The sequence below is a fragment of the Musca vetustissima genome, unplaced genomic scaffold (genome assembly GCF_032173495.1).
Source record: "Musca vetustissima isolate MV318-11 ecotype Yass unplaced genomic scaffold, APGP_CSIRO_Mvet_v1 utg61267, whole genome shotgun sequence".
Taxonomy (NCBI): Eukaryota; Metazoa; Arthropoda; class Insecta; order Diptera; family Muscidae; genus Musca; species Musca vetustissima.
This window is the reverse complement of record NW_026880003.1, coordinates 1-144,179: the sequence shown is the minus strand read 5'-3', so window position 1 is coordinate 144,179 and position 144,179 is coordinate 1. Positions and strand designations below refer to the sequence as shown.

General features: G+C 31.2%; 2 protein-coding genes across 10 annotated transcripts; one reads left to right on the top strand and one right to left on the bottom strand.

The window, feature by feature from the left end:
• The first annotated feature begins 2,769 nt into the window (after nucleotides 1–2,769).
• On the top strand, nucleotides 2,770–7,893 carry LOC133325246 (egl nine homolog 1-like). Its single transcript, XM_061534027.1, has 6 exons — nucleotides 2,770–2,873; nucleotides 4,979–5,126; nucleotides 5,182–5,304; nucleotides 5,374–5,454; nucleotides 7,174–7,313; nucleotides 7,377–7,893. Exons 1-6 carry the CDS (start codon nucleotides 2,770–2,772, stop codon nucleotides 7,891–7,893), a joined length of 1,113 nt encoding a protein of 370 aa, XP_061390011.1.
• A 33,400-nt stretch (nucleotides 7,894–41,293) lies between these two features.
• Nucleotides 41,294–139,833, bottom strand: LOC133325253 (TLD domain-containing protein 2). 9 transcript variants are annotated; one of them, XM_061534035.1, is made up of 17 exons: nucleotides 139,565–139,833; nucleotides 138,984–139,477; nucleotides 115,921–115,992; nucleotides 109,842–109,945; nucleotides 100,503–100,802; nucleotides 95,681–96,207; nucleotides 95,430–95,620; nucleotides 93,707–94,214; nucleotides 93,484–93,647; nucleotides 92,964–93,095; nucleotides 92,094–92,245; nucleotides 90,201–90,363; nucleotides 89,593–89,791; nucleotides 43,364–43,485; nucleotides 43,127–43,286; nucleotides 41,538–41,707; nucleotides 41,294–41,433 (listed from the first exon to the last, which is right to left on the bottom strand). In XM_061534035.1, the coding sequence occupies exons 1-17, from the start codon at nucleotides 139,820–139,822 to the stop codon at nucleotides 41,298–41,300; spliced, it is 3,852 nt and encodes a 1,283-aa protein (XP_061390019.1). In that variant the 5' UTR covers nucleotides 139,823–139,833; the 3' UTR covers nucleotides 41,294–41,297. The 9 variants fall into 9 exon arrangements, with proteins under 9 accessions (XP_061390019.1, XP_061390026.1, XP_061390020.1 ...); XM_061534042.1 differs by lacking the exons at nucleotides 92,964–93,095; nucleotides 115,921–115,992; XM_061534036.1 differs by lacking the exons at nucleotides 100,503–100,802; nucleotides 109,842–109,945; nucleotides 115,921–115,992; nucleotides 138,984–139,477; nucleotides 139,565–139,833 and adding an exon at nucleotides 98,104–98,180.
• Nucleotides 139,834–144,179: the final 4,346 nt, after the last annotated feature.

The window sequence follows — 144,179 nt, the reverse complement described above, 5'->3', positions numbered from 1 at the left end:
ATCAGTGCATAGCTAAACTATAGAGAGTCTCTATAGTACCTCTTGTCAACCTTCGTATAAGATCCGTACCATCAATTGCAATCATCTTCCTCTCCCGTACAGTCCTGTTAGATCTTTTGGGATTCCCGTTCTTTTGCGAAGATTCCCATTAGGGATAAATACATCGATTAATTGACTTTTTGTATTGAAAAGTCTAAAAATCGAAGTCGATTTTAGATCTTTGAGGAAAGCGCAAAGTCGAGTTTTCAAGATCGACTTTCATAAATATTTGGTTTATTATCACAAAGCTCAAGCTCAAAACACATTTGAGAACTTTTTTATCTGTTGACAACAATTCAGACAAAAAATTATTTTTTTATTCGATTTTGTGTTAGTCGGTAAAAGTCGAAATCGATTTACAACAGGTTTGACAAAGTCGAAAAGTCTACCTTTTACTCAAAGTCAAAAGGCGGGACATACAAAAGTCTAAAAATCGACTTTGTGATCAGAGGAAAAAATCGAAAAGTCTAAAAATCGTTTTTTTGCGCTCGACTACGTATACATAATTCCGATGCACGGCTCGCCTTTAGGACACTAGAGCCAATTTTGCCGACCTCACTCGATGGATTCGCGTGGTAAAATTTATTAATTTCAGCTTTCTCTTTGGATCAATTGACGGAAAGCTTCTTTTATATCGGTTTTGCATTCGTCGGAGACCTAATGCTCTTCACCGCTTTCGAAAAGGAAGATGGAAGATCAGGCTTATCCTTTTAGGCATAAGTCTGTGCGTTGTTGTTTCTCAGTTCCATCTTGACCAGTTTCCTCCACTATTGTTGTAAGTTTAACAATGTCCTTGTTCATTTCTACCGCCATTTTATCAGCCTTTTTGCTCCTCCTGCGGCATTCTATGAGGGTTATATAGGTCTTACATTCATGTTCTAACTCAGAAGTTGAGTTCTAACAGAGTTTGTATAGGAAGTTTGGGTCAAGATTGCCCATATACTTAGATCCATTTTGTCTGTTGGCTGCGTGCTTTTAGCTATACTTTCGACCACAGTTGACAAGACACTGACCAACATCTGTATTAGATTTTTTGTAACTATCCCAGGGTGACGACTGAGTTATTTCGGCTCTGCACTTTAGTATTCCACTAATAACAGAGAATTTCTTCGAAATATAACTTCTTGTACGAATTTCCAAACATTAGAAACACATCCTAAAAAAGAAAAGCGATAGATTGAATCTAAAAATAAAATATCTGCCACTCTAAAAAATTTCTAATCGCAAACAGCGTTCCTTAATCCTTCAAGGTCAATTCTGAAGATAAGCAGAATTCATACAACAAATCGATAAAAGTAAAATACTGAATCTGTCATACAACAACTAAGTACAACAAATGGTTCTACTTCATTGTATTTACCATCCCTGTCGCTCACAAGACGTTTCTGTGATATATCTGTAGTAAAACCAAAAGTAAACACCAACAATAATAACAACAACAACTAAAAACAAAATATACGCACATTTCATGGATGGCGGGGTATACAAATATCTATACGTACGTACGTATGTTCAATTGCACGTCACATCCGATTCTTTGGTGGGCGCTGTGAGCGAGTTTTTGTTTGTTTGCCTTTTTTTCTTTTCTTTTCATTTTTCGACAAGAAGAGACATGACAGCACTCCGCCACTGCACGTAGTTGTTAGTAGAGTTTTGCATTTACTTAAGAAAGACGGAGAGTGTGAGAGTGATTTGCCTCCATAAATACAACACGCACGTCTTTGCTCATTCAATAACAGATATTAGAAACGAACGGTTCGGAAGAGAAATATATACGGCTAATTTATAATTTGTTTGAAATATTTTAAGAAATTTTTAGCAATAAAAAGGAATATGATAAACGAGGGAAACAAAATAAAAAACAAAAACTAAATTTCATACAAGATTATTTGAGCGGTACTCTGTTGTTAAAGAAATTAAAAAAAAAACATCAACACTATTCCAGTTCCGCTTTGCCATTACTTCGAGTGCACAAAAAAAACGAAAGAGGGGGGTAAAAATAGTGACCATTCAACCATTTGTTATCATCTTTATGTAGAAAATACGCGTTGTAACTAACGGTCATAACATTTTTGCCGTATGTACTCTTCCTGTCAGAGAGAGAGAGAGAGAAATTTCCTGAGGAAGTAATTGTGAGATAGTGGGAGAGAGCAAACCCCGCCGAGAATGATAAACAGAGAACACTGCCGATAAAGAACAGATTGCAAAACATTCTATTGCCGCCGCCGCCACTGCTGCTATAAAAAGAAAATTCACTGCCCGCCACCAAACAAACTGCCAAAGAGCGTGCTAATGAAACGTGTGTGTGTTCGTGCTTGGAGAGCAACTTCCACTTGAGATACTCCAACCAACCAGCCAGTCAAGCAAACAAAATAAAATACCCAACTACTGGCTACCTCTACCTGAAATTTTGAAGTTCAAATAATTGACTAGTTGCGTGTTGGCATTCAGTAAAGCAAGACTGATCCAAAACTGACAACGGAATTTTGAAAAATAAAAACTGATATTTTTTGAACAAAAAGCAACAATAACATAAAGTTCCTAAAGAAACAAATAAAACACAACTTATGAATATTAAAAAATAATAATACTAAACTAAAAAAATTCAAAAGTATTATTCCTATAACTGTGATATTAGAATTAAAGAAAAAACAACAAATATTTAAGTGTCCTTTTAAAAATAAACCAAAAAAATATTTTAATCAAAACACAACAACAATCATCGTCAACATGATTACTTCAACAACCTCAACAACGGATTATAATAATTTTTTTAAACGTCCTGCCCTTCCCTCAAATGCCGAACAATATTTACGCGAACAACTTGAAATTGGGTAACTACTACTATATTTTCTTCGTTACTTTGTGTATATTTTTCAATTTTGTTTTGTTAAATAGAAAGTATTAAATAACAAAAAAAAATCAAAATAACAAAAATATTACTCAAAAATTTCTTTGGTATTACTACCACATATTTTGCATTTGTTATTGACGCCGCAAGGCCTTCAATTGATGTCTAGTTTGTTTTCTTTTTGTATTATTATTGTTATTATTTTTGTTGCTGTCATTATGTTTTCGTCATAAAAATGTGAAAATTAATATTGAGATCATGGTTGATTTGCTCACACAGCTCAACAAGAAATAGCAAATCATATATAGACCAGGCCGGTCGGTAGGTCGGTTCGTTCTCTCCATCAAACATGTCAATATTGTCGATAAAGATTCTGTGTTAGGGCGGCACTTTAACTGCCAACTACCAACAAAAAAATTGTGTCATATTCTATTATGTTTTGACGTAAGATTAATGCCAAAAACAGCTGACAGTTTTATGGCTAAAATGGAAATGCAAAAGTTTTTTTGTTTACCTTAGAATTCTGCGATTATTTTAAGTAAGAGGATATTTCGATCCTCCAAAAAGTTTATATAGAGTCTGTTAATAGTGATATTTTTAATAAAATTAAATTTTAATTTTCCTATATGGGTCAATTTGAAATTAAAAAAAGTAAAACTTGTAGATCATGATATAGAAATATATACATAAATGCTATACCCATTTTAATATCTTTCTTATTATATGGTACTCTCATGCATAATTTTCAACCCGATTTTTGACATTTACTTAATAACAAGTCGATGTAAGATTTTTCGTATGTATTTTTCTCATGAAAATTAAACATTGTGGGTTTTTCCGTAAGCAGTTCGTGCCAATAAATGAAAATTTTGTAATCATATCGACTTTGTGATATACCAAAAAATAATATACACTTTTTAATAATATTATCAGTCTTATGGCTAATGGTTTTAGAACCTTTTTTGGAGCAAATCCGGAACATTTAATCGTAAAGCAAGTTTGAAGATGAATAATACCGGTCCATTTTTTTTTGATACCTCCCCACATTAATTTTTTAATGTCATACGAACGAAGTATTCGATTTGAAGAATCCAGTATTTTAAGCAAATTAGTGTAGTTTTTGAATATGGGACTTGTGGGTTCACTCCTCCCCCACAAAGTGTCAAGATTGTGAAAATTTGTAAATCCAATATTAAGCAACATGATCTATACCGTGCTCATTGTAATATTTTTATTTCTCAATAATATTTCCCATTGGTCCACCCCTTCTGGAACCTCACCCTACAAAAAGTGAACATTTTTAAATCAAGGAAATATGTCGAAATATAAAAAAGGACTAATAACGAAAATGTTAATTTGGGAAAGTCTCAGTTGATTACCACAAGGTTCCTTAATTAGTCTTTACTAGACGATTTTGATATTACAAATTAATATTATATTTAAATATTAATATTCAGATAAATAATTTATATAAATAATAATTTAAATACATTTAATTCATTTGCTCAAACACCACATTTTAATATATTTAAAATGAAATTTGCATTTTTCCACGTGCCAGTATTCATATGTATATAAATATTTTGATAAATTATTACTATTCATGTTCGAAAATGATAACAACAAATATCTAACTTCCTCATCGATATATAGGAATAAATAAAATATAAATATTTTTCTAATGATATCAATTTTGATGGACATTAAATAACTTATGATTCCTTACAAAAATACATTCAAAATTAAAATAGACGACAACATTTAAAAAACAACAAATGACAAGTCACAATAGCAATGCATTTATTAATATTAAATAAAAAATTAGCAACTTTACAATAAATTAAACTAAATTTACAAAGAAACAAAAATCCCCTTGGATTGGGTTTTTTGCAGCTTTTCATACAAACACACATTTAAATTTTCCATTTGTCATTGAGTTTTGGTCGTAAAGAAAAAAAAAACTAACAAGCAAACTGCAATAAAAAGCAGCTTATTTTTAATTCTCACAATTACAACAACCACACAAAAAACATATGTCTATAAAAATGAAAAAAAAAAATCTTATATTTCCCCCTCTTGTGATTCCAGTGAACGACGATATGAGGAATTATGTCGTAACATCATCAATGACATGAATCAATATGGCCTTTCGGTGGTGGATGATTTTCTTGGCCGTGAAAAGGGCATGCAAATACTCAATGAGGTGCTTAACATGTATTCAGCCGGTGTTTTTAAGGTATGCATTTCGAATTAGAGTTCTATGAATAATAATCTAATAGTCTTTTTTTCAGGATGGTCAATTAGTCAATAATTTTAAATCCGATCAAGACCTTAAAACAATTCGTGGTGATAAAATTACCTGGGTCAAAGGTGTTGAGCCAGGCTGTTCTAATGTAGGCTTTTTAATTAATCAAGTAAGTTCTAAGTTTGTAATTTGAAATTGTTTTAGAAATGCATTATTTTGTTGTTGTTTTCATTTGCAGATTGATGCGGTTATTTGTCGAGCAAATGCCATGAGAAATAATGGCAAATTGGGTGATTATGTTATTAAAGAACGGACAAAGGTAAATATTAATAGGAATTTGATCAATATTCCAAATATTGACACAAATGTTTAAGAAACATGATTTTGGTCCATGCTCTCTCCGATGATTTTGAATTTTAAAATTTATTTATCTATATTTTCGAACAAAATATTTAAACTGTCGAAAAAATTGTATAAATTTCAAGTCTATAAAAACATCATTCATAATTTATTTTTATAAGATTTTATTTTACTGTTGAAATGTTTCAGTGCGTCTCTTTTGACCGCCCTTAAACAATTTTATTTCATGTGAAATATTCATTTTTAACCCCTCAAATAAGTATCATTAAAATATTAGGTTCGTTCGTTTACTCAATAATTTGTACGAATTTGTACAAATTATTACAAAATGTTGTTCGTTTACTCAAAATTCCAGTAAAACAGAGTATTTGCCAATTATTACAAGGCAAATTTACTCAGTAAGAATTTTCTTGTACCATCAGCTGATATTAAATCAGCTGTTTTGTTATGTTTTGTAAACAAAAAAAAAATTGTTCTCAAGAAAATTGATTGTTTTGTGAATTTTATTTTGATTTTGTATCATTAAATACCAAAATGGATGAAGAAAACGCAAGTATTTAAAAATAAGGTAATACAAGAGTAATTGGCGAACGATTTTTTAGGTTCCAAATCAAAACAAAAAGTGTGCATCCCTAACATGTGTGGAACACCATCGGTTATGTCGTCACACCGGTCACAACCCTTTTAAATGCTTGTGGGGAACAAACAACATCAATTTTCCGCTTGTTATCCATTTTTCTAATAAAAATGCTGTTTTTTAAAATTTGTTTGTTGTTTTAATAAATAAATTACTCTCATTCGTATACTCTCTGCAAATATATAAATATTACTCGAACGAACCTATTGTCTTTTTTTCTCAAAATCAGCTGATTTAATAAATTCCAAAATGATTGCATATAAATGCAATTATATTAGAAACTATACTCTATTGCAATTATAAATTAAATTGTTAATAAATAAAATACTCATTGGAAATATATTTTATTTATACCATAAAGACGTAATGAAACAATTATTTATTACAAAACAATTATCACTTCCCCCTGGTTTACCTGCCTATCAAATTTATTGGCCATTTACCGGTTTATAGTTTATTAAAAAATTACGTTTGAATAAAAATAGCAAAATGACATTGAAACAAAAAGAAATAAAGCCTAATTAAAGTGTAATATAGTTGTATTCTTAACGATCACTTTGCTAGGCGTCACATTCAATTGGTTAACTGATTTAAAATAACTTGATATAATCTTATCTTTGGCAAACTACAAGGGGAAGCCCAGCCAGACGTTTTCACTTCAATTCGATTCACAAAGAAATTTGAAAAGGTTCTGCTCTTTTTCTCTCGCTAGGCTATCCAGAAGTAGCAAAAGTAAATAATATCTTATTATCTGGCTAAAGACACGAACGAACACGAACTACATTTAAACAAGATGACATTTTCCATTGCGCAAAATGTTAACATCTGTTGTTATTTACAATAACTAAGGCATACGCGATCATTTCTCACAAAGCATCTGCTAAAATAGGAGGAAACAAAAATAGCTTGACATATTTATATAAATATAATCTTATCAGTGTCTTTCACATTTTGTTCTAAAGATTCAAAAATTTAAAAATATATATTTTTTTGAAATATTTTAAGTTATTTTTATTAACAATTTGTTTTATTATTTTCTAGGCCATGGTTGCATGTTACCCTGGGTCCGGTTCTCACTATGTTATGCATGTCGACAATCCAAACAAAGATGGCCGAGTCATTACCGCCATTTATTATTTAAATCTCAATTGGGATTCCAGAGACAGTGGTGGTGTTTTAAGGTAAATTTTGTCTATTTCTTAAAATGTTGAATCAGTTAATAAGTCATTTTCCAATTTTTATAGAATATTCCCCGAACAAGCTAAATCCGTGGCAGATATTGAACCAAAATTCGATCGTTTAATCTTCTTTTGGTCAGACAAACGTAATCCACATGAAGTGCAACCCGCCCACAGAACCCGCTATGCCATTACTGTTTGGTATTTTGATGCCAATGAACGAGAAGCTGCCTTAAATCGTTGCAAAAACAATACCCAAAATAATAGAAACACAAACAGCAGCGGCAATTCTACGTCATCCTCCTCAAATGCATCGTCATCATCATCCTCCTCCGCAGCAGCAGCACCCAATAATACAAACAGTTCATCTTCCTCCTCGTCCTCCGCCAGTTCAGCTTCATCTGTACCTCCACAAGTAACAAACAGCAATGAAAGTCATCCTTCTAGTAATGAGTACAACAGCACAACATCACCATCCTCCCTGTCTTCATCTCCAACGCCACCTGCCTGTAATTTGTCTGGAAATTCGGCCGCGAATAGTGTTCGACCTGTCCAGGTTGTTCTACCCAACTGTTACAAATAACAACCGAAGTTTATTGTCTCGGTCGAGAAGTATGAATATCATCAGCATGTAGTGTAGTGTGTAAATTTTATTTAAAAACCATACGCTTACATTGAATATCCAAAACTAAACAAAGAAAACCCAAAGGGGAGACTAACATGCACTGCAGGAAGCAAAAAAAGAAATGAGGGAAGATGACGACATAGAAGAAGCAAAAAAGTACCTCACTGCATGCCGAGAAACCCTTGCAGTCCCTCAGGCTTTTCAATTAGTCAGATACCCTTATATATATCAAGAATGTGGACTATACACATTTTACTGAAGACATTTAACAATTGGCAAATACTAAGCCGCCTAAAAGTCATTTATGAAATGAATTAATCAAAATCTATGACAAATGAAATAATCTTCTATATTAGTAGATTACCCCAGGGGTTCTCATTAACCATTCTCGGATGATCATTTTATAGCTAGAATAACAAAGTATTGAAGTTACAAACACAACAACTATTGTGAATAGCTTGTAAAAGTCTAGATATAATTTTCATACATATTGCAAGTCAATGCAATGCACCTTTGAAAACACATTGAATGCTATATAAAATACAAACAAAACACAAAACAAAGGACAAAACAGAAGAATTTAATAAATATTAATTAATTTTTTGTAAATAAAGGATATACCTTGAATACCTAAGAATATCTTACCTAAAGGAGAACACTATCTAATGTATACTATTTTTCAATTGTATATTATTATATATTGTAGTAGATATGTTTAGCAAAATATTATATTTTTTCTTTATATTTTGCTCATTGAAATAAATTTATAAAACTTAACAAAAAATTAAAACAAAAAAAAAACTTGTATGTTCTACTCAATATAGTTTTTTTCTATAAAACAAAATATTTTACAATAACAACAGAACGTAAATTATTTCTAACATGTATATATGTATGCAAATTAAATTGTATTATTATGAATGCAAAATAATAAAAATAAAAAACAAAACAAATTAAATTAATTCAAAGAAATATTTTATAAGACTTTTTCTTTTTCTATTGATGGGGATTTGTTTTGATGCAAGATCATACGTTAAATCTGATAAGGAAATGAAATTGTGTACAATATTCGCAAAACGAATATCGATTTTAAAGGGAAATATGAAATATGTCACAATACCAAAGGGGCTACATTATCATTGGGACATCACTATTCCAAAAAGTTAATAAACCAGAAAATTGAGGACAGTTGAAATTACATGCCAGGAGAAATTTTTGGAAAAAATATACATTGCAGATGTTTGATAACCCTCACATAAACGTAAATAATCAACTCCATTGACGTCGCTGTTTGATATGAGAGACCTAATGTTGCAGTTGTTGTTGTTGTAGCAACATAATACATGTAGTGTGTCATTCATCGACTGGTTCTGCTTCCTCAACCTCCAAATTCAAGAAAGTTGTAACATGAACGGGTTGCGTCCAAAGTGAATTCGATGATATATGAGTCGGCTTAGCTGGGCAGTTGAAGAGGTGCAACGTGTCGTGTGGTCCTAATCCACATGCAGGACATGTGTTAGGTATCGAGCCGTCTATTCTTGCCCAATATGAATTGTGACGGTTGCACCATCCTGATCTTAGTTGAGCTAAGACTACTCGTGTTTGCCTTGGTAGATGCTTCTCCTCTGCTACGATGGATGGGGGGGGGTGGTCTCCAATTATGGTATTCACGCAATACTGTTCTACTGCCCGAGCGACTGCGTATGTGTGAATACCAATCAGACCTGCTTGATAGGCTTCTTGATCTAGGGGTTCACGCTTGTACCTTTGGACCTCTCTCTCTCTGTAGATCATGAAGATCTTTCCATAAGACTATGGCAGGGATGTTCCCGACGATAGCACCCAAGCAAGTACTGAATCACAACATATAATTGTGACGATGTAGGGTAAGATCTCCTCATGAAGATGGTCCACAGGAGTCATGAGGAGACACCCTGTTGCAGTTCTCAGGGCAACATTCTGGCAGGTCTTCCACTGCGTAACACTAACATTCGCGAACCACACTGGCGCCGCATATCTTTCCAATGTCTGGCCTATTGATTTAGCGACTTGGGGACCTTGTTCCTACTTCTAATCTTATCGCATATGGCAGTGGCTTGCGCAGACGACATGAAAATGCTGTCGAACGTTACTCCCAGTATCTTCGGGTAGTTGGTGGTCAGAGTCAATTCTCCATCGACCACATAATGGTCGATGTGGGAGCTTCATTTCAGCCGTCCATGTGGTGAACAGTGTGGCTGTTGATTTGGTGGCGGATATTTTTATATTCCTCAGAAGGAAGAAATTAACAAGATCGGCAGTATAGACGTTTGGCCTCTCACATATATCATCAATAATGGGACCCGCATACATTACGATCTCTATGCCATCCGGTGGTTGTGGAATATCAGAAAGGTAGAGGTTAAACAGTTCCGGAGATATCACCCCTCCTTGGGGAACCCCTGTTTTGCTCTGCGGGGTTTAAACTTCCTCTTTCTGAATTCCAAATACCAGTGGCGTCCACACATATAGTTGATTATCCAATGTTTCAAACACTGCCGGAGATTTGTCCTCTCTATATCTTCGAACAGCTTGGCATGGTTGACAGTATCGAAGGCCTTCGATAGGTCAAGTGCCACCAAAACTGTTCGGTTGCACGGCCTGTTCTGGTTGAGCACTCTGCTAATATGTGTGGCAATGGCGTGTAGTGCTGTTGTTGTGCTGTGCATCTTACGGCATCCATGTTGGTGTTGGGCAACTGTATAATTGATTCTCAACGATGGGAGGAATAGCGCCTCAAGTATCTTTGTTACCGGCGAGAGAAGTGAAATCGGCCTGTACGATTCACCCCTGCTGGCATCCTTGCCAGGCTTCAGTAGCGGGATCACCCTGCTCATTTTCCAGGCTTCAGGAACTATGTGGCTGGTTAACGACAAGTTGAGGGCTGATGTTAAGTACTCAACTCCGGGTTCATCCAGCTACTTAAGCATTACCATGGATATTCCGTCCAGGCCCAACGCTTTGGACGACTTAGCGTTATTGACGACACACTATGTCGCGAGTTCATATAAACAGCGGCCAAAAATAGAAGGAGTTATCGTAAGTTAATGAAATTTGGTACATGTGCTTATTATTGGCCTAAAGAGCAACTGACAAAAAATTTGATAGATCGGACCAAGATTTCGTATACCTCCCATACAATGGGTCTTGAGAATGTCACCCTTTTTGGCCTATAAAATCTTTAACATTCAAACAAATTCAATGAAAATTGGCAATTTACATTTAATTAGGCCTCTAAAGCAACTGACCAAAAACTGGGTAGATCGGACCAAGATTTGATATACCTCCCATACGAAGGGTCTTGAAAAATCCGCTTTTTTGGACCTATAAATTTTTTATATTCATCCAAATTGCTCGAAAATTTTCATGTCTTCTTCCAAATTACATCAAATTTGGGCGATGAAAGTAATAGGTGCTGTAATTTAGTTGTTGGCCCATATTTCAGGTACCTACCATACCAAAAGTCCCTAAAAATGTAACTTTCTGTACTATAAAATCGTTATATGCAGCTAAATTAAGTATATTAGTTATATTTTTGTTATTTTTAATATAATAAAATATTTGATATACTTTAGTTACTAATAATTTACTTTTTTATCATTCACAAAATTTTCAAAACACACATCAGAGATATATATAAAATATTGTCTTCCCAAATGTACGATTTAGTATTACCCACGTTATAATCTCGGGCCTTTACTTTATGGCTGTTTAAGGATATTACAAGGTCGGATTGTAATATAAAATTCTAAATGTCCTTACTTAACTCGTCTTTAACAAAAGTTCGGGCTGCTACTAATTATTTGTTGGCATGACTTGTTAGCATCTTCTGAAAGTCGCTCAAAAGGTATTACTGCACTTTGCATATCCCATGCCATGAACTAATATTTTTCTGTATGAACTTTCCACAAATGTAATTCATGTGCGACATCTAAATTTAGATTATAAGATTATGTCTCAAATGATGTGATAAATAAGTATAATCTTCAAACTGACTGAAAATTTATTTAAAAGCTATATTTTAAAACCAATTCTCCCATATCTTCGCTTCGAATAACGTTTTTACCACTTAATTGCAAATTTTATGTAAAATATTGTATTATTTCTATGTTCTGAATACATATTCTCCTTCCTATTTGACCCTCAATAACTTATTTAATTGTATACATAACATATTTGACAATTCGCTTCTAACCATTTCATGAATATACCGTATTTTTTTAATAAGGTTGTCACCAAAAAAGTTAAATAACTCTTAGGACCGCAGGACTCCGCAGCTAATTTTTTTTATTCCTTAAATAACACACTTTTCACCACTCAAATAAAAAAAAATTAGAGCTAACCTTTTTTAAACTTTTTTTTTCTGCTCCAATAATTTCAAAATTTGTTTTAAAAATTTGATGAACTAAGTACTACAAGTGTGGACGACTGTATACACCATATGATATCTATATACATACAAACTAAAGCGAATCCTAGTTTTTACATCCAGAGCAACCAAAATAAACACTTTTATAATAACCGTTAATTTGAATATTCAAATATTTGAGCAGCAGAAAAACACACCCATTTTTCGAAAATATGGTAAAAAATCAGTTTATAAATAATTATCAGATTTGAACCTCTACAAAACTACTTAACATATCGATATAAAATTTCATATTTATTCTAATTGGAGTGTTTTCTATCAATCCTCATCAAAAAATTTGTCCTCCGTGGTACTTGGTTTTGACCATTTTTGGCCGCGGTCGTGACACTGTGCGACATCTGCAACGTCCTCCTTCGTAAATTGTGGTTGTTCCTCCTCAGCTCGGAGTGCCCTTATGTGACGTAGCACACTCCTTTTCGCCCTGTCACTCTCGGTGTGCTCTATGAATTGCCGGTTAAAATAACTCGCGCACCTCTTCGGGTCTGTCACAGTTACGTCGTTAAATGTAACAGCCGTCCTTCCAGGATTTGAGAGTGACTTAACCGGTGCCCACAATTTACTTGTTCCGGTGGCAAAGTTGCATTGCTTCAGTTGGTCTAGCCACTTTTTCCTTTTGTGCTCGAATACTAGTCTGTTGACTTCAAGGGTAAGTTCTCGCACCCTTGGGTCTTCAGGGGTAGTACGACGGAGCTCATTACGCCAATTAGCCAATACCGTTGCTTCTGCTGGGAAGTTAGGTCTTACTTCGGGTATTCGACCAGCAGGTATAAAGCGAGCGGCAACAGTAGCGATGATTTTCCGGAAATTCCTCTCAGCTACCCGTGGATCTGAGTGAATGAGCAGCTCTCTGAAACGGTGATTGGTAAACTCTCTGAAGTCAGGCCAATCAGCTTTCCCATGGTTCAGGAAAGTAGGACTTTCAGAGGTTATGGAGTCTAGCGGTCTGTTGACGGTGACGATGATCGGAAGGTGGTCTGAGCCGAGTGAAATGGCGGGTTGCCAAGTTACGTCATTTATCAGACCCGGTGCCACAATGGTGATGTCTGGCGAGTTGTGGCAATCTCCTCTTATCCTCGTGGGGGCATCCTCATTAACCGTGCAAAATGTTGAGCTTTCAATTTGCTCAGCCAGCGCTGTAACCCTCTGGTCATTACATAGGACGGAATGGCACAACTAATAGTGGGCATAGCAATCCCCTAGTACCAGACGGTCATTACCTTCTAAAAACGGACTTATATCCGGTAAGTAACGCGGTGTACAGATACTCATCGGTGGAATATAAAAATCGAACACCTCTACCTCGGCAGTTCCACACTTGACTGCTACCCCCATACTTTCCATACATGGGTCACTAGAGTGTAGCTCGACAGAATGGTGCAAGAAGAATGCAAGTCCCCCACCTACGCTTCTGGTACGCTTCTACAGTACTCGGTTAGCTTGGTTTCCTGGATCGCACCGACCATTATTCTCCTTCCACTAATAAACTCTATAATTTCGCTGATTTTGTTGCGAAGACCATCGCAGTTGAACTGCAAACACGATGCATTTTCTAGGCGCGGAACAGCAATGTGTGGTGTTAAATGCTGCGCGTTTTTGCTCTTGAAGAGACTGCGGTGGTGTCTCGCACTCCGACGATGACGATTCAGATGTTGCAACGGACGGCGACTCTTGAGACACAAATGCTGCGCGTTTTTGCTCTTGAAGAGGCTGCGGGGGTGTCTCGTACTCCGACGATGACGATTCTGATGATGAATCGGACGATGACTCCTGAGACACACTGGGAGACGTAGCGCAGTAACTCATTTCGCAGTACTCCTGGATCCTGTTCAGTCCAGAGCAACCTCGAAAATGCACCCATTCTCCACATCCATTGCATCTCACCGAGATTGATCTGTGGTGGATGCGGTTCCTGCAAACACTACAAATCCAAGGTCCGGGGTTAATGTCAATCCCGACACAGACCAGTAGGGTTCGGAGCAGGCATTCCGGGATATAATGCCGCTCCCATGACAAAAATGACGCACACATACATATAGTTGTTGAGATGGTAGCCTCTGGTCGGAGTCCATCTCTCGGTTAATCCGGTACATAGAACCAGCCGCCGTGGGATTGAATTTTGCCGTGAACTTCCTTAGTGATTATAATAATAGAAGTGCTAACAGACTCATCTGCAAGGAAAGATAGAATGATGTACAAAAGGGCTTTTGGAAATTCTACCTAAAGGTGTACGAAAAGTACTCAATTTAGTTCTAATTGTATATTTATTGAACATATATAGCTAGAATTTTGAAATTTTATATGGAATACAGTTTGAGAAGTGGTGTTGATGTATGGAAATGGTTTTATGAATTCGTACTTATGTGTATGAAAAGTATAAAATGGTGCTAAATTTAGTACAAGTTAGATTTACATGAGCGTATAGAGATGAAATCCTGATAATAGGAAATATTGGAGTACAGGATTAAGGCAGCTTTAAAAAATCGTAGTTATGTGTTCGAAAAGTACTAAATCTGGCACAACTTGGATTTAGGTGAACAGATAGAGGTGGAGTCTTGAAATTGGGAACTAAAATGACTGTTGGAGTGTATTCTTACTTAGGAGTACGAAAAGTATTAAATAGTACTTTCGTACCATTGGAGAGTAGAATTAATTCGCACCTTTTGACACGAAAAGTAATAAATCCTACAAAATATGGTACAATTTGGATTTGTGTGAACGGATAGTGCAGTAATGTGCTGGATTGAGATATGAAGTTAGTTTTGAAAATTCGTATTTATGTGTAGCAAATTTGGTACACTTTGGATTTGAGTGAACGGATAAAGATGGAAATATGAAATATGGAAATTAATTCAAAAAATTACAGAATTAAGGTAGTATTGGAATTTCTTATTTATGGATAAGAAAAACACTAAATGGTACTTAATATGGAACAATTTGCTTTTTGTGAACGGACAGAGCGGGAATCCTAAAATTTGGAATTAAAATTATTGTTGGAGATTAGGATTGAGACATGGATGTAGTAATTTTGAAATTTCGTAATTAATAAATGGTACTAAATTTGGTAAAATTTAGATTTGAGTGAACGATAGAGATGGAAAACTTATATTTGGAATTAAAATGACTGTGTCGGAAATTCGAACTTATAAGTACGAATTCTTAAATATGAACTTAAAATTATTAGTGGAGTGCAAACTGGGGTAATTTTGGAAATTCGTACTTATGGATACGAAAAACACTAAATTTGGTACAATTTGGACTTTGATGAAGGGTTAGAACTGAAATTCTGAAAGCTGCAAATAAGATTACTGCCGGAGTGTAGGATTGAGATAGTCATGGAATATGGGTACTAAGAATACAGAATGGTACACAATCTGGTTCAATTTGGATTTTGTTGAACAGATAGAGCTGGAATTCTTAAATTTAGATTTACGATTACTATTTGAAAGCAGGATTGAGATAGTATTGAAACTTCGTACTTTTAGGTAGGGGAGAGGGGGCACCTTTGAAATTATTTTAAAATGTTTGGTTTTTTATAACTTCTATTTAAGGGCCGTAAATGTGACCTTTACATTGAATATACATATGGCATACTTAAGTTCGATTTAAATAATTTATTACTTTTTTACTGGACCCCCTGAGGTGGCAGTTTTGAACAAGGCTTGGCATTTTTTGAACAACATTGTTTATTAGAGTGATTACGTTCAAATATTTTTATATTTTATTCATACATTTCTCAAATGCATTTATTTATTAAAACCATTAACAAACATTTTCTTATTAACCCATTTGAAATGTAGAGAAATCGAAGCCAAGAGTTAACAAATTCATTTTTTACTGGAGTTTTTGCATGGTACAATTATAAAAGGTAACAGCAAATCCCAGCTGATTTGATTCCAACGTAATACTAGTGTTAATATAAATTTGACAAATTATGTTTTTAAAAATCACCCAACAGGAAAATTGGGAACGCATACAATTTGAAATTGTTCTTTATTAAATGTGCTCCCGTATTCAATTTACTCAATCTGCCTGCTGGGAAAGTTTGAGGAAGCAAATCTTTCTTGAAGGAATTACTCGCTATTCCCAGCATTGTCATATGTGTTACACATATATAGCATTTCCACATTAAATGAAACCTTTTCCAAATTAAATGAAACCTTTTCCAAATTAAATGAAACCTTTTCCAAATTAAATGAAACCTTTTCCAAATTAAATGAAACCATTTCCACTTGAAATGAAACCCTTTACAAATAGAATGAAACCTTTTCCAATTGAAATGAAACCTTTTACAAATAGAATGAAACTTTTTCCAAATTAAATGAAACCTTTATTCTTATCTAAGGAAATATAATATTTGCACTAATTTTAAACCAATATTTGGAAATTAAATCAATGAATATTAACAAATATAGTTGTATGGCTATGTAATTAACATAAATATTCTTTAATTCGGTGTGATTTTATTTAATATCTTTACTACATAAAACTAAATAAATAGTAATACAAACTGGGGTATTTCTTGACATTTTAATAAATAAATATTTAAGAACAAGAATTGAATACCCGGTCCTAAATGCGAAATACATATTTGACTTAATAAATTGTTGATGATAAGGTAACTGCTTGTCTTAATGAAGGGGTTCCCGACTTGCAGCTTGTGGGATTTTCAAAACCATGTCCATAACGTAGTTAGAACAATCTTGCCGAGTAAGCTTTTGAATACTTCGCTCGATTACATCAACAATGTTATGTTCCATTGAAACGTCACACAGCTCAGCTCTTGCACATAATTTTATTTTTGAAAATGCATTTTCGATTGGATTTAGCATAGGAAAATAAGGCGGTAAGAATTTAAGGTTGCATCTTTTGGATTCGATCAAATTTTTTATGTCATGTCGCTTGTGTATTTGAGCGTTATTTTCTAACTCTGGATTGATTTTCTCAAAAAAAAAATTTCTATAAATAATTTAAATCTGTCTGCATTGACACTGGAATTAGAAACAATTGTGTGATGTACAACTCCCGCGTTGTTTATTGCTGCAATTATAGTGACATTACGACCTCTGACCGTAGGCAACACAATGTGTGCTCTTGTTCCTTGTCTTGAACGGGCTTGGGTTCTTCGTATGTGAAAATTAAATCCACACTCATCAATGAATATAAATTTTTCTCCTTGTTGGGGTATCAATTTTGTAAAGTCTTGAGCATTTTTTGTCTCAAGCCTAATGTTCTGGAGTCATTCTTTCGTTCTATTTCAATAGAGGCCATCTTAAACGTAATTTTTAATTTCCGTAATCCATATTCTATGCAGCTTGTGGAAATATTTATATCATTTTCTCTCAACAGTTTAGTTTTTATGGCTTTGAGGGTAATTCCGGGTTGACTTTCTATATTGAACTCGATCAGACTTAAAACTTGTGGTGTCAACAACTTAGTTCTATTTCCTCCAGCGTTCGAAAATAAACATTATGGTACCGTTCCATAGTGTTCTGTACCGTACCAAGGTGGATAGGTACACTAAAATAACGTACTGTACCGGTACACTAACACTAAAAATATTTTTAGCGTTACTGTTCCGGAGCACAACGAAAATCTTAGCGTACCTGCTGCGGTACACTAAAAAATCGTAGTGTACCGACAGCGGTACACTAAAAATCGTAGTGTACCGGCAGTGGTACACTAAAAATTGTAGTGTACCGACTGCGGTACATTAAAAATCATTGTGTTCCACTGGTCGGAACACTAAAAATCTTAGTGTTCCACTGGTCGGAACAATAAAAATCGTAGCGTTCAACTTACTTGAACCATATACGTCTGTTTTTTTTTGTAGGTAAAATGAGATAAAATAATAAAAAAAATAAAACTGAATGTAACTTTATTTGCAATTACAAAAGTGAAAATGTCCATCAGAAATAGGTATTTTGGCCAGTTTTTGTGACAAAATTATTCAGCTTTGGATAAAATGTTCATTGATTTACACAACGAACATGATTTTTCCCATAATATTGGGTGATCTCCTTGTAAAATGTTAGTACGAAAACATTATTTCTTAAAACAATTATACCTGCATCCATCTATGATTCATACTTTTAGGAAATTTTAGCAAAAATATTCAAAATTTGGTGATTGTCACACAATCAACATAATAATTACCTGTTTATTCATTAAAAGAAGTGTACAAATTACGCGGATATGGAAAACACATTTTTATGATTTTGGGATAAATATTACAAAACCACACACAAGTACCATATCAACAACGAATTTCATATACATATCCATTATTGGAATATTCTTCCTTTTTATGATTTTTGCACAGGTAGTTTTATGCAATACATTTTTCCGATCAGCACAATCGATTATGGAATTTTCAGTTGCGAGTTGGCATCTGATTGAATTTTCACTAGACGACCTTTTTATACCCTTCACCACACTGTGGTGAAGGGTATAGATTTGGGGTTCAGATTTAGATATAGCTCCCATATATATTTTCGTCCGATTTTATGTAATTGGTGCAGCAAAGTCCCTATATATTTTTTGATTTGCACGAATTTTGGTATAGGGTACGTTGGTCAGCTAAGTACTTCGCTTTGTTACAAGAGACATTTGGGTTTGAAAGGTTTTTTTGTATAGAAGCAATAGCTTTTGGGGAGAATATCCCAACAAAAAACTAAGGGAACTGATGAGGATCAGTGGCGTGATCCGAAACTATAGTCTTTCCTGCCTTTCCCCTCGGCAATCAATGCCACACATTCTCCACTAATAAATAGTTGTTTTTTATAAAAACAAAATACAAATGGTATCCCAAATAAACCGCCAACACTACTGAAGTGCTGAATTAAGTCTAAAATGATGTTGCTAAGATCCATAGCAAGGCCGAATGACACAACGTACTGAAGGAATATAAATTAGTCTCTGGCAATTTTCCCTGAAGTCGGTTCAGATATAGATATATAACAAAAACGCGTCGTCTGTTGGGATACATATGTAGAATATACCCAAAGTGGTGAAGGGTATCATATAGTCGGCCCAGCCCGACTTTACTACTTTCCTTACTGGTTTAGTTATAAAATATTTATTATGTTAAACGGTTGATGCTAACAAAATATTACTAATTTTTAATAAAATATATAAAAAAATTTAAAAAGTTTTATATTTATTAAATCTATTGGAAAACAATAAAAATATAAATTTTATTCATAAAAAATTAAATATAACAAATACATCTTTTTGTGTTCCGACAAATGGAACACTACGATTTATAGTGTTCCGCCAAATGGAACACTACGATTTTTAGTGTTCCGGCCAGTGGAACACTACGATTTTTTAGTGTTCCGACCGCGGTACGCTACGATTTTTTAGTGTTCCGACCGCGGTACACTACGATTTTTACTGCTCCGACCGCGGTACACTACGATTTTTAGTGCTCCGACAGCGGTACACTACGAATTTCGTTGTGCTCCGGAACAGTAACACTAAAATATTTTTTAATGTTTGTGTACCGGAACACAAACGCTAAAATTTTTTTAGTGTTTGTGTTCCTGGTACGGTACACTACGATAGTGTACCGTTTTTTTGCGAACACTGATTTCCTCCACGCTTATTTTCCTTCAATGTTCCAAAATTTTGTTTGTATTGTTACGTTCTTGGATTTTAGTTAATCCCGTGTAGACGTTGTTTTATTTCCCGATACAATTCGTACCAAATAAAACGCGGGTTCTTTCTGATTACGATTATTACAATGAGTTTATTGACACACTTTACTTTGCACGTTACTTTACAGCTTTACGTTACTTGACGGTTTCAATTCGCGATCTGATTCACAACTGACTCACTGCCTTTCCATTCCCTCTATTTATATGAGCCCTGCCTGTCGCTACAGAAGTTTCTAGACGATCTGGTAACACCTAGATCACGAACAATCTACCAATGCAACAAACACATTGAGTAACAATAACAACAACAAACTTACTGAGTGAACAATAACAACAACAAACTTGAGTAAACAAACTTACAATAACAACAACACATATACAGGCGAGGGAATAACAAAGAAAGAGGAATAACAACAACACATATACAGGCGAGGGAATAACAAAGAAAGAGGAATGACGTTTAACAAGAATTGTGCGACAATAACAAAATAGAAAATGAAAGAGGAAATGGAAGGATGTAGAAAAATCTATACAGTGGTTGTTGTTGTGAAGTTATTCAAATAAACTGCGTAGTAGAAATTTACGTTACAATTCAAATTCTTAAATTAACGGAATTCATCTAAATTAACTTAAATCTAAAGTTATATTCGTAACATTGCCCCCCGCTTAAGCCTGTTCGTCCCGAATAGGCACAGTTCCCGTTCCGTAGGGGGTCAGCCGCTCCAAATGTACAACTTTCATCTTCGACCTGGGACTGTCGCTCCTCTGGATGCGATAAACGACGTCATTTATTTTCGTGACAATCTTGTAGGGTCCTTCCCAGTGCGTTTGCAATTTGGGGCATAGTCCTTTCTTTCGTTGTGGGTTGAACAATAGTACCAGTTGCCCTTCTTGAAACCCATCGGTATTTGCCGCTCGATCGTACCTTGCCTTCATGCGGTTGCTAACCATTTTTATTCGATGTCGGACTGCATCGTGGACTTTACTAAAAGAGTTTTGGCTGTCTTCATCTTGGTTCACATCGTCGTTTGGGGTAGCGCCGAATATCAAATCGCCAGGTAGCTTTAATTCATTTCCGAACAGAACTTTGGCTGGGGTCCGGGATGTGGAATCATGAATGGCCGATCTATAAGCCAATAAAAACTTTGGAATATGCTCATCCCAGTCTCGTTGGCCACTGTCCACCACTTTCCGTAGATGTTCTTCAAGGGTGCGATTGAATCTTTCCACCATGCCATCTGATTGTGGATGTAGGGGCGTCGTTCTGGTTTTCTTAATTCCGTAGGAGTCACACATTTCCTTGAAGATCGCTGATTCAAAATTCCTACCTTGATCGGAATGAACCTCAGATGGAACACCATAGCGACAAATCCAATTTTTGCTGAACACATCCACAATTGTCCTGGCTTCTTGATTTGGGATAGCATAAACCTCCGGCCATTTACTGAAGTAATCCATGACCACTAAGACATACCGGTTCCCAGAGTCGCTTGTGGGGAACGGTCCAGCTACATCCATTGCGATTCTTTCAAAAGGGGCTCCTGAATTATACTGCTGCATGTAGCCTCGACTCTTCCGTGTTGGACCTTTAGCTTTTATGCACCTTTCACAATTGGCGATCCAGTCGGCAATGGATTTTTGACAGCCGACCCAGTAGAATCTCTGCTTTACCTTTTCAGCGGTCTTCGCTATGCCAAGATGTCCTCCACTGGGCCCATTGTGAAACTCCGACAAGACATCTCTTATTTTGGAGTCTGGGACGACGATCAAGTTCCGGTGAGATTTACCGTCCTCACTTTCCCATTTGCGATATAGGCAGCCATCTTTTATAAGTAGACTGTCCCACTGGGCCCAATAGGATTTTAAAAGAGGGCTTTCGGAGGTAATTTCTTTACGACTAGGTCGCTTGCCCGTTTCAATGGCCGAAATTACTTTGCCCAGAATGGGATCTCTTCGTTGTTCCGTCGACCAATCTTCACCCGACTCAAACTGCAATAGTCGGACATCAACGATATTCTCCTTATTCTCAGCCTTTGAGCAATGCCTGCATTCTACCTTGCATGGCCGACGAGACAGGGCATCAGCATTACCGTGTTTTCCGCCTTTTCTGTGCTCGATTCTGAAATCATAACTCTGGAGCCTCTCGATCCAACGGGCTAGTTGACCTTCCGGATTCTTAAACCGCAGCAACCATTGGAGAGCAGCGTGGTCGGTCCTCAGCAGGAAATGCTGGCCATATAGGTATTTGTGGAAGTGTTTAACGCTCTCAAGGGCAGCAAGCAGCTCTCTCCTCGTCACACAGTAATTCCTCTCAGGCTTCGACAATGTCCGGCTGTAGTACCCGATGACTTTTTCCTGTCCGTCGATTTCCTGGGAAAGGACGCCACCGATGCCGCACGCACTTGCGTCTGTGTCCAGAGCAAACTTTCCGCCAGGTATAGGGTATGCCAAAATGGGGGCTCTGCATAGCATGTCTTTGAGTTTACTGAACGCCTCTTCTTGGTCGTTGCCCCACTGGAGCCTCTGGCCTTTTTGCGTTAAGCGGTGTAGACAGGCGGCGATGTTGGCAAAATTTGGGACAAATCGACGGTAGTAGGTGCAGAGACCCAGAAAGCTTCGCAGCTCATGGAGATTTCGGGGCTGCGGCCAATCTCTGACGGCTTGAATTTTCTCCTTATCCGTCGATATGCCCTCCGGCGTCACGTGATGCCCCAGGAACTTCACCTCTCGTTGGAAGAGACTGCACTTCTTTGGGTTCAGCTTGAGGCCTGAAGACGAAAGCTGCTGAAGAACATCCTTTAAATTCTTGACGTGTTCGTCGAAGTTGCGTCCCATGACTATGATGTCATCCAGGTATATGAGGCATGACTTCCACTGCAGCCCTTTTAACACACGCTCCATCAGCCTTTCAAATGTAGCCGGGGCGTTGCAGAGTCCGAATGGCATGACATTGAACTGCCAGAGACCCCCATTAACGCCAAACGCTGTTTTCTCCTTATCTTTCTCAGCGATCTCTACTTGCCAGTACCCACTCTGCAGGTCGAGGGTGGAGAACCATGACGTCCCGGCTAATGTGTCCAATGTGTCGTCGATTCTTGGGAGCGGATAACTGTCTTTCTTGGTGACATCATTTAACTTTCGGTAGTCCACACAAAACCGGGTGCTTCCGTCTTTCTTCTTGACCAAGACCACTGGGGAGCACCATGGACTTGACGATGGTTCTATTACACCACTCTTTTCCATTTCACTTATCAGCTTCTGGACCTCGTCTCTTTTGGCCAGGGGAACACTTCTTGGAGGCTGTTTAATGGGTCGCGCGTCTGCTGTATTGATTTCATGCTTCACCACTGATGTTCTTCCCTGGTGCTCTTTTGTCAACGCAAAGGTAGAGGCATATTTCCATAATAGCTGCTTAGCCTTGTTCCTCTCGGAAGGTGATAATTGGTGTGTCCACTCTTTTATGTAGCCGTCGAGGTGCTTCTTCTCCATGGCTGCTGGCTTTTCGGTGCTAGTTTCCAAATTAATTACAGCTTCAGCTGGTGTGCATTGTCCAACATCGGAAAATTGGAAAATTTGTTCTTGCTTGTTTGACAGGTTCAAAACTCTAACAGGAATCAATCCGTCCTCGTTGCTTTTCACCAGGGCATTCGCTATTAGGATATTACTGTATCTGTTTTCTGCTGGTTCCACCACCCACAACTTCTCGGCTCCACAATCTCCATTCATTGGTACCCATATTATTGCTTCGGCACAGGGCGGTATTATCTCTGGATGGTCCGTAGTCAGACGCCTGATGGATGTACTTTCATCGTAGCCCACGTTTAACGGAATTTCGACGTTAGACCAGGTCATGACACGCTCTTTCATATCCAGATTGATACCGAAGGCAATCATAAAATCTGCGCCTATTATCACTTCGTCTACGATATCGGCAACTATAAACTCGTAATTCGCCGATTTATTGGCAATAGTTAGTCTCAGGGTAATCTTGCCGTGTACTGCCGCGGGCTCCCCCGTTGCTGTGCGCAGTCTGACTCCATTAAGTTGCGTTATTTTTCCCTTTACCAGATCTGATCTTATGATGGACTTTGATGCGCCAGTATCTAACGTCAGAACTCGCTTGTCACCATTGATGTACCCAGTTGTTGTTAGGTTGTGACTTTTCTGTTGTACTATTGCTATGGAGATTGTGGGGCCATCGTCGATGGGAGCCAGTTCATGCCCCGCTGGACTGGCTCGATTTAGTTTAACGGTGACTCCTTGGTGGACTGTTGAGCCATTCTTCTACCATCTTTCGTTGGAGGTGGTGACGATGACCTGGATCGTTTGCGCTTAGCTCTGCATTCGCGCGCAATATGACCTGCTTTATCGCAGTTGTAGCATCTAACCCTGGGCTTAGTCATCCCTGCTAACTTTATTTCTTCTATTACCTGCCTCATGGCGTCCTTGATCGAGTTAACGAGAGATTTGGGTTCGCTACATTCGGTCTCCAGTTGGCGAATCTTGTGGGTCTGGGGCTTAACAATTATTCTTGCCGTCTCTTGGGCAAGGGCAAACGACACAGTTTCGGCAAATGACGCTTTTGGTGACGCATATGTTGCACATTTAATCTCAGGGTCACGTATGCCATTCACAAAGGTTTCGATTTTCATACGGTCCAGCAATGGGTGATTCTCTCCTGGATACGCCATTAGCACCAAACGTTCCACCTCAGCTGCAAAGTCTTGTAACGTCTCGTTTGCCCTCTGTACTTTACCCCTTAGTTCCATAAGGTAGATGTTTTGTTTATGTTCGCCACCGTACTTACGTTCCAGTGCAGCAATAACATCTTCATAGTTGTTTCTAGAAGCGACAGGAATACTCTGTATAACATCAGCAGCACTGCCCTTCAATGCCAGAAGTAGTGCAACCGCTTTGTCGCTGTCGTTCCACGAATTTCTAGAAGCCACTGTCTCGAACTGTAACTTGAAAACATTGAATGACGTAGAGCCGTCGAATACAGGAGGTTTGATTTTTAGCGTGTTATCAGGAACTCGCACCGGACCACCTTTGATTTCCAGTTCCGACATTTTCTTCTCCAGATTCGTAAACCTGTGGTCGTGGGCCAGAAATTTCTCGTCCACAGACAGAATCTTCTCGTCAACCGACTGCACTTTCTTATCCAACTCTTTAATTTGGACCTCCACGGTTTCCACTCTCCTTCCAATAACTTCTGTAATGTTCTCGAGTTTCTCGTTCATTATTCTCGAATTTTCATCTAACTTTCTGGCATTCTCTTCGAACATTCGTCTCGTGTTTTCTTCTAACTTTCTGGAATTCTCTTCGCTCCTTCTGGAATTTTCCTCAAACTTTCTGGCATTCTCTTCGAACATTCGTCTCGTGTTTTCTTCTAACTTTCTGGTATTCTCTTCGCTCCTTCTGAAATTTTCCTCAAACATTTTGGCCAGCATTTCTCTGAAATCGTCACCCCTGGCAGCTACTGACGAGACTTCCCCACCGTTGGATTCGCCCATTTCCGATAAATCCACTTCATCCTTACTGTCAAACTCATATGTATCGATGTTCATACCACGGCGCTCGAACTCATCCAACAGACGTTTTTGTAGTTCAGCCTTGTTGCCAGTAGAGGACAATTCCAATTTATTCAGCTCCTTCTTCAAGTCTTCCACTCGTAGATCCTTAAACTTCATCGTAGTATTATCGTAATCCCACTTCTGACACCAATTGTTACGTTCTTGGATTTTAGTTAATCCCGTGTAGACGTTGTTTTATTTCCCGATACAATTCGTACCAAATAAAACGCGGGTTCTTTCTGATTACGATTATTACAATGAGTTTATTGACACACTTTACTTTGCACGTTACTTTACGGCTTTACGTTACTTGACGGTTTCAATTCGCGATCTGATTCACAACTGACTCACTGCCTTTCCATTCCCTCTATTTATATGAGCCCTGCCTGTCGCTACAGAAGTTTCTAGACGATCTGGTAACACCTAGATCACGAACAATCTACCAATGCAACAAACACATTGAGTAACAATAACAACAACAAACTTACTGAGTGAACAATAACAACAACAAACTTGAGTAAACAAACTTACAATAACAACAACACATATACAGGCGAGGGAATAACAAAGAAAGAGGAATAACAACAACACATATACAGGCGAGGGAATAACAAAGAAAGAGGAATGACGTTTAACAAGAATTGTGCGACAATAACAAAATAGAAAATGAAAGAGGAAATGGAAGGATGTAGAAAAATCTATACAGTGGTTGTTGTTGTGAAGTTATTCAAATAAACTGCGTAGTAGAAATTTACGTTACAATTCAAATTCTTAAATTAACGGAATTCATCTAAATTAACTTAAATCTAAAGTTATATTCGTAACAGTATTTTCTTATAAATGTTTTTTCGGAATTTGTGTTTATGCAGGTTAAATTTGCAGCCTCGGAAATGGTTCTCCCCTCTTCATAGAATTTAAATAATAACAATTTCATGTCTTTTGTTATTTTGTTATACTGACCCAATTTGTTTCGGGGTCTTGTAGATGTAGCTTCGGTAGATTCTGGAGCATTTCCACTTGCAATACTTGGCGAGGATATTGATTCTTCCTCAGGTTCCCAATTATCAGAGCTTCCCGATGCAACCTTAAATTCTTACCGCCTTATTCTCCAATGCTAAATCCAATCGAAAATGCATTTTCAAAAATAAAATTATGTGCAAGAGCTGAGCTGTGTGACGTTTCAATGGAACATAACATTGTTGATGTAATCGAGCGAAGTATTCAAAAGCTTACTCGGCAAGATTGTTCTAAATACGTTATGGACATGGTTTTGAAAATCCCACAAGCTGCAAGTCGGGAACCCCTTCATTAAGACAAGCAGTTACCTTATCATCAACAAGTTATTAAGTCAAATATGTATTTCGCATTTAGGACCGGGTATTCAATTCTTGTTCTTAAATATTTATTTATTAAAATGTCAAGAAATACCCCAGTTTGTATTACTATTTATTTAGTTTTATGTAGTAAAGATATTAAATGATATCACACCGAATTAAAGAATATTTATGTTAATTACATAGCCATACAACTATATTTGTTAATATTCTTTGATTTAATTTCCAAATATTGGTTTAAAATTAGTGCAAATATTATATTTCCTTAGATAAGAATAAAGGTTTCATTTAATTTGGAAAAAGTTTCATTCTATTTGTAAAAGGTTTCATTTCAATTGGAAAAGGTTTCATTCTATTTGTAAAAGGTTTCATTTCAAGTGGAAAAGGTTTCATTTAATTTGGAAAAGGTTTCATTTAATTTGGAAAAGGTTTCATTTAATTTGGAAAAGGTTTCCTTTAATTTGGAAAAGGGTTCATTTAATTTGTAAAAGGTTTCATTTAATGTGGAAATGCTATATATGGCAATGGCTCAATTAAAGGAAAGATGTGGAAGCGATAGAAATATAAATTTGGTTTGTTTGTTTGTTTACATTTTTCTGTCAAATGAGTTGACACTAGTAGAACTTACAACAACAAATTTCCATGTAGTTGTTGTATCGTTTTTTGTACAACAACACTTGCTGTTACCTTTTATTATTATACCATGGAGTTTTTGTATTGTATTGAAATTTATAATAGTTCCGTTCCAGAACCTAAAAGAATCTACTCATTTTATATGTTTTGCAACTTTTTACTCGAAAACCGTAAAATATTGAATCAAATTTAAGTTTTGTTTGGATTGACTGTCGGAATACAAAAAAAATGTTTAACGGAACAAAACGATCACTGTATTATTCCTGCGCCCCACTATGTCGCGAGTTCATATAAACAGCGGTCAAAAATAGAAGGAGTTATCGTAAGTTAATGAAATTTGGTACATGTGCTTATTATTGGCCTAAAGAGCAACTGACAAAAAATTTGATAGATCGGACCAAGATTTCGTATACCTCCCATACAATGGGTCTTGAGAATGTCACCCTTTTTGGCCTATAAAATCTTTAACATTCAAACAAATTCAATGAAAATTGGCAATTTACATTTAATTAGGCCTCTAAAGCAACTGACCAAAAACTGGGTAGATCGGACCAAGATTTGATATACCTCCCATACAAAGGGTCTTGAAAATTTTACTATTTTGGGCTATATAATCTTTAATATTCAACCAAATTCAATGAAAATAGGCAATTTACATTTACTTATGCCTATAAAGCAACGGACCAAAAACTGGGTAGATCGGACCAAGATTTGATATACCTCCCATACGAAGGGTCTTGAAAAATCCGCTTTTTTGGACCTATAAATTTTTTATATTCATCCAAATTGCTCGAAAATTTTCATGTCTTCTTCCAAATTACATCAAATTTGGGCGATGAAAGTAATAGGTGCTGTAATTTAGTTGTTGGCCCATATTTCAGGTACCTACCATACCAAAAGTCCCTAAAAATGTAACTTTCTGTACTATAAAATCGTTATATGCAGCTAAATTAAGTATATTAGTTATATTTTTGTTATTTTTAATATAATAAAATATTTGATATACTTTAGTTACTAATAATTTACTTTTTTATCATTCACAAAATTTTCAAAACACACATCAGAGATATATATAAAATATTGTCTTCCCAAATGTACGATTTAGTATTACCCACGTTATAATCTCGGGCCTTTACTTTATGGCTGTTTAAGGATATTACAAGGTCGGATTGTAATATAAAATTCTAAATGTCCTTACTTAACTCGTCTTTAACAAAAGTTCGGGCTGCTACTAATTATTTGTTGGCATGACTTGTTAGCATCTTCTGAAAGTCGCTCAAAAGGTATTACTGCACTTTGCATATCCCATGCCATGAACTAATATTTTTCTGTATGAACTTTCCACAAATGTAATTCATGTGCGACATCTAAATTTAGATTATAAGATTATGTCTCAAATGATGTGATAAATAAGTATAATCTTCAAACTGACTGAAAATTTATTTAAAAGCTATATTTTAAAACCAATTCTCCCATATCTTCGCTTCGAATAACGTTTTTACCACTTAATTGCAAATTTTATGTAAAATATTGTATTATTTCTATGTTCTGAATACATATTCTCCTTCCTATTTGACCCTCAATAACTTATTTAATTGTATACATAACATATTTGACAATTCGCTTCTAACCATTTCATGAATATACCGTATTTTTTTAATAAGGTTGTCACCAAAAAAGTTAAATAACTCTTAGGACCGCAGGACTCCGCAGCTAATTTTTTTTATTCCTTAAATAACACACTTTTCACCACTCAAATAAAAAAAAATTAGAGCTAACCTTTTTTAAACTTTTTTTTCTGCTCCAATAATTTCAAAATTTGTTTTAAAAATTTGATGAACTAAGTACTACAAGTGTGGACGACTGTATACACCATATGATATCTATATACATACAAACTAAAGCGAATCCTAGTTTTTACATCCAGAGCAACCAAAATAAACACTTTTATAATAACCGTTAATTTGAATATTCAAATATTTGAGCAGCAGAAAAACACACCCATTTTTCGAAAATATGGTAAAAAATCAGTTTATAAATAATTATCAGATTTGAAACTTTGTAGAGACAAAACTACTTAACATATCGATATAAAATTTCATATTTATTCTAATTGGAGTGTTTTCTATCAATCCTCATCAAAAAAATTGTTCTCCGTACTTGGTTTTGACCATTTTTGGCCGCGGTAGTGACACTGTGCGCCCCTACAACAAAATTTCGTGGGCTAGATGCGAGGACCATAATTTACCAGGAGCCACAGCAGCGGAGAGAGAGTAGCCTTTCCTGTAGTGTGCATATGTTTTCATTTCCTTAGGAATTAATAATTCCGCTTCTCAACATCAGAATCAAGTCCAGCTCTACTTTGTTGAAATCTCTTTCAAATCTACCAATGTAAAGCTGAAACAATTAAGGCGTTCTTCAATGGTATTTATCGCCCATACGTAGAGATGGTATTTACCGGGTAAATACCCAAGGGGTGGGTAAATACCCATTTGCGGGTATTTATTTGGGTATTTACTATATTGACTCGGTAATACAACATCTTACACCCTATTTCCGGGTTTCTGTTATCAAATCGATTTAGAATAGATAGTTTTACGATACTTTAAAGACGTGGGTAAATACTTGGGTAAATACCCGAGTTTTTACCCGAAAAATGGGTAAAAACTCATTAACTGCCGAACCACTTGACATAGGCGGCCAATGAGTTTATACCCAATTTTTGGGTAAATACTCAAAATAGGGGTACCTTTGTATGGGGGCTACCAGTAAACGTGGACCTTCATACATAAAATTTTGCATGGACATTTGGTACCCAACAAGAACACTCTGTGCCAAATTACAGCCAATTTGGTTGTAAAATGTGTCTAATAGGCAAAAAATACCTTAAATCGGGAGATACGGTTATATGGGGGCTATATCAAAACTTGGACCCAGGGACCATGTTGGATTTCTATATTTGCTTTGTCATTAGAAACATGTGTGCAAAATTTTGGCCGCCTATGTCAAGTGGTTCGGCAGTTAATGAGTTTATACCCAATTTTTGGGTAAAAACTCGGGTATTTACCCAAGTTTTTACCCACGTCTTTAAAGTATCGTAAAACTATTCATTCTAAATCGATTTGATAAGAAACCCGGAAATAGGGTGGAAGATGTTGTATTACCGATTTAATATAGTAAATACCCAAATAAATACCCACAAATGGGTATTTACCCAATTTACCGGGTATTTACCCAATTTACCGGGTATTTACCCACTGCCCATCTCTACCCATACGAGCCTCCTATCCTTCTCATATCAGAATATACGACCATTGCGTTCCACACGGAAGGGGAATTGAGTGGATGGTTATATTTCAAGCATTTCGTTATATGAGTTAGTCCACGCCCCGTTCACTCATTTGACTCTACCTATGGATTTGAGGTAATTAAATGTCAACATTCAAAAAAAATAAATCCGCCGAATAAATTATTATTTACAACAATTGCTCAGCAAAATCAAACAGCAAATTTTTAAATATATATTTTTTTCAATTTATTTATTTTTTTATTTTAATTTTTATGATTTTATTTTTTTACATTTATTTCCATATCTTGTATTTCATTTTTGTTGTTGTTGTTCTTTTAAATACACAAAGCCTGTATAAGACATATAAACAATTAATCTGTATGCACTACCAATAAATAAACAGTAATTATAATTATAATCATAATAATAATAATACATAATATGTATATATATTTATATGTAGGTATGTATGTATATAATTAATTCTTATATATGTAAGTGTTATGTATATGCAATTTATCTATATACCAAAAAACATACATCATCTGTGCAGAATCGATAGATGTAACCTTGAGTTTAGTTTTGTTTTTTTTTATTTTAACAATTTTTTAACGTAATTTCTCATTATTATTATTTTTTGTAATCTATGGATTTTTTTCTTCTAGATGCCACTACAAAACAAACAAACAGACAAAAATTAATAAACTGTATATATGTAACATGTATGTATATGTACGTATTTTAACAATTTGTTACAAACATATTAAATGCAAATGAAAAGAAAAACAATATGAAAATTACCGCATATTCAGCAATCTGTGGGATTGAACGAATATTTTAATGATTTTTGAAAGAAGGAAACAAATGGCGGAGGCGTCGTCTTCGTTTCTTGCCACAGCCAAGTTTTTTTTGCTGTTCGTTCAATGGACATTCAAATGTGTGTTGTTTGCTCTAAATATAATGGCTGTGTGTTTTTTGTTGTTGTTATTATTTTGTTGTCCTTTATAAACTTGAAAAAATTGATTTTATATGCCTGTTATTTTTTTGGCTGGCTGCTGTCAGTGGCTTGAAGTGGCTTTCAAGTGTCACCTTTTTTCACATGAAATTTTCAAATTATGCATTTGTTTTTTTGTTTGTTATTATTTATAATTTTGTTTTTGTTTTATACTTTTTTATAAAAAATTATATAATTTTGTTCCATTACTTGTTTTGTGATATTTTTCTTTAGATTTTTTTTTATATTTTTTATGTGTTATTTTTTTATTTGCCAGGGGATTTACTTATCCAGTCTACAATTTAATTGACAGAAGTTACAATACAAATACAAAAAACCCAATCTTCAATTTAATGTTTTTTTCATGTATTTTTTTATATTTTAATTAGCATTTATATATGCATGCATTTGCTATTAACAAACGTAAATTTTTCATATGTGTTAGTAATACAATGTAAAAACACTACAATATTTTCATATTTTTATCCGTTACGGTTTTGGATTTAATATATCAACTTATTCAACTTATTTTTTCTAAATAACAATTTTTTATGTGGTAAAATACTCAATTGTGTCTACGATAATAAAATTGCTGTAAAATCATAATTTTTTATTCAGATGTTTGAAAACTTTAATTTTGTTGGTAATTTTCAAGTGATAATTAACAACTATAACCGGATCCCAAGTTAAATCGGTCATAACTCTAAATTTTCTTTATGAAAAGTAATTTGAAAGTGAAAAAATTTAGGACAAATTTGAAAGTGTTGTTTAATGTGCTATTTTCTAAGTTAGAAAACAAACCCAGAAAAAAGCTGGCATTTATTCTTGCAATCGAATATTATACAAAGAATAAATTGAAATATTTTCCTTTTTCACTTCACTTCGATCATATAGCTCATATCGAAATAGAGATTATCCTTCATAATTGAAATATATTCATACATATTCTGCACAATTTTTTTTAATAATTTTAATAATAAGGGTGCACAGGGAAAATATAAAAGCTCATTTAGAATATATGCCTTCTAAACTGACTAGTATTGAAATAATTGTAAGTTGACAGTCAGCTGTTAATTGTTTACGTATACATACACATTTCACTGGTTTCATAATTTCTGTAGCAATATTTCAATCGATATTTTCATAATTCTAATAGGAAGTGCTCCTCATTATGTCAGTAATAGTAATATTCATTACAGCCTTAAAAATTTATATACATTGTATTCAATTTTTCGAGCGTACAAAATTTCAAGTTGAACAATTTCAACTTTGACAGAACGTATTTCTTTTGTTGAAAATAAAAACAAAACTTTCAGAAAATATGAAATTTCGAATGTGAACATTAAGTATTTGGATAAATTTAATAAATTTTCAATTTTGTTTTGCGGTTGGAATTATTCGCTTGAAGATATGGATTCGACGTATTTCGGTAATATGGCCGTACACAACATTTTGCAAAAGTGGGGAAGTTGAATTTTCTATACGCCCCGTCGGATTTTAGGTAACGTTGTTATAAATTTATATACATTTTCAATTTTTCAGTTGCTGCCAGCCATATTTTTAGTTCCGTTCCAGCACCTAAAATAATCTAATAATTTTACAAGTTTGCAACTTTTTACTTGAAAACCGTTCCTGAACCCACAAAATTGGTAAAACATTGAATCAAATTTAAGAGAGCACAATATAAAATGGCGTTCTCTTTGTAAACTTTTTACTCGAGGAATTTGGCCGAGTAAAAATGGTAAACAGGAATGCCTACTTCTGATTGTCTGTCATGTTGATTTTGAAGTATTGCCATCTAATTTTAGCATACTTACTAGATTTGCGTTTCTGAACTTGTCAAGTTATTTTGTACTCTGAGAGCGATTTTGAAATGTTTCCCTTTTACTAACTTTACTATAAAAGTACTGGAACAGACCATTTGTTAAAAAAAAACTATTTTGAATTTTAACCCATTTTGAAGCGAAAAACGTCGTCACTTTGATACTTTTAGAAGAAGTGATGCCTTTTTGGGTTGAAAACGGAGGGTTGTATTTGAAATTATCTCGATTTAGCAAAGAATTTCAAGCAAATCGAGATAATGAGTGAATTTAATTTTGTGTGGCTCGATTTAGTAATTAAATCAAGATAAATCATATCATGCGAGAGAGAATTATCGGAAGAAAATGAGAGAGGAAAAAACGTATATTCAGAAAAAAGAATAAAAAGAAGATGGAAAACATGAGCGGGAGTAAAACTCCAAACCGAAGGAGGCACATCCTCCTGTAGGTATGAAGAAGAAAACCTGGAGACAGTTACAGACAGCGTATTGAGGATCTGGAAGGATCACTTTCAAAAGTTTCTGTTATTAAATAGTGGCGGCGAAGAAGATAAACCAGAACCAATAAGAAATATTGGTATAGAGTGTATACCACCTAGCAAATATTAGGTCAGAATAGCAATCAATCGGCTGAAGAATAATAATGCAGCAGGTGCCGAACTATTCACGACTGGTAGTCACATGCTGGTCAGGAGCATGCACCAATTGATTAGTACATTTTAGCTAGAGGAATGCATGACCAACCAGACAAGACGATATGTGTCTACTATAGAGGAATTAGTCTCCTTCCCTTCGCATATAAAGTGCTATCCAGCATGCTGTGTGAACGGCTGAAGCCAATGGTCAATGACATTATTGGACCATACCAATGCGGCTTTGGACCTGGCAGATTTTCACTATGCGCCGATCGTGGAAAAGACCCACGAAAAACACATCGACACATTCCACCTATTCGTCGATTAAAAACACGTATTCGACAATCCTATCTGTTCAGAGGTGTTTAAAGCCCAGTCTGCATTCGGCATCCTTGCACAAGGTCAGCAGTTAAAATCGGATAGGACCTCTCGGAACCCTTCAATACCGAACGAGAATTCAGACAAGAACAGAAATGACACTCTGTACACCAACCAACATGTTACTCGCCTACGTCGATGACATATATATAATGGGCAGAACATTGGGGGTCTGCCAAAGTGGGTCTGGCAGTAAATGACGTCCAGTAGACTCGGGCCAACTGTGGAACTTGAGAACTACAGCTTTGAGGTGGTGAACGATTTTATATATCTCGGTACCACCATAAGCAAAACTAATAACATCAGCTTTGAAATCCGGAGACAAATAGTGTTGGACAACAGATTCTCCTATCGGAATAAGCAATTTAAGAATAAGACCACCTCTGGCCAGACCAAATTCACATTCTACCATATGCTGATACTGCCTGTACTGGTGTATGGATCAGAAGCATGGGTACTTGCGCAAGCAGATGAGGCAGCTCTTGGAGTGTTTGATAGAAAAATTCTTCGAAAGATCTATGGGTCGATCTGCGTTGACGGTTAATATCGCTGCCGAATGAACCATGAGTTGTACCATCTATTCTCGGACAGATGTATCAAACTGCAGCGATTACGTTGTCTAGGTCATATTGTGAGAATAGATGAGGATGCCCCAGCACAAAAGGCATATAAAAGCGAGCCAACTAATAACTCATAGAGCTAACATCAGGTGGTTGGATACATTTTTAAGCCATGGAAATTACATTTGTAATAGAGTGGATTTTGTAAATTAAAATTGGGATCAATTCAACAAAAACGGTAACCATATTTTCATTCATTGCTTTTTTAATAATTAAAATATTTTTAAATCACATTTTTAATATTTAATATATTAATTCCTTCTATTTTTTTGGTAAACATAATTACAATAATTTTTATGTTTTAAATATTTTTTTAATTGGTGGCTAGAGAGTTTTGTTTTTATAAATGATTATTATTATTTTTTTTTAAATCATTCTCATCTATAAGGATATACATAATAGAATAAATGTTTGTATGTTTCTGTTTTCATTATTCTTTTAGATATTTATTAATTATGGCTGTTGGTTGGTCTTTCATCTCTCTTCCCCTTTTTGTTTTTTATTTGGGTTGAGCTGTAGATGATTTTCATTAAAAATGTCACATTGTTATTTTTTTCATTTGCGGCCACTGTACAAAATGTTGTCTTTGTTGTTGTTGTGAAAAAATCGTTTGTTTGTTGTAAAATTTAGTTTAGTTATTTTATCGTGTCGTATCGTTTTGGAACGAATTATAACGGCGCACCCTGTAGTCACTAGAGTAAAAAGGTTGGTTATTTGGTTTTGTGTCGTCGATAGGGTCCAAGAGTTATGGGGATTTGGTTTCACAATAATCAATAATAACAATATAGTAATGTTATGTAATCGATAGTAGTACTACATACATTTGTTGTAATAAAAAGTTAATGCATACTAAAGTATTGATTGCTGTTGACATTAAGAGAGAGCTATGCATGTATATTTTTTTTTGTACATCCCCTATTTTACAAGGTGACCGATCTCTCGCTCACATCTCAAAAACAAATTGAATTAATATAATGCAAGCATTTCTAGTTAGAGGGGGATTTTTCATTTTCTATTTATAAATATTATATATTTTTTATACATTAAGTCTTATTTTGTGGATGAGGGATGTTTTTTTTTAATTTTATACATTTTTGTCAAAAAAGGACATTTGGTATTTTTCAACAATTTCAATTTTCTTTGTTTATCTAAAGCTCTGTTAATAATATCGGTATGTTTTCATCTAAAAACTGCTAAAAATTTTGTTTATTTATATATATTTCTATTTTCTACAACATTTACAAAAAAATCCAAAAAATTCACATTTATGAATTAGGGTTACGGGCACAACAACATTTACGTGTATTCCTTTTTTGGGGGGTTTCTCTTTTTGATTTCTCTTTGGTTTGGGGAATATTTTAACAATTTATTTTTGTATTTGGTTTACTATTTTTACAAAAAACAGGTGTTTGTTTCACTTTTGTTTGGGCTCACTTTTTAACATGGAACAAGGCAAGGTGGCCAATAAAAGTGATTTAATCCAGTGCAAGAATAATCTTTACTTTGTTTTCAATTCATCTAATTTTTATGGTTTAACGTTTATTCGTAATAAGTTCATTAATAATAATAATGTAATCGATTATGTTTGAGGGTTTAGAACTGCTATGTGGTAAGGAGGGGGAAATGGTTATGGGAAATTAAAGGTGTGGAATTTATTTGCTCATTTGTTGTATTTTTTTTTTAATTTTAAAAATAATTGTTGTCAAAATATTTCATTAATTTGATTTGTTCTTCTTTTTTAGAATTATATGTGCGTTTTTGGTTATTCATTCCCAATTTAATATTCATCATCATCGTTAAATTAAAGAAAAAAATGATTTTTTTTTTAATTTGACATCAAATAAATAAAAAAAAAATTTAAATAAATTATAGAGAATTAAATTAAAAAATTGTTTTTGAATTTACAATGAAATTAAAGCGGCAAGTAGATCAGATTATTTTTCAATTTTGACTTCCTTTATGACGACATATAAAATTACATTTACATATACGATTATAAATCGACTCGATTAACTAAATCCACAAATACACCCTAATTGTTTACACATACCTTTAATCATGATCTAAATGCCGATCAGCTGATGTTAGTATACATACAATATTATTAATTTGCGCCAAAAATATTTGTTTGCAATTGGAAAATGAAAAGAAGATTAAAACAGTTTTGCAATGCTTTGATCGTTTGGAAAGTAAAAAAACCTAAAAATACAAAAATTCTGTAAATAATTTGTATTCTCCTCTGATCATCCATTTTTGTATTTGGCAACCGGTTAATTTAAAAACATCAACGTGAAAACAGTTGCAAATTTTGGAACAATGTGAGAGAGTTGTATTTCTTCGTACAAAAACCGCGTTGCATCTCAGTGGTATCATGATTTCGATCATTATTTAAAATAAACCCTGCCGCACAATGATTTAAACTTGAATGATAAATCATGGTAAATTGAGGCTGAATGAATGAAGGAATTGACAATTTAAACCCACTGGATTTACTTAATGTTTAAATAATGATTGAAAGAATCTGTAATGTTCATATTTTAATATTTTTCTTGAAATCGTTCATAGGTTATATACCAAGAAGTTCATCGCGGATAGATCCACGATATTAACGTTTGGGTCTTACGATATCACAGTAAAAGCGTAACATCTGCTAATATCGTAAATGATTTAGAACACAACGACTCGCCGAATATAAAACTATATGCTAACTTTGTATTTTAAAGCATACTTTTAGGATGAATGAAAAACAAATTTACGTTAAATGAATCAACAATAGTGTTTAGTTTATTATGGTTGAAAAATAAATGAATCGTAATTTATACAATAATCTACTGATTTTACCATTCTTTTTTTATGAGAATTTTCTTTTAAAATTGTCCAATTTAAGAGAATAACTTGTTATTCTCTGAAGTTAACAGGAATACCAACTTCCGCATGGGTATTGTGTGTATAGAAAAAATTTAAAAGGACCTTCTCTGTTTACAAAGTTTTTTCGGGAAAATGCCCTGCTTGGCCTAGTAGATTATTAAAATTTAATTTTGATAGTTTTGGTATTTTTACTTCTTTTTACATTCCCATAAATATTGTAAAAAGGTGGGCAAATTTTCTCTTAAAAAATTAAAATAGAAACAAGACATATTCTGCGGGATTTAATTAATTTAAACATTTTAAAATCCGAAGAAAGAAAAAAAACAATGATTAAAAAAATAGTGCAATATTTTTTCGTTTTAACAACAACAAAAATGTTAAGAGAATACAAACGATTTGGAAAATGCACTATTTCAGTAATAATTAGATATACGGGTATATATCATATATCGACATGAGAATGATATGCAACAATTATGCAAATATAACAAGAACGACAGTGCGCATGAAGAAAATTATAGAAATGGAAAATTGAGCTAATCTTGTCCAAAATTATTTTATACTTTCAGAAAATATCCAAAAACTGTTAGATGATTTTCACAACTATGAAGTTCACAGTAAAAATTCTTTCATTTTTTTCGAAATCGCTGTGATTTTGAGCGTGTTCACGTCATCTGACCATTTTGTCAAATTCATTTCAAAAGGAACAATCAAAAAGATGGGATATTTTGTGGCAACTTTTGTTTTTTGTCGAACAAAAAACTATGAAGAAACATACGAAAATGGTAAGATAATGATTTTGGAATATTTGGTCCAAGCTAATGAACTTATTCGAAAACGTTTAATGCGTTTTTATCGCAAGCAAGAATAGAACATCTTTACACTTCAAAAATAATATTTAACGAAAACTTGTTTAATTTTTTAGGAAGACTTTGGTAAATTTTCTGATCGAATGTCAGACAGCCTCGGAAAAAATTCTGATATTATGCAGTATATTATATACGAAATCCAATATACACAATATACGTTAAAATTTTACTCAAACTATTACATTTCAATATTTTTGTAAATTGATTTAAAAAATTTAAAATATAAGGAAGATTTTGCCGTCACTTGATGCTGACACAATAAATCGGCTATATCTTTAATAGTTCTTTAGATTTTCACTTGAAATTTTGTAGGGACATTCTAGAATTAGAGTAGATTCGAATTAAATAAAAAAATTTTGGCACCGAGAATGGGGGGTCCCCTTAAACCAAAAAAAGACAACAAAAATGTGAAATAAAACCAAATTATAGTTTAAATTTAAGCATTGCTTGTTTCATTTTATTTTTTTATGTTAAAAATTTCAAACTTAAAATCTACGAAAATAAATTGTCTTAAAAATAAAACGAAAAAATTTAATAAAAATTAAATTATAAAAATCACTTGTTTTCCATTCATTGATTTTTGATTATTAAAGGTATTTCAATTGTCGGTTGGTTTGCCTTCGAAACAAACATAACTAAGGCAAAAAAGGAAAAGAAAAGAGACAAAATTGAATTGCACAAAATCCAAACAAAACTCAATGTCCAGTACAGAGTAAAAGACTAGTAGTGGTGGTGGTGCCTAACACAGAAAACAAAATTAAAAAATAAATTTAATTTGTTTATGAGAGGACTCACGATGCACATGACTCAGAACAAAAATGAACTGGGGATTAGGTAAGTCGTTTAAAATAATAAAAAAATGTGTTTGTTTATAATTCACGACGACAATATTGAATATATATGTGTGTTTTTGTTTGTTTTATTATAATTTATTTATTTATGTTTTTTGTTTGTGGTTTTATATATGTAGATATTGTATTGTGCCTAGGCATTTAGGCGTTCAAAAATGTTTTAAATTAACATATGTTTTTTTATTTTTACTTAAACATCGTTTTTTTTCTCTTCTTTCTGAGGTCTAAATATAAACTTAATTAAGGTAAACTTAAATATTAAGGGGTAAGGGAGGACACAAAAATAAAAGCATAAAGAAAATCATAATAAAATCATAAATGTGAGGGGAAAAGGTAATGAATAACACATTTAATTTATTGCGTAGATGTATGCAAATTTAAATAATAATAGTAATTGCGATGGATGGTTAATTAATTTATAACGATGATATATTAATGGGAACGACGACGATGATGATGATGATGACGATGACAACGATGGCAATAATTTAAATGATATTAATAATTTTCTTGATTTGTTTCGAATTAAATCATTAAGAGAAATGGGAGAGGAGGAAATAGCAAATAAATTATGGTCGTTTCTTTCTTTGTAATTTCAACTGAATTCTGATGTTAGTATTTCTTTCAATCGTAATGTATCTGGTTTTTCTTTTTGAATACAAAACGCATTTAAAGCGTATTAGTTTGTTGGATTTATATTTTTATAATCTAATTTGCATTTAATTTAAATATTATTTTCTTCCACTCCTCCTCATCTCTTCTCATATGCACATTCTATATGCTTGCTTATTTTCTTTTATAGAAGAATATATATAAAAATATGTATTTGTTTTTATTATATATAAATTAATATTATCATTTGTTTTTGTTTTCCTTGTTTGTTTAGGTTTTAGTTTTTTGTTTAGATTTGTTTCAATTCAATAATTTATTTTTAAAGGGGCGAAGGGCATATTTTCATCTTCTCCTCTTGTTTTGGGGGGTTTCTTCACCTTTTTTGTCCTGTCTGCTTTGTATGTATGTATATGAAAGTGTTGACAGTGTATATTCATGTTGTCGCTGCTGCTGTTGTTTGGTTGCAGTAGTTGTTGTTTTATTTTATCATAGTTTTTTTGTTAAAGGATACTTAATGATGTAGTATTGTAGTTGTTGCTGTTGTTGGGTTTCATTCAACTTGGTGGTTGGTGGTTCTTTAATAGATGATGACCATGTGTACCCAGCAGCATTATCATCATCCTTTGCGTTTTGTTTTGTAGTTTTCTTGTTTCACATATACAAAGACACACACACATAAAAAGACAATGAAATTTCTTCTTGAAGGGGTTCTTTGAAGATAACGTTGTTAATAATAGTTATTGTTATTAGTTTATATTAGTTGCTTAAACAAATGCCCAGCATTCGAGTGTTTTTATAACAAAATCTTCTTGAGGCGCCAATGGTTCATTGCCATATGTACTGCAGGATTGTGAACGACCTTGATTTAAATCACCATCAAGCCACAGACCAAAACGACCACTACAAAAAACCGAAAACAATAAAAAACAATTAGAATTCAATTTAAAAAGGCATTAAAGCAATTAATGCGCTTTTAATGCAAAAAATACAAAACAAATACTTACTCTCCAGCACCAATTGACAAACTTTCAACGTTGCCTTTGATGAAATATAAATTCTCACCCGTCCAATGGAATACTTTAAAGCTGGGATTGAATTTATACAGAAGTGATTCGCCGGTACCATAAAAATGATCTGATACGTGCAGGGAACATGACGTTAAAGCTCCAAAAACCTGTAAATATAAACAAAGAACAAAATTAAACGACATGTACATTAGAACTTTTTACAGGGGTTAACCATCCTTATGAGGATTTGTTTGACAAATATGTAAGGAAATTGACAACATAAACCCACTGGGTTAACTTAATCCGGTACAATGTAAATGTACTATTAGTATATAAATTGCAATAAAAATATTATTTCAAATGCTGTTGCCATAGTGTACTACCAAGCTATATTTTTTATGGGTATACTATTTCAGAGGAAAATCATAGATATCGCCCTCACAAACCTATTCGGAAATGATCTACAATATTTGCCCGTTAAGATGTGTCACATTCACGGGTCTATATAACACGAGTTAGCGTAACGTGCGACAAGTAAATTTATTATTTTTTCTAAAAATAAATATTGGCCATAAATTACTGAGGTGGCACAAGATCACAGATATAATCACTTAATTACCTTTACATTATCTGGAAATTGTTGTAACCGGTAAAATGATAACAAATCATCAACATCATATACATTTTATGGCAACAAAATAAACATGAAAAAAATACAATGTTCCGTGAAAACCTACAGAGTTTTGTTATGTGATGGTGTAGAGTGTAAATTTTCTTTATTGATATATTCCGAGGGGAATCAAATCTGCTGAATGGTGTTATAACAATTCTAGGAACATAATAATATATTGTTTTGGAATCTTAGATCTGTCAATTGGCCTCAAATCTAATCGGTGATGTTATCTGGACATATTATTTATTGAATATTGTTGGAGAAGATATGTGGACCCTTAAAAATCCATTTCTTTTAAAAAGGGATACAAAGTCGTTAAAATCATAAAAAACGGAACTGCTCAAAACATTGTCTGTAAAAATTGAAAAAATATAAACGTCCCAATACCTTTTAAGTTTTAATAAGAAAAGACTATACGAAGGGCAATACATCATTGTTTCAATATTTAAAACGTAACTGGTTTCTTATTGTATAGTCAACCCATCCGTTACGCGGAAGGAAAACGTAGAGGCAAGAAGAAATATAACGACATAGGAGGATAGGCTGTTTTCAGAAATTGTAAAAGTCCATAGAAATAGTTCATGGTTATGAACAGCCCAGTAACATGTTACAAATGGGCAAATATATACAGTCCAAGTTGTTTCGAGGCCCTGAGTTCTTTCAGTAAAGAATATTATAAGCAATGTGCTCGATTCAATGTGACGAAACTTTAGATTTGTGGTTAGACCGGAGACGATAGGAAAATAATGAGGTTTGAAAAACTGACGGTAGGGTCATTACCTTTTTCAATAAGAAAAAAATTAATTAAAAAAAGTTTAGAGTACTCAAAATTACAATATCGTTTTCCTTTTAGCCTATTTACAAGTTTTTTTCTTATTAATCTAAACATTCTTTTTTTATTTTATATACTTACATTGTGTTCTGTGTCTTCTATAACTATAAGTATGGGGCTTTCGAGTCTCTGCATTTTACGATATAATGAATTTAATGAGAATCCATGTTGAGATGTGCTAAAGGCCAATGACCAGGAGTAACCTTCAGCGCGTGCAGGTAAATGTCCACAAAGTTTTTCACTAATGAATAAAACGAAAAAAATAATTAATTAATATAAATGAATATTGAAAAAAAGAAAATTCAATTAAAAACTTACCGATGCTCTTCTGTTAGAATCTCTGTTGTTCCAATTAGATCTGGTATGGGGAAATCTAAATCAAATGATCCTGTTTGGAATATTGATGATTTGCGATAATCATCATTGCTCATAGACAGCACCTGTTAGATGGGACGGGATGAAATGAAAAGAAAATCACGAATTAGTATTACAGCAATAGCAAAGAAAAACAAGCCCAATTAATTAACACAATTAAAAAATAAAGGAAATGAAAGACCATTTAATAAATTACACAAATAAATAAAAAATAATAACAATATCAATGTGTATTATTATTAAATACAAGTGGTTGGTGGATTGAATATCAAAACATAATAAATATAATACATTAGCCTAAATAGAAAAATAATAACCTATGGAGGTATACAGGTGTCACAATTAAAATTTCATTTCTAAAACGTAAAAAAGAATTTAAATTCGAAAGGGTGCTGTATAGAGAAAACAATTTGAGAACAAATCTAGGTTGGGTGGGAACTTTTTGGGGGTGTTGTAAAAAGGCTTTTGATAACTTTTTTGTGGGTTTGGTGTAGTTTCTTTTGGCTGGCACACATAATAGCACATACAGATCAGGCAATCTTAAATTTCATTAATTGAAATCAAAAAAAAATATTAAATCTAAATATTGAAAACAAGCTTTGTTGTAGAGTGAGTACATGGATAATTTGTTTTTTTTTTAAATCTGTGTGTTTTGTGTGTGTTAACCAAAAACAGCTACAACTTAAAAGTATAGTAAATATCATATAAAATCAATTCATTTTATTAAAATTTTCATAGAATTTAATTAATATTTACAAAGAATGCTTCTGATGATTAAATGATAACTGAAAATGACGTTTTGAATGACAATGATGCATGAGGTGGGGTTTTTGGTTTTATTTATTTGTTTTTTTTTTTTTAATAACAAATAAGTTGTATTAAGACCCTTGCATTAACTTGTTGACTTTTTGTGTGTGGTGTGTGCGATTGAGGAAGCCCCCAATAGAACTGACCAACGTGACCACGTGTTTTTTAGACAAATGATTATTGCTGTTCTGTGGTCATGGGAATAGTTAATACCGTTATGTAGGTACAATATAATTAACTAAAGTTGTTTTTTTAGAAATAGTTTTTTTCTTTTGTTTTGAATTCTATATAATTTCCTTGGTTGTGTTTGTTTTTTATTTTACTTCTTTGCATTGTAGATGCTTCGGCTTTTACGTTTTTTGTTATTTCCTTTTTATGTAATGGCTAATTAATAATTACTTTATACTTTTTTATTTGCTAATAAATTAAGTCAATATTTGCATTTTTATTTATAAACACAGATGCTAACAAAAATCATATTGAGATACGCATTTGATGCCTGCCATCAGTCCGGGGGTTATTAGCCGCCCCTTAGTTAAAAATATCAGCAAGGCAGGTGATTTGTGAATGCAATTTGTTGTTATTTTCTTGGTCAATGAGTAATTGGGTATTGGGGTTATTGTATCAGTAGACTAGGATTATAATTGGTATACCCTACACTATAAGTTGGATGATATTAATTTTGACATTGCCTTAGTAAATGATATTCTTCCTATAAAAGACACCGTACTTCCAAACAAAAACATGGTCAGGCGGAAATAGTTTCATCTCAAATGTTGTAATGATTTATGTATCTAAAAAAATTAATAACATTTTATATATTTTTTTACTGTCTTTGGAGTCTAGCATATTATTTAGGGATCAGTATTGTCGCTTTGGGTATTTGAGACCAAAGTTGTTCAGGAATATGAACCTATATTGAAAATGTTCTGATATTTGGGATTTTTCCTCCAAGAAGCTTAAGGTGCATTTACCCAGTATGTTATTTACAAAGTGCAGAACATAACTTTATTTGCATAAGAACCTCGAACTCGTCGTGTGAAACATACGGAAATTTCAATGTGTCAAAACGATATGTAATTACATACATATGTATTTTTTCTTTATTTTGAAATAAATGTGTTTCTTTAAAACAGCTGATTGGAAGAACAATTTTGATTTGAAAACCAAGAAAATGATGAGAGGCAAAAGTTATACAATTGTAAATTGATTTATAGTTGTTTGATAAAAAAATTATGTTGATTTATGAAAAAATTAAGGTGTTGTTTCGTTTAGAGATTATGTCATGGGAAATACATATGGATGATAAAAGTGACAACACGTGTGCTCTCAAATGGGGACTAGTAAAATAAACCATATTGCAGAAATTAATCTTAGAAAAAAGCGGCTAGGCGCATGTAGAAAAAAATCGTTAAAATTTACTAAAATATACTAGCGTGGAATAGTGTGTACTACAGAACTGAATTTTTATATAAGGTTCACTATTGTTATATAGAAAACAATTTCGATTAGTTCAAGATTCCTGAAAATTCTGGAACGGAGCTTTTGTTGCATGGAAAGTTTGGTTGAAATTCTGCTAGTTTGATACTGTGTCATTTATGTCCATTATTTATAAGGCATCCATTGGACAATCAGCAATTGATAAAAAAACGGACCGTTCAAACTGATGGTGTGTACTCCTTTTAAGAACTGTATCTTTTGCTTTCCACTGATGTAATCGAAATGCTAATATTTTTTTATCATATTTTATCTGATTATAAAATTACGCAAGATTCCAAAAGAATGTACTTTTAAACGGCATTCACATTAGAACTTTTTACTGGGTTAACCTACTTTATGAGGATTTATTTGACATATATGTAAAAGAATTGACATTTTAAATCTACTGGATTAACGAAATGCAGTACAATGTAAACGTAGTATAAGTGTCTTTATTATTATAATTTGTTCACATTTCCACTGTAGTTTCGTTGTTAATCGATTTGATAATTTTTTCTAAATCCAAGTTTTTTATTTCATTCACTTTTTAAATATTTTACATTTTATTCAAAAGATATTTTATCAATTATTGTCTACTATCCAACCACTTGTCATTATTATTTGTTGTTAATTCAATTTTTTTTTTCTCGAAACTTACACTCTTTCGGTGTAAATAATGTTCACGGTAACGCGCCAGGCGTTCCAGACGTCTTTCAAAAAATGTATTCTTAACCATTTTGTTAACTGAACTTGGTTTGAATGAAACGTTCAGATGATAATTTCAAATATTTATAGCGAAAAAAGGCAGTTAAACACACATACTAATGTAAAAAAAAAAAACAAAATAAATAAATTGAAGAGATTACGATTTAGTTAGCATGTACCCGGCACCCTAGAAATTAACTAGAGGCGTAGTAGCAACAGCTATAAAAAATATCCGAAAAAACCTTGTTGTGAATTGTCTCTGATATCTCACGAGAGATAAGTTGAAAGGGGACACTGACCAGTTGTCAAATAAACAACAAGGTGACACGACGACAATTATAATGATGATGTCGAGTGCAAAATATTAATTAATGTCTTCAAACAATCAATAGATTGCTGGTCGAATTGTCTTGGCCCACATTATTAGGCAAAATTAAAAAAAGTGGGGAAATAAGCAACATTTGTTCAAAGTTTCAATAATTTCTTTTGACATTATCAACTATGATAACGAAAAAACTCGTTATGAATTAAGATTTATTTATTATCTACAGTAGTGATTTTATTTTTCTATTTATATTTTATCGCAAATAAACAAAAATGAAAACAAATAAAACAAAAAACGTGTGTCGCAGTAATGACTAATAATTCCCAATTGATTTCCCACTTTTCTTTTTTTTCATTTGTTACCAAGAGAAGTTATAAATTTATTTTAAAAATGGCTAGTAGCCATTTCTTTAGTGGTATGATTTTTAAAAAAATCGTAAATGTTCAAAATCACTTTTGCTTCTTTTTTATATTTTAGCACTAGAGAACAACCTTGAGTGAGGGCTATTTGGCTTTGACGTAAATAACAATAACAAATTACGGATTAATATATATGTCTAATTCTTTAAATAGCAATGATGAAATTATTATATTTAACATTTAAAAATATACTAAACTAGATTTTGATCTTTAATCGGTGAAGACAAAAAAATTGAGTTCATAAAATTATTTTATTAAGATAATCAAGAGTTATCCACAAATATAGATAGGTGCGATATTAATCAAATCATTTATATATTGCATTGTAAATTGGTTGTGTGGTCAATTAACCTAAAATGTTGACTAATATGTTTACACTATGTTTATTTCATCATGATTTGTTTAATTACTAACACTTAATGGTGACTTGTCACTCGGTGATTTGTTTCGCATTATTTTCAAAATATATAAAACACAGAATTCATACTTAAAAAAAAACAAATGTGTTTACAAATAATTTTATTTCAAAAAATTCTAAAACTACATTTACATTGGAACTTTTTACCGCCGTTATTGATTTATATGCAATGGTATTGGCAATTTACATATATATTCGAATTATTAAACCCATTACAATGTAAATGTACACTACCATAGCAAGGAAAAAATAATATTTGCATGCACCTTTATGTTAACAATTTATTCTTATTTTAATTTCACACAAATTAATACAATAATTAATTAATGTATTCAATTCTGTATGTATACATACATATGTAAACAAACATCAGCTGACTGTCATTAAAAAAACTATGTTGTTGAAATTAGGAGTCAAACACGCAATGTTTCACATGAAAGAAAATTTAGACCCAAATGGGAAGAAAGAGAGTGCTTTGTTTTTTGCCACTTTTTTTAATACTTCAGTTTTTTTCCGCAATTAAACATTGTAATTATGATATGTTTCAATTATTTTTTAAATCGAGAAAATTCGTGTAACTAAATTTCAAGTTTTCCTACGAAAATTGTATTTTATAAATTAGCAAATAATTGCTGAATTGTTTTTAATACGCAAAATATGTAAAAAAAAATTGTGTACGTGCTTCATACGGAAGTTGCCCTCTAGGTCGGCAGGGGTTTGTAAGAGAGGCTTTAGAAAGAACGTGTGGACAATGTACAACATGCAGAATAATATTCTATTTCGTTTGGTCCCTAAGTTCATCGAAAAGATGTTGACAATTTCCTTCTTAAGCTGAGTTCGGACGATACTTCATATACACAACACGTGAACCGTATAAATATTTTAAAGCTGTTAGCTGTTTGTTTGACAAAGCTTTTTACTGAAAAAAAAAACTAAAAAATATTCTGCAAAACGTTTGTCAGGAAATTTTTATCTGGATAACCCTGTATTTTGACAATAGGCATATTTTAACTTGAGTTAAAAAAATGTCGAAGACAGACCTAATATCATCAGTGTAGGAAACTAAATAGTTTCACATGTTTCCAATAGTTGATACGTAAATATGTATGCTCTCCCCTAAGGAAATAGATTAATTAGATCAACTTAAAAAAAACCGTACATACGTCAAATATTTATTTTGCTAATTAGCATAAACTTGTCCTGTCTATGTGTGTGTGTGTGTGACTATGGTGGTCAATAGCGTATAATATATTGGATGACAATTTGTTAAACAATTATAGTTTAAAAAATCATATTGAAAAACCAGCTGTTAGATTTTGTTTCGGATATGGGGTCATGAGGTTAATTAATTGATGTTATATTCATGGGATCAAGGGGATCAAGGTAATGCATAAATAGGAAAGATGTTCATATATATATATATATATATATATATATCCCAAATATTTGTAATATATGTATGTTCATATTGCTGTAAGTGAGAAGTAATAAAAACAAATCATAGAAATATTGACGTGTGGCCCATACGCATAACTTATAGCATATTTACATTACTATCACAATCATGATTTGTGTATTAAATCTTTTCATTTTTTATTCACTTTAAAAGCAAACCTTAAATGTAATAATTTATACAGCACGTGCAAATCGTAAAACTATGTCAAGGTTTATCGAGCAAAAAAAAAAAATTAAACATTTTTTTTTTTAATTTTCAGATGCCACTATATTCACACACATCTACTGCTATTTCCAATACAATAACAATTATTGTTTATTAAATAAAAAAGGCCAATCGAACTTAACAATAGCACATGTTTGTTGTTGTGGTCTTTCCAAGGAGAAATTCTCTACATTTTAAATGTTCTATATTATTTATTATTATTTTTTTTTTAAATAAATTAATTATAACAATTTAATAAGAACAAATTGTTTAACATTGAAGAAAAAAACAATTAAAAACAGTTTACTAACGTTCAAAGGTTCTGTCATTTACTTTTATCGATTTTCAATAGACAGATAGACGTCATTTACAGACGTTGTTTAAAACAAAAACAAAAAGTGACGTGAATATACGACAAACTGAGTGACGGACTTAAATGGACAGTTAGTTTGCAGCGAGACAACAGATGGGGAGACATCCAAACACGGATGTTGGAACTTCTAGTCTAGAATGGATTTTTTTTCGTGACATTAAACATGATTTCCTTTTTGTTGTTGTTGTAATTGTTGTTAGACTAGCTAGTCGACTAGGTTTAATGGCTAATATCATACACTCGGCTTTTGCCATAATTTATTGTTTAATTTTCCTGGCGCCATTTTTGAGCAAAGCCGCCCGTCGTCATCGATCTTCCAGTTTAGCTTACAAACAAAATTTCTAAGCTAGAAAAATGCAAGTGTTTTATTTTGCTTAATAATAATTGCATAAATTTTATTTTTGACTTTGAAAAAAAAATAAATAAATAAACGTTTAAAATAACATGAGCTATTACAATATAATTTTATGTTACTTTTTTCTAGATTGTTGTTGTTATGGCCATCACCATTATTATATAGATAAATGTGTGTTTATATATAAAAAAAAAGTGTAACTATATTCTACGTAGAGTGCCGAATAAATTATTGGTATGTCAAAATATGCCAGATGTAACATTTCTATAAAAACAAATTTTAATAAAATTGATGTTTCAATTTTGTATTTAAATCAAAAACAATTTCAAATATTAAGACATCTCATGCAATGTCAATTAGATAAGACAAATTGTGTAATAAAATGAAATGGGATGACAGGAAAGTCACTTTCAAAGGAGAATGTCAAGGTAAATGGATACAAATTAGTGTGTGGCCAGACCCCTCTATCAACAGAGTTTATATTAAACAAGGCTTATTAATAAGGTCAAAAAGGAAATAACAGCTGTCTTTCCTCAAGTCAAAAATGTGAAATTTAACGTGGTAAGTAATAGAAATTTGGAATAAAATGTCAAAACTACCCGAAGAATTTAGGAATTTCAAATTGTTTTGAATTATAAAAACATTTTTATAACAATCCCACTTAATACAACTTGCACACAAGTATAGTCTATATGGAGTGATTGTTTTGTACTTCTTCTTCATTATAGGAAACCATAACAAACACCTTATGTTATTAATGACTTTGTATACCTGTCTAAAGTTCTTCTATTTAATACGAATACAAAAACGCACTAAAACCAGTTTTAAAAATCATCTTCATTGTACGAATACTAATATATGTATACTCGGAAACATTCATTAACAGTAATGCTGATGAGTCAAGTTTCAAGATACTCTTGACGTGGTCTGCACAAACAAAACCCATATACAGTGTATAAATGGCTTAAAACACTAGTCTACAAAACAATTAAAAACTTGAAACTCAATGTTAAAGATAGCAAAAAACATTAAAAGAGGATTTTTTTTTCTAATTGGCTGGTCTTTTATTTTATTATTTTCATTTTGGAAATATCGTTTTATGCAGAGGAATTAATCTGAACGTTCTTTTTTATTTATTTATTAGTTCAGTTTATAAACGAAGCTTGTGAACTTTTATGAACTATACACACCTAGTTTCTAATTTCCTTTCAGTGAATCCTAAAATTGAACGGAATTGCCTAAAATTGATCGGCAGAAACAAAAGCCGGAAATAAGCAAATGTTTTGAATTGCAGGGATTGTGGGATTTTCGAAAGCCCCGTTTTAAACAAACCTTCCTCAACAAATTATTTGCCTATTATAAATGCATGACAACCATCGAATTACCGGCAAAACGACACAAACACATTACAAACGTTCAAATATCAATAAGCAATAATGACACCGACCGCGAAATACAATATTTAGCCCCAATTAATTGGTTGAAATGTAATCACAAGTCAGGCGCATCATCATTTCAATAGACATGTAATGCAAGAAGGCTGTATACTACTGATTTGAAAAAAAAAATAAATAAATAAAAAACTCTGATGTCGTATTTCTAAAAATATCTTCCTACATGATTGTTTATACCCATAAAGTAGTTTGTATAACAGTTTTATATATTTATTTTTCTTTTCAGTAGATATCCATTAAGCAAAAGTGAACAGTTTTGTAATGTCTTGGCATTTGACCACTTGACTTTTGCATATACATAGTAAGTAGAATTGACAAGTGCGAAGCAAATAAACAAATAGAAAGAATAAACCATCTTATCATCACCGAACTAAGCGATAAGTAAATAATTGTCGTAATTTTCCACTGCATGTTGCAGTTTGCATTATGTGTATACAATAATGCCTAGAGAGCTGGTAAAGAATTCCGATCCATCCAAAGATTATCAGTCAACAATTATATTAATAATGATTTGTAAATATGTAATTATAAATCAAGTCAAATAGAAAATAATTACGATTTGTTATCAATATTTAATTATAAATCACGTTTCCATTGCATCTTATCAGTTATAAATCGAATGGTTTGACAAATCGCGGTTTGAAAACACAAAATTTTGATTTATGGTAAATAAAATGCGTTTTAAATTTGATACAATATTTGTTAATGATTTAAGAAAGTCAACTTACAAATGTAAATTTCGTTGAATGTAAACACAGGCGAAACAAAACGTGATTTTTTTATTTACAAAGTGTATTTGCCAAAGTTCAATTCAGTGAAAAGTCATAATAACACATTTCAATAATAACGCAATTAATTAAAATATATATTATTGCATTTTATGGTTGAACATTGTACTACCATAATTATTAAAACAGAAGTACAAAATTTAATAAAAATTTCATTTGTATATTAATGCATATTCATTATCTTATAGTTTTAGCTAAAAATATTCTGATAGCCCAAATTAATATATTTTTCAATACCCCACAATAAATATTGTTGAGTGCGAACAGTGCTAATAATATAATGATATGGACGCATATCAAGTCCCCGTCATTTATTTTATGAAGTGGTAAGGTCACTTGCCAAATTTTCATCAACTTTAAAATATTAATAAAACTATCTCGACAATTAATCTAGGCATACATTTTAATAAGTCGTTTATATTTATAAAGAAAATACACTTGAAATGATTTTAATACTTCTGCTAATATTTTTTATATAAATACCACAAATGCGCATCTTTGATTTATTCTAATTGTTTATTAAAAACAAATGAAATGTACATTAACTGAAAAAGGCGCCAACGTTTTGTTTTTCTTCTTCTATTGACATATTATCAAATTGCAATTTTATAATTATATATGAGATTGTTTATCATTTAGCTTAATGCGTCTTAAAATTTCTTAAGAGAGGTTAGTATTTAGAGTGAAAGTTGTTGAGTGGAAAGACAAATTAACGTTCATATAAATGAACGAAGAAGATAATTTTCAAATGTGTCTGTAAGAAAAAAAAAACTAACTGTTAACATTTAACAAGTTTGTCTCATTTTCTAGTTGTCAATTTGCAGCATTCGTTGTTAAGAAAATGACAGTTGGCCACTAATATATGCCACTTGATGAAAGCTGTCTGATTTTATTGAATAAAAGGAGGGTAATTGGAAAATTATATAAAATTATAAAATTAGTAATAATAACTAAAGAGAACAGATTTTGGCCCATCCTCACTTACAGCTGACAAAATGCTTAACAAGTTACATAAGTTCCTCAAACGCAATATATGTTCAATTCCAAATCAGCTGATTGTGATAAAATATTACTACATTACCTAATGACTAATTTGGTCGTCATCAATAACCACTGTTTACACAAGACAATAATATTGCATGGCCACATATCGTTTCCAAATTTAAAAGGGTTATTGCATTTTTTTTATTTTGTTTGATCATGTGATAGATTTGATGATTTCACATTAATAATTAAGGTGATCTATGAACACATTGTATTGTAGAATACAATAAACTTGAAATAATTTTGGAATTTGAACAAAAAATAATAACGACTTATTAAATAAACCCATTCATAAAAATCCAGAATGCCACCACATGGCGAATATGACATGTGTTTGCAAACTAGATCAATTTAATATGATCATCATCATCATCTTTATTGTCACCATCAAAATTACACCTCAAACAATTGCTGTAATAAACACATTGCATTTGAGGGTCAATTTTCAGTTTATTTAATGTAATGACGATGGTGATGACAAAGCGCAACTGTCAATACATTGTAACATTGCAAACCTAGACAGCAACAACAACCACTACAATAATTAACAAATGCAAAAAAATACCAACCTAATTTAACAATAGGTTCAATGAGTGTCACACAACAAATACAACAACAACTGAAAGTGAAATTCGCCGACGTTGTCGTTCGTTCGTCGCCGTTACGGAAATAAAATGAAATTATGGTGAAAATAGCGTTTTTATTCTCTAGACAAAACGACATTTAACCGTGTCACGTTTTTGTTGTTGTGTGTCCGATTTTATTCGCAAACAAAGCGAAACACTAAATGACAGTAATAGTATTTTGTTGATATAAATTTATAAAAAATATATAAAACAAACAAATATTTGTTGGATTTTAAGGTTAAAAACGTTAATGCTGGATTGTAAAATAAAATTAAGTGTTTCGAGGATCAAATCCAGTTGTGAGTATCAGTTTTATTCGAAATCAATGAATTAAGTGAAGGAGCATTTTATTTTCGTCCTAATTTCCTCATAAAAAAGGATGAGTTTCTTTGAAAATATATAACACAAGTTATAAAATATGATATATTTATTAATTTAGAGAGAATACTCATTGAAACAGTGCTAACAGTGTATATTTTGAAGAAATGTCAAACTGCTTACTTATTAGTTCCACACTTAAGAATTTCTTGTGCAAACCACCATTGTATCTGTAAAGGTTGGCAACACTGTCGACTATCTGTAAAATTTTTCCATATAATATTTGACATAGTCTGCAACATTGCGCATCGAATTAAAGTAGAAATTAAACACTTTGACAGTTAATCAAGTCATCAGCTTCGCTAAATGGAATACCTATTTATTGTGTCATTTATACAATGCACAAACTATTGAAAATATTCATGATATTTTCAACTTCTTATAGAAAGATTACTCGAAAAAAATCCCTTCAAATCTTAATGTCAAGAGTAAATAATTTCTAAATCAATGGTACAAATATCCAAATTTAGATATGCCAATTCAATTATGTAAATAGAGTTCCAAAATTAACCAGAATTGAAAAGCGTACGTTATTTTTAGAAATACGTTGAAGTCTTAATATTAAGAGTAAATAATTACTCAGAAAAAAAGAGACAAATATCGAATATGCAAATTTGATGTTAAGCAAATAGTGTACAAATTTTCCGCGTCTCCCAAAGCGATAGTAGATTATTTTTAGAATTACATAAATTAAGACAAAAATCAGAAATTATTATGTCATTCTTCAAATTTTGTCTTAACCAGAAATACTTAATGATTCATGGTCATTAATTATTTTGATTGGCTAATTGATACCAAATAGCTAATAATGGTAAAGCTTGCGAAAAGAAATAATATAACAACTTAGCACAATTTATTTATTAATTAAGACTATATTTTCTATAAAAAATAAGAAGAAGACGTGATACGAATTTCAATGGAAAATTATTGTTGACCTAGATTGTGGGCCAAATATAACTTTCCGATTAGTCTAATTCGGTGGAACTCTGTCTACTAATTTACATTGTACGTAATTTATAAATCCAGTGGATTTAAATTGTCAAATACATTGCGTATATGTCAAATTAATCCTCATAGAGGTGGTACAATGAAAAGTGCCTGCCGTACATAGACACTGTAGGCAATGAGTTAAAATATAAGGTCTGATCCTGTACAAAAAAGTTTTCAAATTTATGAAAGGAAAATCGAAAATAATTTGATTAAATGAGCAGAGCAATAATGTATTTACAATTCAATTAAAGATTGCCAGCATTCATTCCTTTCTACAAATCGATTTATAGAACCCTTATTAGAGTTTTTCTATATGTCAAAATTGGTACTGTACATACTTTTACTTTTACTAGAATAGAAAAAAATATTAAAATTATCGTCTACTGCTAAATATAAAAATGCTTTTCTTTTTGGAAATGGTCCAAACTAACCTTTGTATTACTTCGAAGTTTCTATTTTAAATATTTTCTGAACTAAAACACTAATATTTATAACATCTGCTTCATTGGTCGTTTTATGATGGGATTTTTGTAATATTTAAAAAATCTACCTGATTAACCCTTAGAATAGATTTAATTTTTATGACACACATCATATTTAGCAGGATTTTGCAGATTTATTATAGCGCAATAAAATGATATTTTATCTTGGAACTAATATTACAATTACGCAGATTTCATAATTAATTCCACAAATTAGACCTGTTTAAACGATGTACCTATCAATGCAGCATTTTAAAGGTGGCCTAGCCATCAGTCATATTAGTCATAGAAACATACACATTTTGTACCACTATTTTAGTCATGTCAAATAAAACCATTCTCTGTTTTTTCCTTCCACATAAAAAATCAATAAAATAACAACAATTTCTTATGGTATCCTTTTTCACACCCACAGCCGGTACCACGTGAGACAAATAACATTGAACAACAAAATAGATAATCGTGATTTAGAAATATGCGGACGATATGCACATTTACATATTTAGACTGTTGTAGTAGGTAGGTATACATAATCAATAATTTGCTCTTTACCTCACATTCCATGGCGGGGTTTAATAATAATTCACACATATCTTTCATGCAGATCTCTTTGTTTAAATACTTAGCACCTTTCAACGACTCACGACTTTAAATTGAAAATTAATTATTTAAAATTTTTTTCGGAGTGGGTTTTTCAGTTTAGTTTTTGGAATCACAAATGATGAGCCCCTCCTCTTCGAATGAGCACAGTTTCTAAATTGGTTATATTATTTTTATAATTTGCACGATGTTTCAAACAGCCACCCAGCCAGATGATGGATTTCACCAATATGTTGTGACGACGCTTGGCTGACACTGACAAAGGGTGTGTGTTGTTTAATATGTTCGATTATTGATTATTAAATGCGAACGAGAGTCAACGAGTGGGCAGTGTTCTCTCTTTAGCTACAAGTGATGAATTGAACCGGTATGTCACAAATTAAAACAATGCCACAACAATACAACAACAACATGTAAACAACAAAATAAATTATTAAGAATTTATTAAAGAAATAATAAAACACAAACACGTCTGTTAAGTTTTGCGTTTGCCAACATACTGTTGCTGGACTGGTTGTGAGCTGTGTTTAGAGGTTGACTGGCAGACAGACAGACAATGGGAATTAAACAGCACATAACACAGAAACAAACACAGTGAGAGTGAGTTGTGCGGTTGCTGTGTTGCCTGCCTGTCACTGCATGTCGTACCATCCACAGTGTTTAAACCATCTACTTGCCACAAATACACATTTCTTTTGTGGTTGTTGTTATTGTTTTGGATGCAAATATTTATACCGGTTTTCCTTCTTTATTCGTTTTTTTTTTGTATTCTCTACTCAGAAACGTCATCCACAATTTGTATGGAAAAATCGAGAGCCAGACTTAACTAGAAATTGTGTTGTTTTTTTTTTTTTCAAATGAGCGCGTCCATTTTATAAATCACATTGAGAGAGAGACAACACGTTTTTTTGTTTTGCTGCTGTTGTTGGGGTTTTTGCGTATTCCAAGGTATCCCCCATTGACAGTATGGCATTTACGTGTTGTGTATTGGTTTGTACCGGCCTGAGCGATAGGTGGTTGTTCTATGGTTTTACCACTGACAGATAAACAAAGTGCTGGTACACACAGTGAGCTGTTATGATTAATGAGTTGCCATAGAATTAAGATGCATTTGTTTTGGTTTTTTTCTTAATGCTGACTGACGTTTTTGTTATTGCTGCCGTTTTTCGCAAACAAAAGAGGTGCAATAACCTCAATTTTACATGTCGTTTAACGAATGTTGTTCGCCATCACCATACTGTGACATTTGTAATGCAAAACAACAGGTTTGCGAAAGGGTGTTAAATGCATTGTATATTTGTAAATGTTAAACGATGTGTCACATAAATATTATTAATTTATAAAATATTTGACATAAACCTGTTTGTTTTTACTTTAGAAACTTAATTGACCTACATATGTATTTTTGAAAAATGTTCCAATAATTAGGTATTAATTCCATGTGTTTAAAATTAAGAAAAAAAAATTTATTTCTGAATGTGATTTACCCATACGAAAAATGGCGCGTATTAAAACGATTGGCAACATGTAATTTCGTATATAGTGTGCCCTACTTTTTTTATGACATATGAATAAAGACATCAGCTGTTTTGTGTGTTTGATAGAAAGTAGATAAATTGGTAGAAAGTATTTGTTTCAAAGGTAATGCTTTTTCAAGCCAAAAAACATAATAGTATGAACGCCGCTTTAGTTGGCACTATAATAAAGCGAACTAGAGAGCCCTGAAATACATCAGCTGATTAGTACATAACGACAATTAAAGTGGGTTACACTACAACTTTTGATCATGTTTAACTGCTCAAGGGGGGGTATTTCCTTTATCATGCTGAATTTTTGAATTGCATCATACAAATTTAAAAAATCTTGCGGCAGGGTTTACCGAAGTAAGTAAGAAAATTACTTGAGCAAATTATGAAAAGGAAAATGTTTCATTGTTTACATTTAGTGGTTATGTCGTGATGGAATACTTGAACATTGCACGTCGAATTCAAGTAGAAACTATGCACTTTGACAGTTTAATGGAGTACCTACTTATTGTTGTTGTAACAGCCCTATAGCTTTTACACAATGGGCTGAGGTGACAGACGTTGGCCGAGTAAGACTTGGGTCGTTTCGGATCGTAGATCCCTCTGTCGTGGAAACAACCTATTTATTGTGCAATGGGTTATGTCAAAGTAAATGAAAACCCTGGGAGATATAAATTAGGGAATAAAATCAGTGAATAAGATCACAGAATACATGCCTTTTTTATGTCGTCCGAACTCAGCTTATTTACAATATACCTTCATGTTGTTTATCATTGACTTCATCCACGTGTTGACTGAAACATTCACGTGTTGACTAAATAATAATACATAAAACTAAATAAGTTTGTTCTGTTCATATTTTAAGATTAAATCTAAAAATATCTGTTAAATAATTCGAATTTCAACCAATAGAAGAAAAACAACAATCTCCTTATCTATAACATCACATTTTTATGAGATAAATCATACCTGCATACTTATCTTATGATACATTTTTCGTATTTTAACAAATTTTTGCATTGTAAACAGGGAAAACAAAAGCAAAAACACACACTTTATATGTAATATAGAAAACAAAATATGTGATTTCCAAAAAACTGGAACGATAAAATTGTGCAAACAAATTACGGCCTTTTGTATTTAAATGTTTACCAAGACTGATTAAAATAATTTCGACGAAATAACCACATTATATAGACGAATAACATAAACAAACTAATTTTTGTTGTGCAAAAAATATTGCTAATTTTAATTTTAAATTTTAAGTATTTAGATAATTTTTGAGCTGAAATAAATTCAAATTTAAATTATTTTGTGCGGTTTTTTATTTTTAATATTTCTTTTGAATGTTCAATGCATACTAATTTTAGTAAACGTTACGATTCACCTATTCTAAGATAGGGGTTTTTATCAATTCTATTCACAAAAATTAATTTATAATTGAAATATGCGTGGAAAATTTATTCTTTTAAATTGTTTGTTTTGTCCAAAACCAAAACAAAAGACAAAAAAAAATCAGATCATAATCATCCAATTAATTTATAACAAGAAGAAAAATAAAAAGTTATTGTTTTTGCAAGAGTATTCACTGATAAACAAATGTCTATTAATAAATGATATATTTTTTGTTCTCAATTCATAAAACAAAAATATTATCTGAAATTTCAACAAAATTCAACAATGAATTCAATACCACATACAATGGTCGAAAGGTTGTTTTAATGGGTAATAGGAATGATGTTGTGTACCGCACATAAACGTTAAAAAAACGTAGTTTTCACAACTACGAAACGGATTTTAATTACAAAACTATTTATAATTATCACAATCCGAGAATTCTCATGAAAGTGTTTGTTTCAAATATTCCAATTTAACATTTTGAGATATTGATGCACGTTTTATTAAAGCAGTTGATAAAATATGTCCACTGTACATATAAAATAAACTGCTTTATTAAAACGCGATTGATGTAAAACAACTTAACATATGCCTAATCAGATTTAAAAAATACAAAAAAACCCTGGATGAGGTGCTTCCTGTTAAATGTTGAATAACAAATTTAATAAAAATGATTAAGATACTTTAATATTTAAGCGATTATCAATAGGTGTCAAATTAAATATATATTATCGGGAAAATAATTTCCGTTTATTAAAATAAATTAATTTAGATAGCCCTATGATAACCATAATATATGATACAACTATTATCATATCTTCTTAAAAAAATACCTGCCAAAGATAAACAACATCATTAACAGAATATAATTGTCAAAACTGATTTATTAAAATAAAATATATTTGTATTTATTTTTATTTTATCATTATAAATGATATATTTGTCCTAATTTATAAACCAAATGTTATAATAATTTATGAATAGGCTGCAAAAATACACGTGCAAATAAAAAATATAATATAACATAAAAATAAAATACGTATAGTCGAAATTCTCTAATTATGATCACGCATTTCATATATAATAGGCATGATATTGATTTATTTTCCATATCAAAATAAAATACATCTTATCAAATCTCGATTCATTTTAATTCATTGTCTATATATCAGTACTAATGAAATACAACTCTGGTTTGGAACGAAAACAAATAACACATAATAGTGTGTACTCGCCTTAAGACGCCACTATTATAAAACGAACTAGGGAAGCCTACAATGCATCAGTGGATTTGTTATAACGATTAATAATTGTTTACATATAACTTTTGATCATGATTAAGGTCTCAATCAGTGTTTATTTTCGATGAACATGCGACAGGGTTTATTAGGAATCATGATACTAATGAGATGCAACATTGTTTTTGTACGAAAGGGTACAGTCAAATAGCGCCGACAATATTTTGGAAATATAACCATAATTGAATTAAATTGATATTTCATATGCATAGCTTAAATGAACTCAATTTACAACAACTTAAAGAATGCAATGACATCTATGTCACCAATAATTGGGACAAATAGGTATGCCCACTTAGACGTTTAGATTTACGCAATCCACTCGATCACACGTCAAATATAATCCACTGGGTTTGTGAACATGATTATGGTGACGTATACACTAGGGAAATGACGTTTGAGATCGAGTGGATTTATTAGTCTATACGTAGTCTTAGAATGATTGCCGTTATTATAAAATTTTACGTTTATATTCAAGGTGACTGACTATTGGGAAGGATGTGATGACGAATATGTTAAGAAAAAAAGAAAAAATAGCTGACGTATGTCCAAACCTCATTTCGAATCCCTTATTGGTTGTAGTAACGATTAATCATTTTTTTTACATTGATATTATACCTTTCATTGATGCTATAATTAAATTCCTGTACAAATGTGATGACAATAATTTTCACGCATGAACAACAAAACTATTAATATCACATTATTTCTGGCGCTGCAATCTCTATTTCAAACATCTAAATGCGGTTTGTCTGTTCTAGTTGTGGCGTCTGAGAGAACATTTCTGACAGAACATTGTATTGGATTACCCAATATTACCTCATTTTCACAATGCAAGTTTTGTAGCAATTATTATTGAGGTATGTGGACGTAATGTGAGATGCCTTAAGCACCGCAAATAAATCAGCGAACCAAATCATATCACCACCATACATCTTGCATAGTTGATTTATAATACAAACACCTTTTGGGTAACATATTGACACAAGTACACATTTTCACATAATTGACATCTCAGTTTAAACATTTTCAATCTAACATTCCTTAGAGATAAATTACACGAATTAAAAAAATCATTTAGAATATTGTGTGCTATGTCCACATGTCATGGATGAGCTGGGAAAAATTGTTGTCAACTTATACAAAAAAAAATGTATTCAATATTTTATTTTTTCTATTTCCCTGATGGCACATTTGTTAAAATGTGCTACAAAAAATTACAGTAAATTAGGAAATTATAGCTTAGCAACGAGAAAAATAAAATATTTAACCCATTAAAGGAAACAGATTCCACAAGTCAAGTTGTAATTTTAAAAATGACTTGAAGCAATAGACAACTCTAATGGGTTAAAAATGTTTAAATGCAAATTATAGAAAAAAAAACAAAATCACGAACATTTTAATGACATGATTTTATCTTCGACAGAAAAGAATTCAAGTGAAATTTTGGAAACCTATAATTTAATATCAAATTGTGGCGATAAGTTTGATCATACGACATATTTGTGTCATGTGGAAATGGGTCGCTGGGTTGCATATAAATTCATATGGCTTCTCCTTATAATGACAGTACTTTAGGAGAAAACATGTTCTCCATCTCTCTCTGCTCTTGTTTGTCTCTTACAATAAATTGAGAGCAAAATATTTTGTTTTTCATAAGCCATATACAAAAAATGACGAGTTAAATTAACAATAAATTAAAAACAATTAAACTTTAAAATCATTAATTCATTTAACAATAACACTGTGAAATATTTTTTTTTTTGTTTGACATGAAATGAATGCAAAAATTGCATGTTGTATGTGAAATTGTAGAGAAAAATAACAAAAATAAACACAACAACAAATTGAGAATATACACAAACAAAAATGTGAATCAGCTGACAGTTATATTCAAATTTTGTAGAGGGAATACTGAAAATTTGCAGCAAATGAGGCATGTCATGTGCCATTTTATCGGAGTAAAATAGAAACAGACGTTAAATTGTTATTGATTGGTTCACAGAGTCCGTTAATATTAAACTGTGACAGTTAATATTTAACGGTTCTGTTTGTACCAGTTACGGCAGTATTTTAGCAAGTTCTCCGATTTTCAGATTTTATCTAACTCATTATAAATTGTTTTGGTGCAGGGTATTTACGTAGCGCTTCAACTATAATAGTATATTAACATTGTACGGGATTTAGTAGATCTAGTGTATTTAAATTGTCAATTGTTCCAATGTATAAATGTCAAATAAATCCTCATAGTGGAGATTAACCAGTCAAAATTTTCTAATGTACATAACAATTAATAAGTAATGATCGATTTATTAAAATAAATCATCTCATATCTTAATTTTTATTAACTCCTGACCTAAACCTACTTCATAAGGATTTATTTGCCATACAATTGAATTGGCAATTTAAACCCACTGGTTTAACGAAATCCGGTACAATGCAAACATAGTGTGAATCACAGTAATAATTCAATGCAATGCTTGTTCTGTAACAAAAATATTATTTTTCTGGAAAACTTTGTCAGAAATTAATACTACACTGCGTATCATAACTATAGACGCACCCTTAATTCAATTGGTATGTTAGTTGACAAATAAAATGGACCCATTAAGTTATTGTTCACAATAAAACGATCAAAAACACATATTATTCAACAAAAATAATTAATTTATTCTTTATGGTTTCGCCGAATTCTGCACTTTCAAAATTGCTGGTGTTGCATAACTATAGACGCACTTTTACAAAATTAGAAAAATTTATTTTTTAAAACTTAAATAAAATAAAATAACTTTTATAAAAAATGGGCAGATGATTTTATATTTATAATTTCGTTCTTAATTTTTTTTTTAAATTACAAAATTTTTGACAGTTAATTGCATCAACAGCTGTTCTGAATTCACGCAACATGGAAATGTCAAATAATGGCTTATTAACCCTTTGAAATAACGATATCAACCGCCACTTAGCGCATAGCCACGAATGCTTTATTTGACATTTCCATGTTGTTATGCACACAACTTGCACTAAGGGAAACCGGTTTTGAAAATCAAAAAATATTAAAATTTCCGCTTAGAACATGTGTGGAATCTTGCCTCGTCGTGTCTATATTTATTTTATTGCCAAGAAGTGATTATCGAGATGTTGTGCAGTGTGATCAACTTATTTATAAAAGTTATTTTATTTTATTTAAGTTTTAAAAAATAAATTTTTCTGTTTTAAATTTTTGAAAGTGCATGAATAAATTAATTATTTTTGTTGAATAATATGCGTTTTTGATCGTTTTATTGTGAACAATAACTTAATGGGTCCATTTTATTTGTCAACTAACATACCAATTGAATTAAGGGTGCGTCTATAGTTATGATACGCAGTGTATTTATACGAGTTTTGCTGCCGACACGCCTACCTTATTAAAATCGTTGACTAATTGAAAAGTACAGAATCGAATTACAAATCCCTATTTGGTGTTACCTCAATATAACAATTAAAGGGCCTACACACTAGCAGTTTGGAGTTTACAATATTGTTTATTATTTTCACAAAATTTCTTTTCCAATTATTTTCAACTTTTTTCATGTTAAATGGCAACACTAAATCAAAACAAGAGAAACCGGAAATGTGTCAGTTTGATTTACCATAATAATATGGCGTTAACATTTATTATCATAAAACATAAAGTATGAATTCAATCAGCTGTTTATATCAAAATTTTCTACAATAAGGAAGAGAAGCTCTAGTGAACAATCGATAGCCTAACAATGAACTGTAGGTTACAAAAGAAATGCCACATTCACTCTTTTCCGCTTATGTGGGACACATACCAACTTAAAAGATAAATTGTTATCGAAAAAAATAAATTAAAGCTAGACAGACAAACGGTAGAAGTTTTTAAAAATTCTAGATAAGATTTTCAAGTTTTGATAACAATGCATTCATAGCCGCCTATAATATTTGTTATCGGTCAAAATATACTGAAACGCCATAAATTGTAGTAGCGTGGGTGGGTGGCTAATTGTGAATCACAGTGGTGTAAGAATAATTACAGTCAACTGCCGAACACTTCTAAACACTTACCGTTTCATGCATTTCACCACTCTCATCGAGCAGTCCCTCAATGGTTTCATCATTCTTAATGACCGATGGCGATAATGGTGGGGTGGGTGAGCGATTTTTTGCTGCCAACATAGAACGTGGCAGTATAAAACGGCCATAACGCAAGTAGAGCCAACGACCCCATTTACGTCCCGCCAAAGCAAAGCCCACAGCACAGACACAAAAGGAAATTAGGAACCACATGTTTCCGTTTTAGGGTAGTTGGATGCAATTATTACTCCCTCCCCCAATGCACGAACGAAGGACACAAACAAAAACCCGAAGGAAATCACAGGGTTGAGTTTTGAAGTTTTTGAATGGCAAAGGTGGTATTGTGCAAATTGTTATTGTTCTCTCTACAGTGTTTGTTCACTATCTCTCCATCTCTTTCATCAAATATGTACAACAGCAACAGGTTATTATTTTATTTGGTAAACAACAACAAATCACAATATAAAGCTTTCTTCCACATCAGAAAGAGAGAGAACCGGCATTCATTGAAAAAATAAACAAAAGCTTTCAAGTATTTGTTTTGTTTACTTTTTCTTTTAACAAAAATAAACAAAAAGGCACGTGAAAATCAGAGAAAGCTTTTATGCTCTCATTTGTGTTGTGGGGGCAATTTGTATTGCTCTCTGGAATATGTGCGTGTGTGTGTGTGCGTTTTGGGGGGGAATTTCTCCTCTCAGTACTCATTCATTTGTTCGTTCGCTTCGTATCGTTTTGTTGTACGTTGTCAAAGCAGCAGTGGAGGTGTGGGTTTATCACCAAAATTCATTTTTTTCTTTATGGTCTTGTGACTGCGACTGCCAGGCCAGATGGCTTTCACGAATTGTTGTTGTTTTTATTTGGAACTATTTTCTTGCATTAAATTGTTTTTTCTTCTATATACACAAAATTACGAAATTTATTTTCGTTAATTTTTCACAACATCTATTTGCACATCATAATACAAATATAAAAATCGATTTTTTTATTCGCTAAGACATAAATATATCGATTATATTTAGTTTTCTAAGTTTTCTTTTTTCTATTATTTGTTGTGTGTGTTTTTTGCGTCGCGTTCGTTTCTTGTTCTACTACCGACTGACTGACAGACAGCAGCAGTTAGCAGAGCTGGCTAGCTGTCAATGTTTGTGTTGTGAGTGTGTGTGTATGTGTGTAGTTAAGTTGAGTTGTTGACTGGGTAGAGAAACCTGAATAAGCTTTCCGGTTGTGCTGCTGATGTTACGGCTGTTATCAACATTTCGTACGTAAAGCTATTTGTTTACATGACCCAAGCTACTGTTATTTCAACATAAAACACTGATGTCAATGTGACAAGAAAAACGTCAATTTGAAATGGAAGAAGTAACGGAATTTTGTAACTGCTTCATAACAATTTATCGAAATTATAAGAGCGAAATGATTTCGGCCCGAATGCCAATATATTCAACTATGAAATAATTCCGTTGAAAGCGTTGTACACACTATGACTTTTAAATGACAGTTTGACCTAACATATGCTTGTTTGATAGTCTGGGCGTTCATTTTCGTCATTCACCAGGCATCCACGAAAATATTCATGGTTTATGGACAGTTAGTAATCGATAAAATCTGACAGTCCAAAGTGTGTACGCGCCTTAACTATTAAACCCACGTCCACTCAATTTCTGTAAACAACCGAGTTCGAGTGACTTATAGGGCGTTTTGACTAATAAATTATATCATTTTATTTTATAAATCGAGTTGTATTAGCATTGATTTATCATAAAAAAATGATATCAACACAATCGAATATAAATTCAAAAATGTTTTTGCACACAAAAAATGCACCACTTTTTTTTAAGAATAAATGGATAATGAAAGTAGAAAGATTTTACGTAAAGCATTATATTTCTATTTGTTTGTTTTATCGCAACACATGTCATTGTGCAGAAATCCCCAAGCATGTATGTATACATAAACAAATATCAGCTGGGTGTCAAATGTTCATCATTTTTAATACTAGTCAAAATATCTATGATTTGGTTTGCTGATTTATATAACGAGTCGATGTATGATGTCTAGTCTAAACGCTGACAATCTGTTCTAATATTTCTGACTTGAGATTTTCTCATTTTTTTCAAATAACATTTAAATAAAAATAAAAATTTACTGAACATTTATGGGTGAAGAACGGTTGGGTGCAGCCGTTATTTTATAAAATTTTTGTTGATTTGGATGGTTGTCAAACATATTTGTTTTTATTATTCGACTCAATCTTTATTGTTGGCATTTTTTCCTTTTTGTTTTTTTTTAATAAAATTAAAAACAAAATATCATAAAAAAAAATAAAATGAAACACAATTCGTTCTCACAATTACCACACCTCCTCGCGGAAAGTGCACGCCAGTAGATGGACAATGACAACTGGCGAATATCGGCATTAATTAAGTGGTTCAGTGGGATATGTGTTTTGTTGTTGTTGGTGTGGTTGTTTTGTTATGTTTTATTTTGTTGTTTTGTTTTGCTTTTGATATTTTTAAACAAGTTTTATAAAAATATATGGTTGTTATTGTTTTTTTTTGCGATTGCATACAATTGAGGACATGTTTTGAATAAACAATTGTCACATACCAAGAGAGAGATCAAGAGAGGAAGAGCGAGAGCGAAGAAATGTATAAGAGCAAGGACAGACAATTTGCAGTGAAATTGTAACAAGTTTGACATGTAAGAAGGGGGGCAGCATATGATTGTATGTATTGTGAACACCATGGTGTATAATTAATATTTTTAATAATAATTTCCTATACTTCATATAAAAAATATGTAATTAATTTATATATCAACACAATATTCGAGAATACAATATTACAGAGACGTTGTCCAACAGCTGTTCTTGAGGGAGTCAGTTATTAATGTAGTAGGGAAATATGCCATTATTGATAAAAGTCATAAATATGCTGACATTTGGTACAATAAATAGGTACTCTATTTAGTGCAGCTGGCCATCCGATTAACTGTCAGAGTACAAAGTTTCTAGTTGAATTCAACGTGCAATGTTGCCAACCATGAGATATATTACTAGATAATATTTGACAGATGGTCGAATAAAAAACAGAGGTTTTTGTTTTCATACATCACCTTATTATTGCATTATGGGTTGACATATTAACTGAAAACACGTTTTGCTTTGTGTCATAATTTTATTATAAGGCATCTCTTCATCTAATTGGTATATTAAGAATAAACTAAATTATTTTTTATAGTCTACTGAAGGTCGACATAAACCCAGGGTTTATTATATTTTATTACAATCAACTAGCTGCCCATAATTTTAGAAAAAAGGCACGTTTATACTTTGTCTTCTAAATCGATGTACAAAATACCAGCTGTTTAGAGTAGTATGAAAATGATATAAAAGCAATCAGCTGATGATCGTTTACGTTTACATAGACATTGCTAGTTCCAGTATTTACAAAATTCTAATAGAAATAAATGTCCATAATCTTAAAAATACACACAAATACAAATAAATTTCGAATTTTTACGGATTTTAAATTTAAAAATAAAGAAATGACGCTAATAAGGCGTTAGCATTGTGGTACTTTAAACCTTTGGGTCCCGATTTTTTTCCGTAATAATAGAACAATTTTCTGTTCACAGATTTAATGCAACTATCCCAAATAGGATATGAAAAATAAAAGTCCAATATCATGAAAATCGACCGTAAAATCATTTTAATTTAATCTCTATATTCTTTTTTTACAAAAATTAAAAATAATTATAATGAAAAAATTCGTACAATTCGAATTCAAAGCGGTTTAAATAATTGTACAGTACTAATTTGTGTATACAGTCCACAAATTAGTACTGTACATATCTTGCCCTCTACATTGAAAAACTCATAACTTTACCAAAAATTTGAATTTTTTAGATTTGTCTTTGAAATCCAAAGAATATATATCTACTATCTACATATTTAATATAAGCTCTAAAACATTTTGTTGCCTTTGGGCAATATTGGGCCATAAAGGTTTAAGAAATGGAAATGCATTTTTGGTACAAAAACAGTGTTGTATTTGAAATTTGCTCGATTAAGCATAGAATATCGAGCAAATGGAGATATTGAGTGGATTAATATTGTAACTCGAGGTAAATTCAGCTTGATGTAGCTATTAAATCATTATGATGCACATTATCACGATAAAAGCTATTGTCTAAACGCACTGTAATCAGAGTTTATTTATTAACAAATTGAAGTAGAAACCAGCAAACTGTAGTTCAAACTGAAAGAAATTCTGTGTTTGGAATGATAAGAAAACATTCATGATAAAATGAAATGTTGTTACAGGAAGAAGCATGTTCAGTATGAAAACATTTTGTTTTCATTATATCGAGTGGTTTTTAGTTGATATCTCAATTCTATAGGTTAAAAATAGAATAGAGATGTTTAAAGAAGTTGCCTACTACTATATTCTCAATATGACAGTTTGAAAGCAAAACTAATTTAAAACTTTAGAACTTTTTGCCGGGTTAACCTTCTCTATTAGGATTTATATGACATTATACAATGAAATTGACAATATAAACCCACTGGGCTTACTAAATCCAGTACAATGTAAATGTACTATAACAGAAGTATATGTTGGAACTTAATGACAGATTGAAGACAGATTTTTACGGGTTTTCATATCGAAATGTATAATTACTCGTTTTGAATTATGTTCTATTTTAATAAATCCAGTACAATGTAAATGTACTATAATTCTAATATAAGTTAACAAGTAATAAAAGTTTAAAATTCTTGCACGTACAGGAACAAAGCTAAGGTTATTGACGGATGGATTTGTCTTAAATTATTTTAAAAAGTATTTATTATTTTTAACACATTTGAAAACTTTTGAAATTAGTAATAACAATTCTTAACACATTTTTTTGATATTCTTCTTCGAGATAATGGCATTCCAATGAAGAAATAAGATTGAAATACAGCTTGCTATGTGTTGGGAATAAATTTACATCTTTATAAACAACACCACCTACACAATCGTCTATGCGCTGCGTTTTGTTTTGAAATATCAACTCTGACAACCAATCCTTAATTTGATACGCTTATTTAAAACCATACAATTGGTAGAGAATTAAAATGAAACACTTTGTTTATTTACCTTATTCGAGTAATTAAAAAAAAAAAACAGCAACAAAGCAGACTATGAAACGGAATCCGCATTCTTTTGTCTTGGCTTTTATTGTTTTCATTTTAATTTTCGCTGATTGCAAAAAATGAATTGAAACTTGTGGCGCTCGCTTATAACAGCAAAATAGCATGAAATAAAAACGATTTCTGGAGCATGTTATAATAATTTGTTAGAATTGATAGAATCAGATTTTTATGACATTAATTACATGCTGTCATATTGCGGCTGATTAATGTTTTCTTTTTTCCATTATGGCGAATATATAATAAATATATTTATATAGCAATTTAAAATGGTTCAATACACACATATTTCCTTAAAAGTAATAAAACAAAACAAAAAAATTAAAATAATCAGTAATCAGCCCACAATATATTGTTGTTAAGCCGTGGGAACGACCTTGTTTGAATTTAAATTGACTGCAAAATAAATCAGATTAAATTCTTTATCAAAGAAAGACACTTAATTTGAAATTGTTATCGAACAGAAGAATAAAACAATTTTATTTTAAATTGTAAACACTTCAATGTACATGAATCAGATTTAAACAATTTATTGTCCTCTTGGTGTTATTATCTCCTATAATGTAAACATCTGTTATTAGATACTAATGCACTTGAGAAAGTGTGGCCACCTGTAAACAACTCGAAAATAGAAATTCTTTCAAAAAAAGTTATTTTTGTGCTGTAAAATGTAAACAATGTTTGATCAGAAAATGTGCTCACATTTTTGTGATAACACTACATTTGTCTTATGTGAACGTAGGGCTACTACGGTTTAACCCTTTGACGTATCAATTAGCGCAACGAAGTTCGCTTCCAACTGTTAGCACACAACTTCCACTAAGTAAACCGGTTTTGATGCTTAAGAACAGCCGCAAAACGAAACGAAATGTGAATGCATGTAACAAAACTATTTATTTTAGATTAGATGTTGTGCACGGCATCAACTAGTTTTATTCTTATTATTATGAGAATCGAGTCATAATCATGTTAGGCACAGAAATTGTACCACGAGTCAGACTCGTGGAAATACGTCAAAGGGTTAATTAATGGTCGTTCTAAAACGACATTTACATCAGAACTTCTTGCCGGGTTAACTTCCCCTATGAGGATTTATTTGATATATGTAATAGAATTGGTAATTTATATCTACTGGATTTAATAAAGGGATTGGATTTATCAAATTTAAAACAAAACTCAAATATGACTCTAGTATTACTTCATAATTTATAATGAGCATTGTAGGACATTTACATTGTACTGGGTTTAGTAAATATAGTATACCTAAATTGTCAATACGTCAAATTAAACTTTATAAAAGATTTTAATCCGCTAAAAATCATAATCTTTATGTCAATATTAGTGGCAAACATTTTTTTTCCACATACTCCATTAATTTTTTTCTTTATTTTTGTTTATAATATTCTTTGCTCACAACATAAACAGTTTCAAAATAATTACAGGTTAAGAAGATTTCACCTTAAATCCCATTTAAAAACAAAACAAAATCTCAGAAAGAAAAACATGATCAAATAAATCATTAATTTCTAAATACGAAGTCCAGTAACATAACATTAATTGTAGCAGTTAAAAATATTAAAGTTAATTAAAAACTGTTTAGCAATATATCAAACCTTGGCATTAACCTTTTATTTCTTAATTAAACTGGGTTAAGACATAACACAAACGCACATGCACACACACAATCTGCTATATTCAAAATTAAAATTTTGTAAGCACAGAGTTTAACCTCAAATTGACAGCTGATCATCACAAACTCCCCAAAAATACATATGTACTGTTGTTTAACCTTCATTTGAAGTGCTGGTAACAAATCAATTTAAAACCTCTCACTAAACTTTGAACATGACGTTGACGTAGGTAGCTTCTTCATTGAAGAGTATTTGTTGAATAGCTTCATTGAAATTGCTACGATTTCCAAACGAACAAACAAAAATATGTCTCCAAGGTGTTAATTGAATTTAATGTAAATTTGAACCAAGCCAGAAACGTGACTCAACGCTACGTCAATATATGTGTATCAAATGTTTGCATATTAATTTTGATAGAAATCTACAATAACAAAAAAACCTTCCAAAATTCCTAAATGCAGAGCAAAGAGAGAGAGAGAGAGAGTTGGAGAGAGTATCTATGCAGAAGAGTTTCCACAAATAGTGCACTGGATTACATAAAATGAGTTTGCTCATGATCAGTGTTGCCGTTTGAAAATTTTATTTCCGCCCAAATTTTCCCTAAAAAGTGCCCAAAATCAACAATTTATGCCCAAAATTCAAGAGTTGAAAAAGTATACACTGACTTTAAGTATTAAAAGCAAGTGTCCTTTTTGTTCTAAATTTTTTCAAATGCTGAAAAATACACTATTTTTTCGGCATAGAAATATGGGAAAAATAATAAAAAAAAATTGATTTTAATTTTTAAATATTTTGTAATTTCTTTGGTTTAAAAGTTTTTACTTTGTTGCGGAAAAAGCCCCTCATCGAAATATTCGTTTAGTCTCTCTCCATGTGTCTTTGGACCAAATTTGGAGTCCATTTACAAGTGACCGTCTGTCTGTCTGGACGATATCTTTCGAAAGAAGTAAGGATTTCATCCAAACTTTGCACATAGTAATTTTTCTTCCAAATTTAAATCAAGTTCCCGACAAAATGTCGAAAATTTTAAAATTTGTTCATCCAATATCAGTTGAACGAAATGTCTCATTCAAACTTTCCACCTTCTTTTACAAAACCTATATTAAATTCGAAGATGGCCAACATTTTAAACGATTGTAAATATTGATTTCATGCATTGATTGCACATCGTAATATTTTACCAAATCTGCGTTAAATCCGAATATTTGGCCTCTAGGGCACAACTCTTTAATAAAAACATATACCTTATATAAACCGAATGGTAAATACTGTGTAGTCTAAACAAGAAAGGCCTTAATTCTTATACTTAATATACATTTAGGGCAATTATCGGTCACAATATAATAAAAAATGATCCACCTTGGCACTAGAGAGTAATTCATAGACCACAGCAAACCGTAGATTGAGGTTGTATATATGTCAGCAAACCCGACTGAATTACCTAAAATAAAACCAGTATGCGGAGCAGAATATTCGGAAGGGGCTTACTATACAATATCCAACACAAATACGACTGGACATTCATTTTCAGTGAATGTTTGTCCATATATGAGAATTTTGGTATATCCGACCACTTAAGTCAAAATAGTTGAAACGATTTCAAAGTACAAATGATTTTATTTAATATGTTCGTGGATAAAACATGTCCACCATAGAATGTTATGTTCTTTGATGTCCAGATCCACTTCCCGGTTAAATTACATGGTATTCGGATCATACATATGGTCTATGAAGTGATTAGAATTAGACATTAATAAAGATGTTGGTAAACGTTATCCTATAAATATATATAAAACCTATAGTTTTCTATAGTGATCGGACACTACAGAAAACTATAGGTTTCAACCGGAACATTAAATATTTTGTAACGTAACATTTGATAGTGGGAAAAAGTTATGCTATAATTTCTGGAGCAACCGGCCAAATATTAAATGATCTTCATCAAAACATTGTTCGGGTCATAGTTGTGATCTCTATAGCGACCAGAATTACAGACAAAAATAAAGTTTTAGGTCCATTTTAACATATAGGAGTTTATTACATAAATACAAATTATAAAGGACAAACGGACAGAAAAAATGTCTAAATCGAATGGTCTTGGCTGTTATACAAACTCTTGGGACAATAAAATATATCAAACATATTTGTGTAGCGAAAAACAAATGTAGAAAAAATGGGCCGGAAACGAAAAATATGCCCAAAATCCGCCCAAGTCCAAAATTTTACATTATTTATGCCCACTTTTGGGCATAAATGCCCACTTTCGGCAACACTGCTCATGATCGAAAATACAACTCTCCCACACTGTGCCAAAATTTGCAATTATTTTCATTTTTAACGGTTGTCAATTGCAAAGATTAAAAATCAAAGAAAAACAAAAATTTTATATAGAGAAATTTTGTGTTTTAGTTGATTTTTTACATTCCAAGCGATCACAGCATTGCAAAAACATTTCCATTGTTGTAGTTTTTCATTTCAAATTGCAAACAAATATTTTTGGCGCCATAATTGTGTATGTATACTAACAAATATCAGATGATCGACATTGAAATCATGATTAAAGGTAAACGGTTAGGGTTTGATTAAAGGTAAACGGTTAGGGTTTATTTCTGGATTTCGTTGATCCAATCGATTTAAAATCGTATATGTAAATATAATTTAAGTATTTTTTCTAGTTAAAAGTTTCAAAAAAGGGTTTACACAAAAATTCTCTCAAATAGTTCAATTGCATTATTCACTGAGCATGTGAACTATGTAAATACAAGAAAGCATAGTTTTCAAGTTAACCATTTAAAAAATGGTAAAAGTGGTTCAATTACATTACTCAATAAAATGGTCATGTGACATAGTTCAATGCAAGGAACTGCGCGTTTATACTACAGTTTTAATCGTGATAATGTACATTATCGCGATTTAATTGCTACATCGAATTTATCTCGATTTACCATACAAGTAATTTATTTCAAATCCTATGCTAAATCGAGATAATTTCAAATACAATCCTGCTTTTGCGCCAAAAAAATAATCACTTATACTAAAAGTATGCTTCAAAATGTATTAAAATTCGTAATTTATATTTGAAACAAATGTTTTATGCCTTTTTGACATAAAAGTACATTTAGATGTACGAAATCCACTCGATCTGAAATGTCAATTACATAGCGTATGCGTCAAATATAATCCACTGGAGTAGAAATCGAGTGGATTTCGTAGTCTAAACGCGCTCTAATATAGAACTATACTATTATAATTATGAGAATATTGATTGAAAAATTGCCACAGAAATGTGTATGTATATGTAAACAAATAACAGCTGACAAATCAACTTTATATCATTTTAATGCTAGTCTAAACAGCTGGGGTTTGATAACTCGATGTACAAATTCACAATTAAAATATTGTAACATGCAATGAATTTTTTTATTATGTTAGTAAATATTTGCATACGAAGTTAAGCAAGAAAACAAAGACAAAAAAGTAAAGTGGTTCAATACGCATAGGTCTGTTTTTTCTGCTTATGAGCTCTGTGAGTTCATTTACCCAACATTTGTGACTAATATTAAGGGAAATTTTGGATTTTTCATAACAATAAAATACTGTATAAATAGGTGTACCTATATAAATATTTCAATTCAGTCTTGGGTATATTTAAATAGCTGTTTCTTGGGATGTATAATACCGGGTTTAGGCATTTTGTAAAAAATACCAACCCACATTTGCCAAAAAATAATGTATTTACGGATAATTTTTTAGCTACGGTAACTTCTAGTAACATTATTACTTGATAGTTACACAAAATTGAGTTTAATATTTGAAATTGATTAAATTTAAATATCATGCAATTCGGCAAAAGTTATTAGAAATTATTGAGATACGGTCTTTAGTTCAAATTTTCTCTGCTGCACATATTGTTTTAAAAGAACAATATTAAACTTCATACGGTATAAAAACCTTGAAACAGTTTTGCAAAATTTGACGCTTATACAATTTCTCCATGAAATTGACATTTAGCTTAGCTTTTTGCTAAATTATTACCCCCAGAGAAAAAAACCCAATTTTTAAATAACTAACGGTTCAAGTGTTGCCTAATTAAGCGTGGCATTATGACAATGGAATATTTTTTTTTATAAATAACAATTATCAACGAAACAAATAGATTATAAGAGAAGAGAGATGGTATGCTAATTTTCAAATAACAAATAAATTAAAATAAAGACGAAATATTCATTTGAACAAATAAATAATTGATTAGCCGGATAAATTGGTATCAATTAAAGCAAAAATCTAGAATAAATAAACCAAGAGAAATAAAATCAGCTGATAACGGCATGTTTGTTTTGGATGATGATCTCTTTTTGTTTATTATTTATTTTTTATAAACATTAAAATGAATTTATTAATGGGAATAATAAAATGTTGTACTTTGTTTGTTTTTCGAATGAAATAAAAAAAATAATTATTAACACTATATTGGGAATATAAATGGACGAACACGATTGGAGGCTCGCACCATTTATGTGTATATTTTTATAATATGCATTAAAAATCGGAATTGAATGAAGGCTTAAACGAAAGAATGACGTTTAGATTTTGGGCTATTGCTGGTGACGTCGTCTTATTGTGGATTTCCGTTTTAACAAAATGTGAAAGTAAACCTTTTTTGACGGTACCAAGTTTTACACCTTTTCAGACACCTTTTACTGACTAACAAATTGAAAAACTGGCAAAAGTACAGAATACTTGTAACACGGCATTTACATTAGAACATTTTACCTGGTTAACCTACTTGACATATATACAATTGAATTGACAATTTAAACCCGCTGGGTTAACGAAATCCGATACAATGTAAACGTATGTGCCACAAGCTACGCCAGCAAAACAGTTCAATAAAATTATTCACTTGAAATGACTGTTGAACTAGTTCAGTTGGAGTGACAACTACAAAATTAAAGGACTGAAATAATGAAATCGAACAATGCCTTGTATATAGCATTTGATCATGATTAAAGGCCGTATCAGGGTTTATTTTCTTAATCAGGCTAAATATACCAAGGTTTATCTTAAATTATGAACGAATTCATGATACTAATGAAATGCAACGCGGGGATTGTACGAAGAAATATATCTCTCTCACAAGAAAAATCTGTTTTCGCATGCTATTTGTTTTGATATTCTATAGTTGTCAAATGCAAAAACGAATGAAAATACAAATTATTAATAGAATTCATGTGCACATTGCAGGAACATTTCAATCGCTATAACTTTTCCTTTCAATTTGCAAACAAATATTTTTGGCAAAAATTAAAAACTTTGTTTGTATACAAACAACATCAGCTGATTGACATTTAAATCATGATTAAAGATATGTGTAAACAGTTACGGTGTATTTCGGATTTCGTTAATCGAGTCGATTTAAAATCGTATATGTAAATGTAATTTTAGACAACATGTACACCGAATTTGTTTTAATGATAAATTATAGTTTATTCGTCTTTTGTAATCATAATTTAAACCTGTTTGTAATTATGACAAATTGTATATAATTTTAACTTTAGCGGTATTTAAACCCCCTCTTTTGAATTTATTGAAAATAACTGGACCGTCATTTCTTAACGTCATTTTTTCAGAAGCTATATAATAGAATAGAAGTGGAATCTATTTATATGGACAATAATTTTACTACTTACACCGAACATGTTTATGACAAATCATAGATTACATTTTGATAAAACTCTTTCCGTGTAAATCTACCCTAAGAATTTTTTGCTAGGATTTTCATATTACTAAATTTGTATGTACTATTTTATTTTAGTATATGACTATAAGCTAATCAAATTACAAAAATAATATTCAATTACTTAAGATGAAAACAAAATGTTCAAATCGTCTTACAAAATAGTTTTGCATGTAAACATTAATTGTTTATAATAATTCAATTAACAAAACAGCGAACTTCTCGTGCGTAGGATAAACAAAACGCAAGTATCTTTGTTTTGTTTTTTTGACAAATTTCAGGGGGGAGTGAACAGGGCATGACTAGGGTCATATGGATTAAATGAAAAGTGACAAGTGATTTGGCAAATCACAACTAATGCGCGTTTAAATATAGCATGACAACTCCAATGTAAACATAATATCACATTACAATAACGAATAATTTATATAAACTATAATTCGGATTCTTAGGAAAATATTACTTTTTTATTGCAAGACATGTTTTGGGCGATCAATTTCGTTTTTTTCCGTTTTTCTTTTTTCCATATAAATTAATGTCAATGTCATCAAAAGTTCTTCTCTCTTTAGGACGTCGTTGTATAGGGTGTGCAGAAATGAACAACACGACTTTGAACCACACACTCAATCTCGATCAATAATAATTTGATTTCAATCAATTAAATTTTTGTATATTTGTTAAAAAAAATTGAGACAACTTAACAATTTCAAACACGTTCGTCGCACAAAAACACAAAGAAGAGTTTTTGTTTTAAATAATTACAACTTTCACTTTGTTTACACTGCAACCTACGAAGTTGGCGGCGATTACGAAAGTTATGCCGGTGTGCGTCTATTTCTTTGCGTTAAACAAATATCGGTTGACCAAATGTGTTCACAGAGTTAAATATCGTGGAACTAACTGGCAACAATAAATGAATCTTGATGTGAATGATGATGATTTTAGTTTTTTTTGTTTCGTTCAAGCATCCGACAATAAATGGCAACCTCGAAAAGAATATGGGGTCTGGTCTGAATTAAAAAGATGATTTTGTTTTGTGTTTTTTGTTTCTACTAAAAATAGACAATGATTGTTAGTGCTCTTGTTTTTTTTTTTTCAAATGTTTTTTGTTCACCTTTTTGTTTCTGACAATTGTAAAGAAACGTTGCATATATTAAATTACACTGTTATACAAAACAAAAGAGATTGGAATGTTGGAGAACATCATCCACATTGCTCATTTGAAAAATTCAAAACAGAAATTCCCATAAATACATCATAGGTATATACATATGTATACTGAATTATTAATATTAAAATGAATTTTGTTTATGGCCAAAGAAATTTGAAATTTAAATTATTATTTAACTTAATTAAATAATTTTTAGTTTTGATATTTTTAAATTATATAATTTGGATATTTCAAATATTCCATGTATGACAGAAAAAAACAAGGCCTATTAATACTGACATCCAGGAAGATCAGCTGTTTCTCATGTTTACTGTCAACGTCCAAAGTTTTGACATTAAACATGAGAATAACAGCTGACTTGCTTTCATAATTTTTGCTAGAAAAGGGGTTTCATACTCTAAAAAATGTGCAGTCAAAATTGGCCTATTCTATTTCTACTATACAAATTTGGCCGAGTTGTGCCCATTTTGAAAGATTATCAACTAAATTTGACATTTGTTCTCCTATTTTTGTATATAATTGTGAAAGATTTTCACATTGTTTAGATTGTCATATGGTTTTGATATTCTAAAAGTGGGTATAGATTTACGAAATATACTCGATCTCAAATATCAATTCCACAGCGCATACGTCAAATACAATCCACTGGATTTGTGAACCTTATTAAGGTGACGTATACGTTATGGAATTGACATTTGATGTCGAGTGGATTTGGTAGTCTAAACGTGCTTTAATCAATTTTATCAAACTGTTTACTTAAAAACCTCTCCTGTACCCAAAACAAATTTTTACGTATTTTAATTTAATTAATTTAAATTAAATAAACCAACGACATTTTTCACACACTCACTAAATGAGATTTCGCATCGTAATCATCTTGTAAACAATATAATGAAAACTTAAGCAGCAGACATTCTTAAAGTTAAAAATAAACGAAAAATTAACTTGTTTTGTTTTTGTGCGGAATTTAGGTCACTTTCATTAAAACGGCAGTTTTACTTAAAAAATATCGGTTAAGATATTTTTCATTGATACACCAAAGCAGAAGAAGAACAAAAAGAATAAATCTGCCCCTCCAAGCTTTTTGAGCAAAATAACAGTAAATATTCTCACGATCATTAATCAAAAAGCCGGTTTTAATTTGTAGTCATTAAGCTACCGTTTACACGGTTGATTGCATAAAGAGGGCTTGGTCACACATCAAACTTAATAATTTAGTGATTAGAATATCCAAAAAATTACAATTAAATGGGTTTTTAGAATTCACTTAAAACATATCTGATAGGTAACCCAAAAATTAGTTTGTTGCACAGTGTTGTCTTTTTTTAATTTTGTTTTTTTTTTTTTATAAACATTTGTATTATTGTTTTGATTTTACCTTTTTTCTGATGTATTTGGCAATTTTAGCGAATTTCTTTGATTTGGCACTCATTGTTGTAGGAATTTCTTTCTTTGGAATTCGAAATTAAAAAAAATTGAGATACACAAAAAACTTTGGAATTGAATCTACAATATTACGATTTTTCGAAATTTTCAAAAAACAATATCACAGTTAGGTAATTATTTATTTTGGTTTTGGTTTCTTTAGTTTGGATTTTAGCTTTAATTTTTCTTTTTTATTATTTTGAAAACACTTTGCTTTAACGCCAACACATCTTCAGTCACATTTTAGCCACAAAATTTTGCTTTTTTTCCAACAAAGAAAAATGATAAATAGCCATAGAACGGAAATTATGTTTTTTTTTTGCTATTTTTGTTTCAATTTCTTTTCTTTTCGATTTGTTTATACTTTTTCTATGCAAAGCAAAAGAAAAAAATGTTTAAACAAATTTCGACATGAAACGCGTAAGAAGCACAAGTTGTGACTGCGCATAAACTGAATGAATTTGTCTGACGGAACGAACGCGCTCTGACTAGAGGCTCGCTCAAGTAGTAGAGTGACTATCAGGCTGAGCAGCGAACGTTGTTAACGATGACAGCGGCAACCACGACGACCGACAATAACAACAACAATGTTGCCGTCAACGATTCTGTTTTATTTTTCTTGTCTTGAGCCGAGTTCACAGCAGAGTTCACTTAACACTTGGACACTTTTTTTAAATGGTATTCGTTAAACGTATTCTCCTCCACTAAACGTCACCCGGCGTAGTGCGTTGGGTACACTTTTTAGTCTGTTTTGGTTTTTGTTTTTTTGGTAATTGTCAAGTGGCGAAGGCTGGGCCGGGCTAGCTGGTGTTGTCTCCACTGATTTAGATTGAATGGGAATGATAAAAACAAAAAGGCTATCTGCTAGTTAGCAAAACAGATCATTTGAGGGGGGAGGGCGGCGTATAGCAAGAGAAATGGACATTGTGCCTCAGCAAAAATAAAAACAAAGTCGGTGCCGTGCCATCATCGTGAACATCGAAACATTATTGAAAGTGTTTCTCCTTCCTCTTTTCTTGTCCCGTCATACCTCTTGAGCTGAGAGCTTATTACAATAGCCATATGGCTAGCTAGCTAGCCGGGCATAATAATGCCATTGGTCAGATGTGGGGTGATGATACTTCACATCCAACATCCGTTGCGCTTTTGCTCCTCAAAAGCATATGAGGAGGTGGTAGTGGCGAAGGGCACATGTTCAAGTGTCCACCCAATACACTGGGAGATGACAATACACACAAGCGGATGATGATCATGATGACTGCAGCAATTGATCGATGGCCAAAAGCCATCGACTGCAACAACAAAATAATATAAATATCTAAATACTCTCAGCCATTGTTGATGTTGTTATCGTTAAATTGTTTACTTTTTTCTTTGCTAATTCATTTTTTGTTGTTTTTGTAGAAATGACAATCCCACCGCCTGTCATTGCTGGTGACTGTCAATCGATTTGTGTATAATTTTTATTTAGATTTAAATTTATACGCTTTTGGATGAACATGCCTGTATGTGTGGGGATCAGGTAATAATGCCGTGCGACCATACCCACCCAATACAATTCGAGTGGACGATACACGTAATCTATTTTACACACAATAAGAAGAACCCACACCGGCCGTTTAGTGACCGGCCGTGCCCAAGCAAAAACTCAATTGATAAGACCTTGCATTTTCAATGAAGCCACTGTATGTATACACTGTAAAAAAATGGTTGGGATGTTGAAATGATATTAAGAAGAGTCCTATTGAAAATTTATAAATAGATTTTATCTTGCTCATCAAAGTGATCACGAAAACAGTAGTAATTGGAAATCAAAACTTAATTTCAATTACAAATTACAACTGAAATCTTTCGAAATGCTCTTACCGTTTTTGGATAATAGTGAAACTGCCCACTGGAAATAGAAAACCGCCATCGATATCCCATGCATAGTAGTACAGTATTTTTCGGTTAATTGACCACATGATGGGGCAAAAAATATTTCATTGGAAAATACATGTAAATTTTCTCGCATAATTAAACCCTGTTAATTGATTTTCCCGCCTAATTGGTTTAAAATTCATGTCATCAAAAATAAATTTCCTTTTACTTTTCACCGGTTAATTGCATAATAATCTGTCAGTAATCTGCAAGAAAGCACAATTTGTATTTGACATTGGATTTATTTTTAAATCATTAGTAGTTCCAATTATACGTGATTACTGTAATTGAACAAACTATTCAATTAAGCGGGTTCGGATAATTGGATCCTCGGTTAATTGGACGAAAATTTGTGCAAATTTTGATGTGCATTTAACCGAAAAATACTGTAAAAACTTTCTTATTCCCATATATAGAACTTTACACAAATATCTAGGAGGAATAAAATAGACCAAAAGTTGTCTGGAAAGGTGGAGTAGTGTCTACTAACATGTTCCTGCAGTAGCAGGGAAGTATATCAATGCGATGTTTGTATACAATAATACTACGATATTTAAACTGCGAACACATGTAAAGCTACTAAGAACTTTGCAAACATTTACAATATGAAATGATTGTGATGCAATGTATCACTAACAAATCAGCTGTTTTATGAAATGAACAAATATGTATAGAAGGCGCGGCTGATTCTCCAAATAATACGGGTAAACATCGATGGGTTTATAAAAGTTAATTAAAAGAAAACTGTGTTTTAATACTGCCCAAATAATTACAAAAAAATATCTTTATAATGAATAACGTTAAAATATATTTATTTGTTGCATATATTAATATTTTGACTAAAATTATACTTTTGCAAATCTGACATTAACTTTCTTTTCATTGGATATGTCATTTTGTGCGCGTAAACAAATAATGCGTCAACAATAAAACCGATGCCTGATTACTTTTTAACTGCGTTGCAAATACGTGGCAGCGGCATTTTAAAATAGTGTGGTGTTACATTATCAAACAGGATAGATTGTTCGAATGCAAAGCAATTAACATTTTGGAAGGTAGCCATTCTTTAACCTAGCCTGATATGACTTAAATACTTTCAACCCAAATAACCCATAAGAGATAAATTCACGTGATTTTTCTCTTATGGGTTACACTATAAAATTCAATTGACTCTCAGAGTAACTAAGAAACCATACAATGTTGTTTTTTTTAGGCTTCCATCAACACAACATCCCTTCCTCCATTTAGCAACTGGCCAAACAACTTTTTAGAGAGCCAAGTTTTCAATGTGGAATTCAATACGATACAACTTGGCACTTAACAAAGAGCTATATCGACACATTGTTAGGTATTGCACAAATACCTTTGACGTTCTTTTCTTTAGGTGTATTCCGCCAGTCACATAAATAGCCAGCATTTTCTATGCAAGTCTTAGAAAAGGCCTTCATTGTAATTATTTGTCGTCGTCATTACAACAACAGTTATGTCTCAAGTAGAGTTCGCTTTGTTTATTGTCGTAATTGGTTCTTTTTTTGTTAGTTCTTGGCAATAAATATAAATTATGTAAATTACAAAATTTTAAATGTTACACAAAAATAAAAAAAAAACTTGTATTAAAAATACTTAAGTAAGCCGGCACAAATGTGCGATCTAATAAATGATATTCATTTTTTTAACCTATTTTTATCTCAGATATGAAGGCAATCTCTACATCATTTACTCATTAATTTGTACTGGATTTTATTCGTTTATGCCAAAGACCAGTAAAAGGGAATCAATTGAGGGGCAATATTTCACACACTAAGAATTAATAATTTCAAATTACTTTAAAATTTTTTGAAATAGTTTAGAAAATAGCAGGTAGTAGTAGAATTTCTACTTCCATTTTCTTTATTGTTGGAAAATGGAACTAGAAATACGGAATTAAAACCTAGTTCATCAAACGAAAATATGCGGGAAATTTCTTGAATAAATTTGAAGTTATTCTTCATCTAGTTTGCATCTCTATTAGTAAGAGATCAAAAAATTAGCAAATGCCTATCAAAAAAACCCACGCAACTGTATAATATTTGATGAATAATATAAAAATTTGCTAAAACTGAAGAACCTGTTTTACAAATTGTTTATTCATTTTATTTTCGATTCAAAAAACTAAATCTAAGAACCAGTTTCATTTTTTTGGCAAACAAATTCGATAACTTTTTATTTATTTCACTTTTAATGGCAGCATTCCAGTAATTGTGATTTGTTCCCCACTTGATTTAATTTTGACAAGTCAAAATTAATTTGCTGAATAACTGTGATGTTGAAAAATGCAATTCAATTTAAAACATTTGTTTAATTAATATGTAAATTCAATGCAATTGGCGTCGGATTATAATTAGGCCTGTAATGTAAACGACTTTAGAACACAGAAATTTGACAAACAGACAGATTTTAAAATATCAGCAAAGTATCGTATAACTTCAAATTTTTTAGAGATACACAACCTAATCTACAACATTAGTGAATGTGTTGGGAAACATGTTTGTATTATTCCCATTTTATGTTTATGACGAAAGACCACAAAAATTCTTAAAGACAGGTTCTAACATCTTAATTGCATTCCTTTCTTATGGAAATACGAATGTCACGGCCAAACTGTCTACATTTTAAATTAAAATATGCAAAGAATTTGAAAAATTTACCATTGAAAGGCAATATATAAAATGGAGATATTTTATATGTATATTTTAAAATTACAACTCTCAAGATGTGTATTTTATGTATAGAGATTACTATTATACAAACAATTGTTGACATTTCTGTTGTCAGCCATTAGAAAGGGGTTTTGAAGTGTTTAACAATTACCAAACGCAAGTGAAATGTATTTACAGAAAAACATGCTTGTTGTAACATGTTAAAATAATTAAGTGCTAATTATTTGCTTTTTTACACAATCATTTTAAACAAATTAAAGATTTGACTTATATGAAAAAACGTGATGAAAACGTTTCTATACATAGTAGAATAGAAACGTTTCATAAAAAATTAAGTTACTTCCAATAGATTTTTGTAATGTGACATATTTTTTACCATATTTTCAGGATAAGGTTTTGCCATATGAAATATGATATCTAAAAACTACACTTAAATGGAAAAAAAATTGAAATACCTTAAGTCTGCCTCGTCAACTTTATACAGAAACGGGACAATGTAATGTAAATCTATTTAAAGCAAATTTGATACACGCAATTTGGTATGCTGCACTGTTCAAAATGTAATCTCAATCATACACCCGTTCGAAATATATATGAAAGCTATGCCTGCATCTGCACCAATTTTGGAACCAAATATCGTGTCAATCTGACACATATGTGATGTTTGGTTCTCCATTTACCTAAAATCGGACGAAAATATATGGAAGCCATATCTAAATCTGAACCTATTTCAACGAAAGTTGCCAGTGAATAGTTTATATTAACTTCAGTAAATTGTACAAATTTGTGTGACAATCTGAAAATTTACATATGAATGGAAGAAAATATATATGGGAGCTATATCTAGATCTTAACCGATTTTCACGAAACTTAGCACACATCATTCTAGACTTAAATCAGTACACTATGGAAAAATTTTGGTACACTACATAAAATCGGACGAAAATATATGTGGAGCTTTATCTAAATCTGAACCGATTTTCACGAAACTTTGCAAATATCACTTCAGACGCAATTCAGTAGGCTATGCCAAATTTCGTCAAATCGAAAGATATATAGGTACTTTGGTGCGCCAGTTACATTAAATCGGACTAAAATATATATGGAAGCTAAATTTAAATCTGAACCAATTTTTGCCAATTTCAATAGGTGTCCCTGGGCCAAATAAATGAGCTGTGACAAATTTCATCCAATTCGGATCGTAAATCCGACCTGTAATTTGTTTACAATTTAACATCGACTCAGAAAGTGATTCTATGCATATTCTCAAAAAGAACCATGTGTGCATCTCGCAGTCTCTGCTAAATAACATTGTAAATACCATGCTCGGTGGCCAACTTCCACCCATTAAAGCTGAAGATTTACATTTTGAAAACTATGAGAAATTTCAGAACAAATTCATCCCATATTAATTTCTCATTGGCAAAATTATTTCAAGTTAGGACACGCACTTAACGCCCATAAAAAAATACAAAGCATCTGCTTGCCAAATTTGTATATTGTATAAATTTGACAATCAGTTGCATCCTGTGACTCTCCCTCTATTCATTCGAATATTCTTGAGTTCCACAATTTGTCACAAAATCTTAAAAAGTTCAATAAAAATTATTTTGCATTACTCATGAGTCGACATTTTGTCAATTGTAAACACAGCTTGTTGATTTTTGTTAAATAAACATTCATAAAAAATAATTAATGAAATATATATTTTTCATCTAATGTAAATAATTTATCAAAATCCTTTGACCTATTCGAATACTGATTCGACAACTTCAAAAATTGCAACAAGGCAAAATTTACGCATTCATTTATACGCATTAAATACGTTTTATAATTTGCAATTCAATCGACGTAAATTATTTGGCGAGAATCTTCTACGTTTGATATGCCATTTAAAATACTTAATATGATAGATAAAATTTTCGTAAAAATTTTGTGGATTATTTCGTCTTTACTTAATTGTAATTTATTGTTAACGCAGTGATATGAAAGTTGTTTAAATTTTTAAAAGATGTAGGTATTTCTTCGGAAAATGCAAGTTTCATATGGATATGACTTTGGACAAAAAGTAGATTTTTTTTATTTATTTTTTTTATGAATTGAAAATATATTGTGCATGTTATATACTATATATTAAAAAATTGTATTTCAATGACTAAAATTTATATTTGTAGTACTAGCAACAAATATTATTTTGATAAAGTAAATATAGACAATTCTATATTTCACAATTTTCCAAATTTATTAGCAAATCATGTTTGTACAACTTATCTTCAAGAATAATTTTCCATATTTACTTGATATTTAATTAATTACCAAAGGAAAGGCAAATAACATATTTTGCATAAGACTATAAACTATTTAGAAAATGTATTTATATGAACATACATCAATAAAATAAAAACATCATTAATATACGTCAGATGTTCAAATATTTAAATGACTCTGTCAATTTGTTTACCCAAACCGATTCAGGGGACAGCAAGCAAATACATTTTAAAGGGTATTCGTTCAAAAATTATCTGCTGTTCGTTCGCCCGCCCATCAGTTACAATTATCGACACCCATCTATAAATATAATAACTTTGGTTTCATTTCTCAAATTATATTTGAATATCATCTCCTATGTCACATTCTCTGGCCAATGAATGTTCGTTCGTTCATACTACGCGTCTTCTTTATAAAGTCATTCATTCAATTTGTTTGTGCTCCATTCAAAATACCCATAAATAAAAAAAATATTATTTTGTTTTATTTGTAACACATGCAAATTATTTATGCGTACACACATATTCACATACATATTCGAATATGAATAAATACCGCGTGCCAAAGGCATGTTGACAGTGATGTTGATGATGCTCTCTGGTTTGGTCTGGTCAAACGATGTTGACGCACTACTATCATCAGCGTAAGTGGCGTCTTCATTATTATTCTGTATGGTTCTTAATGATAATTATGTATTTGTTGTTGTTATTATTATTGAAGAACAACAACGATCAAGTAAACGAAAAGGTGACAAGTAAATCTAAATATCTTAAGTGCAGATTCAAGAAGTTAAGGCTATTTAAAAATATTTAATGTTCACATATTTTAAGCACTATCTTGGGGTACATAAAAAATGACGTTGGAATATCAAATCACATTAACTTTTCTTACACTCCGATTTAATAATAGCGATAGCATCGTATTAGTCAAAAGCAGTATTGCCCAAAAGACCAGTTATTAAACACTCTGTGATGACGGTGTCCTTGTCACTGTAAATGGCTTCAAGGAGATACGAGGGGTACAATAGACCCCAAAGGAATTGGGGACTACAATAGACCCCAAAGGAATTGGGGACTACAATAGACCCCAAAGGAATTGGGGACTACTTCTAATATTTCGAGGTGTTAGTGTATTGAAACATTCTATAAAAATTATAAACTAAAGGGCCCCATACACTATACATCATGCCGTACAGCATTTATCATAGTATGAGTTATTTTTTGAAAGTTTATTTATGTATGTGTGACACACACAATGCATGAAGAAAATCAAAATAGTTTTGATTTTGAAAATGATCCCCTATCAATCTGGTGAATAATATTCATTTTGAAAGTTGTCAGTAAATAATTTTGTGTAAAAAAATAATAAAATTGTGACGGAATAAAAAACAACTGAATTTACGACTCAAAATGCAATTTTTGGGACAAAAATCGATTTTTTGGAATAGTGATTGAAGAGTTTACCATACACTAGTCAATCTCACATATACAAAAAGGGGTTCATCGGCATGACGGCATGAATTATAGTGTATGGGGCCCTTTAAAGTTTTTCCAAATCATATTCAAACCAGTTAGTTTTGACAATATTTTTAACCAAGTCATAAAATATAAAAATATCTTTGTTTTTTAATTTTGTATGAAAATAGAATGTGTGTCAAGAAACAAGAATGCAATTTCACAGTTATAAATAAAACCAATTTTCAAAGTAAATATTATGGCAACGAATTGAAATGTATTTGGACATAATGAATCAATTGTGAAGGTGAAAGTGCAAAGTTCATATGATTATTATTGCAAAGGGTGGGGGTTTATTTTTGCTAAAACTGAAAAAAGTAACACATTTGTATTGCTGTTGGTGCTTATTGAAGGCGAATTAAAGTGAATTAATAATAGAATAGGATTCTGGCAGTAAACAAAATAAAACAAAGAAATTCAAATAAAAAAGAAATAATCGAACTGTATAAAATGGCATAAAACGAAATTTACAGCAATTCATTATTATTCCCATAAATATTCGTTATAACTACACCATTTTATTTAGAAAATTAAAAAAAATATGCCACTACATTTCTTTGAGAAAACACATAAAATTAAAAACATTTTAAAATGGAGGTCTATTAAATAATTGATTTGTGTTTAGCCACACAAAATTTTCATTACAGTTTAGTTTTTGTTTTCTTTTAGAAATTCTACAACCAAAAAGAGTGATAATTTTTTAAATTCAAAAACAACCAAACAACATTTAAATAAAATTCAAAACATATTTCCAAATCCATCTAATTGTACTTGGTGTTGTTAATATTTTTCTTTTTTTTTTTGTTGATAATAATTTTGAAATACATTTCCAAATAAACACATTTAATTGTACGTTCATTGGGTGTTGTTGTTGTTTTTTGGTTTTTTGAACATAAAACAAATTTTGTTGTTTTAAATAATTTTAAATTCAATCCTAACCTCGCCGCTCAATAAATCCAAATCAGCAGATGCGGCATGTGATGCCGTTTTAATAATGTTGTAGGTCTTGGCAAATGGAGCCTTAATTAGCTGATTATATTTTGATGGTGGGGGGATTAACATACACATATAAATATAAAGAATGATTCCGAAAAAAGGTAAAACAAAAAAATTAATTTTTTATAAAAACAATCAATTCATTTTGTAATATTTCTTCCTTTGTAATAAAAAATTTTTAATATTGAAAAAAAATTATTAGAAATTTTGTAAAGCGGCTTAAATAAAAGATTTCAATATTTATATATAGTATATGTATATATAGTAGTAAGTATAAATAGTAGACATTGAAAATATTTAGAAAATAAAACTATTGAAATTTATCAAAGAGAATTTTGTTTGTTTTTTTTAACCTATAAAACTTGTAAAGCTTCTCGAAATGTGATTAGAAAATAAAATACCAACTTACCTCCCATGATTCTCGGGTAAGATCACTAACTTCACCCTCTTGACTGCCGGTACGTGTTCCCGACTTTGTAGTGCCACTTTGTGTCCATTCTGTGTCGTCTTGTATTAATTCAAAGCCACGAGCTTTAATTTGTTCCTCATCTAATTCACCATAGAGATGTGAAACCCAGGTATTTATGAAGCGGTATAATTCGTCAACACTGAAAATTGCGAAAATATATACGTTTTCAATTCGAAAGAAAAAATAAAATGAAATATATCACACGATCGGGATCAACTACTGATATTGACCAATAATTTAAATATAATCTATTCTATGAAAGATATATATTTCTGAAGGTACTAAAACGAATTGCAAACCAATAAAACTTAAAGACAAAAATTTGTTTTTATAATCCTTCGGATGTTACGAGCAGTTTTAGAAGAAATATAGGCAGACCTGACCAGTACATGTATTTTAATTTCGCTTTTTTATTTTTATTCCATGTTTATTGTTCTCTGTTGTTGTTTTTAAAACATTCGGAAAAGGCATTATGGACATTACAATATCTGTACATAAACTTTTTGCATTTCATCCCGTCTGTGAATTTTTCATTAGTTGTTACTTACCGATTTTTAGGTACACTAAACCAATATTCTGGTCTCAATTTGTTTTTGCCATACGACATTACCGATGTTGGCAATGGTATAGCTTTACCTATCGGTTTGCCCATGCGCAAGCGCAAATATAGTGGTGGATCTGGGCAAGCACGAGCCGGTCTTGGTATAAGTTCTATAAAAAAATAAATAAAAAATACATAAAATTAATATTTGTGTTATAAAAAATAATAAAAGAGATTATTAGATGAACATGCTATGGAAATACTTTAAAATACATATGTACAATAGGAAGGCATTTGGGTGTTTATATACTTAAATTCTCTATATAAATATATACATTATCTATAATTATGGGATGCTACAGGGGGGTTTTGGAATTTATAGGCATTTTATTATTATGTATATATTACACCAAATTATTAGGTTTATATTGAAAAACGAAGTATTTATGTTTGATATTCGGTATTATATCTACAATACTGTACGTACATAAATTTTTGGTATATTCAATACTTTTAAAAAAAATAATATGAATTACATATATATTTATAATAGTGAATAATAAACGTACCAACTATATCGAAATTTGGAAAATTTGGTGCCCGTACTATATGGAATCGTGATGTGTTCGTGATGATTGTTAATTGGTGATAATAAAATAGGTGTTGTGATTGATTTTGTTTTTTTTTTATAATTTCAATACAAGACAAAAATCAATACTATTAATATATATGAAATAAAAATAAATCTTTTTGCGATAATATTTTGTAAATACTAAAACGACAATGACAATTTTGAAATAAATTTGCAAAATATGAAGTTCGCCTAAAAGTATGCTAAGAAAACTGTAGTTCAAATCTTTATGTCAAATAACCAATTAAAATGTCGTTTTTCATATAAGGTAAGAGTTGTTGTTGTAACAGCCCTACAGCCAAGTGAATCTTCGTTTCGTTTCGGGTCGTATACCCATCTGTGGGGCAAAAGTTGTAGTTAAAGATTTTGTTGCATACATATGAAACCGAGTTTTACATAAATCTGCTGCACTAACTGATATAATTTTTCCCTAAAAATGATTATTGGTACATATTGGAATGAAATTCTTAAGGAAAATGTTTCTAAGATTGGTCAAAGATTAGCGATATTCTTTTCACTAATTTTCTTATCCTTTCTAAAAGCAGAACCTCAGTTTACTATGAACAGTTAGCGTGGGAGTGCTTTGGAGAAAATGGCCTCTAAATAACATGCGTTCATCAATATATACATTTTGCAAAAATGGTACAGATTAAATTCGAACGTAGCACAGTTTATACTTGGATAGAACAAGTTTTAGCTTTAGTTATTACGTTGGTTATTACGTTTTTGACTATGTTTGATGATCTGTTTGAGAAGCTGTCAGGAAATATTCCGCCATCCAATCTCCGTCACAGATCATTAATTTCATTTCAATTAACAATTTGCCTTGTATCACTGTTCCCAACGTCTCTTTGATGCATTTACATGAAGCTGTCTCTTCAATTTTATCATCCTCTTTTTGTAGGACTATGAAGGCCACAATTCTTCAACTAAATATAGATAGGAAGGACTAAAAAACAGAAATAACTATTTGGACTAGAATATGAAAGCAGGATATTAAATACAGAATGCCGGGAAACTATTTTATTAATAAAATCCTAGTTAAAAACTACAATTACTTTAAACTATCTAATTTAATCTTTTCAACTTTAAATATGCAATCAATAATAAGGGGCCTTTACGCAGTTAAGACTACAATTAAATAAATTTTATGTAAAAAAATTTTTTTTGGACTAAAATGCAGTATAAAAACTTTAATCTACTGTACTAAAAAAGAAAATGAATGTAAAATAAATGTTAAACCAAGGAAAACAGAATATCAATACTTACTGTCAACACTGACAAATAGACCCGGTTTGTCATCTACTGAAACCATAGAACGATAATCCAATTTAGGCTGTGGTTTGGTATCCTTTAATTTTGTTGTAGATGAAGTGCCTTCCGAAGATAGAGGGCGTATAAAGGTGCCAATTGAGGAACGTCTAAAGTAATTATAACAAAAGGCATTAGTACAATTGAATTGTAATTGAAATTGGTTAAACATAGTGGAACATCTCTACTAAACATAGAGGAAAGAAAGGTGGTACACCAAAAAGTAATGTACATAATAGATATAGGTAGGTAGGTTTTGTAATACAGTAATATATATATATATATATATATATATATATATATAAATGATATACGAAAAGCATGATGTTTATAGGAGTTACATATTTATATATCAAAGGAGGTGAGAAATGGAAATTCGCATTGTTTTGAAAGTATTTAACATGGCAATGGTATAGCATAGATGAGGGCGAGAATAGATGAAAATGAAGATTGCAATGATTTCAATATTTAATGAATATTCCATGACAATATAATGATGATTGCAATGATTTCAATGTTTGATGTAGAGAAAGTGAAATTCATATGAACAAATGATACCTAATTTGAAATTACATTCGAAAGAAATGGCAAAACAGTGGTGCTCGTCTAGCTTTAAGAAAATTTTAATTGGTGGATATATATTCAAAAAAGGTTTACATTATGTTGTTACAAATATTGATTTGTTGATTTGAAATTAATTTTAAAAATGTTCTCTTTTTCAACAAAGGCATACATACAAGTTTGAAAATAGTAAGGTAAAACAACTAGGAAGTGATCAAACATTTAAACTTTTTCAGGCCCTAAAATTAACACATTATGATTTCTTACCCAGTCGAATAATGACCCTCGGAATGAGTCGAATGTGGTGTCAAAGGTGGCACCGGAGAGCCACTCGAATCTTCGGACGGTGTTTTAGAAAATAAATTGCCACCCAACTCTGAGACCAAAGTAATGGGCGAACTGATTTATTTTTTTCAATTTGTATTTGTGTGAATTGTGTTGTTGTTTCAATGACATTATCAATAAAACATTCAAACCATACAAGTTGTGTAGTAGGGAGGGGAGTGGTAATATAATAAAATATATCAATGCAATAATGTGTATATGGGGGGTGTAGTTTGTGTAAAAAATTAAAATAATTTGTATGTTTGTTTGAAAAAACAAATGAAAATAAATTTAATAAAAATGGAAAATGTAAATTGGTGTTGTTTTTAAAAGGCCGAATCCAAAATATGAAAGCATTTTTTTGAAAGTTAAAAAATAAAATAAAAGGATTATTGAAAAAAATCGAGATGAAATATTTTTGATTATTGCAAGCGATCAAAATATTAGGTCATATTTTACATACCTTGAGAATACTTTTGAGAATACACTTTGATTGGAGTCCCCAGTGTTGGGAGCCGACTCATTGTCTTGTGACTTGCCGCCCACACTGCCACCAGTAGCTGGTGCAGCACCATCACCAGTAAGACCTTCAACCCATGTCAAGGGATATGATAAACGTTTCAACATCTGCTCATGAGAAAATAATTAAAATATCCATCTTTTTTCTTGAGATTTTTACAACCCACCTTATTTTTCTTTTCAGCTGCATTTTTATCAGCCTGATTTTGAGCCTGAGCCGCCGCTGCTACTTGATTTTCATTGTTATCATCGACACTGAAACTTACGCTCGATGTCTTCTTGCGAGCACCAGCTACTGCACCAGCATCTAGGCCACTGGTACGTGGAGGTGACTCGCCCAGTGGTGTTATCGATGATATTGGCTTTGGTGGCACCCAGTCAGAGCTTAATACAATATCGGCATCACTATATACTGTTTTCTTTGGTATGGGTTGAACATTTGGTATGGGATCACGTATATCGATGCCAGAATCATAGCATGATTGTTTCGATAGCTGTTCCAATTGTTCCAAATCGGCGGGATTGACAACGCCACTGGCTAAATTGGCCATAATACCGCTGATTGATGAAGTGGCCGAATGTGGTTCCTGACCACGGGCGCCACTATCAGCCGTCGTATTCGATTCATTGTCGCCCTCATCTTCCGACGATCTTCGGGAATTAGATAAACATATTCTATAGTTGTTGGTGGTGGCAATAGTTTGGTTTAAGGACATGTATAATTGTGTTGGTGGTGTTGGATACAAAATAACGTAATAATGTTTGGATGAGATTTCATTTAAGCGGGTCCCATAACAAAAACCGGAATTTAGTCAGCAGGATAATGGATGTGTGTATTTGTTTTTTTTATTATTATTTATATACAGGGTGCAGCGAGTTATTTGACAACAACAAAAATTTGTATAATTACAGTGCAAAAGGTATGACGATGTTGGTGTATTAAAATAAAAAAAAAATGAAGAGAGAAACAAACAAAACATAAAATTAAAATATTGAGTAATATTTAAATACAAAATAAATATAAATATCAATAAATAAGTAACATATAAATATGTGAAACAGTGTATACAAATATAATTTTGTTGAACATTTGGGACTTCATCTGCTACAAATTGTAAATTGATTATTTTTTGTGGAATTTAATTTTTAACTACAAAATTTATTTAGTTTCTATTACAAAATCTTGGCCGTAAATATAATATGTAGAAATAAGATGACATTAAAAAATTTTGATCATTTAAAATTCCGCAATAAAAGATAAAGGCGGGTTATCTACTGCTAATCATAGTGCAAAGCTCCTAGAACTACAATTGTACTGAATGTTAGTGTTCTCTTAGGTGACGATCTCTCGATCCTCTTCTCAAATTAAATATTATTCATAATTAAGACTGGACATTATATGTCAATTCTCATATTGGCGTTAGCAACTCCTACAACATAGTCTACTCTAGTTAATTATTCCTTTCCGTTATATTAATATCAATAATATTGAGAACCTCTAACAAAATAATTAACAGTCAAAGTAGTTCTTCTCTCAATTAAATATGGAATAAAACATATATTCTATCATTTGTGTTTTAGAAAATAAATTGAATAAACCATGACACTTTTTTTCTTTTTAAAATATACAAATAATACGTCACCGAGATCCATAAATTTTGATTAACATTCTTCAAATATATGAAAGCAATGAACAGAAGCAATATATATTTTTATGACAAATCTGAGCAGTGGCAATAAAACAAAATATCAATAATAAATTTTAAAATAAAAAAAATGGTATCAAATAAAAATGTGACAAACATTTTGAACAACCCACCACAATTTTTTTCTTTGATTATTGATAAGATCAGAATTGATCAGAAACACAAATAAAATGCAAGAACATACCTATCTTTGCTGGGTATGGCCCAGTGATGATCCAATAGACTTTTACGTCTCTCTTCTAAGGTGGTACGAGAATCGCTAACGTTGAGATTTTTTTTGGCTTCATCGTCCTCGGTTTCATTGGTACCAGTACTGGCGCCATCGCCATCAGTCTTCGAACTTTCTTTGGCTTCCGTAGATTTTTCATCATGTTTCTGTGTATAAGGAAATTTGATTTAAAATTTATTCTACCTAATAGAATAAATCACAATTACCTCTGAACAAATGGACTCCTGATCGTCGGTTTTAACCTTCTGTTCTTCTTTGTCTTTTTCATTATCTTCCTCTGTTGACTTTTTGCCGTCCACGGCATCTGCACCTTCTCCCTCGTCTCCACCCTCTTTGGCCTTTTGGGCATCTAATACTGATTTGGGATAATAGATTTCAGGTTTTTCTGTTGCATTGGAGTCAACGGTGACTCCACCCGATACCCGCATATGAGCAATATCATGAAATATGGCAGCATTTACGCACAATTCCATTGGTGCAATAACACCATAACTTTCTGGACCATGCTCGATTACCAATGGATCGGAGACATTTGGATCGAACATGACAGCATTTGGTGTTACCAATAGGACGCCACCCACAACACCCTGGCCATCGGTTATGTGACGTACATTGATTTTAAGGAAACGTTGTGTAATAACTGGATCATTGCCACCATCGGCACGACCAGCTGGATCAACACGTTCAATGTGGCCTGGTTTGGGTGAACCGGGACGTAAACTATCCAAAATATCTGTAAAGGAAGAGAGAGTCGTATGTATATTTGTTAATACAAAAATAGGAATATATGGCATATTGTTTTTAAAAACATTTTTTTCTGCAGTTGTTTTTGTTTATCTTTTAATTATAAATATATTGTCCATTGTAGGTGAGGGCATTCTTTTTATTTTTTATAGAAGGTGTTTCTTAAAAAATATGATATTTTTATTTACTAATTTCTATGATAAGATAAGCAATATTTGAACTTTTTTGTTTGTTTGCTCCGAAAATAAGTGTTAAAAGAATATAAAAATACATTTAAAGGAAAACTATGTTTTAGGTAAGCAAATACAAATATTATGTTTTAAAACATAAATGAATTTTTAATTCCGAAACTACATTGAAGATGTTATTCTTCATAATTTAAAATTCTGTTCTTTCGTGAAATTTCAACATTTTATATCCAGACTATAACATCTGGACTAGGCTAAAATAAATAAGTTCGAGATTTTTAATCTAGTTATAGCCTGAAATACATCGATATCAACTACAAAATACATTAAATTGGGAAGAACTGTTTGCATATGCAAAAAATTTGAGTTTTATCCCAAATTGGCTAGAATTGCGCTTGGGGCATTTAAAAATCTTGAGGTACCATTTTATGGCAGCTATTCTAACACGTGTAACAAAATTGTTAAACCACGATAGTATTGAAGACTTTAAGAGATTTAACCGAAACAGCGGTTGTTGTTCAATGAATATTAACAAGTTAATAATAAGAAAATCTTCAGAAATCAAGAAATATACTTTTTTATGATCAAATAATTGACATCATGTTATTTATGTGCTATTCTTGACCCTTTAGGAGGACCGGAACTAATTTTCAAAGTGCTAATTAATAGATCGTGTGGCATGATTTGTATAGTACTCCAATTTTTACCAAGTACCAGAAACCCATTTGGATATTTTTTTTGTATATTTTCCATACATAAAAATAATTGTACGTTGCCATGGTAAATCCATTGATTCTTAGTGAACGTCGAGTCATAATTCTTTAACGTCATGCGATAACAATTTATTTTGATATCCACTGAATGATTACGCTACAGTGAAAATAATAGAGGGGTGAATTGAGGGGGGACACCTATATCTGAAACTATACACATATTGTGTTATTTTTATAATACCCAGCAATGTGTAAAACAGGTTGTTAAAATAAATATTTAAATAAAAGGTTTGCTAACACCCACACCAACACTTGGCTTGCTTGCTGTTCCGGCCTCCAGCTGTGGTAAGAGACAATTTAAAATGAAAATAGAGGGCAAATCGAAAATAGGTCACTACTGATAACAAAAATATGTAGCGGCAAGCAAGCTGCTTACAATTTCCAACTAACAGTCAAGCTGGCGGACTCTGTGATAAGCCACTTGTGCAAAATATTATCTGGCCGAATCTGCTGTGGAAAATGTGATTGTCGTAAAATCAGTTAGAAGTTCAGTTGGTTTGTTTATTTAATTTAAGATAAAAACTTTCATATTTAATCCAGGTACTCCGTGTGCTACTGAATTCACGTAGGCCCAATCCCCTCTAATAACAATGCAGCAGTTCACTTGGGCATTATGCTCAATAACACTTAATAATGTGGTGGACAGCCTAAGTATGGAATACTCATTTTGATTGAAAATAAACGTTATACCCTTAACACCTAACATCGGGCTACATCAGTTGATGATATAAATTGTTGTTGTTGTTAAGACCAAAACAAATACATTCTCACACACTCAACCATCAACAACAGCACATTCACCGCTTGCGTATCACAATATTAATTTCTTCTTGACTTTTAAATATCTTAATTAAAAGTAAATATAAAAATAATTAAAGAAATAATTATAAAAATATATGAGTGTGTGTTTGTGAAGAACGTCACCTCCATTCCGCCAAAATACAGCCGTATGCATTGTTAAGAGTTAAATGTTATTTTCTTATTCCAGTCGTCACTTTTTTGATTAATTTTTATATCAACACCGTTTGTTTTAATGTTTTCCAATGTTCCTTGACGTTGTTAACATTCAAAAAATTGCTTATATTTTTGTACAATGTAAAATTGACATAAACTACTGGGTCTTATTTGTTTAGTGGCACTTTTTCGTTGTTTAAATATCGTTTATTTCTCGTGAGAAAATACAAAAAAAAATCAAGAGCACGTCAACAAGGCAAGAATTACAGCAGAACAATAATAAACATCCATATGACATATGTCATTCCTTTGGGGGGGAATGTGGTGTTGCCATATGTTAACATAATGTCATACCATCACACAACACAAACAGCTGTTGTGTGTTAGATAGTTTGTTTGAGAAAATAACCAACAGGTGGCGGTAATTCATGATCAAAGGTATGGGGCAAAATCTTTGAATTATGAATTATTTTAAGTTAAAATAATTTTATTTAATATTTGTATGTTTAAAAAACAACTAGTGGAATGATTATGATTTTAATGATTTTATTTAAATTAATTATTTAAATTAATTTGACACAAAATAAAGGGAACATTTGAAAAAAAAAAAAATGATTAACAGAACAAAACTGATTTTATAAATTATTTTTTTAATTCCACGCTTCGGCAAAAATTTTTGATAGTAAATTTAACAAGAAAACAGCCGTTTCGCTGTGATCTTATTAAAAATATTGAATTGCATAGCATGCCAAGCCAACCATGTTCCAGTCTGTAACACCATTTCAAATTTATAAAGGTAAATTGTGTATACATACGGACATTACTTTATGAATGAACATACTTTACTTTAGGAGTGTTCGTTTACTCAATAATATTGTGACTCGATGTTGTTCGTTTACGCAAAAGTTAGAACTTGCGTTACTGAGTATTTGCATATTCTTACAAGGAAAAATTATTCAGTAAATAGAGCCAGCTGATATGTAACGAGCTGTTTCGTTCTGAACAAACAAAATAGTTAAAACGGCATTTACATTAGAACTTTTTACAAGGTTAACCTACTCTATGAAGATTTATATGACAAGTATACAATGGAATTGACAATTGAAATTGGGTTAACGAAACCCGGTACAATGTAAACGTACTATTAGTCTCAAGAAATTTGAATGTTCGTAAATTTTATTTTGATTTTGTATGATTAATCATCGAAATGCATTAAGAAAACGCAAGTACCAATAAAAATAATTGTTCTCTTCCAGTAATTTTTAATAACAAAGCTAGTAAATGGAAATAATGTCTCTCAGAGTACAAAATAATTCGAAAAGTTCGTTAATTCTTCAATATTAGGGTCGTGCCTAAGTTCATGCGTATGCACCTCAAAAGTTAAATACATGTATTCCAAATACGCATTGCGTATCAAAATATAAAGTTGAAATTGTTCAACATTGACAAAAAGTCCTTGCGTATTTGGGTAATACGGACGTCTAACAAATCCTATAAAGGTGAGAATTTTTGTACGGAGCGCAATAAATTAGGTACGACCCTTAGGTGACAGTACTTCAAAATCAACACAACAGCTAATCAAAAGATGACATTCCTGAAGTAATATTTTTTTAAGAGAATGAAAATTTTCGATTTTTGAAGATTTTGTCCAGCAATAAATTTATTAACATTTTCTGTATGAATTTATGTAAAAAAAAAATATGATTCGTTGTGTTTTTGCAAAATATTTTTCACATATCATTGTACTACAACAGTTGTTTATTGTAGAAAGAGAACGGCATTTTGGTTTGGGGTTCTACAAAATATGGTGGAAAATTTTACTAAAGGAACGGTTGTGGGGGAAAAATTCAAAACTTTTTAAAAATAGTAGATCATTTTAGTTTGAAAATAACCTGTTAAAAAACTAGACTGAACTGGCCACAAACAGCTGATTACAAATCGATTCAAGTTACATGGAATCTTTACTGCGTAAAGATTCAGAGTAAGAATGGATAAACATTCAAATCTGGTCTTTGCATTTACTATCTTTTACTGGGCATTTTGGTAAACGAGCAATATCCACCAAAAATTTGTACAAATTATTTAGTAAACGAACATTCCTAATGTCAATAGTGGGATTTTCTAAATTAAAAATATTAATAATAATAATTTTGGCAACAAATTGCTTCTACGAAAATTCACCTTTTTTATATAATTCTAGAGTAGCTATATAAAGCGGGTTTGGATACAAACAATTCAAATAAATTCAATTCAAAAATTAATTTTGTGCATTACCCCCAATTCCAAAACGTTCAATTTTGTAGGTATATTTGAATGTGTATTTAATTTTCTAATACTAAAAAAAAATAATAAAACAATAAATAACTTACCATCAGCATCATTTTGTTCATCGACCGATAATTTACGATCAACTGGACTCGATTTGCCGGAAGCAGTTGAACCACCTGCTTTATCATCACCCGAACTGGTCGATACATTATCCTTGGCACTTTTGTCCGGTACCAACAGCTGTTGACCGGGATAAATGAAAGAACTGTTCAAACGATTCAAATGTGTCAGCTCAGATGGGGTCGTATCGAAACGGGCTGCAACCGATGTCAAAGTGTCACGATTGCCCACCGTATAATTAATGGTGGGTATAGTGGGTAGTGAGGATTTCTTGCGTTCATCTGAAAGATAGAATTAAATGTGGAAAGCATGAAAGTTATGGAACATCGAATAGATTACGACATACTACATAGATATGTTACGGTTAATTTGATTTGTTGTTATTATTACTTGTCACTTCGTATGTTGTTGTTGTTAGTAGAGTCTGCTCGAATATCCCAAAATCTTGTGGTAAATCATGCAGAAGCCAGGCGTCAGAATTTTCATGTCGGAATTTTGTTGTCAAATAGACCACAATATAGTCATATGCATCGACCAAAGCCAAAGGGTTTTGATTTGGTACAAGACGGCGATAAATTTGTATCGTTTCCATTGTGGCGATTAATAATTTTATTCCTTTTTTCAGATTTCCATTTATTGATATGTTAATTGTTGGCCGTTTTAGTAATAAATATTGTTATTTGTTTATTTATTCTCGATGATTTGAATGATAAAAGGTAACCGGCCAAACATCCGAACAATTGTGTGTGAAACTCACATTTGAAACACTTGCAAAGGCACTTAATTTTTTTGGATTGCTCATTCACTCACTCACTCTCTCTCTCTCTCTCTTTTATTTTTCTTCGACACTATCAAAAAAACAATAACGATCGAGCCTCTTTAGCATTTAATGTTGAGGCCATGCTATGGCCATGGAGACTTGTAATAAATAGAGGTGTCACGAACATTCGCATACAATTTTTGCATATCTTTAAATGGGACAGACAAACATATTAAAAATGAAAATAACAGAAAAATTTACTAAAGAATAGTTACAGAGAGAGAGAGAGCACGAGATATAAAGAGCAAAAATATATTATAAAAATCATAACTGATAAAAAAAAATTATTCTGTGGGACTAAGAAGTGCTTTTTTACTTTAGCTGTGTACATATTTTTAATTATTAGTTATTTTAAGAAGATCCGTTTTGCGGATTTCATTTCTGCAAACCGCAGAAACTGTATATGCGACAATAATAACAGAATACTTGAAATTTAACTGATTACAAGACTTATTTTTGCAATGCATTGCTTAGATATTATCGATTTTATTTTGTAAGTAATTAATAAGTGATTAATTAATAACAGAAAATTCGATAATATCATATAATAATAAATACGTTTTCAGGCGATTTTTTAATTTAAAGAACGCACAAAAACACAGTACTAAAAATTACAACATTCGATCTAATTCTGGTAATTCCAAGATTTACTACTTAGTTCTAGGCCAATTTTGTCTGGCAGCAAATAGGAGAACAGAACACCATTGTTGATTTGATTCTCGTAAATGTTGCTCGAATTTTCGCCAGTTTTCGGGTTGAGGGAATGCTTTTCAACTTTCGGTATACATTTACATGTATGCTTTTAAATCGACTCAATAAACAAAATCCAGTAAAACGATTTAACTGTTAACACTTGACTTTGATTATAATCAAGATAATGTCACCCAGCTAAAATTTGGTAATTGCAGCTGATATCCAGCTGATCTCCCTTGATGACCTTATTAATAGGCCTTGATTATAATCTAAATAACATTTTGCTCATGATGCTATAATAAGGTGATGTATCAAAACAAAGACATTTGTTTTTATCCCGACCATCTGTCAAAATTTTCCATATAATATTTCACATGGTTGGCAATACTGCACATCGAATTCAAGTAGAAATTACCCACTTTGACAGTTAATTTAATGACAATAATAAGGTGATGTATCTTTGTTTTTATATCGCTAAAAATTTTCCATATAATATTTCACATGGTTGGCAACACTGCACATCGAATTCAAGTAGGAATTACCCACTTTCAATGTGCCATGATTTAGCTGATGTTTGTTTTGAGTACTAGAGTAGTACAGTTCACGAACGGACTAGTTCAAATGAACGATTCATTGAAAAGAGCGACTGAAGTAGGTCCTACAAAGTTATATTTTTTAATATTTTCATGATTAAAAGCAAGTAATTTTTAAATTCTTCTGAAACATTTCATCAACATTCTACGTTTTATAGGTCCATATTTTTTTTTTTAATTTCACGCTCTATTGGTCCATAAATACTTCTGAAACATTTCTTTAAAAATCTTCGCCATATAGGTCCATTAAAGACTATGACATTGAACAAAACATTAACAAAATGTTATTCACACAACATAAAGCGGAATTAGATATAACATTTAATCATGATTAAAAACTGAACCAGGGTTTATTTTCTTAATAAGGCTGAATTCACCATGATTTATCATACAAATTTATATCATGTACGCAATTTTTATTTTAAATAAGAGTCGAAATAGTAATATTAATGACATTCAACGCTGATATAAATCATATCAATTCCACAATGTCGTGATCGTTGGAAAGTAAAATATCACTATTGAACACTAGTTACAGAGATCAACGAAATATACTAATAAAAATATTACAGAACACGAATATGATATAACAAAGACTGCTAATGTCTAAGAGTGTTTGCAAGTAATTTAATCTAGAAATATTGGTAGGTCAGATTATGACGTAGGAAAGTCATGAAAAATTTTGGAAAATGCATATCCCTAGATACAATCCCATCTTCGTTAAAGAAAATGTTCATATAAGCAGATTAAAGGGGGAATCACATACGACAATTGATCGATTTTGAAAAACTGTTCTATTTTAATCTTTTACATTAAACAATGTCAACAATGCCTGGAGTCATCTTATGTGGTCCCCATTAATACTTTAAATTTCTACACACACTTTGTTTGTTTTTTTTTGCGCTTTTATACTTTTGGCAACTATTGAATATAAAAACAAACAACATGTATAAACAGTTGCAAATTTTGCTTCATTGCGAAAGAAATTTATTTTTTCGCACCAAAACTGCATTGCACCTCATGATTCAAAATAAACCCTCCCGCAGTATGATTTATATTTATTTGGTAAATAATGGCTAATTCAGCGAGATTAAGAAAATAAACACTGATTCGGTCTTTAATCATGAACAAGAGTTATATGTAAACCTGCTTTTAACATCAGCTGGCAGCTTTTTTAAATTATCTGAGAGACCGCAGACAACATTTGGGTGCACTTTAACGATTCAATTAGAAACAATTGTTAACTGGAACACTGACAGCTAAATAAATGAAATGTTTTGATATGCTTTCAATGAATTTGACACTTAAATGACACATCTGTTATTAAACATATTCAATGTAAACACTGCCTAAGACAAAAAAAAAAACACTGCATAAACAATTCACAATTCCCACAGACGGTATGTAAAAATTCCACGGTGGCTAATAAATACGATTATGTTATGTTCATCAAATAAAAAACAAGTGCATCGAGGAGAGTGACACCACTTTCCGGTACAAATCTCATCAAAATACAAATTGATCTATGTAGCCAGTTTACAACACACAATTGCCAACAATGACTAATTGACAGCAGCGATCTTTAAAACAAACAAAAATATAAACAAAACGCGACACAGTCCCAACGACATTGTAAACGAACGAAAGAGCGCGTTCAAACTGATTAATTGTCGATTTGTTGTATTGTGCTAGCGAATATGCGGCTGCCCTCCTGATAGGTTACGTTCCAGCAAGCCGGCACTCATATCACGATATCAACACATTCTCTCAGAATTTGAGATGGTATTTGTTGTTGTTGCTGCGGTTTTTATTTTTGTTTGTTTGCATATTTCTGCTGACATTTGCATTCTGATTGGGATAGTTGTAAATATTTTTTTCTGTTCAGTTCTAATAAGCATTCCTCCACTCTTTATTAGTAAGAATGTCGTTTTGGTAAGCGGACACTGTCATAATTTGAGTATTGAATTACGCTTAAAATGTATACAAGAGTTGTATTTTTTAATTTAAAATTTCTATAAATTTTGAGTTTTTACACACACACACACACACTTTGCTTTCAAAATTATTTTCCCCGTTCACTTTTTAATGCGCTTTTACATTGCATTCCCGAATAAAAATATAGAAATGATTGATTATAAATTGATTTGTTGCTATCATTTGCAGCGTTTGTCTGCAGCTTTAAAGTCTCGTGATAAGATAAGATTTAATTTAACAAATTGTTCTTACATTACATTTACACGTGGGTAGTTATTTGTTATTTATAGTGTTATATATAAACCACCATATATTTATTTATATCGAATATATTTCTACTTAAATGAAAGAACACGTGGGATGTATTTGTTTTAAATAATTAATTTTATTTCAATTTTAGTTCCGGTGTGAACATGATAAAATCAGCAAGAAATGTGGATGTATGTGGTTGCACGCTTTTAGCTTTGTTTTTTTTTGTACTCTATAAAAAAAGAAAAATGATAACATTTATTGCTGAACGACGGTAGCAGTCGTTAGAAAAACTATTTGAGAGTCAAAACACTTGTCGACATTGTTCAAGTTCACGTAATTATTTACGAACTTAAAATACTGATATTTTTCATCAGCTGACTTTTGTTTACATAAAGAGTGTGCTAAAATAGTATTCATGCATCTATCAGTTATTAAAAATAATATCAAATATATGAAACAAAATATTTAGTTTTGAATATCTTCAAAGCCCGTTTAAGGGAACATTTATACCGAACATGTTTTATGATAAATCATCATTGAATTGTCGTTTAAATTGTCCTTTTCTGTGTACATATAAAAGTCAAATAAATGTCTAGAATTTATAATTTTCACATTTGAAAATTGTACATATCTTCTGAAACGTATGGAAAGGTGTATGCTTCGAAATGTTATAGAAACACATATAGAAAAATGGAAGCAAATATTCACATTTCAGGGTTAATCAATGGCATTGACAATGTAAATGAAATGCTTTATAAAACGGATCTGATGTGAATGCGAGCTGAGTATACTACTATATTCACACCAAACGTTTATTTGTCTTAAACTGGATTTATATATAATAAAGTCCAAAGGAATCGGGCCATAATTTTCTTAATAATACCGAATTTTCCAAGAAACAATTACAATTGGTCTGTTCCCGTACTGCAAGAATCTACTAGATTTTAGTATTTTCTTCGATAACATAAAGGAAAATTTGTTATCGTAGTAAAAAGTAGTAGATTCTTGCAGTACGGGAACAGACCAAATATATTAAAATAAATTTGTTCACACGATTTGATTTACATTCAAAATAACTTATAAATATTAACTTATTTCTAACAATCATACATTTATTTAGGAGATCAACTACTCTTACAAATTTAAATCATCTTGCGGCAGGGATTTTTTTTAATCTTGAAAGAAGTCACGATACTAATGCAATGCAACACAGTTTTTGTACGAAAAAAATACATCTCTCTTACAATGAAACAAAATTTGCAACTGTCTTCACAAGTTGTTTATTTTTAAATTCAATAATTTTTAATGGAATTGCTTAATTGTTTATAATTTTATTGTCACAATTTTTCTTATCTTTTTCACATTGCAAACAAATATTTTTGGCGCAAATTGATAATTTTGTATGTATACTAACAAAGAACAGCTGATTGACATTTAGATCATGATGAAATGTGTGTGAAAACATTGAGTGTGTATTTCGTTAATCGAGTGGATTTAAAATCGTTTATGTAAATGTACTTAAAATCATAATACATTTATAGAGATTTACTATTTTACAAATTATAATCTAATTTTCAATTTATTTTAAACCCTGATCTAAATCGCAGTACTAATAAAATGCAATACAGTAAAATTTGAATTACTAAATTTTCCGGATTATAAAGGCTTTTAAATGGATTTAAATTTTTATAATTTTTGTGATAATGTAAATGGTTTGGTTACCGGATAATCCGGATTAGTGAAGTCTGGTTTATTGAGGCTTTGTTTTAAAAGAAATACGTCTTTCTGTAGATACCATCAAAAGTTGGAACTTTTTTAAGAAGTTAGAAATATCTTTCAAATCTTTCCTTAGAATATTTCACATGGTTGGCAACATTACACATCGAATCCAAGTAGAAACTACGCACTTTAACAGTTAATCATCAGCTGCGTTAAATGGACTACCTTTTTATTGTGCCATGTAATATTCCACATAAATGTAATAGCTGGGATACCTTAATCTTAATTCAGAATTTCGTTAATATAATCGAATTGTAATCGTATATGTGAATGTACATTTATTTATGACAAATTATATTATGATTTATCATGAAACATGTTTGATATATAGACAGCTATAAAATACGTCGCCTTTTAAATCTAGGTACTAAATCCTAGCTATTTATACTAGTATTAAAATCTTATAAAGACAATCAGCTGATGTATAGAGTAACTTCGGGTAATGTGGACTATGTGTCTAATGTGGACCACCCCCATATCTAAGAAAATGCTTGAAATCATAGACTAATGAAGATATAGACGACGAAATACTCAAAAAATGCGCAGTCAAGTGACTCAAAATAAAAAACTCAAAAATTGTTTAAGACGTTTTTTGGGGAAAATGGCCTATTTTTCTTTAATGTTTTTATCTGAGGATATAGTTTTTGCTTAAAACTAACTATATTTAGTGGCATTCCAAATTAAAAAGTTCAAACATATAAGGAAATCAGCATTTAAAATTGAGTAGCGCATTCAGCAGACTCAATTCAGAGAGGACTGGTGAGAGCATTTCGTCGTCAATATTTTCATTAGTCTATGCTTGAAATATGTCAATGCCGCCTTGATAAATGATTTCCTAATTAGTGAAAACAAACATCAAACTTGGTTTTTAATAAATAATTGCAATGTTAAAAATTTATTAGTAGAAAATGTAGCTCTGATTTTAAATGTGTGATTTGGGCATTTTTTTCGCACAATGGTCGAACGTTTTTGCAAAAAAAGTTGAACACTTTGTTTTTGTCGAATATAAAAAAAATTATGTGGTTTTCTTGTTTTCTTTAACAAGAGTACACGTTTAGCTGTAATTACAATCGGTGATTTTTAATTTTTATTCATTTTTGAAGATAATTATTTTATAATAAAAATATTCAATGTCGTGTAATGTGGACCACTATAAAAAGTGGGACCTTTTCATGAGGAAGAGTTCAAAACAAGGGTGAATTTAATATGCGAGGAGGTATTCTATCCTCTGAAAACTCGATATGCGAAATTACAGGTGCTTCGGTTGGATAATGAAGCAAGGACCTTCAAAATACCGCAAATGGGCCGGTACCCTTAAATGGGGGCTATTCCAAAACATTAACCCATATATTTTTTGCATTCATTGTTACCCAAGAGTGCAACAAATTTAAGTTTATCACAAGCAAACCACTACCTACTTTTAAAAGTTACTCTAATAAGCATTTTTAATTCCGCGTAGTTGATCACATAGTTTTTGTAATTCTAATAGGTGAAGCATTTTATTTTAAAATATTTTATGCATTGTGACAAAAATATTGTTGTCTACCAAAAAAATGTATAATATTTTTATTTATTATTTATTTGAGATCATTTATAAAGTTTACATTTCATTTGAAATTCCACGAAGCTAATAATTAGCTTGTCTGTGGGAACAGAAAATTTAAAAAAAATCACAATGCATATTAGAATATTTAAAAACTACATTTTTCATCATATATAGATAAATTGCTATTAGAATTACAAAAAATAAAAATAAAAAAAAAAAAAAAAAAAAACACTTGCCAACTAAGTGGAATTAAAGATGTTTATTTCGCGTAAACAAATATCAGCTGATTGTCTTTATATAATTTTAACCTAGTCTTTACAGCTAGAATTTAGTACATTAACACTATAAAAGCTATAGTCTATAGCTATAGTCTATAACCGTATTTAGATGTTGATCAAATTAATTGATGATTATTTCCAAACTGAACTATAGTTTTTTAGGAATTTTTAACCTCCATTTGTATTTTTTAATCAATTTTCAATTAAATCGAATTTATTTTTTGGGTGTGATAATATTAGTATTATAAATATGTTTCAGTTTTATTGCGACGTGTGTCCGTACATTAAATATTTTGTTGTGAGGGAGGTATTTTTTTAGGTTTTTTTTTATCTATAAAAAACGTAGTACTCAAAGATAGAGAAACACTCACAGGTTCACACTTCTCAAATTTCAATTTGAAAAGATATGTGTGCAGTTTATATTTCACTCATGGATGAGTGTTTCCCCCCATTAAATGTATGCGCCTCAAAGTATGCTCTACAAATGTAATATATAAAAAATACAGCATTAACCCATGGAGTACAAGAAACATGTTTCTCTACAAGAAGACAGCTTGTGGCAAAGCAAATTAAAATTTGGTATACAAATTCGGAAAATGAAAGATTCTTGCAGGATGTGGAATAGAGCACATATCGTTCATTCGTTGCAAAATCGGCAACTTCGTCGTGTAGGTACCGAATATTATTGGCCATTTTTGGTTGAAAATCTCCCATACTGTCAGATTTTTGTTAACGTTTTCATCCGATTAAGTCAAAATTGAAAACATTTTGACAGATCGGTTGAAATCGTCTGGCTTATCGGACAACCTTTTTTTGGGCCATGAGTGAGAAGCTGTAGAATTTCCTCTGTTGCTTGTGTCGTGTGAGTAAACTGAAAACTTAAAACGCATTTTCCGCAAAATCATTTTTTTATTTATGCCGGTCTTGCAGCAAAAGAAAAGAGTTATATGTTGTGAAACAAATGTGTATTCTCAAATTGTCCATAAAATATTTGACATGCTTTACTTTTTTTGGAAATTATACAGAATTACATTAGGCAATTTTATTTGCCTAAATTGTCAGTTTGTGGGCGAGAGAGGTGAAGGGTTACCATTCCCATCAGCTTTTTCACTTACAAAACACAAAATTGGGCCAATTAAAATTGCGTAATGAAAATCAAGACTTATATATATTTTGCCCAGAAAAATAGAAGCATGAATTATTTTAACTATTATAAGTGCCAAGTTCTATTACAAATTTCCCATAAATTCAACTGCTTCCGCCCATTTAAAATACGTGTTAATTATCATTTCAATACAAACCATTACAGCTTATAACTAGTAAACTTGTGACAGTAGTCACTTTCAATAACTACTTATAATTCAATTCAATTTAATCATACTCACTTGATAATCTGTCAACACTTTCGAAGCGCCCTTCCACTTTTGAACGCAACGAATCTAAATCGAATGGCGCCGCAAGGCCGTGATCAACACTGCGTGATTTACTCCTAAAAAAATAGAAAAAAAACACACACATAAATATAAATATTAATAATTTATATATGTGATCAAATATGACAGATTTCATCAATAAAACAAATTATTTACAACAAAATTATTGATAAAATCTGTTGGTTTTTTTACACAATTTTTCAGAGATACAATAAAAAAGATCATTTTCTCAAAACAAGTGGAAATAACCAAGTATAGAACTAGAGATGTCATTTATGTTACATTGTGCGTTGTTTCATTAACATTTTTATGTAGATTTGATTTAGTTTTCTTTTTATGGAATTGGAACATTTAATTGCAATTTAATTGTTGTTTGTGAAAATAAAAACAAAAAACAACAACAAAACTTAAATGAAATTAAACCACAATTTTTTTTGTTAACATAATATGTTTATATGTATGTATGTATGTATAAATATAGGCATATTATGTATGCGTCATATTGACATCGTTGTAGATTATGTTTACTTTTGCCAAATATTTCAATGTGAACCACCTTTAATCTACTGATGTATGTTTGGGACACAAAATAATACAACACATCACAATTTGTAAGGAATTACAATTGTTTTACGTTTTAATACTTAATAGATATAAACATCATATACATTTGGTTTTATGTGAATGCCCTTATTTCAGAAAAAAATAAAAATCGAAAAAGTCCTTGCATACCGATTTCGTAAACATATTTGTGTTTGGTCGGAAAATGAGGTCACTATATCTAACTCAAGGCCGATTAATAAGTTCATCAAGGGAGATCAGCTGCCTCTCAAGTTTGACGTCAAAATATATTATTGTGAATTGACTTCTATTATGAAAACGTAAACAAAGTCCACATTTTTGACGATAGACTTGAGAAAGGGCAATTGACTTTCGCTTGCTCTTTATTTCGCTTTCTTCGTGGTAGATTTTATGTTCAACAAACAGCTGATGTAAAGATTTGTCATGTCAAAAATATTTACAAAAAAAAATACCCTATTTACACAATTATCGTAAAACTTAATGCAGTAGTATTATATTGTAGTATTGTATTGTTCGATAAATCTACGAAAAAAATTCGTCGATTTTCTTTCATAATAATGTTGTTATTTGTTTTAGATCGCAATTTTTTGGGAGATCACTGCACCAAAAGCTGTTCTGTTCTACGTACCTTTATTAATCCATCTTTATATTCTTTTGATGTATTCCCTTGCAGCAATATTCTGTTAGTTTTTACTATATTTTTCGACTTCATATTGTAATTCCTATTTGTAATTAAAATTATTAATAAACTGCAATTGAGTTGTATGCAAATCAAACAGAATCGGCTGAATAAGCTTAATTTTGTTGCCAAAAATGAATTATTGTGAATGAGAGTTCACACTTATACGGCATTTACATTAGAGCTTTTTACCGGGTTAACCTACTTTATGAGGATTTATTTGACATATATTCAATGGAATTGAAAATTTAAACTTAGAAGCCGTAAATATCATGACCCATTAATAAAGTTGTTGTTGCACGAGCCCATATTGTCCTATGTGCTGTCAGTTTTTCTCTACATACGACATTATTTATGTATGTCAAAATGGGCCACACGACATGTACAGTATTCACATATGTACAATTTGACAATACATATGACACTGATGGCTCGTGTATCAAGGCCTTAAGGTCACCCAGGGAAAATCAGATGCTTCTCAAGTTTGCTGTCATTATTGTGAATAGGTGCTTCTCAAGATTGCTGTCATTATTGTAAATAGACTTCACATTATGAAGTCAAAAATAACGTTTAAATTTTTGACATTTAACTCGAGAAATGACATCTTATAAAATCTTATGATATATCATTCTTAATAATTGTCATTCAAAACTAATTGTGTGTACACAGCTTTTTAAGAATCTACTGTTAAGGCACGTTCACACTATATCTAGGTTTAATTGATAATTCTAGTTAATTTACCTCGATTTACCCTACAAAATTAAATCCACTCCTTATCTCGATTTGCTCAAACCCTGCGGACTAGTGTTTGAGAAACCTTCAAACACTAGTCCGCTTTTGCACCAAAAAATGCATCACTCCTCCCAAAAAGTACCAAAATGGTAACGCTTGTATTATATTTAATATTTGTATTACATTTTTATTATAATATTTATTTATTGAAACAAACGCAAATTTTATCTACTGCTGCATTATTCTAACCAGACTACTAAAAAAGTCGTGGCAATGTAAAAATGTTGCTGACCATTTGCGAACAGTAGTCTAAAGTGGTACTTCTGGTCAAGTGTTGTCGTTTGTTTGTTCAATTGATGCATTGTCCTTTTATGTTTTCTTATCATTCCGCATCTTTAGATCATCGATAAGATTTCAATAAGTTTTTATTTATGTGGCGAACTTGAATGACACTTTTTGTATTCAATGTAATTGCAATGCTCCAGTGTTTTTTTAGACAAAGACAAAAGGAAATGGGTAAAGCAGAATAATATGGCTTTATGCCGTAATGTATATGACAGACTCAAGTTTTCCTAATTGAAAGTTCAGCTATAATTTGGATGTTTTATTCATATAATCATGATTAAGGAGATGACATGTAAACGTAGCTTTAACTTCTGAAGTTATAAATTCATTAAGGCCAAAGTAGAAATGTTCTGTTTCACATGTTTCACATTCATCCTCGAATATTACTAAATATTTGTCATTTAAAAATTGTTTATAACTTTCCAACTAATTTTGAAGATAACTTCGTAATTGTAAATAAACAAACAAATGTCAAAAAACGCGAGCCATGACGCACGCCAAATCACTCTTTGACACCAACTTTGCTTTGGCCCTTGGATTTTAAATTTAAAATGCTAAATATTTCATATTTTCATCTTACATTTAAAAGCTATCTACATTTTGTACAGACCAAATATTTGATCCTAATATATATGAATATATCGATGATCAAATCTTTGGGGAACATATTTTGTTTTATTTTGTACCTGTTAATATAGTACGCAAAATTGCACTCATTAAATCGCATTTAATAAATAAAAATCCCAAGTGTCCACTTGTGTTGTCAATCACATGTTTGACAAGTCATAATTTTTTGATGTTCTTTGTTATCGGCAATTAAACCCAATGCTATCTAATAATGAACAGTTTATAATTGTTACATTTGTTAATATATGTCAGGGATGGATAGATAACTTCATTGAAGTCTATTTGACATAAGGAAGTTTAAAATTTTTTACAAAAATGTACTTCTTTGTTTTTTATTTATATTTTTAGCATTGTATTAAGCAGATAGTGGACAGATGATAGTTTTCTTGTTTCTTGTTCTTGTAGTTGTAATATATTTTAGTGTTCTATAGTCGATAATATTTGGTATGTTCCCGTACTTCTAGATTTTACTATTTTCTTCGATAACATAAAGGAAAATTTGTTATCGTAGTAAAAAATAGTAGATTCTTGCAGTACGGGAACAGACCAATTGTTTTTCTACTTTTTATTTCAGTTCAATAGGTAGCGTAATAGTAAAGGAAGTCTATAATTTGTCAATTTATTTCATCTCCTTATTACTGCAATGAAAGCGCCTAGTTCGCACGCTCCATTCAGTGAATGGTTTGATTGAACTGCAATACAAAATTCTGCTTTTAATTTATCAGCCGCCTCTCAAGTTTTCTGTCAAAATCTATTGACGTCCATTAAGAAAACTTAAACAACGTCAACATTTTTTACATTAGACTCGAGAAAAAAACAGCTGACTTTGGCTTGCTGGGAGACCTTATTAATTAATCTTGATGTCAACTCTATATCATATAAGTATAGTAAATCCTCTTCATAAATACAGTCGATTTTATTTGACGTGTGCTCTATAGTATTTACTTTAGAAAGCGAGTGGATTACATTTAACATTAAACTTGTGAAGTGAAATTTTAGAACATAATTTTGAACGTGGGATGAATTTTACCCTTATATATTTTCTGAAATATTTTCTATACAGATTACATTGTCCTACAATATTTTGTATTGTGTGTGTGTTTTTTTAGTTAATGTTTCATCAAAATATAAAATAAACTTGTCTCAATTCACAAATTTCATTCATATAAACAATCCTGAACTTTATTTCATATACTTTGTGAAATAATGTGAAATATATGAGCAAATGGGTACTTGCGCAAGCAAGTACTTATTGCTGCCGAATGAGCCATGAGCTGTATCATCTATTCTACGACATCGACATAGTCATCTCAAAAGGCATATAAAAGCAAACCACCTGATGGTTCACGCAGAATGGGAAGGTCGCGAGTTAGAAGGAAAGATCAAGTGGAAGACAACATTGCCGAATATGGTCTTTCAAATTGGAAGAACAGCGCAAAAGACCTACGCGCCTGCAAATCTTTATTAAGCTCGGCTTTTGGAACAACCGTTCTCTCCCAAGACAGATAAGTATATGAGCGAAGAAGTAAAATTACCCCACTTCCAAAGTTAAAGGTTATAAGCATAATGCAAAAAAACCTTTGTTTTTGTCTGGACCATCTGTCAAATTTTTTCATATAATATTTCACATGGTTGGCAACAGTGCACATCGAATTCAAGTAGAAATTACTCATTTTGACAGTTAATCAAGTCATTAGCTGCGCTCATGGCACAATGAATAGATAGTCCATTTAGAGCAGCTGATGTCTTTATTATCTGTGAAAGAGCGTAATTTCTACTTGAATTCGATGTGCAATGTTGCCAACCATGTGAAATATTAAAAGGAAAATTTTGACAGATGTTCGAGACAAAAACAAAGGTTTTTGTTTTGATACATCAGCTCATTATTGCATCGTGGCTGCGCTAAATGGGCTATCTATTTATTGTGCCATGGTTATACGATTAGCATTTAATGGAAATGGTAACACCATAATAGGGATACGTAAGACGACTTTTTAACTTACCCCACTTCCAAAGTTATAGTTCGTTTACATTTAACCAGATTTCGTTAACCCAGTGGGTTTCAATTGTCAATTCCTTTGCATATAAAGTAGGTTAAAGCGGTAAAAAGTTATAATGTATATGCCGTTTTAAAGGTTATATGCTTAACTTTTAATGTAGGTGGCAACGCCATAATAGGCATACGTAAGTCGACTTTTAAACGTTTTGTATTGGAAGTCGATGTCGACTTTAAATCATGGTGGAAATCGCAAAGTGAAATTTTCATGACCGACTTCTTTTAAGTTTGGTTTTTATCATGCAATCCTTATAACATCAAAAAAAAAACATAACAGATTTTTTTTAAATTAATTTTAATCATATGAAAAAAATATTGCCATGATACACAACTCCATTGCTACTGTTCTTTCCCCTAACTTCAATCAAGCTTTGCAATCATATATTCGAATGTATTAAACAATTAATTAAATCATAGTTGGTTTTTTAATTGAAGTAATGTTTCTATGAAAATTACTTACAAAAACCAGTGACTTAATTCTCTTTTTAAAAATGTTTTCCCTTAAATCCTCGTTTTTTTAATTGTACATTTTCTAAAGTCAAGTTAATATAAAGTTCACAATCACATAGATCTGTTTACCGGTTGATTCACCCCAACGAAGTTATACGCATTTATTTCATTGGTTATTTCCACTTTGTGTTTTACAATAAAAAAATTATATGTATTTATATACATATATTATAAAAAATGTTCTTAATTAAAATTTAAATTTTTTTATTTGCTGTAGCTAAATAAATTAACAAAAAATATATATTAAAATACATGCAAAAGGTTCATGCACACAAAACATGTACATACATATTTACAAACATTTATACATAGACATATCATAAATATAAATATATATTTACATAATAAAAAATAACACACATGCCAATTTTGCGTTAAACTAGATAAAACATTAGATTTATTTTTATTAGATTTAATGTGTTTTCATTGTGTGTGTGTGACTTAAATTAAAGCTTAAGTGTATGTGTGTACGTGTATTGTTTGTTGTGTGTGGTACTTACCGGCGTACTGGAATTGATAAATTGTCAAAACTGCGTGACATAAGCGATACATCTTGACTAGCCCTACGTGACCTATGTAATTTAATAAAACAAAACAATTGAAATAAAAAAATCATAAAAAAATAAAAAAAAACTTAAAATAAAAAAATGTAATAAACTAAAATAAAACAGAACTATCTAATTTATATATACCCAGAATAAAACAATACCTCGGAATACTACACATATTTTGATTGTTCAACAATTTCTGTATTGCGCAAGGTCAAGAAGTTGAAAGGTAATGAATTACAAATCTTCTTGGTGTGAATATGTTTTAAAATTTTCGAAATTTTGTGAAAAATTGCCTTTATTACCCATTCGAAACGAATATGATGAAGATTCATTAACAACAATATATAATATAAGTTTTTTAAAATCTTCAAGATTCAGGAAATCCTGCCTCATATTGCCAACAACTGACCTTGTTTTTGTATGAAATGGAAATCAGAACCAGAGATGGTCCGTCAGAAACAGTGACGTAAATTACATACATTTCCGACGTATAATACATACGTCAGAAACGTCGGAAACCTAACCAAAACCTTTAGGTTTTTGACAAAATAGCTATTTCCCTTAATCAATTTGGAAATTACGTATGCTTTACTTAAATCCGTATAAAATTTCAATATTTTCTTTTCCAAAATGTTAAGAATTTTTTTATCAGTTATAGTAAGGAATAGTCAGATATATGTAAAAATAATATATATTCATGAAAATAACTGTATATGGTAATAATATTCAAATAAATGACGTTTACTACATTTATTACATTTTATACAGGTATATGACGTTTTCGACGTTTACACCTTTTTGACAGTCGAAAACCTAAAAATTCGTCACACTGACCATCCCTGATCAGAACGCACACCTTCTTCAATGCGATAACTATTCAAGATCACGAAATAGACACATAAATCGCCTCTGAAAAGAACAATTGAGATGAACGAGAAAACAAAAACCTAATATCTTCTTTTAAATAAGAGACAAAGAACAAACAATTATTGTTGATCGGTAGTGTTGTGGGTTTCAGAAACAATGTTGCCTTTTTTAATATGACATATCCGTTGAAGGCCAGAATGGTGTACGTGACAAATGTCCCATCGACAACCTCTTGCAGTTAGAAATAAAAAATAATTATGTTCATACTTCAGAAACAATTGGGCGAACTTGTTAGGAGGTGACAATATGTTATACTCATGTTGTATACTAATAGTACGTTTACATTTAACCGGATTTCGTTAACCCAGTGGGTTTCAATTGTCAATTCCTTTGCATGTTAGTCAAATAAATCCTCATAAAGTAGATTAACCCGGTAAAAACTTCTAATTTATATGCCGTTAAAGATTCGAATATGGCATATTGTTATTTGGCTATCTGCAGGTGGAATTGAACCTCATTGTTATGTTATAGGTTTCCAAAACCTCATTTTGAAGAATTGGAACCACAAATTGTAATGTTCTGCATAAATTATTAATAAAAGTCTTCTATATTTGTCCACCCAAAAATGGCTGACATTTCTGATTCTGATATTTCGTTAAAATTCCAAGTTAACTTATATTACGTTTACATTGTACCGGTTTTATTCCTTTTATTCATTACATAAATTTCAACAAAATCCTTATAGATTGGTTAGAAGTTCTAAGGTAAATGCAGTTTTAAGAAGCCGCATTTCTATATTTTAAGTAATAATTCCTAAAATATGCGGTCAAAATCCTGTTCATTATGAAAATAATTTCAAAAACAACACAGTTTTTGTACCAACAAATGTATATCTTTTCCTAAAAGTACCAAAATATGAAATGTTTTTTACTTTTAAATTAAAATTTCACATTTTGAAAATATCGGCCAGCTACGTGGAATCAGAAATGTGTAGCTTTAAGTAAACAAATATCAGCTGACTGACTATATCAGCTGACAGTATTTAGTTCCTTTGATTTACAAATCGGGTTGATTTAGAAGGTATTGTCTAAAATCGCTTTATTAAGGACATACATTTGAATGGAACGTTTTTTAAACCTATATGAAATGAATCTGAAAATTTAAATGTTAAATTATGGTTTAAAGTAAAACACGTCTTGTGTAAATGTAGCATTAAGGCAATATTTATTTCAGGCATATGCTCTGTTCCAGTACTTTTTTAATAGTAAAGCTAGTAAAAGGGAAAAATGTCAAACTCGCTCTAAGAGTACCAAATAATTTGAAAAGTTCGGGAACGGAAATCTAGTAATATATTAGGTGGCAATACTTCAAAATCAACATAACAGCGAATCAGCATTCCTGATTATAATTTTACTTGGACACATTTTTTGAGTAAAAAGTTTAGAAAGAGAACGTCTTATTGTTTTGTGTTCTCTTAAACTTGGTTAAAGTTTTACTAGATTTGTGAGTTGAGGAACGGGTTTCGAATAAAAAGTTGAAAATTTTGTAAATTTAGCAGGTTCAGGAACGGAACTATAATGTGCAAAGATTGGTCGTTTCTTTAAAAAAAATAACACGTTTGGCATAAACGTGCATTTCATTATATGTTTAATCTGGAAAATCAGCTGATCCTTCGACGAGCTGTCAAAATAATTTCTATTTTAACCGCATGGTTTCAATCACAATTTACTTAGCTCCATGCATAGTAATTGAAGGCAGTATATACTGAGGTGTATAAGAAAAATCAGCTCTGCGTGTCTAGGTCCGTTTGATATAAAAAATGTTCGCAACAAGTTGTTGTGTTGATTTTGATCAAGATCTTAAATGTGGTCACCCAGCAGGCTCAAGTATAATGGCAAACATTTGCTTTTTTACGTTTTCATAATGAAAATCAATTCACAATAATGGATTTTGACAGCAAACTTAAGAAGCAGCTGATATCCAGCAGGTCTCCTTGGATGGCCTTATTAATAGGCCTTGATTTTGATTATTGGAATTGTAATCAGCTGTTAGCCATACCCTGCCTAAAGAAGTACATTGTGATACTTATTTGGAAATTGATCATTGTTGTCCAATAACATGTATTTGTTATAAGAAACATAGAAAACCTATCCTGATACAAAATGATAGCTTCCAACTCTTACAATAAGACTATGTTTACATCAAACGTGTTTTATGAAAATAACTTATTTGATTTATATACATTTCTATTGGTGTAAACATAGTTTATGTTGTTTATGTTTTTAATTTAAAATTGTATTTATATTTGTTTCACTTTTTCTTTATATTGCTGCGTTCTTACCAAAATTGCTGTGTTGTCGTAACAAAATTATTCATTTTCGTTGACAATTCACTTTTTGTTTTATTGTCCAGTGTAAATAAACAATTCACTTTCACACAAAAAAGTATACAAGTATGCTTTTGTTTTTCAGTTAGTTTAAGTTAAACATTCAAGGTTATATACATTTATGGTTAAATTTGATTTATTAGCACTTTTGTTATAAGTATCACTTAAAGAAGTTCTTAGTGGTGATGTTTAATTGCCCTCTTTATGACATTTTAACGGTGACAGTTCATTTGTTATTTATTATCTATAAAAAATAATAAATTGTTATATAGTAAAAACAAAATATCTAGTTTGTTTCAGAAATTAATTTTAGAAATAATTAAAATTCCTATTAATGCAGATATAGTGTGTGTGTGTGTTTTGTATTCATTATGTTCATATCATAATTAAAATCAATAAAGTTTTCAGATCTTCAAGTAGCAATTCCCCTCTCTCTTCACCTTGCGTATACTTGTGTTATAAAAATATACTAGAATAACAAAGGAACAAAATGAATAATTTAATGTCTGGCGTTGTCACGGGTTCTGCGGTAGTTGTATACCGGCATATGCCCGGCATAGTCTCTCTGTTGTCTCATTGAATGAATGGTTTAATTATTATTTCGATCACGTGAATTGCAAACAGAACTTATGAAAACCATACCCACTACTCTGTTCTTTTTCCTCTTCTTCCGATAGAACTAAATAATAACAATAAAAAAACAAGTCAACAATAAGACAGGACAAGTTTGTTTACAGTGATAAATATGTAGGAAAGGTAGATAAAATGAAATATCCATCCATTGTGTGCCCATGTGTGTAGTTTTCTGGAAGTATCTATTTATAGTTTTCTTTCTTTCAGGAATATCCACAAAGTAGTACGTGATCAAAATTTTAATATTATTGCAATTAAAAGGGAAATAAAATTATAAAAAAACTCTTTATTGATCACCATAAATATATTTACTGCAGTTAAATAATAATTTTAATGTATATCTTATGAAATCATCATTTTAATAATTAATATTTGACAAATGACTAAAATTTGTAGACACAAATGATTAATGTTTGCCAAATATTATATTTGACAAAAGACAAAAAAAAACTATACTAGAAATTAAGGTGTTAATTGAAGTTAATTAAATAGCAAATATTTGAGAAATATTAATTTCAAATTTAGCACAAGTTGTTTTTGAAATATATTTAGAAATGCAGACATTTTTATATTTACTAATATTACACAATATTTTGCTAAACCAAGATGTACTAATTAGGCCACCCAGCTAACAAAAGTCAGCTGTTTTATGTCAAAAAAGTTTGTTTATGTTTTCACAATAATGGATTTTGACAGCAAACTTGATAGGTAACATAGCTGATATCCAGCTGGTCTCTCTGAATGACCTATGAAAAATGTTGTCTGAAACTCATATGCAAACCGAATAAATCAGCTGTTTTATTAGTTTGGCAAAATAAAATACATTTGTAGAAGAAAATGGCTTGAATTAAGCAAACTTGAGAAACAGCTGATCTTCCTGTGTTACCTTATTAATAGAACCTGTTGTTGTATAGTCAGTAATCGATAAAAAATTGACCGTCCAAAATAATAGTGTCTACTTCCCTTTAAGTAAATAAAGACTTTGTTTATACCAAAAGTAATAAAATTAATATATGTTAATAGCAAAAGTCAGCTGTTAATTCTTAAATCTAATGTCAACAATTTTGACTTTGTTTACGTCAACTCAAAATAATGGATTTTGATAGCAAACTTTAGAAGCAGCTGATATCCAGCTGGTCTGCCTGTATGACCTTATTAATAGACCTTCTGTATACCTAAACAAATATCAGCTGATTGGTATTTATATCCCCTCAAAATATATCTAATATATTGGAATAATCCTTTCTTCCTTGCATACGTCAAATAAATAAAATAGATAAACCTGGGTGATTTTATTTAAAATAATTTATGAGGTTTTTTAAACAAAGAAATTGACAATTTAAACCTACTTGGTTATCCAAATTCCTTACAATGTAAACGTACTACTATTTTTATTTTTTTTTGTTACCTTTATGTCGATTTATTTGCATTTATACAATGGAATTGACAATAAAAAGCTCTAAAGCGGTGTACACACTATCACATTTGAGTGGCAACTTTCTAATGGATTACTGACTGTCCAACAAACATGAATTTTTTAGTTGTTGCCTGCTGAGAAAATTAGGGTAATAGTGTCATTCAAAAGTGATAGTGTGTACACCGCTTTAGAATTTTTTAGTGACTATGAGGATTTATTTGACATATGCTATGGAATTGACATAAGTACCATTTCTTAATCAATTACCAAATTATGTTTACATCAAACGTGTTTAGTAAAAGTGTTTAATTTTTATTATAGATTTCCTTAAATATGTATAAATTGCGGGCGGAATTTTAGTTTTTTATACTGTCGGCATATATTTTTGCATCTGTTACCAATTCGACTTATGTTTAGTTTGTACTTCTTTCTTTCACATCTTTGTCAATAATGATGATGACGTTGATGATAATAACAATAAATCGAACAATTATAATAACAATCATCTGCGCCATAAATTTGTTGATTGTTTGAAATTTGGGAAGCAATTGCCTGTTAATAATTTGTCAAAAAATCGGAGAACAATATTACATAAATACATTAAGATTTTGTATTTATCTACATACACACACAATGTATCTTGAATTTACGTCAGAACCTCTTCGTTGTTAAGTATTTGGTGTTTTTTATTAAATCATAAAAATACAGAAAAATAAAAAAGAATGAAAACAATTGTTAATATGTGCAGATGATATCTACCATTCTTTTGTGACGTAGTTAAGATGCCAGTAAAATTGAAGAGTGGAAATTGAAATTCACAATTATGCTCTTTATTTCCTTCATACGTATGGTATATGAAGCCGTAAAGTTTTATGTTGGATGCTTGGTTAAATTGGATGATGTAGATGTAAACACCATATAACATTAGTACCCGTTTACACAGTTAGATGTTTCGCAATTTCATTCCCTGTTTCTTTTTCTCCCTTTATTTTTTATGGGTAAAAATTATACAATTATTATAGTACGTTTATATTGTACCGGATTTCGTTAACCCAGTGGGTTTCAATTTTCCATTCCATTGTATACTTTTCAAAGAAATCTCATAAAGTAGGTCAACCCGGTAAAAAGTTCTAATGTAAATGACGTTTTACACAAATTATTCAGAAAATTTGTTTATGAATTGTCTTGTTTAAAGAGGATACTTTCCCAATAACATTTTCAGTTTCATTGTCAAATAAAAGAAGCATTATTCATAAAACGCCTATTTTAATAGCATTTAAAGTATTAAGATTTATGTGTTCTAAAAATAATCCCAATTTGTTGTCTTTATTAAAAAAGGCCCTCACACGCTTTAGACCTTTTTAAATTTAATATTTAATAATAGTATGTGTCTTTATCTGTTTATTTGACAATGAAGACAAACAGCTGAGCCACTGCTACTGATTTGTCTTGTTTTATTTTGTGTAAACATTAGATTCCACACCTTCACATTGTCGTGGTGATATCTCAGGCCAATAGATTAAGACCCGAAAAGCCATGAACGTCATATTCACAACGGTCAATAAAATTATTTCTTTTTTATTGACATTTGTGATTAACACATATGTGCAAAATTTGTTGTTATTGTTTAACGAATAAATTGCGAGATAACTTCATATGATGTAGACAACATGATGATGAACATTAGATTTATTTGTCTGGCCGGTAAATATAGTTTAATATAAATAAAAGGGGATTGATAAGGCGCGTGTAGCCGAGGCAATATAAACATTATAGATTAATTTGATAAGTTTTGTGGTCAATAACTTCCGTAATTTTATTTACGGTTTATACGATAATGTGTACTCCACTTTATTTGATGCTCACGAGGGATATTCAAACTATTGAATTATGCTTGTCTATTGTTTGGTGAAAAAGAAGACAAAAAATAAGAAGAAGAATACCAGACATCTATATCAATATTTATCGATACTATTTCTTTTAGTGTATAACCTAATTGTGCAATACTTTGTTCGTCTTTATTATCGTGTCAATTAATTTAGTTGACATGTGAAGAAACACTAATCAAATATTATTATAACAACAAACAAACAGAAAAAAGAGAATCTCGTGTTTTGTTAAATTTATGATATCGCCATTCTGGGCAGATTATATGCTCAGGCCTCTGCGATAAATAATGTGAGATAACTGAATATTATCTACATCTAATGTGCGTCAAAACATGAGCAAATAAATCTTCAAGTATTTTTTTTTTTTTGTTTTAATAGTGAAAAGAATTCGCTTGAAAAAATATTCCCCTCTCTCTCTCTGTCAAGTGTTGGTATATTTAAAAAAATGGGAAATTGATTTAGGGGAAAGTGTTGGGTATTATTAATTTCCATTCGGGCACATTAAATATATTTATTTCTTTATTTTATTTTATTTCTTAAAATCAGCTGTTTTTTATTTTGTAAGATTTACACTTGCCAATTTTAATTTCCGCAATTTTTTTTCTCATTTTTTGAAGAAGATAATATATTAAATATGAAATTGACAATTAATATGCCGCATAAACTAAAATCTAGACCCAAAGTTGAAAATAATACAGTATTTGACATTAGAAATTTCAAAATCTGTGAAAAAAAAAATTTCATATTATGATACAAACAATTAAAAATGTAAAGCATTTTTATATGTCATTGTGGAAACAAATCAACCCATAAACTTTGCAATAATCATAGGCACCGAAAACTAACACTTGTATTTGTTTGATGCTTTAATATTGGTCGCCAAATATTGCTAATATAGAAAATAAATATAAACATACAGACATATGATACGATATAAATCGATAGATAAATTAATTCAATAAAGTATAACGGCGCTAAGTGATAAAGTAAACACTAGACACCATATGTGGCTATCAGCAAGAACGCCTGTCACAGCTGATGATGTGCAGAAATTTTTGTGTATGTGAGTTCTTGAAAGATTGCCCTCTTTAAAAAAAATTATCTATTGTTCCAATTTTGTTGTATTGAATTTTATTTAGAAATCATTGACCTTGAAGGGTGTGTTGCAGGCGGTTTATTTATTTTGGCATACAACACAATTTACATTGTCAAAGGATTTTAAAATAAAATTGATTAGAAATGTTCCCATTTTTATCGAAAAGATAAAGAAAAAAGAGAAGGAAAATCGAGCTATGAGTAATATTGGGTGAGACGTGCAGACGGGCCCTAGTAATGAAAAGTGGTAACGAGTGCATTGTGGATTAGTAGGTGGCTTTCTCATAGATGTCGTCATATGTTTATTGAATTGATTTTTTTGAGGTTTGTCATTTGCCGGAAATAAATATTATTACTTGTTTTTATTGATAATTAAGCCTTTATTATAATACCATAATGAAAATGTATTGATACTTAACTTTAATGTATACAAATATTATTTACATTAAATAACTAAACCGTGCCATATATAAACGATTTGCAAATTTGTGGTATCAATTGTCATAAACTATATAAACATATCATGAGCATGATAATTGCCCTATCATGATATATTTTATGTACATATTTCTTCATACAATGTACGTGAAATTTTAATTCCTAATTCAGTTACGAGAAAGTGTGATGGTCAGAGTATTCAGATAATTAGATTTGTTGTTCAAAGATCTGTACACAAATCAAAAATATTAACCAAAAACTATAATTTCTTTGTTGCAAAAATATTCTTAAAACAGTAGACACTCAGGGGTTTTCAAGTTCAATTTTATTAACTGAGAACGTTTTTATTGGAAAAATGGGTAGAGCACATATACGATCAGCTGATTTATAGCAAAAAGTTTTACGGATAGAGGTAAATAATATTCTAATTATTTTGTAATTGTTTGACAATTTAGATGAACAAATCAGCTGTTGATTTGTAATTTGTATTTTAGTAATGTTCTCGGCCAAGAGAGTAAAATCCGACTATATTTACATCAAAGAAGTTTTAATAAAACTCGAAGTTAAAATGTTAAATTAAAATGTCAAATGTCATGAAAAAATGTGTCAAATAAATGACATAGTTTATTTACTATATAAATACATAGTATAATAACATGAAGTTCCTGATATTTTGTGACATTTACCTGATAATGCCATAATATTGAAATAAAATTTCATCATGAAATGGTTTTGTTTAAACAGTTTTGATGTAAACATCGGGTAATAAAGGTCAATTTAAATGGTTAACCAAACACTATAAAAAACAATTCTGATTGAAAAACTATAAACATTTTTATTTACATTTTTTATCAAAATGTCAAAATAGGAAGTATATTGACAGTTTCATATTTCTATTGTGTATAAAAATGTAAAAAAGAACTTTGAAACATAGCCTGCAGCCTGTAATTAAGTGTGACCTATGTTTGTTCGGTATATATAATAGTACGTTTACATTGTACTGTATTTCTTTAACCCAGTGGATTTAAATTGTCAATTTCATTGAATATATGTCAAATAAATCCTCATAAAGTAGGTTAACAGTACGTTTACATTTAATCGGATTTCGTTAACCCAGTGGGTTTCAATTGTCAATTCCTTTGCATATACGTCAAATAAATCCTCATAAAGTAGGTTAACCCGGTAAAAAGTTCTAATGTATATGCCGTTTAACATAGTAATAAGCTATAATCTACATGCCGTTAAACCCTGTAAAAAGTTATAATGCACATTCCGTTTTATACAGGAGAATCACAGTGTGAATTAAATAGTTTAGTAGGCAAATTAAATTTTGTGACCGCTAGTTAATGATTTTCCCATGTGGAAATATATCAGCTGATAGGCGGGTTGAGATTTATTTGTCGGAATTATTTTTCCCAACTACGTTATCTAATAAAATCCACCTATTTAACAACATGACAGGTCTGGCCTGTTATGTTGGCTTTGTATGAAATTTCAATTTATAAAGGAATATCAGATTCAAACTTGATTTTGTATGCCGTACTCCGTTATTCTTTTACAATAAAAAAGCGAACTTAACATGTCAAGCCTGAAGTCCTCCTATGTGTTTCTTCCTTAAGTTTTCAATGCACTGTTTTCGGAGATAACAACCTTTTTGACAGCAAATTTCCTTCTATCAAACAGCTGTTTGTCACAATCTTATTGAATCCGACTATCTGTGTATTGTGTCATGGAATTTTACATATGACAATTAACTTCTGTAAATCATCATTTATACCGGATTATATTTTAATTTGTAAATTTAAAAATATTGAAATGTAATTGAACTTCAACAAAGTTCGTTAATTATACTGGGTGGACCATAAACAAAATCTACTTTTAAGGTATAAAAGTATTTTTTAAAAATAAAATACGTAGTAATAATGAACACTAACAATAACAACACACACTATAATACTGCATTTTTGTAAGACGTCAAGATGTCTCAGTGTTTCTTTTTGTTTTGAATTTTTAAAAAATTTAAGAGATAAAATAAAATATTTTTTTTCAGAAAATAAACTCGGCGGTTTGTTGTTCGTAATTGTTTTTATAAATGACTTTTGTTGTTGTATCCGAATATAAATAGTGAATATTAATTTGTTCAAGATAAGAGCAAAGAAAAAAATTATCAACAATTAAATTAGCTGCGTAGCCAACATGGTGGATATCAAAAAATAAGGGAGGTGATACGCAAACAATTTTAAATGAATAATAACGTAACATTTTTTTTTTTCCTTTTGGAGAATTATTAAAATTGCATATATATTTTTTGGATTATAACAATAATTAAAAAATGAAAGCGCTCAAGGTAACGACCATCACCGCCTAATTATTGACACTTATGTTTTATTTTCTGGTTTTTGTTTGCCGGTGATGACGTTTCACTTTAATTAATTTGTTATCACAATTTGCCCATACTGATACATTTTACTTTCGTTGTGGTTTTTGTTTTTATGTGTAAAATATTCAAACACTTTATTTCGTTTTGCTGTTTTTATTTCTTCTGTTTTTGTCAATTGCGTACCGCATATGTTTGTCAGACATTTAAATAACACACATATTCTTTTATTGTGTCTCTCTCGAAGACCGTTTCGCGTCAAACTAATTCACTCTGTAATCCGAGACATTAAAATCAAAACAAAAGCGGGGAAAAGTGTTGCCAACGCACATTCAGTAAATGCTTTGCCGGTAGAGTGTTTGACACTAAGAGTGTGTGAGAGAGAGAGCGAGTTGTAATTTGAAGAGGTGTCAGAATTCTCTCACGCAATGTTCATCATGTAAATGAGAAAAATCTCTGAAAATTGATAAAGTGGCATGCCAGAGATTTGAGCATAGACATTTTTGAGCAAAACTCGTTTGGTTTTGACAAACATCAATCAAATGTTCAGTGGAAAATTTTTATTATAGTTTCTCTAAACTCCCTTTTGGCTTTCCCAAAATAATGTTTAAGTGTTTTGAAACACCAATCCCACACGCAGATTATAGACACACACACATACCAACTAACCATCATGTATCGGTATTTTGTGTATCCACTTTTGTTTTCTTTTAACATGTTCATTCACATTTTAATGTTGCTTTGCTCTCGGACAAACATCTGGTTATCATACAAATGCCCTATTTCGCTCTCTCCCTCTTTCACAAATGACCCACACGAACAGAGAGAGGTTATTCTTAACATTTTTTATCTTCATTCAGAGTTTGGTGGACGTGATCAGCTGTTAGAGTAGATTTGCTGTGGAAACTAACATCTTGTTATCAATGTTTATTGTTGTTATTGTTTTAATTCGATGCTAATTAATTGAGAGATATTTGGTTAGTGTAAATTGACTTCATAGGTGCCCAAAATTGAAATGCGTTAGTATGTGTGAGAGAAAACAGAACAGTACTGAACAAAATTGTGTGTACATTTTTGTGGTCGGAAAAAAATTATCGATGAATTTAATGTTTGTTATTACAGAGATTAAAAGCATTATTAAAAATGTTTTTATATGAATTACAAATTGTATATGTTACAAAAATCAAATAAAATTTATAAAGTAGCATATACTGAGATAATAGTTATTATCAAATATTTAATTCTTGAAATAATTAAATATTTGATAATGTGATGTTTTGTTGTTTTTAAAAGTTTTAAAACATACAAAACATTGCGCCTTCTCAAACGCATTTTGAATAAAAAAATAAAAATATACTGAAATACTTTTATCCCTAAGTGTGATTTCGTTGATTTTCTAGTTGTGTGGACACGACGTTGTGTTCATTCGTTGGCTGTCAAACAACGACTGAATGAAAGAGCATAACAATGCGTGTGAGTAGGCAGCTACTTTAAAGTATACTGATGGGCACCTATGATTGACTTGTATAATAGGGGGAAACAAAGAGTTCCAATTTATTATGCTATGTTGACCTATTTTTTTAACCAAAAACATTTTAATTTGACATTATTTATAAAAAGAAAAAATGGTGATTTGACAGTAGTGGTATATGGCATTATGAACATGAAAACTTCAATTTACACCAAATTAGAATATGTGACAGTTTTTCTCTCAGGTTAAGCGATCTATCGTGATTTATATTTTTAATCTAGTCCAAGAAAGTCAGCTGTTTTTTCTCAAGTCTAATGTCAAAAATTGGGCTGTGATTACGTTTTCATAATGGAAGTCAATTCACAATAATGGATTTTGGCAGCAAACTTGATCTGGTCATATACGTCTGGACTTAAAGTACATTTACATATACGATTTTAAATCGATTTAATTAACGAATTCCAAAAATACATCCTAACTGTTTACTCGTAATGTTTATCATAATCTAAATCGCAATCAGCTGATTTTGGTTTGTATACAAACTAAAATATTAATTTGGGTTAAAAATATTTTTTTTTGGAATTTGAAATCGGAAGAAAATATTAGAACAATCAAAAAGTGTCCCTGTAATGTTGTGATCATTTGGAAAGTAAAAATCCTTGTTAATATTTTTTATTTTTCTTTCGTTTTTCCATTTGACAAGTACAGAATTTAAAAACAAACAACATGTTAAAAAAAGTTGCAAATTTTCATCCATTGTAAGAGAGAGATGTATTTTTTCGTTAAAAAATTTTATTTGTAAACCCGTTTTCAATAAACCAGAATACAACCGTAGATAAAATGTCATATGTAAACCACGTAGTTACCTACAAAAGTATCAATAAAATTTTCATATTTTAAAAAAGAATACCAAATGTAAACAATTAATTGTTTACAAAAATAATAATTACCTTTTTTTTCCTGCCACACAGGGAATTTATAAACAAAAATCATATATTTTTTGGGGAAGTATGACAAAATATTGCCCCAATTTTGTTTAGTTTGACAAAATCGTAATGTCTATAAAACTACTAAGTACCCATAATATAACTGTTGTTGATACATGATAAAATAATAAATATTATTTTATGATTAAACTCATAACAAAAAGTCGGACAGAGATCATAAATTTAAATTTTATTTTCACAATTTTTTGAATAAAATTGTTTATTAACATTATTTGCAGTAGCCTAAAAGCATGACAAACCCTATGAAAGACAAAAAAAAACTAATCAGAGATTAAACATGTGTTTTTTTTTTGACATTTTGTGATAATGTCATGTCAAAATAAAAAAGAAAAACATCTGAACTGATCCCATACAGTCTGGCGGTAAACGATCACGGATTGTGTACAGTACTTGACATAATGAAATATGATTAAGCGACATTGTGAAATTTATAAGAAAAAAGTTTTTATTTTGCATATAAAATATTTTATTGACCCATTTTATGATCAAGATAATTCCACAGCAATCGATACAGTTTCTTTACGGGAATTCCCACACACAAAATTTTTAATCATAATTTATTTGGTTGTTTGTTTAATAAGTACAATTATTATTATTTTGTCATTAATATTGCTTATTAGTTGGTATTATTATCAATATGAAGTCATATTATTATCAATATTAGGCGGCGTTTATCATTTATTTGCATCACGTTTTCGGTAAATATTTGTTTTATTTTTTGTTGATTTGAGATAAGACTAAAATATTTAGTTTTTCCCAGAATTAAGGTGGGATTTGGGAAATTTTCTAATTTAAATAGCGATGTGTATTTTGGTAACAATTTGTTTATACATCTGTTTTAGACTACAACAACATCCTATGGTATTTATGGATATAATTAAAAGTGTTCTAACAACTCCTCCCATGATGGAGCTATCAAAAATGAATTTTTATTATGGCATATTCTGATAGTTTTCTTGAATATTCTTTATAATTTTTTACTCAATTTGGAAATGAAAGAAGGATTTATTAATATTTTAAAATAAAGAAAGACAACTGGCATTTCAATATAAATAAAAAAATCCAATACTTTATATATATAAAAAAACTCATGATGTGAACAATTGCCCTACATCTCACAGCTGGTGTCAGCTGATAGGGCTTTATATCAATTCAAGGTGTACTTTCAATTCAGAATCGGAAATATATATGCACTTTTATTTCTATGCCTTTTCAAGATTATTTTTAAAACTTTTAATTAAAATTTATATGTAAACAAACGTATAAATGATTTTATAAAAACATAACATTAGATTTAACAATAAAATAAACATATACATTTCACTATGTGTATTGTTATACTATTTTAATAATTTTGTTAAAGTATTTTCACCAGGTTTTTTTAGGTTAGATTGAAAAGAGGCCTGTTGTGATCTCTATAACAGGGATATGTAGTCGAGCCAATAAGGCGACCTTTAGACTTTTCAATTTTGTATTTGACTATAAAGTCAACTTTTCGATATTTCGATTTTTTCAAACCAGTTTAAATTCGTTTAAAATTTTTTTCTTATATGAGTAGTTGTCAACAGATAAAATGAAGTTTCGGAACGTGTAATTTTTTGGACAATTTGGGCTTTGTGATAATTAACCAAGTGTTTCTGCAGAAAATCGAAAGTCGATCTTGAAAAGTCGACTTTTTGATTTTGTTAAAGATCAAAAGTCGATTTCGTCTTTTAGACTTTTACTACAAAAAGTTGATTAATCGATTAGTCGAAAGTCGATTTACTTATCCCTACTATAGTAAGGAAAGGGAGATTTTTTTTCAATTTCTGAAAACTTTTGGAAAGATTATTTCCATTAAATGACTTATCTTCATTTTATCATAAATAACTACCCAGTAGGAAATGGGATTCGGAGGGTAAAGACTGATCACATTATTTATAAATGCATGATTTTAAACCCTAGTTCCAAAAAATGACAATTTAAAGTAGTGGTACATTTACATTACACCGCTGGACCCAGTGGATTTATATTGTCAATTCCATTGCATAAATGTCAAATAAATCCTCATAGAGTAGGTTAACCTGGTAATAGTACCATTTACATTTTTTAATGGGTTTCAAAATTCCTTTGCTTATTTGTCATAATTCCTCAAAAGTAGTCATTCTAATGTAAATGCAAATATTGTCATAATGCAATTTATTTTAATTTATCTAAACTATGTCCCTCATCAGTTTGACATAAATTCGCTACATTGACCTTCCACCTTGTGGAATGTAGCCGTAGGTATATTTGCATGTAGGTATATTTGCAAAATATATTCTATTTAACAAACAAATTTTCTCTATTTATTTATTAGAGATAAGCAACGTGTTGTAAATAAATTTTATCATTGTTTTTTTGTTGTTGTTATTTTTTTGTATGCTCCCTGATGTTCTACTGATATGAAGCTCTTCAATTGCAAACAGAATTTTACAATGTTGACTCTATGCAGTAGTAGAGCAAGAACATATCGCGTGCCGCCAAAACGTGTTTATTCAATTGTCTGAATGAACGAACGAGAGAATGAATGATTAATTTATTCGTTGTGGTCTGGGTCTGTCTTATTTACAGAATTTAAATAAAATGTTTTGTCTTTATTGAACGAAGAAAAAAAAAATACAATCCACAGAATCAATTGATTCTGTTGGTTATGCAAAAGATACGAAAACAAGAAAACAAATTTAACTGAATTTTAAATTTTTAGCTGACAATTTTAATTTAGAGGAACAAATGTAAATCAAAGCGGCAAAAAATTGGCGCCATATAATAAGGACAGGACAATTGGTTACACATTTTATTAAGCTTGTCATAAAGAACATTAATGTAAACGTAGTATTATTGGCCTGTACTCAAAACGGTAGAACTTTTCAAGTTTATAAAAGGAAAATTGAAAACAATTTCGATTAATTGTAGATTCTTGCAAGTTCTGGAAAAAGAGCGTATACGTTTAATACTATTGACAGTTCTGTTTTGATAAGGGGTGTGCCACACGAGCCATCAATGTCATGTCACTGTGCTGACAAAATTATCTATGTTTATGAACAGAAAAAGTAATAGTACTTACTATATAGATACTCTTAATATGTCTGACCTTATACAAGATTCTTGGTTAAATGACTTGTAAATAATTTAAATTAAAAATAGCACACACGATCAGCTGTTTTTCAATCAGTTTGTTTATGTCAAACCAAGGTCTATTAATAAAGTCACCCAGAAAGCGAATGTCGGCTTTTTTCTCAAGTTTAAAGTAAAAAATTTGGACATTGTTTACGTTTTTATAATGGAAGTCAATTCACAATAATAGATTTTGAAAGGAAACTTGATAGGATAGCTGGTCAACCCAGTCTCCCTGGATGGCCTTATTAATAGGCCTTGTGTAAAACTTTCTTTTGACTAATCAGCTGTTTTCTTACTGGAACCTGTATTGCCGGCATGTGCAAGATAGTCTGAGCGGGTCAAATTCCAAATATGTCCTTGGCATATTTGTGGATTTTAAAGGCGCATTTGACTTCCTTTTATGGAATAGCGTGCTCACAAGGTTGTCAGAGGTTGGGTGTAGGCAGGTAGCCTATAAAACTCTTCAAGATACTTGGAACCTGTATTATTTTTTTTTTTAATTAAAGATGAATGTAATTGGATTCTCAAACAGTGGGAAATTTTATTGTTTTTTGGGGTAAAAAATTAATATAATACCATTAAATCTATTTTTATAAAACTGGACAATTAAACTGTCAATTCCACAGACTATATGACAAATAAATTCATTATTTGCGAAAACGCATACTTTAGACTAACTGATTCGCTAACAGAAGCGTTGGAAGTTGTTCAATCATCGTAAAAGCATTTAATTTAATCCATCAGCTGTTAAACAATGAACATATGTCATACACTGAATATTGCATATGAAGCTTTTTTGGCTAATCAGCTGTTTTGTTGCGTATTCTAGATAAAAATTATTATAATATTAAGATTACAGATAGACCAACCTAATATACTATTCATTCCACAGTAGAGACCATGAACATTGTTGAAGATAAACCAAACCAAAATACAGAAGAACAAATATAATTTTTTTTTCTCGGAAACCCATCGCTTTTATCATTCATAAGGAATATCAACAAACAGTTGCTATTATTATTGCAGTTAAGAAAATTAGAACGAGAATAAGACGAGAAAACGCAAATCTTTTAGTTTCTGTTTATGCTGATAACCTTTTTTGTTGGTTGGTAGTCATCTTCCAAAACGGAAATTAATATTGTTTACTAGAAATTGCGCATAAAATAAAAAAATTATAATAATATTAAGGGTAATTATTTAGGCTTCCTGTAAACTGTTTATTTGAAGTAGATTTGGCTAAATTTACACCAAAACTTTTTAGATTGTCAATTCAATTGATTATATGTCAAATAAAAGAAAATTTACATATACTATTTAAAATTGACTCTTTTATCTAACTAGTTACAAATACCTTTGATGATGATCTTACCGACAATCAGCTGATGCTTAATTGTATACCTTATTAAATTATTAATTTGCGCAAAAAAATATTTGTTTGAAAATGGAAAGAAAAATTATAACAATGCCTGTAATATTGAGATTTTTTGGAATGAAAAAAACTGTGTTAAACGGCATTTACATTAGAACTTTGACAATTTAAACCCACTGGGTTAACGAAATCAGGGGGGCTACTCTGTATTACGATGCGTGAGAAAAATTGTAACGCATCGCGTAATTGGTACTCTCTAATTCGTTTTCGTATCTCCTTTCGCATCTACTTTACGCAAATGTGGCATCACCGCACTCTGTAATACGAAAACGCATGTCAAACTCGTTCGTTAAGCGCAAATATCTTGCGTTAACAAAATAGCAAACGCAAAGGAAGCGAAACATATAAGTAAGCTCCATTAAAGGTTTTATTTATATATAAATTGTAAATTATTTTAAGTAAAAGGCAAAAAAGTCACAGTTACAGACTCAGCAACGTCAGTTCCTAACTTCAGTAGATTTTAGGGGGCAACACAGTGATTTGGCAAATGGACAGTTGCAGAGTTCAAATGCGAAACAACGCGCCAACAATTTGTGGACAAAACTGTCTGATGACCTCAATTCAAATTGACCTCCTGTAAAAGATGTCGTTGGTTGGAAAAAGTAATATATTATTTTTTTATATAAAATGTGAAACTATGTGTGCATATTTATAGGTTGGTGTTGATAACCACCTTGTCCAAGCAATTTCAAAGCAGCGGCCTCTTTTATTGGAGTTGGAATTGTTGTGGATCTATTTGAAACGACGAGCGTTTAAAAAATACATAAACGAATCTTTATCGAGACATTTTATATAAATCTATAAAAATTAAATATTTGAAAACATTTGTCACATAATTCGTACTTATATTTACATACCCGTGGTCACTTAGGGAGAGTATATTTGATAGATCTCATAAAATTCTTTTTTTTTAATTCGTTCATCATTTTTGTTAAAAAAATTGGAACCACACAAAAATATGTTTTCATTTACAATTTTTTGACGTTTCCTTTTGTCATTCTTCGTTATTGTTTACTTTGTGGCGACAGTGTTGCCCTATTTTCAATTCAGTTTGCGTGAACGTTACAGAGTACCAAATTGTACTCTTAACGCATTTAGCTTTCGCATCGCACTTGCTTTCGCAACGCAATACAGAGTAACCCCCCAGGTACAATGTAAACGTATTACTGAATATAATAACTCTATGTATTTTTTCATAAAAATCCGCGTTGCATCTCATTGGTATTATGTTTTCGTTCATGATTGAAATAAATCCTGGCGCGAGATGATTTAAATGTGTAAATCCACTTCGAAAAAAATAAATGTTTCTGTTATGAATAATTCAAGTCACTAAACAACTGACGGAAGTAGATATGTGTAAACGCCATGTTAGGAGAGTACCATTTTGAAAATATTGTAAATTTTTAATAAATAATGATATTTTTCGAAGATGTCTATAAATATTGCACTTCCTGAAAAAAGGTGAACACCCCGACTTTTTCTTTCGTTTTATCTTTTAATCCCTTAAAAAAACCATTAACAATGTGAACTACTTTAAATTGTGTTTAATGGCAATATTTTATTTTCGTTTCTTTAGGATGGAATAGCATTTTTTTGCCGCCCAAAAGATGAGATTAATGACTGTGACCTGTCTGTATATGAGTAATGAAAAAAAAAAAACAACAACAAGAAGAGTGAAATAAAATCTTAAAGCAAAACATAAGTATGTACAGGTGGGTTATTGGCCGTTATTAACGACAAGAATTAATAACAGTTAAAAAACAAGGCCAACCAAAAAAGAAAAAAAGTTAAATAAACCGTTATTATTGTATTCAAACAAAGGCAGATATCTGCTGTGAAAATTACTGGGAATGTGAGTTATTGAACGTCAATATAGTTGCCATCTTTTTTAATGTTAACAATGCAGTGATAGTAGGTGAGTCTGTGTTTGTATTCGGGTGTTACAAATTGATTTTTAAGAATCATGTAAGAAACGGAATTATGCCAGAATCACAACTTAGATCAGTATCTCAGTAACACGAAAAATAGTTTAAGATATCAAAACTAATTTTCCTAAAATGCATGTTTTAGCCCGTTGTAAATACATTTTAATATGAACTGTTGTGCCATGTTTACACGTGTAAACAAACATCAGCTGATTCAAATTTTGAAAGCTTTAATATTCTCATATGGGTATTAAATCTTCATATGGGATTATGAAATCAATGTAATTTAAAGTCGTTGATGTAAACATTCTATAAGGCTAAGAAAAAAATAAAATGTCAGATATCTCTGCATATTTGATTTGATTCTTGAGGAATTTAAGATTCTTTCTATCATCGAATAATATGTTGAAGCATTTTGGGAAATATTCCCATTAGAAAGAGAAAAATTAAGTCTATATTTTTTTTAAACGTCATTTACATTAGAATTTTTTTCCTCGTTAATCTCCTCTATGAAGATTTTTTGACATATATGTTATGGAATTGGCAATTTAAATCTAGTTGATTTAATAAATCAGGTACAATGTAAACGTACTTTTAAAGCTATTTTTATAAAATCTATTCTTATAAACCAATTAGATTGTCAATTCCAAGGGTTATATGACACATAAATTCGTTTTTTTCGTAAAACGCATACCTTAGACTAAGTGATTCGATAACAGAATCGTTGGAAGTTGTTCTATCATCGTAAAATCATTTAATTCAATCCATCAGCTATTAAACAATGAACATATGCCATACACTGAATGTTGCATATGGCTTTATATGAAACTCCCTTTATTTGCCCATCATGGACAAACAAAAAATGAGTCTAAAATGGTACAATTGAACAGCTAAGTTTGATCAAGATCTATTAATAAGGTCTCCTAGCTAGCGAAAGTCAGCTGTTTATCTCAAGTCTAATGTCAAAAAATTGGCTTTTGTTTACGTTTTCATAATGTAAGTCAATGCACAAAAATCGATTTTCAACTCAATCGCTCAACAAGAACAACTGATACTATTACCATGCTGAGTAGTTATTTAAAATGTGTGGACCGTGGGCCTTTATTCAATGAAAAGTGGCTTTGTTTTAAAAGTTTAATGTAGCCGTCGTTGACTCTATTTAAAAGTGATTTTGAAACTGAAATAAAAAGCAGATTCGAAATAAAGAGCCTTTAACCAAAGTGTTTTAACCGTGAAAAGGTCTCGAGGCTTATATCGGACGCAGTGTAAGTGACCGTGAAGTTAAAGATCCGTAGGGGACCGAAGCCTGGAATCTTTATAAAAATGTGTTATTATTGAATCGAAATAAATACCCTTTATTAAAAGAAAGTGGTTCTATATTAAAAGTGTTTTCCGGTTCGAAATAAACAGTCGTCGTGGGCCTGTATTTAAGGAAAAGTAATTTTATTCCAACCGAAATAAAGAGCCGCCGTGGACCTTTACAGAAAGGTGTGAAAGTTAAGAATCCGTAGGGAAACCGAAGCCTGATTCGAATTATTTCAACATGCAATTCCTTCATGCTACGTCTCTAGTTATTTATAGAACCAACAGCCGTGCCGGAGCAGAAGTAGAACAGAGCTAGACGTTGCAGACCTCTATCGCAGTAACTTATGTATATGGAATTTGTATATCAGTTTAATTTTCTAAATAAAGCGAACTAAATTTGTTGAGCAAGTCAAAGCCAAAATAAAATTGGATTAAATGTGTTTTTTTTTTTTTTTTTGCTTATTAATAATAATAATCACATTCTTGGTCGTATTCTTTACATTTTGAACCATTTGGCCATAAAACAGCTGATTAAACATCGGCTGATGCTGCTGGAAGCTATTTAATGAATAGATTTTCCTCATAAGAATTTCGAAATAAAGAGTATGACAACTACCAAATCTGTTCTCTCAATTATCTCTTTTTCTGGACTTTTGTGTAAACGAACAACTTCCAGTAACAATTTGTACAAATTTAACAGTAATGGAATATGGAGTAATATGGTCTGTTTCCGTACTAAAAATAAATAAATTTTTGTAATTTATAAAGGGAAATCGACCGATAACGCAGCATATTTGAACTACTTAGAAGAGATAATAGTATTGAGGACAACATTTAGACGACATGGAGCTACAAGTTCCTCCACATGGCACAATGAATAGGTAGTCCATTTAGCGCAGCTTATTTCTTGATTACCTGTCAAAGTGTGTAATTTATACTTGAATTCGATGTGCAGCGTTGCCAACCATTTGAAATATTATATGGAAAAATTTGACAGATAATCGAGGCAAAAACAAAGGGTTTTGTTTTGATACATCACTTTATTATTGCATCACGTTCCTCCATACATAGGGTTATATTTTAAAGACTTATTTTATAGTACGTTTACATTGTGCCGGATTTTGTTAACCCAGTGGTTAACGAAATTCATTGTATACATGTCAAATAAATCCTCATAAAGTAGGCTAACCCAGCAAATTTAAATGCCGTTTTATGACGTATACTTTAGGTACCTAAAATCAATTTTATGATTTTATTTCTCAACAAAGTTTAATAAAAAATGAAATAATATCCCCACTGTCTCCAAGTGCTTTATTGAAATTTAATTCGTTACAAGTCAATTGAGATTTATATCTCTGCTGTAAATGATTCTCACATTCCCGTAGTAATATTTCAGAGGTGTTACTTCATCATACGCTTGAATTCATTCATAAAAAAACGAAACAAACGAAAAATGTTAAATAATTCATTCATTCACTGCTTCAGTTAGCATAACACAATTATTTTGTTGTTATCATTCTTATTGGGTAATATTAGAGGCATTATTTCACAAAATTCCGGGTTAATAAAAAAAAATTAAATTAAACATAAAACCCCAAAGAAATAAATAAAATAATAAAACAAACGAATATTCACCTGTTCTTAATATTCTCTGGCACAAATATATTCCACCATGAATGACGTTTTTGCCTTGGAAAATAGGCTGAATGATTGGGATCGACATCGTCATAGGTCGACATATCGCCCGAAGATGAGCCGATGCCTGTGGTACTATCATTGGTCAAATCACTTTGTGAACCAATTCCCGTACTCTGTTCCAGAGTGGGGAAGGTGACTTCGAAATTCTTGCGGCGACGTCTATCCAATTTTGTTTGCAATGAACTACGTCGACGACGATTGCGTTCCTTGTCGATGGGTGTATCGTAGGGACTACTGGTAATGCCAATACCCTTGACAGCGGTGCGAACATTGGTGCCATCATCGAAATAGGTCACTTTGCCGGGTTCATTTGGCGATGAGGCACGAATATTCTCCTCGGAGCTGTAAACAATGTCAGGTGATATGGGTGTATTTGAGCCATCACTTTTTTCATGTTTCACGGCCGATTCATAGGAATCTTTGGATGAATGCTAAATGAACCGAAAAATAATAAATAATAAAAAAACAATATGAAAATAAAAAATCAATGAAAATGTGTTGAAATGTTCACCCATTACCTTATTACTATCACGACGAAAGAAAGACACCGCAATGGAGCTACGTCTTTTCTGGCTTTTATCTGATTTGCTGGAGAACAAACCCAATGCCAGTGAACTTCGACGTGGCGGCTTTTGTGGTGGCAATGATGGTTCAGTGATATTTATTCCGCTTTCGGTTTCATCGTCGGCGTGTTCATCGATATCGACCAATGATGGTATCGAGACACTGGCCCAATCTTTTTTCAGGCGATATTTTCCACTGTCGATGGCACTCATTTTGTATGGAGGCGATTTAGATGAAACACGTTGATAAGTAAAATCCGTGGTGATATTGTTTTCCGTTTCTTTTTTTGTTAAGTTGTGTAAAAACGCAAATCATATAACAAAAAATTAATTATATATATTTAAAACGTCCCAGGCGTTTTTAGGAAAAAACTCAAAAAGTTTTGCTAAAAAAAAAAAACAAAATGAAAATATAAATTAAAAAAAAATAAATATAATAAAAAATACTAATTAAAAGAATTTTGTGTTTTTTCTGTCTCATTTTCTTACTTTACGTTTACAGTCTATCCAAAAAATGTTCATAAACACCAGGTAATTTAAATTTTTACAAGACAATGTTTCAATGGATTTGACAATTAAATCTACTGAATTTACTAAATCCCGTACAATGTAATACCTTTTAAATCGACTAGATTTCTAAATGGAGGTAAAAATCATTACTGTTTAGACTAGTATTTAAAATTTTATAAAGTTCTCAGTCAGCTATTATTTGTTTATGTATACATAAACCAAGGCCTATTAATAAGGTCATCCAAGGGGGCCAGCTGGATATCAGCTGCCTCTCAAAATTGCTGTACAAAAAAATTTTATGAATTGACTTCCATTATGAAAATGTAAACAAAATCCAAAATTTTGACATTAGACTTGAGAAATAACAGCTGATGTTCGCTACCTGGGTGAACCTTATTAATAGATCTTGATATAAACATTTCACTGGTTTCATAATTTTCGTAACAATTCTTCGATTTATATTTTGAACATTCTAATAGGAATATTTCTTTATTAAGTAAAAAATTGCAAAGAATAATATGTTGTTTTAAATTATAGAAATATTCATAATTAATTTTGACAAAATTTCCAGCTGTTGCCATATTTTGTTATTCAGCTTTTAATTGAATTTTGGAGTATTTTAAAAAGTAGACTTTGGTACATTTTGGAAAAGTTATGCACAGCAAGGTTGTTTTTGAAATTATCTGGATTTGAGGTGTGTTTAGAATATGCCTTCTAAATGTATTCGATTTCTAAATTGATATACGAAATCCTAGCTGTTTAGACTAGTGTTGAAATGCTATAAAGTTCCAATTTTACGCAGCTGGTCAGTATTTTCCTAACTTTAATAAGAATAATTCTTCTTAAGGCGACAAATACATAGAAGCATGCGTTCTTGACTAATTTAAAAAATTTTAAATTCTCAACTTTGCTTATATCGTTTAACTCCATAAAATGAGCACTGATCGGCTGAAATGATTTTGTCTCTTTCAGATGATTTTCATTAAAGAGAAATCCAAAAATGCGTACTCGAAGAAATAAAAAAATTATAAATAACAAATTCCAATAAAATAAAATTTCAATTAAAATCTTTTTTTATTTTAAAATTCGCGGTAACAATTTAGTTCTTTTTGTAAACAAGTGTGGGTGTAAATGTAGACAAATACCAGCTGACAGTCACTTGAAATGATTTCAAAGCCAGTTTAAATAATCCTAATTTATTTTTAGGGTTTCGTAAATCTACATCATATAACGTGTGTTTGTAAATGCGCTATAATGCAAACAGAGTTGTATCTCGATTACGAAAATAATTTCGACAAATCGAGATGAATGGATTTAACCTGGCATGGTAAATCGAGGTGAATTCAGACCGACCTTTAAGATTTCATTCATATGTAATACCTCATGTGTATCAAAATTAGCAGCCTACATACGACTTTTTGTTTTTGAGTTCAAACCTGCATATGTATTTTTCATATGACATAACCTATAAATAAAATACACCTTTATTTTTTTTTTAATTAACATAATTTTTTATTAATCGTCTATAAACGAATTAACAATTGTATCACTTTTGCCTTTTCATCCCTTTTTGGGGCTTTCAATTCAAATATTGTCTTACAACGATATGTTTCTTTCAAACAGCTGATTTCCTTATTTTTCACATATGAAAATGAAACCAGTCCTATTCTGAAAAAATACATATGCACTTACACATCATTTTGACACATTGAAATTTGGAGTATGTTTCACACGATAAGTTCGAGTTTCATATGTAAATAAAAACATATTGTGTAAAAGCCCAACAAAAATACATTTTTGAAATAGAAATTTAACTGAAATCATCTTTATTTTTACCCCCCTTCTATTTAAAAGTCTAACCAATTTTAAACTCATCCTCATAGGCAATTTCATAACTTTATTTTATTAAGCCCCCATTCCTCCAAGTATTTACGTAAATCTTTAAAATGATCAATGGCCAATCACGGCACACCTCATTGCTTTAAGTCAATCAAAAATAATTACATATTTACAACGATATTGATTAGTTCCCTCCACCTCTGGCTTAAAATGCCTTGAGGTTTTAATTAAATAATAAGTAGATGTAAATCCATTGATTCAATCAACGACGATAATTTGCATTTAAACGTTTCATGCCACAAAAAAACACACACACACAAATACGCTCCAACCACAAGGCATGCATTTGCAGGGCATGGGGTTCCCTGATTAGCTGTCATTCACCCCAAAGATAATTTCACTGATATTCAAATGAACAAAAAAGAAAAAAAGATCAATGTAAACAAATCAATTTTCAAATACCACATTCCCCCCTTTTATTTGTCTATTGGCTATTATTTCGTTTAGCATCACACACAAAATTTGACACTTGTTGCATGACAGAAAATTCAAATTCAAGTCAATCCCCCCTTTTGGCTAGGTTGGCAATTCGCGCTCATGCCCTATGGCCGCAGCTGACTGACTTACTTGTTTGTCATTTGCTAGTTAACAACTTTACGTTTTGTTTTGTTTTTTTTTCTTTCACTAATTGAAGGCGATTAGTAATATCGTGTAAAACTCTATTCGAAGCCGGCAAAACAATTGAAAATCAAATGAAAACAAATCGAAAAAATTGTTTTGAAAATGAAAGTGATAGATAGTTTGACGGTGATTAGACTTCAATGACAGAGAGTTTACAATAGGTTGATTTGTTGTTCAATTGCCATCATGTAGTATTTTGTTTATTCAATTCAGAATTTGACATTAATACGAAAATCTCTGTTAACAGGTGCTGGCAGTGGTGCTGCTATTTGAGTTTTCAAGTACCACTTCTATGATTGTGATATATCTATATGACCGCCTGTCTCTCGGTCTGTCATGGAGCCCGATAATGACGGGGTAACTGAAAGTGCTTACAAAGTGTAATTATTTGCAATGTATATGTTTGTATATACATACTCTATCTATTGTTTTATTCTTGTCTAGATTTTCCCATGGACAATTAAAAAAACCAAAAACAACAACAACAACTACAAAAATAAACGCTACAAAATGTTTTGTTTTGATTTCATTGTTGCTAATAATTTTTAAAAAGTATGGGGGTAAAAAATTTCACACGTTTTTTTGTATCTCATTCAGTTGTTGTTGTGGAATTATTTTATAACAAAGTGAATATAAATAATATAAACCATACACACATACTGTGTGTCGGATCATGACCCACCTCAAATTAGTTCAGTTAATAGCAAATTAGCAATTATTAAAATGAAATGTTAGCTGTCATTGGTGTTGGTGTTCACGAACGTGTGTGTCTGTCGGTGTTTGTTTTATTTATTTTTCTTTTAATTATAATTTCATAATATCAGGGATTAGATATTTACCTATATAATTAGCATGTAAATGTTCCATATATGGATTTACATACATATGTATCAGATAGTAATTGGAAACTAATGAATGAATCCCAATTGGTTTTAATTGTCACATTTTCCAATTAGCAATACAGATTAATTAATGTTTACCCATTTACGTCAGTGTGGCAATATGTTTTATTAAAATTACTTTTATTTTTTGCGAAAAAAATAATTTATATTAATTACATAGCCTTGAATTAGGGCAACACATGATTATATCTTAATAATAGCATTTAAATAGCAATAAAAGCAAAAGTTTTTAGTCTCAACTATAAATTCATCGATCAATTTATTATTACGTCACAGTACATGGGTTAATAGGTATATTCCCATCATAGAATGGCAACCCATCCATCTGTCATGGCAACAACCAGTGCTGCCAGTTAAATTTCATGAAAAATCGTCAATTTTTCAGAAAAAAATCGGCATAATCGGCATTTGTATTTTTAAAAATCGGCAAAAAATCGGCAGCATATAATTTATAAATAAATTCATATTTTTTTGGTTTATAACAAATCAATATTGTTTATTACATTAAAAAAAGATAACAAATTCAATTCTGTATAAAAAAATAACATAAAAGATTAATTTTTCAACAAAAAATGTAGATTTTTTTAAAATATAGTAATTATTATGTACACTAGTGAGATCTTTCAGATTTACGTATA

Coding starts and splice junctions, on each gene's coding strand:
- LOC133325246 (XM_061534027.1), top strand. CDS start 2,770: ATGATTACTTCAACAACCTCAACAACGGATTATAATAATTTTTTTAAA. Junction 5,127..5,181: donor ATTCAGCCGGTGTTTTTAAG/GTATGCATTTCG, acceptor TCTTTTTTTCAG/GATGGTCAATTAGTCAATAA. Junction 5,455..7,173: donor TTATTAAAGAACGGACAAAG/GTAAATATTAAT, acceptor ATTATTTTCTAG/GCCATGGTTGCATGTTACCC.
- LOC133325253 (XM_061534035.1), bottom strand. CDS start 139,822: ATGAGTGCCATCGACAGTGGAAAATATCGCCTGAAAAAAGATTGGGCC. Junction 109,946..115,920: donor TTATCAATTCCAGTACGCCG/GTAAGTACCACA, acceptor CTATTTTTTTAG/GAGTAAATCACGCAGTGTTG. Junction 96,208..100,502: donor TGAACAAAATGATGCTGATG/GTAAGTTATTTA, acceptor CTTCCTTTACAG/ATATTTTGGATAGTTTACGT.